Raw genomic sequence first — 144,179 nt, 5'->3', positions numbered from 1 at the left:
AAATCTAACCCTAATCCTCACACTTACAGTAACACTAACCCTAAACCTAACCCTCACTCTAACCCTAACCCTAACACTAACCCTAAAACTATTTCTACCCTTATCTCTAACCCTAAACCTAACACTAACAATAACACTAATTCTAACCCTAACCCTAACATTAACATTAACCCTAAAACTAAACCTAACCCTAAACCTAAAACTCATACTATGTGTAACCATAAACCTAACACTAACCATAATCCTAACACAAACTCCAACACTAAACCTAACACTAACCCCTACACAAAACCTAACCTTAACAAAACCTAACCTAACTCTAACCCTCACCCTTAACCTAACTCTAACACAAACCCTAACCTAACCCTAACCCTAATCCTAAACCTAAAACTAACCTAAACTTAACCCTAACCCTAAAATTAAATTTAAACCTAAACCAAATTCTAACAGTAACTCTAACCATAACCCAAAACCTTACCCTAAATCTAACCCTAAAACAAACACTAATACTAACCCTAACCCTAACCTAACCCTAACCCTAACCTTAACACCAATTCCAACCATAACCAAAATTCTGATCTTATCCTAAACCCTGTCACAAACACTAATCCTAAATGTACCCTGAATCCTAACACTAACTCTAACCTAATCAACCCCAACACTAACCCAAACACTAACTGTAACCCTAATATAAACCAAACCTTGAGCTTAACACTAACCTTAAACTTAACCCTAACACTAATTCTAACACTAAATCTAACCCTAACACTTACCAAAATCATAAATATTACCCTAATGTGAACACTTATCCTAAACCTAAAAGAAACCTAACACTAAAACCCTAACACAATACCTAACCATAACCATAACCCAACACAAACAGTAACCCTAACCCTAACCCTAACACTAATCTTAATTCTAACCCTAACCCAAATCCTAATCCTAACATTAACCCTAACTCTAACCCTAACACTAACCCTAACACTAGTACTAACACTAACCTTAATGCTAATCCGAAAACTAACCATAAACCTAACTCTAATTATAACCATAAAACTAAACCTAACCCGAACCTGAACTCGATCATTAACCCTAACAATAACCCTAACTCCAATGACAACCTTTACTCCAACCCTAAACCTAACACTAATCCTAACATTAACACTAAACCTAACACTAAGCCTAACCCTAACACAAACCCAAACACTAACCCTAAATTTAACACTAAGCCTAATCATAACTGTAAGCCTAAACTTAACCCTAACCTATCCATAATACAAAACCTAATCCTAACACTAACCCTAAAACTAAGATTAACCCTAACCCTAACCCTAACCCTAACTCTAACCCTACCCATAACTGTAACCCTAACTGCAACACTAACCTGAAACCTAACCCTAAAATTAATCCTAACCTTAACCCTAACCCTAAATGTAACACAAACCATAACCCTAACCCTATTATATCCCTAAGCCTAACCGTACCCTATCCCTAACACTAAACCTAACCCTACCCTAATGCTAAAATTAAACTTAACCCTAACTCTCAGCCTAACACTAACCCTAAGCCTAACCCTAAATCTAACCCTAACAAAACCTTTATTCTAACCTAACTCTAACCCTAACCTTAACCCTAAAACTAACCTTAATCCTAAACCTAATCCTAAACCTAAATCTAAACCTAACAAAAACTCTTACCCTAACACTTACCCTAAACTTACCCTAACTCTAACACTAACCCTAACTCGAAACCTAAAAGAAACCGTAACCTAATCGGAACTCCAACCCTAACACAACCATAAACCCTAAAACTTACCCTAACACTAATCATAATCCTAATGCTAAATCTAAATCTAACCCTAACACTAAACATACAACTAACTCTAACCATAACCCTAACCCTAAACCGAAAACTTACCATAACAGTAACCCTAACCCAACCCAACCATGAATCCTAAACCTAACTCTAACTCTAACTCTATCCCTAACCCTAACACTAACCCTAACCCTAACATGAAACCTAACCTAACACTAACCCTAAGACAAACCCTGAAATAAACCCTTAAACTAACACTAAACTTAAAAATAACCCTAATCCTAAACCTAACTTTAAAAATCACTCTAATCCTAACCCAAACTTTAAGATGAATTCGAAAACTAACCCTAAAAATAACATTAACCCTAACCTTCATATTAATACTCTCCCAAACTCTAACCCAAAACCTAACACTAATACTAAGTGTAATCCTAACACTAATAATAACCCTAATGCTAACACTAAATTTAATCTTAATTTTAACCATAAACTTAAACCTATTCCAAACCCTAACGATAACATAAACACTAATCCTAACCCTAACTCTAACCCTAACGCTAACCCTAACACTAACCCTAACTCTAAACCTAATGCTAGCCCGAATACTAACCATGAACCTAACTATAATTCTAACCCTAAATCCAAACATAACCCGAACATGAACACGATTCTTAACCCTAATTATAACCTTAACTCTAAACTAACCACAACCCTTAATCCAACCCTAACCCCAAAACTAATCCTAACACTAACACTAAAATGAACCCTAACCCAAACTCAAAATCTAACTATAACAATAAACCTAAACCTAACCCTAACACTCACTCTAACCCTAACCATAAACCTAACACTAACACTAACCCTAACCCTAACACAAAACGAAACCCTAACCCAAAATTTAACACTAAGCCTAATTGTAACAGTAAGCCCAAACATAACCCTAACACTATCCATACTACAAACCCTAAGCCTAACCCTAACCCTAAAACTAAGCTTAACCCTAACTCTAAACATAAACCTAACTCTAAACCTAACCCTAACCCTAACCCTAAACCTAACTGCAACACTAAACCAAAATCTAACCCTAAGCCTAAAATTAATCCTAACCCTAAACATAACCCTAAACATAACACAAAAAATAATCCTAACCCTATCCTATCCCTAAGCCTAACCCTACCTTATCCCTAACACTAAATCTAACCCTACCCTAATGCTAAAATTAAACTTAAACTTAACTCCTACCCTAACAGTAACCCTAAGCCTAATCCTAAATCTATTCCTAACACAACCCTTATTCTTACCTAACTCTAACCCTAACCTTAACCCTAAATCTAACCTTAACCCTAACCCTAAACCTAACCCTAAATCTAAATCTAAACCTAACAAAAACCTTTACCCTAACACTTACCCTAACTGTACCCTAACTCTAACACTAATCCTAACTCGAAACCTAACAGAAACCGTAAGACAAATCGGAACTCCAACCCTAACACAAACATAAATCCTAAACCTTACCCTAATACTAATCATATTTCTAATACTAAACCTAAATCTAACCCTAACACTAACCGTACAACTAACGCTAACTGTAACCCTAACAATAACACTAACCCTAACCAAACCCAAACAGTAATCCTAACCCTTACTCTAACACTAACCCTATTCCTAACACTAACACTAAACCTAAACCTAACCCTAACATAACACACTAAGTCAAACCCTAAAATAAATTCTTAAACTAACTTTAACCTTAACACTAACTCTAACCCTAAACCTACCAATGACCCTAACCCTAACCCTAAATTTAAGCTGAATTCCAAACTAACCCTAAAAATAACACTAACTCAAACCTTCACACTAACACTCAACCGAAATCTAACCCAAAAGCTAACATTAACACTAACCCCTACCCTAACACTAATACTAACCCTAATGCTAAAACTAACTTTAATCTTAATTCTAACAGTAAACTTAAACCTAACCCGAACTCTAACAATAACACAAAACCTAATTCTAACCATAAGTCTAACCCTAACACTATTCCTAACCCTAACCATAACAATAACACTAAACCTAAACCTAACACAAACTCCAACCTTAACCATAACCCTAACCCTAACCTAATCCAAACCCTAATGCTAATTTAACCATAACCATTACCATAACCATAACACTAACCTTAAACCTAACACAAACTCTAACCCTAACCATAACCCTAGCCCTAAACTTACCCTAAACATAAACGTAATTTAACCCTAACCCTAACACTAACCCTAATTCTAACCCTAACCCTTAATTCTTACTTTAACTCTAAACCTAACACAAACCACAAATTTAACCCTAAACCTAATGCTAAATCTAACCCTAATACATACCCTTACTCTAAAACTACCCTAACCTAACCCTAACCCTAAGCCTAACATTAACCCTAACACTAACCCTAACCCTAACTTAAATTCTAACCTTAACCCTAATACTAACTCTAACCATTACGGTAACCCTAAGCCTAACCCTAAATCGAACCTTAGCCATAAACCTAACTCTAACACTAACCCTAAACCTAACAATAAACCTATGACTAATCCTTTTCTACCCTAACCATAACACTAAACCTAACACTAAACCTAACACTAAGCCTAACACTAAACCTAATAATAACCCTAACCCTAACCCACACTGTAACCATAACCCTAAACCTAAGATTAAAACAAACCCTAACTCAAACCATAAACCTAAACGTAACTTAACCTCAACCCTAACTCTTACCTAAACCAACCCTAAACCTAACCTTATCACTAACACTAACACTAAACCTAACTCGACCTAATACAAACCCTAAACCCAATCCTAACACTATCACTAACCCTAACCATAAACCTAACACTAACTCTAACCCTAAATCCAAAGTTACTTCTATTCATAATCCTAACCCTAAAACTAATTCTAACACAACCCCAAAACCTAAGCCTAAACCTAACACAAACCCTAATCCTACTCCCAATCCAAAAACTAACCTTTACCCTAATCGTAAACCTAACCATAAACTTAAACTAAACTAATCATGTACATATCTTTATCCCTAACCCTAAGCCTAACCCTAACACAACCCCATAACCTAACTCTAAACATAACACAAACCCTAATCCTAACCCTAACACTAAACTTAACACTAACCCTACTCCTAAACCTACCCTAACTCTTGAACTACCCCTAACCTTAACCCTCACCTTTACACTTACACTAAACCTAACCTAACCGTAACCCTAACCCTAACCTTAACACTTACACTAACACTAATCCTAACCCTAACCCTAAAAATAACCCTAATATGAATCCTAAACCTAACCCTAATCCTAACACTAACCCTAACACTAGCCCTAACCCTATCCCTAGCACTAACTCTAACACTAACCCAAATGCAAACCCAAACACTAACACTAACCCTAATCCTAATCCTAACGATAACCCTATCCCTAACATTAATCCTAATCTGAACCATAACACAAATTTTAACCCTATTTCTAACACTAACCATAACCCTAACCCTAACAGTAACCCTAATTCTATCCTTAACCCTAAACATAATCCTAACTGTAACCCTAACCTTAACACTAACCCTAATGCTAAGACAAAACCTAACACTTACCGTAACCCTAACCATAAATCTAAACCTAATCCTAACCTAAACCCTAACCCTAAACATTAACGTAACCCTAACGCTAACATGCAAAGTAGCCTAACCCTAACCCTAACCATAACAGTAACCCTAATAGTACCCTAAACTTTAACCCTAACTGAAAATTTAACCCATTTCGTATCTATAATCCTAACTCTAACCCGAACCTAAACCTAACACAAAACCTAACCCTAATCCTAACACAAGCTCTAAACCTAATCCTAACCATAACTATAACCTGAACCTAACCCTAACCTGGACCCCAACCCTAATACTAACACTCACCCTAACACAAACACTAAACCTAATGATAATTTTAACCCTAATCTAATCCTAACTTATCCCTATCCCAAACCTAATCCCAAATTTAATCTTAATCCTAACTATAACTCTAAACCTAACACTGAACATATACCTAAATCTAACCCTAACAAAAATCCTGACCCTAACCTAACCATAACCCTAATCCTAAAACAAACCTTAACAAAACCCTAACCCTAATTAAAATCTAATCGTAACAGAAACTCTAAACTTAACCTTAACCCTAACCTTACTCTAACCCTAAACCTAACTCTATCCCTAACTAACCCTAACCCTAAACCTAACCCTAAAACTAACTCTAACCATAACCCTTATGTTAAAACTAACATTTACACTAACCCTCACCCTATATCAACCCTAAAACAAATCCTAACCCTAAACCTCATACTAACCCTATACATAACTCTATCAATAAACCTAACCCCAATACGAACCCTAAGCCTAATCTAACCCTAACCCTAACACTAACCCTAACCCAAACTTAACACTAACAGAAACCCTAAAACTAACCCTACCCTAACCCTAACAATAACCATAACAATAACCCTAAACCTAACCCAAAAACAAACCCTAAACTAACAATAATCCTAACCCTAATGCTAACAATAAAACTCACCCTAACTCTAACCCAAAACACAAACATAAATATAACCCTAACGAAAACCTTAACCCTAATGATAAACCTAAACCTAACACTCACAGTAACACTAATGTAACCTGAACACTTACCCTAATGATAACCTTAAACCTAACCTTAACACCAACCCTAAAACTAAACCTCAATCTTAACCTAATGCCAACCCTAACACTTATCCCTAACCTAATTATAAACATAACCCTAACCCTAACCTTAAATCTAACACTAATCTTAAAACTAACCATATCCCTAACACTAACCCGAACACAAACCGCAACCCTAACACTAACACTAACCCTAATCTAACCCTAATCCTAAACCTAACCATAACCCTAACAATAACCCAAACAATACTTGTAAACATAACACTAACACTTACCCTAACCCAACCCTAACCCTAACCATAACACTAACCCTATCCAAAACCTATCACTAAGAGTAATTTTAAACAATACCCTAATCCTACTGGTAAACCTAACCTAACAGTAACCTTAACTTTAACCCTAATTTAAAACATAACACTAAACATAACACTAACATTAACACAAATGCTATCACTAACCCTAACCCTAACCCTAACTCTAACCCTAATTCTAAGCCTAATTGTAACCTTATCCCTACCTTAAACCCTAAAACTAACACAAACTGTAAGTCTTACCCTAATCTTAACCATAACAAAAAAACTAACCCGAACCCTGACACTAACCTTAACTGTAACCCGAACCCTAAACATAACCATAACACTAAAATAACCCTAACAATAAATCTAAACCTAACTCTAATGCTAACCCTAACCCTAACCATAACCCTTTCCCTAAAACTAACACTAACCCTAACCCAAACACTAACACCAAACATAACGTAACCCTAACCCTAAACTCATGCTAAACTTACCCCTAACATGAACCCTAGCTCTAACCCTAACACTAACCCTAAACCTAACTCTAATGCTAACCCTAACAATAACCCTAATCCTAACAAATCCCAAAGACTAACCTTAAACCTAACCAAGATCCTAACACTAAACCTAGAATCAACCTCAACCCTAAGAGTAACCCTAATTCTAACCCTAATGCTAATCCTAACTATATTCCCAAACCTAACCCTAATCCTAACCCTAACACAAACACTAAAACTAAACATAAATTAATCCTAAACCTAACCCTAACCATAACATTAACACTAACCCAAACACTAGCACAACAACTAAGCCTAACTTTAATCATAACTGTAACCCTAAAATTAATTCTAACCCTAACAGTAACTGTACCCTAACCCTAACCATAATTTTAAACCTAAACCTAACAGTAACCTAACCCTAACACTAACACGAAACCTGAACCTAAACATAACCCAAAACATAACACTAACCATAACCCTAACACTAACTCTAAACCTATCACTTAACCTAACACTGTCCTTAACCCTAACTCAACAGTTAAACCAAACCTAAATCTAACACTAACCCTAACACTCATGCTAAACCTAACCCTAACATAAAACCTAACCCTAACCCTAACACTAATCCTAACCATAAACATACACCTAACCCTAACCCTTACCTTATCAGTAACCCTAAACTTATCCCTAACTCTAAGCCTAACACTAACTGTAACCATAAATCTAACCCTAACACTAACCCTAACACTAACACTAACTCTAATGCAAAGTTTAACACTAACACTAAACCTAACCCATACCCTAATTCTAACTGTAACTCCAGCCCTAACCCTAACCCAAACCCTAAGCCTACCTCAAACCCTAATGATAATCCTAACACTAACACTAATCCTAACCTATACCCTAACACTAAACCTAACCCTATCCCAAACAACAAACCTAACCCTAACCATATGCATAACACTAACCCTAAACCTAAACCTAACACTAACACTAACCCTAAACATATTCCTAAATCTAACACTATACCTAAACCTATCCCTAACAACAACCCTAAAGATAACTCTAACCGTACACATAACACTAACCATAAACCTAACTCTAACACTAACCTAAAACATATTCGTAATTCTAACACTACACCTAACCCTAACCCTAACGCTAATGCTAACCCTAACACTAACCCTAAACTTTACCCTAAAACTAACACTAACACTAACCCTAATTATAACTCTAAAACTAACCCTAACCTTAACCATGGCACTAACCCGTCACTAACCCTAACACAAACACTAACACTAACACTAATCCTAACAATAACTCTAATCCTAATGGTAGCCCTAACCTTAACACTAACCCTAACCCTAAACGTAACACAACCTGAAACCCAAACCCTAAACCTAACACAAACACTAACCCTAACAGTAACCCTAAACCTAACCCTAATCCTAACTGTAACATTAACCCTAACAATAACCCTAACCCTAACAAGAATCCTAACACTAACCCTAACTGTAACCTTAACCAAAACTCTAATGCTAAAACTAACCCTAATCCTTTCTGTACAACTCAACCTAACAAAAACCTAACACTAAACATTTACCTAACCCTAAACCTTACCCTAACCCAAACACTAAAACTAACTCTAACCTTAACCATAACACTAACCCTGAGACAAAACCTAAACCTAACCATAACCCTAAAAGTAGTACTAACTCTACCCTATCACTAACCCTGAAACCCTATCACTAACCCTAACCCTGAAACTAACCCTAATCTTAACCCTACTTCTAAAAGTAACTCTAACCATAAACCTAACCCTAATGCTAACCCTTTACCTCACTGTAACACTAACCCTAGCTCTACACATAACACTAACCTTAATCCTTACCCTAACCCTAATACTAACACTAAAACTCGCACTAACCCTAACACTATTGTTTACCTGAAACCTAACTCTAACTCTAACACTAACATTAACCCTAACTTTTACCTAACATAAACACTAAACCTAACCCTAATACTAAAACTAACCCTAATTCTAAACCTATCACTAATGCTAAACCTAAAGCTAACCCTAACACAAAACTTAAACATAACACTAACCAAAAAACTTAACCCTAACCCTAAAGAAAACCCTAACACTAACTCTAACCTTAACCTTAATCCTACCTGTAACCTAACCTAATACTTACCCTAAACCTAACATTAACATCAAACCTAATCTTAAACCTATCCCTAACCCTAACTCTAACATAACAGTAATCCTTATCCTAACCCTAAACCTTATCCTAGCCTGAACACTAACCTTAACTCTAACCTTAATCATATCACTAAACCTGAGAGTAAACCTAATCCTAACTCTAACCCTAAACGTAACCCTAGACCTAAACCTATCATCAATCCTAAAACTAGCCCTAATCCTAAACATAATGCTAACCCTAACTCTAAAACAAACCCTAACACTAACCCTATGACCAACCTTAAACCTAACCCAAACCCTAACCATAACACTAAACCTAACCTAACCGTAACCTAACACTAACCCTAACCCTAAAACTATCCTTAATATTAAAATTATCCCTACCCGTAACACTAACACTAACCCTAACAGAAACCCTAACCTACACGTAAACATAATCTTAACACGAACCCAAAATATAAACCTACCGAAAACTCTTAATCTAAGCCCAATTCTGACCCTAACCCTAACCCTAACCCTAACCATTACCCTAATACTAAATCAAATACCAACCCTATTCCTAACCCAAACTGTAAACCTAAGTCTAACCCTAACCATTAAACAAACCATAACCCTAATCTTAAACCTCAATCTAACCCAAATACTAACCCTAACCATAACATAAGTATAAACTTAACAGTTAAACTAACCCTAACCCTAAACCTAAACCTAAACCTAACACTAAACCTAAACATATCCCTAACATGAACCATAAACCTAACACTAACTCTACTCTTAACACGAACCCTTATCCTAACAGTAAACCTAACACAACCATAAACCTACCCCTAACCCTAACACTAACCCTAAACCGAATCCTAGCCCTAACACTAACCCTAAATCTAACCCTACACTAACACTAACACTAAAGTTAACCCTAACCCTAATACTTTCATTGACCCTAAATGTAACCCTAACTCTAGCCATAACACTAACCCTAAACCTAAACCTAACACTAACTTTAACCCTAAACATAACTTTAACATTAAGACTATTGCTAACACTAAACCTTATCCTATATTTAACACTAACCATAACACGAATCCTAACACTAACTCTAACCCTAATCATAACCATAACCCTAACTCTATTGCTAACACTAATACAAAATCGATCCCTAAACCTAACACTAATTTTAACACTTTTACTAACCCTAAACCTAACCCTAACCCTAACATTAACCCAAACATTAACCTTAACACTAACCCTAACCCTAAATCTAACCCTAACCCTAAACCTAACCCTATCCCTATCAATAACACTAACCCTAACTCTAACCCTAACCTATCCCTAACCCTAAACATAATCTAAAACATACACTAACCCTAATCCTAACACTAAACCTAAAACCAACCTTAACCTAAATCTAACAATAATGCTAAAAATAAACGTAACCCTAAACCAAAACATAAATCTAACCCTACCACAAACTTTCACGCTAATCCTAACTGAATGCTAACCCTAACACTATACCTAACCCTATCCTGAATTCTAACCATAACCATAACCCTAACCTAACTCTAACCCTTACCCTAACACTAACCCTAACACTAACCCTAAATTTAATCTTAACCCTAAAACTAACAATGACAATAAACTTAACCGTAACACTATCACCAACTCTATCTGTAAACATAACCCTAAACCTATCAGTTACCCTAACTGTAACACTAAACCTAAATTAACTCTAACCCTAACACTAACACAAACCCTAATCTGAAAACTAACACTAACCATTACTCTAACTCTAACACTAACCCTAACCTTTACCCTAAACTTAATCCTAAAATGAATCCTAAGGATAATTTTGAACCTAACCCTAACACTAAAAATAACCCTCACCCTAAACTTAAACCTAAACCAAACACTAAACTAACACTAACCCTAATGCTCACTAAAACACTAATGCTAAACCTTACACTTAACCTAACCCTAACTCTAACCAGAACCTTAAAACTAAACCTAAACTTAATACTAACAGTAACCCTAACCCTAACATGAACCGTAACACTAATCATAACCTAACCTTAAACCTAACATTAACCCTAACACTAATCCTATCACTAACACTAACCCTAAAAAAACAACTAACCATAATCTTAATTCTAACCCGAACCTAACTCCAAAACTAAAAAGAAACCTAACATTAAATTCTAACTGGTAGACTGAAAACTAACCCAAAAGCTAAACCTAACCCTAAGTCTAACAATAATCCTAACTGTAACACTATCTCTAACCCTAACCCTAACCCTAAGACAAACCTTAACATAATCATTAATCTAACAAAAACCTTAACTCTAACCAAAACCCTTACCTAAACCTAACCATAAACATAACCCTAACAATAAACCTAACACTAACTATAACACTAACCATAACCATAAATCTAACTCAATAACTAACACTAAACCTAAACCTATCCCTAAACCTAACACTAACCCTAAGCCTAATTTTAACCTTAACTCTAACCTAGTCCTAACCATAAACAACCATAAATCTAAACTTAACCCTAACACAAACCATAACCCGAACCATAATACTGACCTGTATCATAATCCTAATGATACAACTAACTCTAAAACGAACCCTAAACATAACTCGAATTCAAACCCTCACCCTAATTCTGACCATAACCCTAATTCTAACCCTAAACCTTACACTAACACTAACCCTAATTCTAACCTTACTTGTAACACTAGCCCTAACCCTGAACCTATCCCTAAACTTTACACTATTCCTAACCCTAATCCTAACCATAACACTACCCCTAACCATAACTCTAACCCTAACCCTAACATGAACCCTAACTCTAACCCTACCACTCCTACCACTAAACCTAATCCAAATCCAAACCCTAAACCTAAGCCTAAACCTAACCCTAAAACTAGCCCAAACACCAACCCTAACCCTAACACAAACACAAACTCTAACCATATCCCTCACCCTAAAATTAACACTTAATTTAATCCAAAACCTAAACATAAACCTAACACTAACCCTAACCCTAACCGTAGTACTAACCCTAAACCTAACCCTATATCTAACACTAACCCTAACACTCACCCTAAACCTAACTCTAACCCTAAAAAAACACTAATTCTAACACTAACCCTAACCCTAACTCTATACCTAAACCTAACACTAATACTAACACTAACCCAAACCGTAACCCTAATACAAACCCTAAACCTAAATGTAATCCTAACACAAATGCTAACACAAATCCTACCCCAAAACATAACCCTAACCAACCAAAATCTAACCCTTATATAATCCTATCACTAATCCTAAACCCAACACTAACCATAACCCTAACGTGATCCCTAAACCTAATCATAATCCTAAAACTAAACTTCACCCAAACCCTAACCATATCCTAACACTAAAGCTAAAACTAACCTTAACCTTAACCTAACACTAATCCAAACTTTAACCCTAACCAAAAATAACAGTAACTGTAAACCTAACCCTAACCCTAACACCAACCCTAACACAAACCACAACGCTAACCCTAATCTAAACCGAACCCTAACACTTACCTAACCCTAAACTTAACCAAAACAGAAAGACTAATTCCTAAATCTAACCATAACACTAATCCTAAACCTAACCCTAACCCTCACTTTAAATCTAACCGTAATCCACATTATAATGTAAACCTTATTTTAACACTAACACTAACCCTATCCCTAAAACGGACCCTAATCCTAACCCTAAACCTAACACTAAACGTAACAATAACCCTAACTCTAACCCTAAACCTTAACCTAATACTAACCCTAATCATAATTTTAACCCTAAAAATAAAACTAACCCTAACCCTAACCCTGAACCTAACCCTAAGCATAACTCTAAACCTAAACCTAACACTAAACATAAACCTAACTATAACACTAAAACTAACCCTAATTGCAACACTAACAGTAACCCTAGTACTAACCCGAACTGTAATTCTAAACCTAACCCTAACTATAACACAAACCCTATCCCAAACCATATTCCTAACACTAACCTAACCCTTACAATAACGTTATCTACCCCTAACCATAAACCTAACCTTTACACTAATCCTAACACTTAACCTAACTCTAACCTTAATCTGAACCCAAACCCTAACAATACCAATAACCCTAAACCTAAACCAAAACCTAAACCTAAATCTAACACTAAACCTAAAACTAACCGTAATCCTAACATGAACACTAAGACTAACCCTAAAAATTACCCTAAACATAACACTAACACTAACTCAATCCCTAACCCTAACACAAACTCTAATGCAAACCATAATGCTTACATTAACTTAAACTGAACCCTAAGCCTTACCTAACATTAACCCTAACCAAACACTAACCCTAACCCTAAACCTAACCCTTATATATGCCTAAACCTACCCCTACCCCTAACCCTAATCCTAACCATAACCCTAACTCTAAATCTAACCATAATCCATATTCTATCCTTAACACTTATCCTAACACTAAAGCTAAGCCTAATCCTAAAATGAACCCTAACCCTGACCCTAACACTAACCCTAACAATAACTGTAACACAAATCATATACCTAAACCTAATGCTAATCCTAACTATAACTCTAACCCTAAAAATAAACCTAACCCTAAACCTAACACTAAAACTAAACCTAAACCTAACACTAAACCTAACCCTAACTGCAACACTAACACTAACTCTAATACTAACCCGAACTATAATCCAAAACCTAACCCTATCCATAACACAAACCCTAACCAAAACCATACTACTAACCCTAACCTAACCCTAACACTAACCTTCTACACCTAACTGTAAACTGAACCCTTACACTAATCGTAACACTAAGCCTAACCCTAACCTTAACCCGAACACAAACCCTAGCCATACAACAAACCCTAACCCTATACCAAACCCTAAACCTAGCCCTAACACTAACCCCAAACCTAACCCTAATCCTATCATGAACACTCACACTAACCCTAACAATAATCCTAACCCTAACACTAACACTAACTCTATCCCTAACCCTAACACAAACTTTATTCCAAACCATAATGCATACCCTAACCTATACCGAAACTTAACCCTTACCTAACCCTAAACCTAAACCTAACACTAACACTAAATCTAATCATAATCTACAATCTAATCTTTTCACTTATCCTAAACCTAATGCTAAACCAAACCCTAAAACGAATCCTAAACCTAAGCCTAACACTAACCCTAACAATAACACTAACACTAACCCTAACCCTAACTCTAACCCTAACAATAAACCTAACCCTAACCCTAACCCTAAACCTGACCCTAACCCTAACCCTAATGCTAACCCTAACCCTAAACCTAACACTAAACCTAAACCTAACCCTAACACAAATCTAACCCTAACTGTAACCTAACACCAACCATAACACTAAACCTAACTGTAATCCTAAACCTAACACTAACACTAACACTAACTATAACTCTAACCCTAACACAAACCCTAACACAACCAAAACCCTAACCCTAATCTTACCCTAACCCTCAAACTTACATAACCCTAACCATAAACCTAACCCAAACACTAACCTTAACCCTAACCGAACCCTAACACTAACACTAACACTAACCCCAAACCTAAAAATAAACCTAACCCTAACCTTAACCTGAACACTAAATCTATCTGTAACCCTAACCCTAACCATAACACATACCCTAAACCTAATCCTAACCTTAAGGAAAATCTTAACCCTAACCTTAACCCTAAAAATAACACTAACCATAACACTAATCCTAAACCTAAGCCCAACTCTAAAACTAACATTAACAGTAACACTAACTTTAAACCTATACTGTAATCCTAACAATAACCCTAACTCTAACCCTAACCCAAACACTAAACCTAATCCTAATCCTAACTAGAAAACTAAACCTAATGCTAAACCTAATCCTAACACTAAGTCTAACCCTAAACCTAACCATAACCTTATCCCTAATTCTAAGAAAAACCCTAACCCAAACCATAATGCTGACCCTTATTTGAACCTAACCTCACCCTTACCTAACCCTAAAAATAACCCTAACCCAAACACTAACCCAAATCCTATTGCAAACCCTAACACTAACCCTCACTCTAAAGCGAACACTAAATTTGTCTCTAATCCTAAAACTAACCCTAATCCTAACTTAAGCCTAACACTAACTCTAACCATAACCTTAACCCTAACACTAACACTTAACCTAACCCTAACCCTAACCTTAAACCTAAAACTAAATCTAACCCTAACCCTAATTTTAACAGTAAATATCATGCTAACACTAACCCTTTACCTAAACCTAACAATAACCCTAAAACTAAACCTGAACCTAATCCTAACCCTCACCCTAACCCTAACCCTAAAATTAACACTGACCTTAAATCTAACTCAAAACTACCACTAACAATAACTCTAACCCTAATGCTAAACCTAAACCTTACCATAACCCTAACCCTAATCATAACACGTACCCTACTGCTAACCCTAACTCTATCCTACCCCTAATCCTAAACCTTACCCTAACCTTAACCCTAACCCTAAACCTAACACTAACCATAATCTAAACACTAAACGAAATGCTAACCTGAAATGTAACACTAACCATAACACTTATCATAACCCTATGCGTAAACCTAACAGAAAATCTAACCCTAATCTTAACACTAATTCTAAACTGAACCCTAACACTAATCCTAAATGTAACTCTAACCCTAACCCTAACCCTTAATCTAACATTAACCCTAACCCTATTACCAACACTTATACTAACACTAAACCTAACCCTAAGACCAATCCAAAACCTAAACCTAATCCTAACCCTATCCCTAACACTAACCATAACAATAACTCTAACATGAAACCTAAACCTAACCCTAACCTTAACCCTATCACTAACGTAACACTAACCCTAAACTTACACTAACCTTAACACTAAAACGAACCAAAATCCCAAACCTAAATATAAACCTAACACTAACACTAATCCAAACCATAACAATAACCCTGTCCTTATCCCTAACGCTAAAACAAAACCTAACAGTAACAGTAACCCTAAACCTAAACCGAACCCTAAACCTAACCCTCACAATAACCTTAACATGAACCCTAATATGAACCCAACCCTAAGCGTAATTATAACCTCCCCTAACCCTAACACAAACCCTAACCAAAACCATAATCCTAACCATAAACGAACCTTAAACCTAAGCCTTAATTAAACCTAAACCTAACACTAATCCTATTCAAATCCTAACTCTATCACTAACCCTAAGCCTAACCCTAACCCTAATCCTAACACTAACACTAATCCTAACTCTAACCCTAATACTAACACCAACATTAACCCTAATTCTAACCTTAAATGAAACACTAACACTAACCCTAACACTAACCGTTACACTCACCAAAACCCTAACCATAATACTAAGCTAACCCTAATCTTAACAAAAACTCTAACCCTAACACTAATTCTGACCCTAACACAAACACTAACCCTAACAATAACAACTAACCCTAACCTTAACCCTTACCCTAACACTAAATTTAACCTAAGCCTAAACAGAAACTTAATCCTAACCCTATCCCTTACTCTAACACTAACACTAATCCTAACAGTAACCCAATCAATAACCCTAACATTAACTCTAACCCTGACCGTAACACTAAACCTAAACATAAACCTAACTTTAACCATAACCATAAACATAAACCTAACCCTGAACCTAATCTCACTTTGACCTTCTCCCTTACCTTACCTTAACCACTAACCCAATCCTAAACACTAACTTTAACCCTAACTAAACCCTAACACTAATCCTAAAACCAACCCTAAACTTAAAACTAAACCTAACCATAAATCTAGCCCTAACACTAACTTTAACCGTAACCCTAACGTTAACCATAACATTTACCCTAAACCTCACCATAACCCTAAATTTAACTCTAAAACTAACTCTAAACCTAACACTAACACTGTGCCTAACACTTATCCTAAAACTAACAGTAACACTAATCGTAACCCTAACCCTAACCCTAACCCAAACCTAAATCTAAACCTAAACTAAACTTAGCTCTACTGTAAACCTAACCTTAACCCTAACTAACAGTTACCCTAACACTAACCCTAAGCCTAAACCTAACCCTAACCGTAACCCTAAACCAAACTCTCACCCTTACTCGTAACCTAAAAATAACCTTAAACCTAACCCTAACCCTAATACTAACACTAACCATAAACCTAACACAAACCATAATCCTAAAACAAACCATAACCTGAACACTAACAATAACACTAACCTTAAACCTACACCTAACTCTAAATCTAACCCTAACCCTAACCCTAACACTAACCCTAACCCTAACAATAAACCTAAACCTAACCTGAACCCTAATACGAACACTAAGCCTCATCCTAACCTAACAGTATCACTAAACCTAACACTAATAGTAACCCTAACCCAAACACAAAAACTAACCCTAACCCTAACACTAACTCTAAACACATACCTAAACCTAACCATATCATTAACCCACATCTAAACCTAACCATATCATAACCCACATCTAAAACTAACCCCAACCCTAACCCTAAACATAACCCTAATCCTAACCATTACTCATACACTAACCTTAAAACTAACAGTAAAACTAACCTTACCCTAACACTAACACTAACCCAGACCCCAACACTAACCCTTATCCTTACCCTAACCCTAACCCTAAACCTAATCCTAATCCTAACCCTAAACCTAACACAATCCCTAACCCTAACCCTAATGCAGACACTATCCCTAAATCTAACAATTACTTTAACCCTAACACTAATACTAATCATAAACCTAAACTTAACACTAACCCTAATCTTAACTCTAACCCTAACACTTACCCTAACCATAATCATAACACTAACACTAACCTTAAACCTCACCCTAACCCTAACCCTAACCTAGCACTTATGATAATCCTAACACTAAACCTAATTCTATACCTAACCCTAAACCTAAAATTAACCCTAACCCTAACCCTAAACCTAACCCTATTACTAAACCTAACCCTAACACTACACCTTACCCTAAATCTAACCCTAAACCTAAACCTAATCTTAATCTTTATCCTAACACTATCACTAACACAAACACTATCCCTAAAACACATCATAACCTTAACCCTAACACTAAACCTAACACTCACCTTAAACCTACACATAACTCTAAATCTATAATAACCATAAACCTAATCCTAACCCTAACACTAACCCTAACAGTTACCCTAACCCTAAACTAAACAGTTACCCTAACAACAACCCTAACCGTTACCCAAATGCTAACACTAACCCTAACCCTAACGCTAACCCTAAGCATAACACTAATCCTAATTCTAAATCTAACACTAATCCTAAAACTATCCCTAACCCTAACAATATTCATAACCCTAAACCTAACCCTATCCCTAAACCTAACACTAACCCTAACCCTAAGCCTTAACCTAACACTTAGATGTACCCTAACTCTTAACCTAATACTAACACTAACACTAACCAAACACTAACACTAAACCTAATCCTAACACTAACACTAATCCTAACCCGAAACCTAATTCTAACCTAACACTAAACCTAGCAATAACTGTAACTGTAACACTAACCCTAACCTTAACTGTACACTTAACCCTAGACCTAACTCTAACCCTAACACAAACTCTCACCGAAATCCTAAACTTAACCCGAACACTAAGCCTAACACAAACTCTAACCCTAATCATAACACTAACCCTAAACTTAAGCCAAACCTAAACCTCACTTTAACCATAACAATAACCCTAAACTTAACACTAACCCTAAACCTAAATCTAACCCTAACCCTAACTCTAACCTTAACCCTAAAACTAACTCTAACCCTAATACTAACACTTACCTTTACCCTAACCCAAACCCTAACTCTAACACTAAACCTAAACCTAAATCTAACATTAACCCTACCCCTAACCCAAACATGAAATCTAAGCCTAACAATAGTTCTAAACATAACCCTAACCCTAAAACTAACACTAACCCGAACCCTAAGAATAAATCTAACCCTTACCCAAAATCTAACCCTAAACCAAAAGCTAAAACTATCCCTAACCCTAACACAAACATGCAACAAAACCGTATTCCTAACACTAATCTTAATGCTAAGTCTAACACTGTCTCTAACCCTAATCCTAAACCTAACCCAATCCCTAACCTAAACCTAACCCTACATATAACACTAATCCTAGCTATAACCCTAAACTTAACAAAAAGCCTAACCCTAACTGTATCCCTAACACTAAACCTAACCTTAACTCTAACACTGACAATAACCCTAAACTTCACCCTAACCCTAACCCTAACCTAACATTAACCATAACACTCATCATAAATCTAAGTCTAACCCTAATGCAAATAATAATTTCATCCCTAAGTTTAACCTTAACCTTAACACTAAAATTAACCCTAACCCTAAAACTAACCCTAAACCTAACCGTAACCCTAACAGTAACACTAACACTAACCTTAACACTAAACATAACAATAACTCTAACCCTAAAACTAACTGTAATGATAACCTTAATCTAACCCTAACCTTAACACAAATACAAACAAACCATAACACTGACCCTAACTTAACCCCAAAACTAAGCCTTATCTAACCTGAATGCTAATCCAAAAACTTACCTGTACCCTAACCCAAACACTAACCCTAAACCAATCACTAAACCTACCCCCAACCTTAACCCTATCACTACCCCTAAACATAATCCTAAACCCAGCACTAACCCTAACCCTAATTCTAAATATAACACTATCATCAATCCTAACCCTAAATCTAAACCTTAAATTAACCCTATTCCTAATCCTGACTGTTACCCTAACACTAACACTAACACTAACACAAACCATAATCCTAACACTAACACACTAACCCTAACCCTAACTCTAACACAAACCTAGAAGCGAACCCTAACCATAATCCTTTCTGTAACCCTAAATCTAAATCTAACCCTAACCCTAACACTAACATGAACCCAAATCCTATCCCTAACCCAAAAACTAACCCTAACCCTAACCCTTATTTAACCCTAACACTAAGCATGACACTAACCCTAAAACTCACACTAAAAATAAACCTAATCCTTCAACTACCACTAAACCTAACCATAACCCTATATTAAAAATAACCCTAACCCTAAACCTAAACCTAAACTTAACCTAACACTAACCATAAACTTAACTCTAACCATAAACCAAAAACTAATTTTAAACTAAAGCTTAACCCTAACCATAACACTGACCTAACCCTAACCTTAACACTAACTCTAACACTTACTCGAACCCTAAGAGTTATGCTAAAAATAACCCTAAACCTAACCCTAACCCTAACATTAACACTAACCCTAAACCGAATGATAACCCTATAACACTAGCCCTAACTCTAACCCTAACACTAATCCTAAAACTATCCCTAACCCTAACAATATTCCTAACCCTAACCCTAACTCTAACACTATCCCTGTACCGAAACTTAACCCTTTCAGTAAACTTAAACCTAACGCTAAACCTAACCTAAACCTAACCCTAATCCTAACTGTTACCCTAACAGTAACAATAACAAAAACCCTAATCTTAAAGCTAACACTAAGCCTAACCCTAACCCTAACTCTAACACAATCTCTAATTCTAAAACTAATCCAAACACTAACTGTAAACCTAACCCTAACCTGTACACTAACCCCAACACTAATCCTAAACTTAACCCTTATCCTAACACTAACCCTATCCCTAACCCTAAACTTAACCCTAACACTAATCGTAACCATAACCATAACACTAACACTACCCTTTACCTTACCCTAAACCTAACCATAACCTAAACTAATCCTAACACTAAACATAAACCTAATTCTATCCGTAAACCAAACACTTGTTTAAAACCTAAGCTTAAACCTAATTGTAACTCTAAACCTAACCCTAAACCTAAACCTGACCATAACCTTAACCCTAAATCTAACACTAAACCTAATCCTAACCCCAACCCTAACACTAATTCTAACCCTAAGTATAACCCTAACACTAACCTTAAACCTAATCCTAACACTAAACATAACCCTAACCCTAATAGTAATCCTAACCCTAACACAAAGCCTACCTGAAATCATAACCCTAATCCTAACCTAACCCTCACCCTAACCCTTAATTAACCCTAAACCTATACCTAACTTTAACCCTAAACCTAACCCTAAAACTATCATAAACCTTAAGCTTAAACCTAACTCTCAACCTAACACTAAACCTAATCCTAACCCTATCCCTAACACTAACATTATCTCTAATGTTAACCCTAAACTTAACCCTGACACTAACTCTAACCCTAACCCTAACACTAACCCGAAACCTAACCCTACCATAAATTTCCCAAATACTAACTGTAACCATCACCATAACCATAACCCTAAGCAAAACCTTAACACAAATTCTAATCCTACCCTAACCCTAACACAAACCTTAACCCTAAACGTAACATTAACCCTAACCCTAACCCTAACCTTAACTCTAAAACTAACCCTACCCTAACCAGAAACATAACACAAACCCTAACCCTTACCTAACACTCTACCTAACCATAACCCTAACCCTAACACTAAACCTAAACTTAATTTAAACACTAACCATAAAACTATTGCTTACCCTAACTCTAAGCCTAACACTAACCCTAAACCTAAACCTATCCATAATCTTAGCACTATCTCTAACCCAAACACTATCCCTATCCCTAACACTAAACCTAAACCTAAAACAAATCCTAACTCTAAATGAAACCTAAACCTATCAATAAACCTAACTTTAATCCCAACCCTAACCCTAACCCTAAAACTAACCCAAACACCAACCTTTAGCCTAACCTTAATCATAACCCTACATGAATCCTAAAACTTAACCAAACCCTAACACTGTCACTGGCACTAACCCTAACACTAACCCTAACACCAACCCTAACCCTAAAATTAATAAAACCCTAACCCAAACCCTAAACATAACACAAACCCTAATGCAAATCACAACCCTAAAAATAACCTAATCCTAACAACACCCCTTACCTAACCCTTTCCCAAACTTAAACTTAACACTAACCGTAACACTAATCCTAAACCTAACCTAACATGAACCCTAACCCTAACCATATCACTAACCCTAACCCCACCCAAACCATAACCCTAACCCTAACACTTACCTTAATCCTACTTCTAACCCTAAAACTAACGTAAAACTAACCCTAACCACAACCAAAAAACTAATACTAAATCTAACCATAAACCTAAAACAAATCCTAAACCAAACCATAACCCTGACCTTAACCTAACCGTTACTCTAACCCTTACCTAACCCTAAACCTAAACCTAACCCAAACACTAACACTATACCTAAAGCTAGCCCTAACACTAACCCTAACCTTAAACCTAACCCTCAACCTAACACTAAACCTAACACTAACTGTAACCATAACACTAACCCGAAACTTAACAGTTTCCCTAACACTAAACCTAAACCTAATAGTAACAAAACCCTAACCAAAACCCTAACCCATATCCAAACACTAAGCCTTACACAAAGTATAACCCTAATCCTCACCATAAATCTAACCCTAAAGCTAAACCTCACTCTAACAATAATGATAAGCCTAAACTTAACACTTATTCTAAACCTAAACCTAAGCCTAACCCTAACCCTAAATGTAGCCCTAATCTAAATCTAACCCTAACCCTAAACATAACTCTAACACTAATACTAACACTAACCATAAGCCTATCCCTTACACTAACCCTAAACCTAATCCTATACCTAAACCTAACACTAACCCTAACCCTAACCCAAACACAAAATTTTACCTGAAAAATAACCCTAAACCAAACCCTAACCCTAATACGAACACCAATCTTAACCCTAACAATAACCCTAATACTAACCCTAAACCTAAAGCTAACAAAATCCTAACCCTAACACAAACACGAAACCTCACATTAACCCTAACACTAAACTTAACCCTAAATCTATCACTTACCCTAACACTATCCCTAACCCTAATCCTAAATCTAACCCTATCTCTAACACTAAACCTAATCCTACACCTAACACTTTTCATAACCCTAACCCTAACCATAACACTAACACTAACCCTAAACATAACCCTAACACTAACACTAACCGTAAACCTCACTCTAAACTTAACCCTAAACTAACACTAACAATATCACTAATCATAAACGTAAATCTAACTATAACCCAAACACTAATTTAACCCTAAGTTTAACCTTAACCATAACACTAAAACTAACCCTAAACCTAACTGAAAACCTAAACTTAACACTAACTCTAATCCTATCCCTAACACGTCACATCCTAAACCTAACCCTAAACCTAAAGATAACAATAACCGTAACCCTAACACTAACACTAAATTTAACCCTAAATATATTACTAAACCTAACAATCTCCCTTACCCTAATCCTAAATCTAACCCAATGCCTAACAATAAACCTAACCCTAAACCTAAAGCTAAAAATAACCCTAACCCTAACCCTAACACTAACACAAAATTTAACCCTAAATCTATCACTAACCCAAACACTCTTCCTAACCCTAATCCTAAATCTAACCCAATGCCTAACACTAAACCTAACCCTAAACCTAACCCTAATACTTAGCCTAATCCTAACCCTAATACTAACAGTAACCCTAAAAATAACCCTATCTTTAATACTTAACCTCACTCTAAACCTAACTGTAACCTAACACTAACCATAACACTAATCATAAATGTAAGTCTAAAACAAGCCAAACACCAATTTTAACCCTAAGTTTAACCTAAATCCTAAACCTAACCTTAACCCTAACCCTAAACATAACCTTAACACTAACTCTAACCCTATTCCTAACATGAACCCTAACTCTAACCCTAACCCTTAAACAAACCCTAACTCTAACCCTAACCCTTAAACAAACCCTAAACCTAACCCTAAACCTAACACTAAAACTAATGCTAACTCTTATCCTCACCCTAATGCTAACAATAACCCTAACACTAAACCTAACAATAACTCTAAACCTAACAATAACTCTAAACCTAACTCTATCCCTAATCCTAACCGTAACCCTAACCTTAACACAAATCCACCCAAACCATAACTCTACCCTAACATTAAGCCTTACATAACCCTAATTCTAACCCGAAACATAACACGAACCCTAACATTAACCCTAACCCTAACACTAACACTAACCCTACCCCCAAACCTAACCCTATCACTAGCCCTAAACTTAATGCAAACCCTAACACTAACCCTAAACCTATTTATACACCTAGCCCTATCACTAACCCTAACCCTAACCATACACCTAACATTAAACCTAACCCTAATCCTAACTGTTACCGAAACACTAACCCAAACACAAACACTAACAAAAATTCTAATACTAACCCCACACTAACCCTAACTCTAACCCTAACCGTAACACTAACCCACATCAAAATAATAACACTAATGCTTTCTGTAACCTTAACCCAAAACCAAAACCTAACCCTAACACGATTCCTAACACGAACACTAACCCTAATCCTAACACTACCAATAAACCTAAAAGTAAACCAAACCCTAATCTTAACCTTAACACTAAACCTAATGCTAAACATAACCCTAAAACTAACCCAAACAGCAAACTTAACCCTAACTATAAACCTAAGCCTAACACAAACCCTAACCTTAACACTAACAATAACACTATCCCTAACCGTAACTCTAACTTTAACCCTAACACTAACCCTAACCCTAAACTTAAATGTAACCCTAAACCTAACACTAACACTAACCCTATAACTAAAACTAACCCTATAACTAACCCTAATCCTAACACTAACACTCACCCTAAACCTCACCATAAAGTTAATCCTAATCCTAACACTTAATCTAACCATAATGCTAAGACTAACACTCAACCTAACTCTAAAACTAACCCAAATACTAATCCAAACCCTAACCCTAATTCTAATCATAACAATAACCCTAGCCCTAACTTCAAACCTACAACTAACACTCAAACTAACCCTAACTGTAACTCTAACACAAACCCTAATCCTAACGCTAACCATAACCCTAACTCTAACCCACTTTCTAAAACTAACTCTAACACAAAACCTAACCCTAATGCTAACCCTAACACAAACCCTAACCCTAACCCTAACCTTAACACAAAGTGTAAAAAAATATAAGCCTAACCCTAACCTAACATTAACTCTAATCCTTACCTAACCCTAACATTAACCCTAATAAAAACCCTAAATCTAACCCTTAACCTAACCTTAACACTAACCTTAACCGAAAATTTAACACTATAACTAACTGTAACCCTAAACCTAACCCTGAACTTAAAACTAATCCTAACCTTAAGTGTAACCCTATTCCTAACCCTAAATACAACTCTAATCTTAACCATAATTCTAACAATAACCTTAGCCCGAAACCTAACACAAACCCTAACCCTAACAATAACCCTGACACTAACCCTAAACCCAACCTTAATGCTAACTCTAAAACTAATCCTAACCCTATCCTGAATCCTAACCCTTAACCTAACCCTATCACAAAAACCAACCCTAACCCTAACACTAACTGTAACTCTAACCGTAACCATAAACTTAATTTTAACCCTAAGCCTAACCCAAACCCTAATCATAACACAAAACCTAACAATAAACCTAACACTAACCCTATACCTAAGCATAACCCAACCCTAACCCTTAAGCTAACCTAATAGAAACTGTAACACTAAACCTAAACCTAACCTTAACACTAAACCTCACCATAAACCTAACCATAAACCTAACACTCAATCTAACCCTATCCCTAACACTAACACTAATTCTAACTCTAACCCTAACCCAAATGCTAATTCTAAGCCTAACCCTAATCATAACCATAACATTAACCCTAACCCTAACCATAAGCCTACATCTTACCCTAACACTAACCCTAACACGAACCCTAACCCTACTCGTAACCACAAGCCTAACATTAACCCACATCCAAACAATAAACCTGAAACAAACCATAACTTTAACCCTAACCCAAACCATAACCCTAAACCTAACCTAACTCTAACCCTAAACCTTACCTAAACCATACCCTAAATCTAACCCTAACACTAACCCTAACACTAATTTTAATCCTAAACCTAACACTAACCCTTACCCGAACATAATTGTAAACCTAACACTAAACCTAAACCAAAGCCTAAACCTAACACTAACCCTGAAATCTAACCCTAACTTGAACAATGACACTAATGTTAACCCTAGTCCTAATCCTATCGCTAATACTAAACCTAAACCTAAACCTAACCCTAAAACTAACTCAAAACCTAATCCTACACTAAACTTAACCCTAAACCTATCACTAACCCTAACACTATCCATGAATCTAATCCTAAATCTAACCCAATGCCTACACTAAACCTAACCCTACACCTAACACTAATACTTAGCCTAACCCTAAACCTAACACTAACATTAACCCTAAACATAACCCTAACACTAACACTAACCCTAAACCTGACTCTAAACCAAACTCTAACCTAACACTAACCATAACACTAATCATATATACAAGTCTAACCCTAAACCAAACACTAATTTTAACCCTAAGTTTAACCTAAACCATAATACTAACCCTAACCCTAACTTTAAACCTAACCTTAAAACTAACTCTAACCCTATCCCTAACATGAACCCTAACTCTAACCCTAAACATTAAACAAACCCTAAACCTAACCCGAAACCTAAATCTAAACCTAACCATAAGCCTAAAACTAAAACTAACCCTAACACTATACTATTCTAAACCAAACTCTAACTGTAAACCTAACTGTAACCCTATCCATAATCCTAACCTTAACATAAATCTACCCAAACCATAACCCTACCCCTAATCTAAACCTAACCCTAACCCTTTTGTAACCCTAATGCTAACCCGAACGCTAACATGAACCCTAACACTAACCCTAACCCTAACACTAACATTAACCATACCTGCAACCCTACCCCTATCACTAGCCCTAAACCTAACCAAAACCCTAACACTAAATGTAACCCTAATTATAAACCTAGCCCTATCATTAACCCTAATCCTAAAATACACCTAACACTAACACTAACACAAACCCTAACCCTAACACTAACTCTAACTCTAACCCTAACCGTAACACTAACCCAGAACCAAAACCTAACCCTAATTCTTTTTGTAACCTTAACCTTAAACCTAAACCTAACCATAAACATAACCCTAACACGAAACAAAACCCTAACCCTATCCCAAAAACTAACCCTAAGTCTAAACTTTACTTTAACCTTCATATTAAACCTAACCCTAACCATAAACCTAACCATAACCCTAAAATTAACACTAACCCTATCCATAACCTTAACACTAATACTAACCCTAAACCTCACCCGAAACATAAACTTAACCTAACACTAACCTTAAAGCTAATCATAAACCTAATTCTAACCCTAACCCAAACACTAATTTTAAATCAAGGCTTAACCCTAACACTTACGCTATATATATAATAACCCTAACCCTTACCCTAACCCTAACCCTAAACTCTACCTAACCCTAACTCTAACACTTACCCTAACCCTAACCCAAACCTTACCCTATAACTAACCCTAACCCTAACCCTACACCTAATAGTAACACTAACCCTAAAACTAACCGTATTCTTAAACATTACCCTAACAGTAACCCTAATACTAACCCTAACACAAACCAATACACTAACACAAAATATAACCTGAACCCTAACACTAAACCTAACACTAATATTATACCTACACCTAACTCTAAAACTAAACATAACCATAAACCTAACCCTAAACCTAACACTATCCCTAACGCTAAATCTTAACTTAACCATTTCAATAACTTTAAAACTAACCCTACACCTAACACTAACCCTAAACCTATCCCTAAAACTAACCCTAATCCTAACCATTAACATAACACTAACCCTAAGAGTAACATTAACAAAAACCCTAACCTTAAACCTAACACTAAGCCTAACCATAACTGTAGCCAGAACACTAACCCTAAACCTAACCCTAACTCCAACACTAACGCTAATTCTAAATCTATCGCTAACATTAACACCTAACCCTAACCCTAACTCTAGCACTAACACTAACCCTTTCACTAACACTTACACTAACCCTAACCCTAAACCTAACCCTAACACGAACCCTATCACAAACCCTAAACCTAACCCTAAACCTACCACTAACCTTAAACCTAAAGAAAACCCTAACATTAACCTTAACACTAAACCTAATGCTAACCATAACACTAAAACTCTCCCATGCAGCAAACCTAACCTTAACCATAAACCTAAGCCTAACACAAACCCTAACCCTAACAATAACCCTAACACTAACACTAACCATCAACCTAACTTTAACCCTAAAGCTAACCCTAACCCTAAACCTAAGCATAACACTAAACCTAATCCTAACCCTAATCCTAACACTAACATTAACCCTATAACTAACACTAACCCCGTAACTAACCCTAATCTTAATGCTAACACTCACTTTAAACCTCACCATAAAGGTAACCCTAATCCTAACACTTAATCTAACCATAACGCTAAGACAAACCTCAATGTAACTCTAACACTAACTCAAAAACTAATCCTATCCCTAACTCTAATTCTAACCATAACACGAACCCTAGCTCTAACTGTAAACCTACAACTAACACTAAAACTAACCCTAACTGTAACTCTAACACGAACCCTAAACCTAACCCTATCTGTAACCATAACACTAACCCACTTCCTAAACCTAACCCTAACACAAAACCTAAACCTAACACAAACCCTAAACCTAACCCTAACCCTAACACAAAGTCTAAAAAAACATAACCCTAACCCTAACCTAACATTAACCCTAAACCTTACCTAATCCTAACAATAACCCTAACACAAACCTTAAAAAACCCTAACTCTAACCCTAACCTAACATTAACCTTAATCCTTACATAACCCTAACCCTAATATTAACCCTAACACTAACCCTTAACCTCATCTTAAAACTAACCCTAACCCCAACTTTAAACCTATAACTAACCCTAACCGTAAACGTAACCCTGAACCTAAAACTAATCCTAAACTTAACTGTAACCATGAACCTAACACTAAATATAACTCTAATGTTAACCGTAACACTAAAGATAACCTTAACGCGAAACCTAACACAAACCCTAACCCTAACAATAACCCTAACACTAACGCTAAACACAACCTTAACACTAACTCTAAAACTAACCCTAACTCTACCCTGAACCCTTACCCTAAACCTAAACCTATCACAAACACTAACCCTAACATTATCCCTAACCCTAACGCTAATACTAACCGTAACCCTAACCATAACCCTAAACTTAGCTGTAACCCTAACCCTAAACCAAACCCTAACCATAACACAAATGCTAACATTTAACCTAACACTAACCCTAAGCCTAAGCATAATCCTAACACTAAAACTAAACCTAACCCTTACCCAAATCCTAACCCTAACCCTAACACTAAACCTAACCCTAATCCTAAGTCTAACAATAACACCAACCATAAAGCTTACCCTAACCCCAACCCTATCCTGAACACAAACCTAATCCTAAAACTAACCCTAAACCTAAAACTAAACCTAACATTAAACCTAACCCTAAACATAACCTTAACACTAAAACTAACCCTAACCCTAACCCTAATGTTAACACTAGTCCTAAACCAAATTCTAATTCTAATGCTAACCATAACACTAACCCTAATTCTAACCCTAATGCTAACCGTAACTTTAACCCTAAACCTAACCCTAACGCTAAAAATAACCCAAACAACACTTCTAACTCTAACACCAACCCTAACACTAACCCTAACTTTTACACTACGCCTAACCCTAACCATAATGCTAACTCTCACCCTAACCCTATCCCTAACACTAACATTAATCCTAATCATAACACTAACCCTAACAAAAAACCTTACACTTTCCATAACAGTAACCTAAACCCTAACCCTAACACTAACTCTAAAACTAACAGAAGAAATAACCCTATCATTAACACTAACCCTTACCCTAACCCTAATCCTAACCCTAACCCTAACCTTAATCCTAACACAAACTCTAACCTAACCCTAAACTTAACCTGTCCCTAACTCTAAACATAAACCTAATCCTAACACTAACCCTAACCCTAACCCTTACCCTAGCCCTAACAATCACCTAATCCTAATTCTAGACCTAATTTTAATCCTAATGCTAAACCTAACACTAACTGTAAAACTAATTATAACCCTAACCCAAACATTAATGCTAACCCTAAACTTAAACATAACCCTAACACTAATCTAAACATCAACACTAAAACTAACCTAATCCAAACAGTAATCCTAAACCTAACCTTTACCCTAACCCTAAAGCTAACCCTAACACAAACCCTAACACAAACCCTAACCCTAATCCTTTCCCTTACCCTAACACTAACCCTTACCCAAATACTAACATTAAACCTCACCATAAATCTAACCCTAACTCTAAAGCTAAATCTAACACTAACCCTAAACCTAACTCTAACCCTAACCCAAACACTAAATTTAAACTTAACCCTAACCATAACAATAACATTAACACTAACCCTAACTGTAAGCCTACACCTTACCCTAACCGAACCCTAACACAAACCCTAATACAAGCACTAACCATACTCGTAACCATAACCCTAACACTAACCCACATCCTAACAATAACCCTAACACAAACCCTAACTTTAACCCTAAACCTAACACAAACTCTAACCCTAACCCAAACACTAAATTTAAACTTAACCCTAACCATAACAATAACATTAACACTAACCCTAACTGTAAGCCTACACCTTACCCTAACCGAACCCTAACACAAACCCTAATACAAGCACTAACCATACTCGTAACCATAACCCTAACACTAACCCACATCCTAACAATAACCCTAACACAAACCCTAACTTTAACCCTAAACCTAACACAAACGCTAACCCAAACCCTAACCCAAACCATAACTCAAACCCTAACCTAACTCTAACCCTAAACTTTACCTAACCCAAAACCTAACCCTAATTCTAACCCTAATCCTAACACTAACTTTAACATTAACCTAACATTAAATCTTACCCTAAACATAACTGTATAACTAACACTAAACTTATCCCTAAGCCTAAACCTAACACTAACCCTAAACCTAACACTAACTCGAACCGTAACACTAACATTAACCCTATCCCTAACTCTAATGCTAACACTAACCCCAACCCTAAACCTAAACCTTACCCTAACACTAACCCAAAACCTATCACTAACACAAACCCTAACCCTAGCCCTGACACTATTCCTAACATTAATCCTAAACCTAACACTAACACTATCTCTAAAACTCACCCTAACCCTAATCTGAACCCTAACCCTAAACCTATCACAAACATTAACCCTAAACCTAACACTAACCCTAACCCTAACTCTAAACCTAACACTAACCCTAACATTAACCCTAAACCTAACCCTAACCCTAACTCTAAATCTCACCCTAACCCTAATCTGAATCCTAACCCTAAACCTATCACAAACACTTACTCTAAACCTAACACTAACACTAACCCTGAGCCTAACACTAACACTAACCTTAACCCTAACTGTAAACCTAATCTTAACTGTAACCCTAGCCTTAATCCAAAACCTAACCGTAACACACACCCTAGCACTAACCCTAACCCTAAACCTAACCCTAACCCTATAACTAAATCTAAAACTATTCCTAACCATAACCTTAACCCTAACAATAAACCTAACCCTAACCATAACACTAACCCTAACCCTAAACCTTACCCTAAACCTAACCTTAACCATAACCCTAACACTAACCCTAAACCTAAAAATTTATAACCCTATCTCTAATACTAACCGTAACTGTAACCCTAACCATAACACAAACCGTAAGCTAACTATAACCCTAACCTTAACTCTAACACTAAACCAAACCCTAACCCTAACCCTACCTCTAACCCTATCCCTTACCCTAAGTCAAACCTTCACCCTAATACTACCCTAGTCCTAACTATATTTCTTATGCTATCCCAAACCCTAACTCTATTACTAGTACTAAATATAGCCCTCATTTTGCTCTAACCCTAACTCTAACCTTGACTCTTATTGTGACCCTAAACTAACCCTTGATCTAAACCTTACCCTATCCCTAAACCGAACCCTAAGACTACGTCTACCGGTAAACCTTTACATAAACCTACCATTACAACTAGTTCTAGACCAAGCCTGATTTGCAATAGAGTCATAAATCTAGCCCTAGCCTTAAACAGAAACCTAGCACTAGCCCTAACAATAACCCTTAACCTAACGTAAAGACTAAACCTATCAGTAGACCCCAAGTTAGTCCTAATTGTGGCACTAAACCTAAAACTAACAATAACCCCACAATGACGCTTAATCTAATAGAAATCCTAGATCTAAACCTTACCCTACACTAAAACCTAACCCTAACTCTAGACTTATCCATAACCCTGACTCTAAAACTAGCCATAACCATATCCCTCACTCTTACATTACCCAAAGCCCTAATGTTAGCCCTAAACATCACACAAAACCTAGCCCTTATGCTAGTCCTAAACCTAGCCCTAATCATAACCCTAACCATAACCTTAGACCTAACCCTAAAGATAAACCTTGTTCTAGCCCTAACGCTAGCTCAAACTCTAATTCTCAGTTTAAATATAACCCTAACCCTAAACCTAACACTAGCCCTGACTCAAAACCTAACCCTCCCACTAGCCCTATCCCAACTCAAATGCCTACACTTACCCTAACCCTAATTCTAACATTAACCTTAGCCCTAACCTTAGCTCTAACCCTATACATTACCCTAAAGATAAGCCTAACCCAAATGCTAACCCTATGGCTAACGATAAACCTATTCTTAACACTAACCCTATCCATTACTCTAAACCTAACTAGAAACATAAACCTAATTCTATCCATTACCCTGACCCTAACCTGAACCCACTGCTAATTCAAGCATTAACCCTAAATCAACCTAAACCAAACCCTACCTAGACCCTGATTCTAATAATACATTTAGCTCTAAACGTGGCCCTTACTCTACACCTAAACCTTACAATAGACATAGTAATAACCTAACATAAAAGTAATACTATCCATAAACCTAGACCTGACATTAGCCCTAGCCCTAATCCTAGCCTTATCCCTAACCCTACCTATAACCTATCCCTTCCCCTAAACCTAATCCTAACCCTAACACTAACATTTAACCTCACCCTAGGCCTAAACCTAACACTAACCCTAGCACTAATCCTAGCCCTAATTTATTTGTAACTCTATACCTACCCCAAACCCTAGCCCAAAGACTAATTCAAACTCACAACCAAGCCCTATTTTTAGTTCTAACCCTATCTGTTACCATAACCCTGACACTAGCCCTAAACTTAGCCCTAACCCTAGCCATAGCCTTAAACCTAGATCTAACCATAACAATAAATCTAAGCCTAAACCTCACTCTACCATTAGCCCAAACACTATTGCTAATCATAAAACTAGCCCTAACCTTAGGCCTAGTTCTAAAACAAAACTGAGCCATAACCCTATCCCTAACACTACCTAACCTTAATCCTAGACTTGACATTAGACCTATCCCTACCCTAATCCTAGTTCTAAGCCCAGACTTAATCCTAACCCTGATTTTAACCCTATCCCTAATTTTATCTCTTGTCCTAGCACTAAACATAGCTGTATCATCATATCTTACCCTAACACTAACACTAACCTGGTTAAGCCCTAAACCTAGTCCCAAACCTAACACTAACCCTAGCACTAATCCTAGGCCTAATTTAGGCATAAACACTAAACCTAACTTTATCCCTATCCCTAATACTAACTCTAACACTCAAATTAGCCCTATCCCTAGTTCTAAACCTATTCTTTACTGTAACCCAAAACCTAGGCCTATCCCTAGCCCCAACCTTAGCTCTATCCTTTGCTCTACACCTAAACCTGGATTAAAACCTAAACTTAAGCCTAAATCTAACCCTAACACCAGCCCTAACAGCAATGCTAATTGGAAAACTAGGCCTAACCCTAACATAGCCCTAAAACAAAACTGAGCCATAAACTTAACCTTAACCCTTAACCTAAACCAAACACTAACCCTAAATCTTGCCATCATTTGAGTGCAAAACCTAACCCTGGAAGTAACCCTGAACCTGGCTCGGATTCTAACACTAACCCTAGCTCTAAACATTTCCTTAATGCTAAACCAAGAAGTAGCCCTAATCAGAAACCAAGTTCTTGCATTAGCCATAGCCCTAATGCTAACAAATATCATAGTGCGAATCCGAGATCTACCCCTAGGTTTAACTCTAAGATTAACCCTAACCCTATCCCTAATCCTAACCCTACCTCTAATCCTATCCCTTACCCTAAACCAAACCCTCACCCTAATGCTACTCTAGTCCTAACACTAACATTTAGCCTATCCCAAGCCCTAACTCTATTACTAGATTTAACCCTAGGCCTCATACTAGCTCTAGCCCTAACCCAAACCCTGACCCTTATTCTGACCCTAACACTAACCCTATATCTAAACCTGATGCTAACCCTAAACTGGACCCTAACTCTACCCCTACCAGTAAACTTATACCTAAAACTAACAGTAACACTAGCACTAGACCAAACCTAATCCCAAATAGAGTCATAAATTTAGCCCTAGCCCCAAACACAATCCTTGAACTAGCCCTAACATTAACCCTTAACCTAAAACAAAGACTAACCATATCCCTAGACCCAATGCTATTCCTAATTCTGGCCCTAACCCTAACTCAAATAAATGACGCTTACCCTAACACAAACCCTAGCTCTAAACCTTATCCAAATCCAAAACCTAACCCTAACACTACACATATCCATAACCCTAACCCTAAAATTAGCCATAACCATAACCTGAGCTCTTACATTACCCATAGTCCTAACGCTAGCCATAAACATCACACAAACCTAGTCCTTATCCTAGAGCTAAACCTAGCACTAATTGTAACCCTGACTGTAATCCTAGATCTAACCCTAACCCTAACCCTCACCCTAGTCCTAAACCTAGCTCAAATTCTAAACATTTCACTAATCATAACAATAACCCTGACTCTAACACTAACCCTCGCTCTAGACCTAACCCTAGCTCAAACTCTAATACTTACCCTAAACCTAATTCTGACACTAACCCTAGGCCTAACCCTAACTGTGGTGAGCCGCTTCTGCCGTTTCTGAAGACTATGGTCGACATTACAAGATGGCTCTGGCTCCGCTGTGGTCTGTGACAAACAACTCCTTATTTGGGAGAGTTGGCACATGATTTTTCACCACCCTATGAGAAAGCTCCACGTGGCAGCTTTGCATTGGGGCTTGAGATGCTTTATTAAGGCTGGGAGGGGCATCCGAGGGGTAGAAGAAGAAATATCAAGGGCCTGAATAAACTGTTGAAAGAAGATTCCTGAGTTGCGTCTTCCTTGCGGGCAAGGGGTCGCGACAAGTGGTGCCGAAACCCGGGAACCAGAACTTTCAGCAGTCAGGGGTGGTGCACCAGTTAGTCCCAGGTAAGTGGGATCCGCAACCAAAGCAGGGTTAGTCCCAAGTAAGTGGGATCCGCGACCAAAGCGGGGCAGCTCCTCTGTAAAGAAAGAGAGAGCATTACATTTTATTGCAGCTGCACTGTGTACTTTCGCTTCTACTTTCGCTTTTGTTTTCTGTGTTTCTTTTGTTGTGTCATTTTGCTTTTGTTTTTTGTGCTTCTTTTGTTGTTGTGTCATGGGTGCCGCATCTTCAAGTCCGCTTCTCCTGGCCCTAGATGGCCTGTTACGTTCCAAGGGCCTGGAAGTGAAACATAGTACTTTACAGAGATTTTTACAGAAGATAGATATCGCTGCACCGTGGTTTGCATTTTCGGGCAGCCTTACTGTACCTAGTTGGGATAAATTAGGCAAAGATCTTGACTTTGCTTCTGAGCAGGGCATATTAGAGGGTGGGGTGATACCCCTTTGGAAAATGGTCCGTAGTTGCCTTACAGATGGCAGATGTCAGGAAGCACTTACTAAAGGACAGGAAGTTCTAGAGCAATTACATGAGGAGAAATCGGAGACGGTAGGAAGTGAGGTGCCTCAGGATGATGGGAGTGTGCGGAGCGTGAAACAGGGGAGGAGACGATTGTATCCAGATCTCAGTGCGCTGTGCACACCCCCATGTGAAAGTGGGTCAGAGGAAGAGGAGGATGAGGAGGAAGAGCTCAGGAGGTTGTCTCGTCAGCTAGAGAGTTTAGCTATAGGAGAAGGGAACGGAAATAAACAGGGGCTCAAGAAAAGTGATCCCCCGGATCCACCACCGTATGGTGGGGGTGTTTCGGGGAGAGCTTTCCATGCCCAAACATGGAGGGCTGTTAACGCTGAGATGGGTCTTGCTTATCCAGTTTTTCAGGATGACAATAGGGGAAGATTCCATGAACCCTTAGATTTTAAAATTGTGAAGACCCTGGCGGAGTCTGTGCACACTTATGGGGTGGATGCCGCCTTCACACTAACTCAGGTGGAGAGTCTGTCTAGATACTGCATGACTCCCTCTGATTGGGCTAGCCTTGTTCGGGCTTGTGTTTCTCCGGGTAAATATTTGGACTGGAGAGCATTTGTGCTAGAGGGCGCAATAGAACAGGCCGCCCAAAACCATGCGGCGGGACACCCCCATTGGGACAAGGATATGCTCTTGGGGCAGGGTAGATTTGCAAATCAATAGACAGGATTTCTACAGGAGTAAGTTGGTCCTGGTTTCAATGGCTAATTTCCAATGAGAAGGGGGCTTCAGCCGATATTTCTGCATTGGCTCAATTGCTGGGAGCCAAAAGCTGGCTGGCTAATGTTTCTGGCACTGTTAGGGAGAGTGAACGAGGTAATAGACTTACATCTGTTTCGTTCAACTCTTTGCTATATAATGCCACATTGCCCCCTGCAATGGTCTGCGTCCAATCCCCGTTCTTGCTCCTTTTGGCTAATGACACCTCGTCGGGGATGCTGGATTGTTCTAGTATTACCTGTCTCTTATCTGAGTGTTGGAATGGTTCTTGGACTGTAGCAGTGGTTATGAAAATTCCAACTTTTGTCCCAATCCCAGTCACTGCAGACCCAGATAAATTCCCCATTGTTGAACTACTTAGAGTCCACAGGAATTTTGGAATTACGGCAGCTATAGTGACAGCTGTGTCAGTGTCTGCTGCTGCAGCGGTTACGGCCGGAGTGGCCATGGCCAGTCAAGTACAAACTGCTGCCACCATTAATCAAGTTGTTCAACAAACTTCCACCATACTTGAATCCCAAAATACAATTAATCAACATATTTTGTCAGGGATTTTAATGCCAACCAAAGAATAGATTTACTCCAAGCTCAGGTAGAAGAATTGGCTGACTTGGTGCTTTTGGGTTGTGTTGACCAACGTGCACATTTATGCATAACCTCTGTCAGATTTAATGATTCCAGGAATGCCTCCCGCATCATTGGCGAATATTTGGCCGGAAATTGGTCCATGGCAGTGGAAGACATGATCCAGTCTCAACTAACCCAGATAGCTGTCTTGAACAGTACCCGTGTCGATCCCGTGACTTTGGGTCAATTCACTGATTGGATATCTTCTGCTTTTTCCTTCTTCAAAGAGTGGGTGGGGGTAGGCATTTTTGGTGCAATGTGTTGCTTCGGTATGTTCCTCTGTTTGTGGTTTCTCTGTCACCTTAAGGCCCGTAGTGCTCACGATAAGGCTATGATCATACAAGCTCTTGCAGCTTTAGAAAATGGCAACTCGCCTCAAGTCTGGCTTGCGCATCTTAAACAGTAAACCTTTGACATGGTCGTTACACCCCAAGTTATTATAACATTGCACTGGGATCGATATGACTTTCCTTGTTATTCTCTTAGTGTTGGAAAGCCCTTGCACTCTGCTGGTCTTACTGCCATTGCACGCAGATGGGTTTCCACACTAGTGCTTTTCTATCGTCTTAAAGTCCGTGCCTTTCTTTCAGGGTGTTGTCAACTTGTTTGTCGTTATAAACAGCCACAGTTCAGCCTCAGCTATCCCCCATCGTCCACCATCGTCACGATACAGGATGCGAGGCAAGGCACTGCACTTGAGTGATCCTTGACGTGGACCTCAAGGAGAGCATGTCCTATTGCATGCGGGTTAGACGCGTCCACGCCCCGCCCAACGAAAAAAGGCATCGGCTGATATGGCCTCAGATCTGGGGAAGGGCCCTCCTTAGGACTGAGCCATACTATGCAGCCACTTCTGCACAGTGGGATAGGACCTCTACTCTCGCCTGTATTATTTTAAGAAAACAGAAAGGGGGAACTGTGGTGAGCTGCTTCTGCCATTTCTGCAGACTATGGTCGCCATTACAAGATGGCGCTGGCTCCGCTGTGGTCTGTGACAAACAACTCCTTATTTGGGAGAGTTGGCACATGATTTTTCACCATCCTATGAGAAAGCTCCACGTGGCAGCTTTGCATTGGGGCTTGAGATGCTTTATTAAGGCTGGGAGGGGCATCCGAGGGGTAGAAGAAGAAATATCAAGGGCCTGAATAAACTGCTGAAAGAAGATTCCTGAGTTGCGTCTTCCTTGCAGGCAAGGGGTCGCGACACCTAACCCTAGCCATAAAATTAACCTTAACCGTAGCCCTAAACTTAGCTCTAACCCTATCCATTACATTAAAGATAAGCCTAACCCAAATGCTAACCCTAGGCCTAACGCTAACCCTATCACTAACAATAACCATATCCATTACTCCAAACCTAACCTGAATCCTAAACCTAACCCTATCCATTATTCTAATCCTAAACTGAACCCTAATGCTAATACAAGCCTTAACCAGAAACATTAACCTAAACCAAACCATACCTGGGCCCTGACCCTAATAAATCACCTAGCTCTAAACCTGATCCTTACCCTAAACTTAACCCTTACACTAGACCTAGTCATAACCTAAACATAAAACTACCACTTACTTTGAACCTGGACCTAACATTAGCCCTAGCCCTAATCTTAGCCCTACTCCTAACACATATCCTCTTCCTGGCACTAAACCTAGCCTTAATCCTAATCTGAACACTAACCCTAGCCCTAAATCAAATTCTAACCCAAACCCTAGATCTAAACCTAGCTATAACCTCATCCCTTCCCCTAAATCTAACCCTAACACGAACACTAAAACTAACCATAACCCAATCCCTAACTATTGGCCTAACCCTAACACTAACCATAGCACTAATCCTAGCCCTATATTAGCAGTAACCCTAAACCTACCTCTAACACTAGCCCAAAGAATGACTCTAATTACACCCCAGTCCTATTTCTACTTCTAACCCTATCTGTAACCTTAACCCAAACACTATCCCTAATGTTAACCCTAATACAGGCCCTAGCCCTGAACCTAGATCTAATCATAACAATAAATCTAAGCCTAACACCCATCCTACCACTAGCCCTAACAGTATTGCTAATCCTAAAACTAGCCCTAACCCTAGGCCTAGCTCTAAAACAAAACTGAGCCATAGCCCTAACCCTAACCCTAGCCTAATGGTAACACTAGACCTGACATTAGCCCTATCCCTAATTCTTACCCTAAACCTAACACAAAACTTAACCCTACGCCTAGCCTTAAACCTAGCCCTAATTCGAGTCCTATGTCTAACCCTAATCAGTAACACTGATCCTGACTCTGACCCTAACACTAACCCTATCTCTAATCATCTCCCTAAACCTAAACCTAATATAAACACTAGACCTTGACCTAGACCTAATGCTATCTCTAAAACCAACCTTATTCTTAACTCTAGTTCTTACAATAGTAGTAGTTCTACTTCAACCCTAACCTAAACCAAAACCTAGCCATAATCTGATCCCTAACCCTAGCTTTTACCCTATCCCTAACCCTAACCCTAGTCGTAACACTTAACCTAAACCTAAGCCAAAAACTGAACCTTGACCTAACCTGAACCATGGCCGTAATCCTAACCATAACCCTACACAAAACCCTAGCTCTAATAATATTTATTACCCTAACCATAAACCTAACCGAATTCTAACCCTAGGCCTAACACTAACCATAGCCCAAACCTAACAATATCCCTAGCCCTAAATGTAGCTCTAATCCTATCCATTACCCTAACCGTAACCCTAACTGAATTTTATCCCTAGGCCTAAACTTAACACTATCCCTATCACTATGGCTGTCCATTACCCTAAACTTAAACTGAACCCTAAACCTAACCATAACTATTACCCTAACCCTAACACTAACCCTAATGCTAATTTGAGCCCTAACCCTAAATCATAACCTAACACATACCCTAACCCTGATTCTGACCCTAATAATACCCTAGCTGCAAAGCTGACCCTAACACTCAACCTAAACCTTACAACAGATCTGGCTATAAACCTAACCCTAAAACAATTCCTAACCGTAACCTAGACCATACATTACCCTAGCTCTAATCCTAGCCCTAAACTTAACACAAATCCTAGCCCTAATCCAGCACTAAGCCTATTCTTAATCCTAACCATAACATTAACCCTAGCCCTATCCCTAAATTTATCCCTTGACATAGCCTAAAATGTAGCTGTAACATCATACCTTATCCTAACCCGAGCACTAAACCTAGGCCTAAACCTAACACTAACCCTAGCACTAATCCTAGCCAAATTTAGACCTAAGCCTAAACCTAACCCTATCCATAGCCCTAAGACTAACTCTAACACTCACTCTAGCCCTATACCTAGTTCTAAACTTTTCCCTTACCATAACGCAAACTCTAGCCCTATCCCTAGCCCCAACATTAGCCCTAAACTTGGCCCTAGCCCTAAATGTGAATCTAACCCTAACCTTAAGACTAAACCTCACCCTAACACTAGCCCTGACCCTAATGCTAATTGGAAAACTAGCCCTAACCCGAACCTACCCCTAAAACAAAACTGAGCCATAAACCTAACCCTAACTCTTAACCTAAACCAAACACTAACCCTAAACCTAGCCCTAAACCTTGACATAATTTGAGTGCTCAATATAACCCTAGAAGTAACCCTGGCCCTGAATCAGATCCTAACACTAACCCTAGCTCTATACATTGCTCCAACACTAACCCTTGAACTAACCCTAATCAGAAACCAAGATTTTCATTAGCTGTAGCCCTAAAGCTAACAAAAATCCTAGCGCTAATCCAATCTCTAACCCTAGGTTTAACCCTAAGACTAACCCTATCCGTAACCCTAGCCCTAATTCTATCCCTAAACGTAATCCTACCTCTAAACCCATCCCTTTTTCTAAGCCAAATGCTAACCCTAATGTTACTTAGTCCTATCCCTAATCCTTAGCCTACCCCAATCCCCAACTCGATTACTAGTCCTCACCCTACCTCTCATTTTAGCTGTAACTCTAACCCAAAGCCTGACCCTTATTCTGACTCTAACAATAACCCTAGAACAAAACCTCACACTAACCCTAAACTGGAACCTACCACTACCCCTCCAAGTAAACCTGTACCTAAACCTAACAGTAAGACACACTAGACAAAACATAATCCTAAATATAGTCATAAATCTAGCAGTATCCCTAAACAAAAATCTTGCACTAGCTCTAAAAATAACCCTCAGCCTAACCTAAAGACTAACCCTATCCCTAGATCCAACATTAGTCCTAATTCTGGCCCTAAATCTAACCCTAACCCTAAACGTAACCCTAACCAATAGCCCTAATGCTAGCCATAAACACAACAAACCTAGCCTTATCCTAACCCTTAACCTAGCCCTAATTGTTATCCTAACCGTAACCCTAGCCCTGACTCTAATCCTAACCATCACCCTAGCCCTAACCCTAGCTCATACCCAAACATGTACCCTAAACCTAACCCTGACACTAACACTAGGCCTAAACCAAACCCTAGCCCTAATCCAAACCTTAACCATAGCACTAACCTTAGCTCTAACCTTGTCCTTTAACCTAAAGATAAGCGTAACTCAAATGCTAACCTTAGGCCTAACCCAAACCCTGTTGCAAACACTAAACCTATCCATTACTCTAAACTTAACCTGAACCCTAAACCTAACCCTATCCATTACCCTAACTCTAACCCTAACCCTAATGCTAATTCAACACTTAACTCTAAACCTTAAACTAAATCAAACCCTACCCAACACTGACCCTAATAATATGCCTAGCTCTAAAGTTGACCCTTACCCTAAACGTAATCCTTACACTAGACCTAGCCATAACCTAACCCTAAAACTATTCCTAACCATAGCCCTAGACCTGACATTAGCCCAATCCCTAATCCTAGCCCTTGTCCTAACACAAACCATCAAACCAAGCACTAAAACTAGTCTTAATAACAACCCAACCCTAACCTAGCCATAACCCTAACTCTAACTCTCGCCCTATACCTAAACCTAGCTATAACCCCATCTCTTTCCCTAAACCTAACCCTATCCCTAACACTAACACTAACCCAAACCCTACCCCTAACACTAACCCTAGTGCTTATCCTAGCACTAATTTAGCCCTAAACTTAAACCCACCCCTAACCCTAGCCCTAAGTCTAACTCTAACTCTCGCCCTAGCTCTATTTCTAGTTCTAACCCTATCTGTTATCATGGCCGTAACACTAGCCATAACTTTAGCCCTAACCATAGCCCTAGCCCTAAACCTATATGTAACCATAACAATAAATCTAAACCTAAACTTCACCCTACTACTAGCCCTAACACTATCACTAATCATAAAACTATCCCGAACCTTGGCCTAGCTCTAAAACAAAACTGAGTCATAGCCCCAACACCAAACCTAGCCTAACCTTAAACTTAGACCTGACATTAGCCCTAGCCCTTGCCCTAATCCTAGTTCTAAACCTAGCCTTGATCCTAACACTAATTTTAACCCTACCCCTAACCCTAATTTTATCCCTTGTCCTAGCACTAAACATAGCTGTAACATCATACCTTACTGTAACCCTAATGCTAACCCTAACCCCAGCCCTAAACCTAGGTCTAAAATTAACACTAACCCTAGCACTAATCCTAGCCCTAATTTAGCCCTAACAGTAAATCTAACCCTATCCTTATCCTTAAGACTAACTCTAACTCTCTCCCTAGCCTTATCCCTAGTTCTAAAACTATCCCTTATTATAACCCAAATGCTAGTCCTATCCCTAGCCCCAAATTTAGACCTAACCTTCGCCAAAGGCTTAAACCTGGATCTAAAACTAAAATTAAGGATAACCCTCACCCTAACACTAGCCCTAACCCTAATGCTAATTGAAAAACTAGCCCTAAATCTACCCTAACCCTGAAACAAAACCGAGCCATAACCCAAACTCTTAACCTAAACCAAACCCTAAAGCTACACCTAGCCCTAAAGCTATCCCTAATTTGAGTCCTAACCGTAACCTAGAAATAAACCTGACAACTGACTTGGCCCCTAACACTAACCCTAGTTCTAAACATTGGCCTAACACTAAACCTAGAACTAACCCTAAGCAGAAACCTAGTTCTTTCATTACCCTTTATCATTAGTTCTTATCATATCCCTAATGATAACACAAATCCTACCCCGAATCTGAGACCTAACTCTAACCCTAACCTTTTTAACTCTAACCCTAACCCTAACCCTAGCCCTAAAGCTAACACTAACCCTAACCCTATCTTAAACCCTATCTCTTTCCCTAAGCCAAACCCTCACCCTAATGCTACCCTAGTCCTAAACTTAATCCTTAGCCTACCCCAAAACCTAACTCTATTAATAGTCCTATTCTAGCATTCATTCTAGCTCTAAACTTAACCTTAACCCTTACCCTAATTCTGATCATAACACTAACCCTAAGTATAAACCTGACCCTAACACTAAATCGAACCCTAACACTTCCCATACCGGTAAACCTATACTTAAACCTAACAGTAACACTAGCACTAGATGTGACCTAATCCTAAATATAGTCGTAAATTTAACCCTAGTCCTAAACAAAACCTAGCACTAGCCCTAACGATAACCGTTAACCTAACTTAAAGACTAACCCTATCCCTAGACACAACACTAGTCCTAATTCTGGCACTCACCCTAAATCTAACAATATCCTGAACAATTACCCTTAACCCTAAACAAACTATAGCTCTAAACCTAATCCTAATACAAAACCAAACCCTAACACTAGACGTATCCATAACCCTGACCCTAAAACTAGTGATAAACATATTCCTGGCTCTTATATTTCCCATAGCCCTAAGGTTAGCCGTAAACCTCACACAAAACCTAGCTCTAATACTAGCCTTAAACCTAGCCCTAATCATAACCCTAAACATAACCCTAGACCTAAGCCTAATCCTACACTCACCCTAGCCCTAAACCTAGCTCAAACTCAAACCCTTACCCTAAACTTAACCCTAACACTTACCCTAGAACTGACTCTAACCCTTACCCTCGCCCAAGACCTAACCCTGGCTCAAATGCTAATACTTAAACTAAAACTATCCCTTACACTAACCCTAGGCCTAACCCTAACCCTAGCCGAATTGTAACCTTATCCCTAGCCCTAACCTTAGTTCTAATACAATCAATTACCCTAAAGATGAGCCTAACTCATATGCTAACCCTTGGTGTAACACTAACCCTATTGCTAACACTAACTATCCACTACTGTAAATCTAACATGAACCCTAAACCTAATCCTGTCCATTACCTTATCCGTAACCCTAACCCTAAAGCTAATTCAATCCTTAACCATAAAACTTAACCTAAACAAAATTCTACCCAGACCCTGACCCTAATAATACACCTAGCTTTAAACCTGACCCTTACCTAAACCTAACCCTGACACTAAACCTAGTCATAACCTAACCCTCAAACTAACAGTAACCATAAATCTAGACCTGACATTAAACCTATCCCTAATCCTAGCCCTAGCCTTAACACAAAACCTCATCCTAGCACTAAACATATCCATAATACTAATCCTAGCCCTAACCCTAATTCTAACCCTTGCCCTAGCCCTAAACCTAGATATAACCCCATTCCTTCCCCTAACCCTAACTCTAACCCTAAGCCTAAACCTAACACTAACCCTAGCCCTAAAACTAGCCCTAATTTAGCCCTAACACTAAACCTAACTGTAACTCTAGCCCTAAGACTAACTCTGACTCTTGGCCTAGCCCTATTTCTATTTCTAACTCTATCCATTAATAACCTAACACTAGCCCTAACCTTAGCCCAAAACTTAGCCATAGCCCTAAACCTAGATCTAATAACAATAAATATAAGCCTAAACCTCACCATACCACTAGCAGTAACGCTATAGCTAATCCTAAAAGTAGTCCTAGATGTAAAACAAAAGTGTGACAAAGCCCTAACCCTAACCCTAAACCTAACCAAACCATAATCCTAGACTTGACATTAGATCTATCCCTAATTCTTACCCTAACCCTTACACAAACCCTAAACCTATACCTAGACTTAACCCTAGCCCCAATTTGAGCATATCCCTAACTCTGATCAGTAACACTGCTCCTGACTCTGATGGTAACATTAACCCTATCTCTAATCATCACTCTAAACCTAAACCTAATCTAAACACTAGATTTAGACATAATGCTAAACTTAACACTAGCGATAATCATAACCATAGTTCTAACATTAGCCCTAGACCTAAATAACCCTAACCTAACTCAAAACCTAGACCTAATCAGAGCCCTAACCCTAAATTTAACCCTCGCCCTAACCCTAACCCTTGACCTAACACTTAGCCTGACACTTAATTGGACCCTAACAGTAAACCTAGCTTTAAATATTGAAATAACGCTAACCCTAGAAATAGCCCTAATAAGAATCCTAGTTCTTTCATTAGCTGTAGCCTTAATGCTAACACAAATCCTAGCCCTATTCTGAGCCCAAACCTAGGCTTAACCCTAACCCCAACCTTAACCCTAACCCTAACCCTAACTCTACCTCTAACCCTATCTCTTACCCTAAGGCAAACAGTCACCCTAATGCTACCCTAGTCCTAAGCATAATCCTTAGCCTACCTCAAACCCTATTTCTATTACTAGTCCTAACCCTAGCACTCATTCTAGCTATAAACTTAACTCTAACCCTGACCCTTATTCTGACCCTAACAATAACCCTACGTCTAAACCTGACACTAACCCTAAAGCGAACCCTACCCCTACCCCTACTGGTAAAACTATACCTAAGCCTAACAGTAACACTAGCACTAGACAAAACATAATCCTAAAGAGTGTCATAAATCTAGCCTTTGCCCTAAGGAAAAACCTAGCACTAGCCCTAAAAATAACTGTTAACCTAACATAAAGACTAACTCTATCCCTAGACCCAACTCTAGTCCTAAATCTGGCCCTCACCCTAAACCTAACCTTATCCTGAACAATGACCGTTACCCTGAAACAAACCCTAGTTCTACATCTTATCCTAACCCAAAATCTAACTAGAACAATAGACTTATCCATAACATAACCCTAAAACCAGCCATAACCATATCCCTAGCCCTTACATTACCCATAGCCCTAATGCTAGCCATAAACCTCACACAAAACTTAGCCCTTATCCTAGCATTAAACTTAGCCCTTATGGTAATGTTAACCATAAGGCTAGACTTAACCTTAACCATAACCCTTGCACTAACCCTAATTTAGCTCAAACTCTAACCTGAATCTAAACATACCCCTAACCCTAACATTAGCCCTGACTGTAACCCTAACCGTCACACTAGCCCTAATCCTACAAAAATGCTAATATTTACCCCAAAACTAAACCTGACACTAACCGTAGGCCTAACCCTAACCCTAGTCCTAATTCTAACCTTAACCATAGCCCTAACCTTAGCTCTAACCCAAATCATTACCCTAAAGATAAACCTAACACAAATGCTAACCCTAGGCCTAAAGCTAAGACTATTGCTGACACTAACAGTATTCATTACTCTAAACCTCAGCTGAACCTTAAACTTAACCCTATTAATTACCCTAGCCCAAACCCTAACCCTATCCCTAATGCTAACTCAAGCCTTAACCCTAAATCTTAACCTAGACCAAACCCTACTTGAACCCTAACCCTAAAAATACACCTAGATTTAAACCTGACCCTTAACCTAAACCTAACCATTACACTAGACCTAGCCATAACCTAACCCTAAAACTAACCATAAGCATAAACCCACACCTGACATTAACTGCAGCTGTAATCTTAGCCCTAACCCTAACACAAACACTAGTTCTCATCTTAGGCCTATACCTAGCCTTAATCCTAACCCCAACCCTAACTCTAGCCCTATCTCTAGTTCTACCCTCGCCCTAGACCTGAACTTAGGTATAATCCCATCTTTCCCCTAACCCTATCACTAACCCTAACCCTAACACTAACCATGTCTCTAGCCTTAACCATAGGGCGAACCCTAACACTAGCCATAGCACTAATCCTAGCCCTAATTTAGCCCTAACCCTAACTCTACACCTAACCTTGGCCTAAGACTAAATCTAAATCTCACCCTAGCCCTATTTCTAGTTCTAACCCTATCCATTACAATAAACCCAACACAAGCTCTAACCTTAGCCCTAACCCTAGCACTAGACCCTACCCTAGATCTAACCATAACTGTAATTTTGACCATAAACCTAAGACTAATCCTCAACCTACCACTAGACCTAAAACTATCGATAATCCTAAAACTAGCTGTAAACCTAGCCTTATCCCTTAAACAAAACTGATCCATTTTCCTAAACCTAAATGTTAAACTAAACCAAATCCTAAAACTAAACTTAGCCATAGCCTTCTAGCTTTACTTCATGTCCCAGTCCTAAAATTAACCCTGACCCTGACTTATATTCTAACACTAACCTTAGTTCTAAATATCACACTAACACTAATGATAGTGCTAACATTAGATCTAGACCAATTACTAACTTTAATCATAACCTTAGTTCTTATATTAGCTTTAGCCCTAACCCTAGACCTAAACCTAACAGAAAATCTAGCCCTAATTTGAGCCCTACACCTAGATGTAAACCTAAACCTAAACCTAGCCCTAGCCCTAACCATAACCCTAACCTAGCTCTATCTAACCCTAGCTCTAACTCTAACACTTACCCTAAGCCAAACCCTATCCATAATGCTAACTTTAGTCCTAATCATAATCCAGAGCCTAATCCAAACCATAACCCTATTACTAGTCCTAAACCTAGCCTTCATTCTAGCTCTAATCCTAACTCAAATCCTTATCTGAACACAAACCCTCAGTCTAAATCTGAGAATAACCCTAAACCAAACCGTAAAACTAGCCCTACCAGTAAACTTATAACTAAACCTAAACATAACTCTAGCTCTACACCTAAGCCTAATCCTAAATATAGCCATAACTCTAGACCTAGACCTAAAAAACCCCAGAGCCCCAGCCCTAACATAATCCTTATCCTAAACCAAACACTAATCCTGTCCCTAGACCTAAACCTAGCCATCATTCTAGCTCTAACCCCAACTCAAATCCTTACCCTAACACAAAACCTCAGGCTAAACCTTACCCTAATCCTAAACCAAACCCTAAAACTAGCCTTATCAGTAATATTATAGCTAAACCTAAACCTAACTCTATACCTAGACCTAAGAATAATCTTAAATATAGCCATAACTCTAGACCTAGACCTAAAAAAACCCTGAGTCCTAGCCCTAACATAATCCTTAACCTAAAACAAACACTAACCCTATCACTTGACCTAAACCTAGTCCTAATTCTGACTTTCACCCAAAACCTAACTCTAACCTGAACACTGACCCTAACACTAATACTAAACCTAGCTCTAAACTTGAACCTAACCCAATACCTAAACCTAACCCTAACCCTAAAACTATCTCTAATCAGAACACTAGATCTAACATTACACATAGCCTTAACCCTGGGCCTAAACCTAACACAAAACCTAGTTCTAATCTGAGGTCTAAATCTAACTTAAGCATAACCATAATCCTAAATATAGCTCTAACCCTAACCCTCGCCTTACACATAACCCTAGCTCAAAGCCTAAACCTTAGCCTAAGCATAACCCTAGCCCTATTCCCAAATATAAACCTAACCTAGGCAATATTCCTAACCTTAACCCTAGTACTAACTCTAGCTCTAACCCTAACATTACCCTAACACTAACCCTAATAATAACCCTAATCCTAAACCTAACCCTATCCGTAACCCTTGGTTATTTATTGATTACATAAACCTAATCTTCGACCAAACCCTAAACCTAACCCTTGCCATAAACTTAACCCTAAACCTTACCATGAATAAAAAACTAAACACATCCCTAAACCTAAATTTAACCATAACCTAAATTTAAAGCTTAAACTAATCTTACATCTAATCCAGTAGATTACTCTAAAACGAAACCTAACCCTAATGAAAAACCTAGCCCTACCCCAACCCTAACCAGAACAATAACTGTGACCCTAACCTAGACCTAACACTAAACCTAACACTCCCCCTAGCCCTAACCGTAGCTTAAACCCTAACTCTAACCCTAGCCCTAGCCATAATCATAACCCTAACTCTAGCCCTAACCCTAACATTAAACCTAGCCCTAATCCTATCCCTAATATACCCCTATTCCTACCCCTAACCCTAACCCTAGAATTAAGACTAACAATAATTCTCACACAAGACCTATCCCTAATTTTAACTCTATTCCTTACTGTATCCCTAAACCAAGCCCTAACCCTAGTCATAACCCTTGCACTATCCTTAGCCCTAGCACTAACTCTAGATCGATACCTATCTCTAAAACTAATGCTAACCTGACACCTCAGCCTAACCCTGAAACTAGCTCTAACTGTAATGTTATACCTAAAATTAGCCCTAAACCTTGCACTAGCACTAAAACAAAACTGATCCATACCCCGAACACTAATCTTTACACTAGACCAAACCCTAACCCTACACCAGCCCTTAAACTAGCCCTAATTTGAAACCTAACCATAACCCTAAACATAACCATGACCTTGACTCATACCAAAACACTAAACCAAGCTGTAAACATCACCCTAACATTAAACCTAACCCTAACACTAGACCTAGCCCTAAACTTAACCATAAAACTAACCCTAATCGTAACTCTATTTCTTACAATAGCCATAACCATAACACTAGGAATAACCCTAATACAAAACTAGCCATAATCCAAGCACTAACATGAGCTTTAACCCTAAACCTAACGCTAACCCAAGTCCTAAACCTAGCTCTAACCTTATCCCTTACTCTAAGAAAAACCCTCACCCTAATGTTAACCATATTTTTAGCACTAATCATTACCCTAACCAAAGCCTAACTCTATAACGAGTCCTAACCCTAGCCTTCATTCTAGATCTAATCATAACCCAAACCCTAACCTTATCCATGACCACTATTTTGACCCTAACACTAACCTTAGGTCTTAATCTAAACCTAACCCTAAACCAAATACTAATACTATCCCTACTGGTAAACTTTTACGTAAACCTAAACCTAACACTAGTCTAGACCTAAACCTAATCCTAAATCTAGCCATAACTATAGCTGTTGTCCTAAAGACAAACTAGAACTAGCCTTAACAATAATCCTTAACCTAAACCAAACTCTAACCCTACCTCTAGACCTAACCCTAGTCCTAATTCTGGCTTTAACTGTAACCAATAACCTACCCTAACACTGTCCCTGACACTAACACTAACACTAGCTCTAAACTTAACCTTAACTAAAACTAAACCTAAAACTACATGTAGCCCTAACATTAACCATAAAACTAGTCTTAATCATTACACTAGTTCTTACATTAGCCATAGCCCTAACCTATTGCAAAACCTAGCCCTAATCCAAGCCCTACCTTAGCTTTAAGCTAAAAGCTAACCCTAACAATAACCCTAGCCCTAATTATAACCCTAAGCCTAACCCTAGAAATAACACTAACCATAAGATAACTATAATCCTTATGCTAACTCTAGGAAGAACACTAATCCTAGCAATAGCCTTAACCCTATCCATTAACCTACACCTAACCTGAACCCTAAAACTAAATGTGTCATTACCCAATCCTTAAACATAAGACTAAATTGAGCCCTAAACCTAAACCTTAATCTAACCCTAACCCTAACCTTGACACTGACTCTAATAATACCCATAACTCTAAACCTGACCCTAACAAGAAACCTATCCTTTACAATAGATCTAGCCATAAATCTAACCTTAAAACTATCCGTAACCATACCCTAGACCTGACATTAGCTCTAGCTCTAATCCTAGCCCTAACCCTAATACAAAACTTAGACCACATCCTAGCCATTAACCTCACCTTAATCATAACCCTAATCCTAACTTTAATTCTATCCTTAACCCTAATTGTCACCCTAGTCCTAAAACTAGCTATATTCTTATCCCATACCCTAAACCTAACCCTAACCCTAAACCTAACAATAACCCTAGCCCTAACCCTAGTCCTAACCCTAACACTAATCCTAGCCCTAATCTGAGCCCTAATTTAACCCTATCCCTAACCCTAACCCTAGCCCTAAGACTAACTCTAACTCTCACACTAGCTGTATACCTAGTTCTAACACTATCCCTTACCATCACCATACACCTAGCCCCAAACATAGCCCTAGCCTAGCCCTATACTTAGACCTAGCTCAAAACCTAGATCTAAACCTAACTCTAAATTTAACCCTAACCCTATGACTAAATCTAGCCATACTTCTACTCCTATACCTAAACCTTAACCTAGGCCTAAGTCTCACACTTACACTAGCTTTAACCCTAAGACTAATTTTAAAACTAGGCTAACTCTACACCTAGCCCTAAAAAAAACAGAGTCATAGCCCTAAACTTAACCCTTAACCTAAACCAAACCCTAACCCTACACCTAAACCTAACCCTATCCCTAATTATAGTCTAACCCTAACACGAAAAATAATCCTGACCCTGACTCTGACCCTAACACTAACCCTGGCTCTAAATATCATCATCACTGTAAACCTATCCTTAACACCAAACTTAGACCTAACTCTAAACCTATAACTAGCTGTAAGCATAAACCTACTTCATACATTAGTGGTAACCTTAACCCTAGCCCTAAACTAACCAAAAACCTTGTGTTAATCTGAGTCCTAAAACTAGCTTTAACCTTAAACTTAAAGCAAACACTAGCCCTAATCCTATACATAAACCTAGCCCTAACCTTAGGGTTAACCCTATCCATTACCCTAACAATAACCCTAACCCTTCTGATAACCCTAGGCCTAAACCTAATCATATAAATTACACAAAACCAAACCTAAACCCTAAATCTAACCCCGTTATTACCCTAACCCTAAATCTACCACTAATTCGATCCCTGCACCTAAACATTAACTTAACCCAAACCCTAATCCTGGCCCTGATTCCACCCTAGATCTAAACCTCACCCTAACCAAAAACCTAACCCTTACACTGGACAAAGCCATAAACCTAACACTAAATCTATCCCTAACTATAACCCTAGACCTGACATTAGCCATAACCCTAATACTATCCCTTAATCTAAAACAAATCCATGTCCTCATCGTAGCCCTAAACATAGCCTTAATTATAACCCTAACCCTAACCCTAGTTCTAACCATAATAATAACTCCTCACTCTTGCCCAAAACCTAGATATAATCAAATCTCTTTCCCTAAACTAAACCCTAACTCTAACCCTAAACCTAGTGGTAACCCTCGTCTTATCTTTAGCCCTACACTAACCCTAGATTGAAACATAATTTAAATCTAACCCTTACTCCATGCCTAAGCCTAATTCTAAAAATAGCATTAACCCTAGGCCTAACATAACCCTAGCCATGATTTAGCCCTATCCATAAACCTAACCCTAACCCTAGCCCTTACCCTAGTGCTAACTCTTTCCCTATCCTTATCCCTAGCAATAACCTTAGGCAAAAAATAAATCTAAATCTAGCCCTAGCCTGAAGCCTAAGCCAAAAATTACAATAGGCCAAACCATAGCACTAATCCTAAAATGATACTTAATGCTAGCCCTATCTCTATCCATTACCATAACCATAACACTAACCATAATGATAACCCTAGACATAAACCTAACCCTTTCCTGAATCCTAACCATTCCATTACCCTAAACCTAACCTGAATCCTAAACCTAACCCTATCATTACTTTACCCTAATCCTAAAACTAATTCAAATCCTTAACCTATCCCAAACTCTAAACCAGACCTTGACCCTAATAATACCCCTTGCTCTAAACTTGACCATAACCCAAAACCTAACCCTTAGCCTAGAGGTAGCCATAAACCAAACCCTAAAACTATCTTTAACCATAATTATGGAGCTGAAATTAGCCCTAGCCTTAGTCCTAGCCCTAACCCTAAAAATACATCTAGCCCTCATCCTAGCCCTAAACCTAGCCTTAATCATAACCCCATCTCTAGCCCTACACCTAACCCTAATTCTAACCCTCACCCTACCTCTAAATCTAGCTATAATGTCCTCCCTAACCCAAAATTTAAACCTAACCCTAACCGTAAACCTAGGCTTAAACACAAAACCTAGCCCTAATCCTAGCATTAATTTAGCTCTATCTCTAACCCTATCCTAACCCTAGCCCTATTACTAACTCTAACTCTTGCTGTAGCCCTAGCCCTGTCCCCAGTTCTATCCCTATCCACTACTGTAAACCTAACACTAGCCCTAACACTTGCCCTAAAGTTAGTCCCAGTCCTAAGCCTTACACTAAATCAAAACTTAAACCTAAGCCTAAACCTAACACTAACACTAGCCCTTAACCTAATGATAATTGTAAAACTAGCCCTAACCCAAATCCTAGCAGTAAACCAAAATTGAGCAATAACCCTAACCCTAAACCTTAACTTAAACCAAACACTAACACTACACCTAGACCTAAACCTATCCCTAATTGGAGCCCTAAGCATCACCTTCAAACTAATCCTGACCCTGACTCATATCCTAACATTCACCCTAGATCTAAACAATGCCCTAAACTCAAAACAAACACTAACATTTGCAATAGTCCTAAATCAAGTCTTAATGCTAACCCTAAAACTAACCCTGACCCTGACTCCTATCCTAACAAGAACCATAGCTATAAATATCACCCTAATCTTAAACCTAACCCTAGCACTCAAACTACTCCTAACCCAAACCCTAAAACTAACCCTGATGATAACCCTTGTTCTTAAATTAGCTGTTGCCCTAATCCTAGCCATAAACCTAAGACAAAACTAGCCATAAACTGAACCCTAAACCTAGCTTTAAATCTAACTCTAACCCTAACCATAGCCCTAACCCTAGATCTAAATCAACCCCTTACCCTAAGTGAAACCCTAAACCTAAGAACACCCTAGAACTATACCTAGTCCTTAGATTAACCAAAACCATAACTATATTAATAGTCCTAACCCTAGCTTTCATTTTAGCTCTAACACTATCCCAAACCCTAACCCTAACCCTGACCCTTATTCTGACCCTAACACTAAACCTAGATCTAACCGTAACCCCAATCCTAACCCAAAATTTACCATAATCCTATCCCTAGACCTAACTCTGAACCTAACTCGCAGCCTAGCCCTAACCATAGCTCAGAACCTAATCCTAATGCTAAACATAACCCTTAACCTAATCGTAGTTCTAACCCTCACCTTAACCCTAACACAAGACCTAATCATAACCATAACCCTAGACCTAATATTAACTCTAACTGTATCCATTACCCTAAACATAACCCTTTCCATAATGCTAACCCTAGACTTAACACAAACCCTATTGCTTCCCTAAAGCTATTAATTAACCTAAACCTACCCTGAACCCTAAACCTAATCCAATCATGACACTAACCCTAAACTGAATGCCAATTCAAGCCCTAACCCTAACCTCAAACCTAAACCCAACACTAACACTGACCGTGACCCTAATAATTTCCCTAGCTATAAACCTGACTCTTACTCTACCTAATGTTTACACTAGATCTAGCCATGAACCTAACAATGAAACTATTACTAACCTTAACCCTAGACCTGATATTCACCCTACCAGAATCCTATCCTAATCCTAACACAAAACCTAGCCCTTATCCTAGCGCTAAACATAGACTTAATTTTGTCTCTAACCCAAACAGTAAGCCCAACCCTAACACTAACATTAGTACTAATCTTAGCCCTAATTCAGGCCTGTTCCCTAACCCTAACCCTAACCCTAGCCTAATTAGAGTTAGACTAACTCTAACTCTCACCCTAACCCTAACCCTAGATCTAGTCCTATCCCTTACTAGAACTCTAATCCTAGCCCTAACCCTTGGTCTAACCCTAGCCCTATTCATACCCCTGGCCATAACCCTGGATCTAACCCTAACTCTAAACCTAACACTAATGCTAAGCCTAAACCTAAACCTAACACGAGTCCTAACACTAACACTAATCCTAAAACTAGAACTAACACTAGCCCTAGTCCTAAAACAAAAACCAAGGCATAGCCATAACCCTAAACCTAAACCTAAAACAAACCCTAAACCTACACCTAGCCCTAACCATATTCCTAATTCTAGTCCTAACCCTAACTCAAAAACTATCCCTAACCCTGACCCTTACCCTAACACTAACCCTGGCTCTAAACTTCATCATCACCGTAAACCTCAACCTAACACTAGACCTAGCCTTAACTCTAACCTATAAATAGCACTAATCATAACCCTACTTCATACATTAGCCGTAGCCTTAACCCTAGCCCTAACCTAACCCAAAACCAAGCCTTAAACCGAGTCCTAAACCTAGCTTTAACCTTAAACTTAGTCCTAACCCTAACCCAAAACTAGCCCTAATCCTATACATAACCCTAGCCCAAACCTTAGGTCTAAACCTATCCATTAGCCTAACAATAACCCTAACTGTTAAGCTAACCGTAGGCCTAACCGTAACCTTATACATTACACTAAACCAAATCTAAACCCTAAAACTAATCCTGTCATTACCCTAAACCTAAACGCTAAACTAACCCAAACCCTAAACCTGACCCTGACCCTATAAATAACAGTAGATATAAATCTAAATCTTACCCTAAACCTAATTCTTACAATGGACCAAGCCATGAACCTTACACTAACTCTACCCCTAATAAAAACCCTAAACCTGACATTAGCCCAAGCCCTAATACTAACCCTAACACTAACACAAACCCTAAACCTGATCCTAGCCATAAACCTACCCTTAATCATAACTGTAACCTTAACTCTAGCTCTAACCCTAATACTAAACCTATGCAAAACCACATCCCTTACCCTAAACATAATCCTAACTCTAACCTAACACTTGTCATCACAATTGCCCTATACTTAGCCCTAGCTTTAACACTAGATCAAAACCTAACTTTAAATTTAACCCTAACTCGATGCCTAAGCCTAACACTAGCCCTGACCATGATGCTAATTCTAAAACTAGCTCTAACTCTAGCCTTAACACTAAACCTAGTTGTAATTCAGCCCTATACCTAACCTAACCCTAATCCCAGCCCTAAGAATAACACTAACTCTCACACTGGCCCTATCACTCATTCTAATCTTATCCCTTCCCATAAACCTAATGCTACCCCAAATCCTAGTCCTAACCCTTGCCCTATCTTTAGCCCTAGTACTAAACTTAGATAAGAACCTAATTCTAAATTTAACCCTAAACAGAAGCCTAAGCCTAATTCTAAGACTAGTTCTAACCCAAACACTAATCATAAAAATTGCACTAACCCTAACCCTAGCCCTAAAACCAAAATGAGTCAAAGCTCTAACCATAACCCTTAACCTAAACCAAGCCGTAACCCTACACCTAACCCTAACCCCAGCCCTAAAAATAAATAATAAATAATAAATAAGCCAAACCCTAAAAATAACCCTGACTTTTACTCTGACCATAACACTAACTCGAGGTATAAACATCACACTAACCCTAAACCTAAAGCTTACATTAAACCTAGCCCTAAAACACTGAAATTAGCCGTAATTATAACCCTAGTACTTACATTAGCCATAACCCTAACCCTTGCACTAACTTAACCCAAATCCTAGCCCTAATCATAATCATGACCCTAGCCCTAAACTGATTTCTAACTCTATCCATTACCATAACCCTAACCCTAACCCTAATGTTAATTCAAGCCCTAACTTTAAACCTTAACCTATCCCAAACCCTAACCTAGAACTTGACCCTAATAATACCCCTAGCTTTAAACCTGATGCTAACCCTAAACCTAATCCTTACACTAGACATACCCATAATCCTAACCCTAAAATTATCTTTAACCATAATTCTGGATCTGAAATTAGCCCTAGCACTAATCCTAGCCTAAACCCTAAAAAAACCCTAGCCCTTATCCTAGCATTAAACCTAGCCTTAATCATACCCCTAACCCTAACCACAACCCTAACCCTAATTATATCCCTCCCCCTACCTCTAAACCTAGCTATAAAGCCATCCATTACCCAAAACTTTGCCCTAACTAAAAACCTTAACACTAAATCCTAACTCTATACTCAAACCTTAACCCTAACCCTAAACCTAACCCCAGGCTTAAACTAAACACTAAACCTAGACCTAATCCTAGCCCTAATTTAGCCCTATCTCTAACCCTAATCCTAACCCTAGCCCTAAGACTAACTCTCGCCCTATCCCTATCCCTAATTCTAATCCTATCCCTTACCATAACCCTAAACATAGCCATAACCCTTGCCCTATCCTTAGTTCTAGCCCTAATCCTAATTCCAAATTTAACCCATACTCTAAGCCTAAGCCTAACACTAACACTAGCCCTAACACTAAGTCTAGGACTAAAACAAAAGCGAGCATAAGCCCTAACTGTAAACCTTAACTTAAACCAAACTTTAACACTACAAATAGACCTAACTCTAGCCCTAGTCCAAGTCCTAAACCTAACCTTAAAAACAACCCTGACTCTGACTCATATCCTAACCCTCACCCTAGCTCTAAACATCTCCCTCACCTTAAACTGAACCTTAACAGTAACCTTAGCCCTAATTCGAGTCCTAACTCCAATGCTAAAACTAAGCCTGACTCTGAATCCTATCCTAACACGAACCCAAGCTATAAATATCACCCTACCTTAAACCTAACCCTAAGACTAAAACTAACGCATACCCTAACACTAAAACTAACCCTAATGGTAACCCTAGTTCTTACATTAGCCATTGCCCTAAAACTAGCCCTAACCCTAACACAAAACCTAGTCTTAATCCTAGCCCTAAACCTAGCTTTAATCCTAACTCTAACCACAACCATAGCCATGATCCTAGCAATAAAGCTAATCCAAAAACTAGCACTTACCCTAGCCTTAAAACAAAACCAAGCCATAGACTTAACCCTAACCCTTAATATAAACTAAGCCCTAACACAACACTTAGACATAATTCTATCCCTAATTCAAGTTTTAAGCCAAACCCTAAAATTAACCCTGATCCTGACTTTGACCTTAAGAATAACCCTAGCTCTAAACACCACCCTAATCATATACCTAAACCTAACAATAGACCTAGCCCTAACCCTAAGCCTCAAATTAGCCCTAATCACAAACCTGGTACTTACATTAGCCATTAACCTATACCTAGCCTTAACTTAACCCAAAACCTAGACTTATTTTGTGCACTATCCCTAGATTTACACTTAATCCTAACTGTATCATTAATCGTAACTATAACCCTAGCCCTAACCCTAGATTTAAACCTAATCCTAACCCTAAGCCTAACCAAATCAATAACTGTAACAATAACCCTAGCCATACTCTTATCTATAACCCTATCCATTACCCTAAACATAACCATAACCCGAATGCTAAATCTGGGCCTAAACCTAACTGTATCCCTAATCCTAACCCTTTCCATTAACCTAAACCTAACCTGAAACCTAAACCTAACACTATCTCTACCCTAATCCTAAATCTAATGCTAATTTGAGCCCCAACATTAAACCTTAACCTATCCAAAACTCTAATTGTGACACTGACTCTAATAGTACACTTAGCTCTAATCCTGAACCTCACCCTAAACCTAACCCTTACACTAGACATAGCCATAAACCTAACCCTAAAACTATTCATAACTGTAACACTAGATCTGAAATTAACCCTAGCCATAATCCAAGCCCTAAACCTAGGCTTAATCCTAGCCCGAATCATAACCCATGCCCTAACCCTATTTCTATTCCTCACCCTAGACATAAATCTACATATAACCTCATCCTATATGCCAAAATTCACCAAAACCCTAAACCTAACACTAACCATCACCCTAAACCTAGGCCTAACACTAAGCCTAGTGTTAAACCTAGCCTTTATTTAACCCTATCCTAACCTTAAACCTAGCCATAAGGCTAACTCTAACTCTTGCCCTAGTCCTAGACCTAGTTATAACCTTAGCAGTAATCCTAATACTAGGTCTGAGCCTGAGTCTAAATCTAAACCTAATTCTAAATTTAACTGTAACAATAAGCCTATCACTACCCCTAACCATAACGCTAATCCTAAAACTTGCCCTATCCGTAGCCCTAGCCATAAACCAAAACAAAGCCATAGACCTAATCCTAACCCTTAATCTAAATCAAATCTTACCCCTACTACTAACCCTAAAACTAGCTCTAAAACTAACCCTGACCCTCACACTGACCCTAAAACTAATCCCAGCTCTAAACATCACCCTACCTTAAATTAACCCTAACACTATATCTAGCCTTAACCTAACCCTAAAACTAGCCTTAATCATAACCCTAGTTCATACCTTAGCATTGTCCTTACTGTAGCCCTAAACTTAACACTAGTTCTACCCCTAATTTGAGCCCTAACCCTAGCTTTAACCGTAATACTAGCCCTATCCCTAACCCTAACACTAGCCCTAACTCTAACTCTAACCCTTTCCCTTACCCTAAGCCCAACCCTAACCAAAACGCTAACCCTAGTCCTAACCCTAATCCTTAGCCTAACTTAAACTCTAGCCATTTTACTAGTCTTAACCCTAGCACTCATTCTACCTCTAAACCTAACCCTGACCCTCATATGACCCTAACAGTAACCCTAGGTCTAAACCTGACCCTAAAACTAAACCAAACCCTAACACTAGCCCTACTGGTAAACCTATACCTAAGCATAACACTAGACCTAGACCCAAAGCTAATCCTAAATATTGCTATAACTCTAGCCCTAGACCTAAACAAAAACCGAGCCCTAGCCCTAACAATAACCCTTAACCTAAACCAAACACTTACCCTACCCCTATATGTAAACCTATTCCTAATTCTGGCTCTAACCCTAACCATAACCCTATCCCCAAAACTGACCCTAATTCTAACACTGAACCTAGCTTTAAACCTGACACTAACCCAAAACCTAAACCTAACACTAGAAATAGCCCTAAACATAACTCTAATTTTTAAATTACCCATAGTCCTAACTCTAGCTCTAAACCTAACATAAAACCTAGCCCTACTCCTAGGCCTAAACTTGGCTCTAAGCATAACCCTCAGCCTAACACTAGCCCTAAACCTAGTGCTAACCTAAGCCTTGCCTTAGACCTAACCCTAGCTCAAAGCCTAACCCTTACACGAAACATAACCCTAGCTCTATCCTAAACCCTAACCCCATTCCTAGCCCTAATCCTAATGTTAAACCTAACATGAACTTTAGCTCTAATCACATCCATTATCCTAACCCTAACCCTAACCCTAGTTAAAACCCCATTCCTAACATAAAACCTAACTCTGACCATAAATGTAAACCTAGACCTAACCCTAAACCTAAACCTTGCCCTAGCCCTAACCCTAGCTCAAACACTAACCCTTACCCTAACCTAACTATAGCCCTAGTCCTAAACTTAACACTTACCCTAACCCTAAAACTTACCATAAATCACACCCTAGCCCTATCACTAAACCTAGCCCTAATCCTAGACTTAATATAAAGCATAACCTAGCCCTAAACCTAGCTCTAAACCTATCCATTACACTAAACATAACCCTAACCCTAAAGCTAACCCTAACCCGATCTCTAAACCTAACCCATTCATTACCCTAAACCTTAACTGAAACCTAAACTAAACCGTATCCACTACCCTAACATTATAGCTAACCCTAATGCTAATTCAAGCTCTAAACCTAAACCTTTAGCTACACCAAATGCTAAACCTGACGCTGACCCTAATAATAGCCCTAGCTCTAAAGCTGACCTTTAACCTAAACCTAACTCTTACACTAGACCTAGCCATAACCTAATGCTAAAATTATCCTTAACATTAACCATAGACCTGATATTAGGACTAGACCTGGTTCTAGCCATAAACCTAACAGAAAACCTAGCCCTTAACTTAGCCCTAATCCTAGCCTTAATTCTAAACTGAATCATAACACTAGGCCTAATCCTAATTCTAACCTCACTCTAACCCTAAAGCTAGCTATAACCACACTCATTCCCCTAAACTTAACCTTAACACCAATGGTAACCCTAACTCGAGCCCAACCCCTTTGTCTAACAGTAACACTAACCCTGGCCTTAATACTAGCCCTAATTTAGCCCTAACCCTAACACAACCCTAGCCCTAATCCCAGCCCTAATTTAGCCCTAACCCTAACCCTAACCCTAAGACTACTACTATGACTAACTGTAATTCTCTCCCTAGCCGTATCTCTAGTTCTAACCATATTCGTTACCATAACCCTAACCCTCGCCCTAACCCTAGCCCTAGCCCTAGCCCTAACCCTAGATCTAACCCTAACTCTAAATCTAAAATTAAACCTAAGCCTAAACCTTAACCTAAGGCTGGCCCTAATCCTGATGATAATCCATAATCTAGCTGTAACCATAGCCCTAGCCCTAAAACAAAACCAACCTATATCCCTAATCATTAACCTAAACAAAACCCTAACCGTACATCTAGTGCTAACTTTAGACCTAATTTGAATTCTTACACTAACCCTAAAACTAACGCTGACTCTGACACTGACCCTAACAATAACCCTTGCTCTAAACATCACATTAACCCTAAACCTAACCATAACACTAGACCTAGCCCTAACCCTAACCCTAAAACTAGCATTAATTGCAAAACTAGATCATACATTAGCCATATCCCAAACCCTAGCCCTAACCAAACTTCAAACCAAGCCCTAATCCAAGCCTTAACTCTAGCTTTAAACCTAAACCTAAACCTAATCCTAACCCAGAACCTAGCCCTAAACTTTACCCTAACACTAGCCAGAATTCTAACCATAATCCTAGCCCTATCACTATCTCTAACCTTATTGATTACTCTAACCATAAACATAACTCTAATGGTTGCCCTAGGCCTAACCCTAAACTTATCCCTAACCCTAACCAATTTCATTAACCTAAACCTAACCTGAACCCTAAACCTAACCCTATCATTACCCTATCCTAATGCTAATTCAAGCCCTAACCCTAAAGCTTAACCCAACCCAACCCTAACTCTGACCCTTCCAGTGATAATATACCTAGCTCTAACCTTGACACTACCCCTAAACCTAAACCTTATACTGACCTAGCCATAAACCTAACCCTATAACTATCCCTAAACATAAGCCTAGACCTGATATTCGCCCTAGCTATAATTCTAGCCCTAACATAAACACAAAACAAACACATAACCCTAACCCTATCCCTAATACTATCCAAAAATTTAGCTCTAACATTATCAATTACCCTAAACAAAACCCTAATTATAACCCTAACTATAAGCCTAAATCTAACCCTATCCTAAACGTAACCCTATCTATTATGCAAATCTAACCAGAACCATAAACCAAACTCTATCATTACCTTAACCAAAACCCTAATGTTAATTTGAGCCCTAACCCTAAACCCAAATTTAAAAAAAAACAATAAATCTGACCCTGAACTTAATAATACCCCTAGCTCTAAATTTGACCCCTACCCTAAACCTAACACACTAAACATAGCCATAAACCTAACCCTAAAACTATCCCTAACCATAACCTTAGACCTGACATTCACCCTAACACTAATCCTAGCCCTAACCCCAACACAAACCCTAGCCCTGATCCTAGCCCTAAACCTAGCCTTAATCATAACTCTAATGAAACCCTAGCCCTAACCATAATTCTAAACTTCACCCTAGCCCTAGCCCTAACTCTAACCCCATTGTTTACACTAAACCTAAACCTAACCCTAAAACTAACCCTAGGCCTAAACACAGCCCTATTCCTAGCCCTAATTAAGTCCTATACCTAAGCAAACACTAAGCTTAGCTGTAAGGCTAAATCTCACTGTTACTATAGCCCTATTCCTAGTTCTAACTCTATTCCTTAACATAACCCTAATCCTAGCCATAAACCAAGACCTAACAGTAGCCCTATCCTTAGCCCTAGACCTAACCCTAGATTTAATCCTAAATCTAAATCTAACTTTAACCCTAATCCTAAATCTAAACCTAACACTAGTCCTAAACCTAATGCTAATCCTAAAACTAGCCCTAACCATAGCCCTAGGTCTAAAACAAAACTGAACCATAGCCCAACTTTAAAACTTAATTTAAACCAAAACCTAAACCTACACCTAGCCCTAACCATAGCCCTAATTCTATTCCACACCCTAACCCTAAAACTACTCTGACCTTGAATTGACCCTAATACTAACCCTAGCTCTAAACATCACCCTAACATTATACTGAACCATACCACTAGACCTAGTCCTAACCCTAATTCTATAACTAGCCCACATCATAACCCTAGTTCATACATTGGCCATAACTCTAAAACTAGCCCTATCTCTAGCCAAAACCCAAACTTAATTCAAGACCTAACCCTAGCTTTAACCCTAAACCTAAACCTATAACTAGCCCTATCCTAACCTTAAACATAGTCCTAACCCTAGCTATAATCCTATCCCTTACCCTAACCTAGCCCTAACTCTAATGCTAACCCCAGGCCTAACCGTAATCCTTAGACTAACCTAAACCCTAACCCTATTACTAGTCCTAAACCTAGCCATTATTCTAGCCCTAACCATAACCATAACCCTGACACTTATTCTGACCCTAACGATAACTGTATGTCTAAACCTGAACCTAACCATAAAGCAAAACCTAACACTAGCAATAGCAATAAACCTATACATAAACCTTACCCTAACACTAGCTCTAGACCTAAACCTAATCCTAAATCTAGCCATATATCTAGCTAAATAAAAACCTAGCCTTAGCCCTAATGATAAACCTTAACCTAACACAAACACTAACCCTACCCCTAGACTTAATTGTAGTGATAATCCTGGGTTTAACCCTAACCCTAACTATAACATGAACACTGAACCTAACCCTAACACTAACCCTAGCTCTAAACATCACGCTAACGCTTACCCTAAACCTAATACTTGACTTAACCATAACACTTACCCAAAAAGTAGCCCTAATCATAACCCTGGTTCATAAATTAGTTGGAGGCCAAACACTAGCTGCAACTTAACCCAAAACCTGGCCCTAATTTGAGTGCTAACCCTAGTTTTAACCCTAACCCTAAAACTATTCCTAATCCATACCCTAAACATAGCTCTAACCCTAGCTCTTATCCTATCCATTACCATAAGCTAAACCCTACTCCTAACACTAATCCATAGCCTAACCCAAACCCTAACCCTATTACTAGTCCTAACTCTAACCTTCATTCTAGCTCTAACCTAACCCAAACCCAAACCCTAACTCTGACCCTTATTCTGACCCTAACACTAACCATAGTTCTAAACCTAACCCTAACCTGAAACCGAAACCTAACATTAGCTCTACCGGTAATCCTATACATAGACCTAAGCCTAAAACTATCCCTAGACTTAAACCTAATCCTAAATCTAGCCATTTTATCTCTAGCACTAGACCTGAACAACAACCTAGCCCTAGCCCTATCAATAACCCTTAACCTAACCCAAATATTAAACCTACCCCTAGACCTAACCCTAATCCTAATTCTGGCACTAACACTAATACTAACTCTAACCTAAACACTGGCCCTGACCCTAACATAATCCTAGCTCCAAAGCTCACCCTAACCCAAAACCTAACCCTTACACTAGACCTAGCCATAACCCTAATACTAAAACTAGCCCTAATCATAACCCTATCTCTTACATTACCCATGGCCTTAACCTAGGCCTAAACTAACACAAAACCTAGCCCTAAAACTAGGCCTGAACATAGCCCTAATTGTAACCCTAAACCTAACCCTAGCCCTAAATCTAACCATAAGCCTCATTTTATACCTAACCCTAGCTCAAAGCCTAAAATTTACCCTTAACATAAACCTAGCCTTATCCCAATCCCTAACTTAGCACTAGCCCTAATCCTAACCTTAACCATAGTCCTAACCATAGCTCTTATTATATCCACTACCTTAACCCTAGCCCTAATCCTAACCATAACCCTAGCCCTAATCCTAGCTCTAATTCTATTTATTACCCTAAACATGATCGTAACACTAATGCAAACCCTAGGTTTAACCCTAAACCTATCGAAATCTCTAAACCTATCCATTACCCTAAAATTGACCTGAAGCCTAATCCTAAGCCTATTCATTACCCTAACCCTAACTCTAACTCTAATGCTAATTTGAGCCCTAAACTTAAACCTTGACATAAACCAAACCTTAAGCCATACACTGTCCCTAATAATACACATAACTGTAAGCTTGACCCTTACCCTAAATCTAACCCTTACACTAGATCTAACCATAAACATAATCCCATACCTATCCCTAAATGTAACCCTAGACTGGACATTAGCCCTAACCCTAATCCTAGCCCTAACTGTAACACGAACACTAGCTCTCATCTTATCCCAAAACCTAGCCTTAATCATAACATAACCCTAATTCTAACTCTTTCCCTAGCCCTAAACCTAGTTATAACCCCATCACTTATCCTAAACATAACCCAAACCCTAACCCTAACACTAACCAGAGCCCTAACCTTATCCCTAGGACTAACCCTAACACTAACCCAAGCCCTAATCCTAAACCTAACCCTAACCCTAGCTTTAAGACTAACTATAACTCTCGCCCTGGACCTAGTACTAATTCTAACCCTATCACTTACTGTAACCTCATTACTAGCCTTAGCTCAGAATAACCCTAGCCCTAACCTTACATCTTGCTCTAACCTGAGATCTAAACCTAAATCTAAATCTAAACCTATTTCTACACCTAAACCTAACCCCAACACTAGCCCTAACCATATGATTAGCCCTAAAACAAAACTAAGCTATCACCCTAAACCTAAGCTTTTACCTAAACCAAACCCTAACCTTACATCTATCCGTAAGCCTAGCCCTAATTCAAGTTCTCATCTTAACCCTAAATCTACTCCTGAACCTGTCTCTGATATTAACACTAACCCTATCTCTAAACCTTACCCTAAACCTAAACCTTACCCTAACACTAGACCTAGTCCTAACTCTAATTCTAAAACTAGTTCTAATCATAAGTCTAGTTCATACATTAGCTGTAACCTTAATCCTAATACTAACCAAAGCATAGCCCAAATCTGAGACCTAACCCTAGTTTTCACCCTAAACTTAAACCTAATACAAGCCCTAACCCAAATCAGAAACCTACCTCTAACTCTAGCTCTAACCTTTTCCTTTACCCTGGCCAAATCCCAACCCTAATGCTAACCCTAGTCCTAAAACTAATCCTTAGTCTAACCCAATCCCTAACCTCATTACTAGTCCTAACCCTAGCCTTCATTCTTGTTATAACCATAATCCAAATCCTAACCCTAACCCTGACCCTTATTATGACCCTGAACCTAAACCAAACCCTAACACTAGCCCTACCCATAACCCTATATCTAACCTAACCATAACACTATTCCTAGATTAAACCTAATCATAAATCTAGCCATATCTTTAACCAAGACCTAAACAAAAACCTAGCCCTAGCTCTAATGATAACTCTTAACCTAAGCCAAACACTAGCCTTACTTCTAGACCTAACCAATCCTAATTCTGGCTCTAGCCCTAACTCTAACCCTAATCCAAACATAGACCCTGACACTAACACTAACTCTAGCTATAAAACTGACCCTAACCGAAACCAAAAATGAACACTAGACCTAGCCACAACCGTAAACATAACCCTTACATTACCATAGCACTAAAAATATCTCTAAACCTAAAAACAAAAACAAAAAAGCCTAGTCCTAATCCTAGGTTTAAATCTAGCCCAAAGTGTAACCATAACCCTAACCTAACTTTATCCCTTATCCTAATCCCAACCCTAAAACTAACCCTGACCCTGATTCTGAACCTAACACAAACCCTAGTTCAAAAAATCACGCTGAACTTAACCATAAAACTAGACTTAGCCCTAACCATAACCCTAAAATTTGCCCTAATTATAACCCTAGTTCTTACATTAGCTGTATCCCTAACACTAGGACTAATGTAACTGAAAATCCAGTCCGTATGCGAGCCCCAAACCTAGTTTTAAACCTAACTCTAAACCTAAACCAAGTCCTAACCCTTACCCTAAACCTAACCCTAAATTTAATGCTTGCACTAACCCTAAATTTAACACTAAACCTAACCCTAACACTAACCATATCCCTAGACCTAAACCTAGCTCTAACCCTACCTATTACCCTTACCTTAAACCTAACCCTGATGATAACCATAGCCCTACCCTAAATCTACCCTAACCCTAGACATAACCATAAACCTATCACTTGCCATAGAGTTAACCCTTGCTCAGACACTAACCATTACCTTAAACCTAAACCTAAACCTATCCCTAAATCTAACCTTCATCCAAAATCTAATCCTAATCCTAACCCTAAAATGACATCAAACCCTATCTAATAACCTAAACCTAATGATAACCCTAGCCCTAATTTTAACCTTAACCTTAACCCTAACTCTAACTATAACCTAGACCTAACTGTAACCCTAAAACTTGCTGTAGTGCTAACCATAGCTCAAACTCTAAAACACATCCTAAACCTAAACCTAACACTAACCCTAGGCCTAACCTTCACTCTAGCCCTAATACTAACCATAACCCTAGTCCTAACCCTTTCCATTATCCTAAACACAACCATAACCCTAAGGCTAACACTAGGCCTAACCCTAACCCTTTCTCTATCTCTAACCCTATCAATTACCCTACACCTAAGAGGAACACTAAACCTAAATCAACATTATCCTAACCAAAGCCTAATGCTATTTCAAGCTCTAAACCTAAACCCTAACCTAAACCAAACCCGAAACCTAATTCTAACCCTAATAATACCCCTAGCTCTAAACCTGACCCTTACCCTAAACCTAACCCTTACACTAGACCTAGCCATAAATGTAACCCTCAAACTATCCCTACCGTAAGCCTAGACCTGACACTAGCCCTAGGCCTATTTCTTGCCTTAACCCTAAAACAAACCTTAGCCCTCATCCTAGCCCTAAACCTAGCCTTATTACTAAACAAAACCATAACCCTAGCCCTAAGCAAAATTCTAACCTTCGACATAGCCCTAAAACTAGCTCTAACCCCATCCCTTCCCCTAAACTTAACCCAAATCCTAAACCTAAACCTAAGCCTAAAACTAGGCCCAACCCTAATACAAACGCTAGACCTAATCCTAGTCGTAATTTAACCCTAAACCTAACCTAAACCTAGCCCTAAGTATAACTCTAACTCTCACCCTAGTCATATTTCTAGGGCTAACGCTATCCCTTACCATATTCCTATCACTTGACTTTACATTAGCCCTAACCCTAGCTCTAGCCCTAATCTTATATCTAACCCTAACTCTAAACCTAACCCTAACCCTAAGCTAAACCTCTCAGTAACACAAGCCATAATACTAATGCTAATCGTAAAACTAGACCTAACCTAGCCCTAGCCCTACAAAACAACCAAGCCATAGTCCTAACCCTAACCTATAACATAAACCAAACCCTAAGCCTACACCTAGCCTTAAACCTAGCTCTAATTCAAGTCCTATCACTAACCCTAAAACAAACCCTGACCCTGACTCTGACTCTAACACCAATACCTCTAAACATCACTCAAAACCTAAACCTAAACCTAACCCTAGACCTAGCCCTAACCCTAATGTTAAAACTAGTTCTAATCATAACCATAGTTCTTATATTAGCTGAAGCCCTAACCCTAGCCCTAACCTAACCCAAAACCTATCCCTAATTGAAGCCCTAACACTACCTTTAACCCTAAAAATAATCCTAATTCTAGCCCTAACACTTACCCTAAACCTAACCCTAATCCTAGCCCTTGCCATTACCCAAAGCCTAACCCTAATCCTAGCCTTAATCCTAACCATAAGCCTAGCCATAACCCCAGCTGTAACTCTATCCATTACCCTAAACCTAATCTTAACCCTAATGCTAACCCTAGGATAACTCTAAACCTATTCCTAACCCTAAACTTATACATTACCCTAAAACTAACCTAAACCCTAAACCTAATCATATCCACAAACCTAATCCTAATAATCTTAACTCTAAAACTATCTCTAACCATAACCGTAGACATGACATTAACCCTAGCCCTAATGTTGCCCTAAATCTAGAAAAAACTCTAACCCTAACACTAGCCCTAATCTTAGCATTAATCCTAAACCTAACCATAACCATAGACCTAACCCTAATTTAGCCCTCGCCCTAGTTCTAAAGCTAGTGATAACATCATACCTAACTATAAGCATAAGCATAACCCCAACCATCAACCTAGGCTCAGCCTTATTACTAAACCTAGCTCTAATCCTAGCCATAATTAAGCCCTAATTCTAACCCTAAGTCTAACCCTAACACTAAGACTAATTCTAACTCTAGCCCTAGCCCTATCCCTAGTTCTAACCCTATCCCTTATGATAATTCAAACCCTAGCCCTAATCCTAGCCCTAACCTTTGCTGTATCCATAAACCTAGATTTAAACCTAAATCTAAATCTAACCCTAACCCTAAGCCTAAACCACACCCCAACACTAGCTATAACCCTAATGCTAATTTGAAATCTAGCCCTAACCCAACCAAGCCCTAGCCCTCATGGAAAAACCAAGCCAAAACACTGACCCTATCCCATAACTTAAAATAAATCCTAACCCTACACCTAGCCCTAACATTAGCCCCAATTCGAGTCTTAACCCTAACTCTAGAACTAATAATAACTCTGACTCTGACCTTAACACTAACCCTATCTCTACACATTACCCTATCCCTAAACCTAATCCTAACACTAGACCTTGCCCTAAACCTAACCCTAAAACTAGCCCTAATCACAATGCCAGTTCTTAAATTACCCATAGCGCTAAACCTAACATAAGTCCTAGCCCTAATCCAAGGCCTAACCCTAGCTTTAACCCTAACCCTAATCCTGACGCTAACCCTAATCCTATCCCTAGTCCTAATATTAGCTCTAACCCTATTTCTTACACTTAGCCAAACCCTCACCCTTTTGCTATCCTAGTCCTTACCCTAATTCTATGCCTACCCCAAACCCAAACTCTATTACTAGTCCTAAACCTAAACTTCATTCTAGCTCTAAACTTAACCCAAACCCTAACTCTAACCATGACACTTTTTCCGACCCTAACACTAAACCTAGGTTTAAACTTGACCCTAACCCTTATCCAAAACCTAACACTAGCCCTACCATTAACCTTAACCCTAAACCTAACACTAACACTAGCCCTAGACCTAAACCTAATCCTAAATATAGCCATAACCCAAGGTTTAGCCCTAACCCTAACCCTTAACTTAAACCAAACACTAACTCTACACCTAGACCTACCCTAATCCTCATTGTGGATAACCCTAAACCTAATCCTAAACCTGACACTTACCCTAACAAAAACCCTAGCTCTAAACCTTATCCTAACCCAAAAACTATCCCTATCACTAGACAAACTCTAAATCTAGCCATAACCATAACTCTAGCTCTTATATTACCCATATACCTAACACTATCACAAAACCTCACGCAAAACCTAGACCTAATTACAGTCCTAAACCTAGCCCTAACCCTAACCCTAACCCTTGTTCTAGCCCTAACCCTAGCTCAAACTCAAAATCTTACCCTTAACATATACCTAGCCCAAAACCTAAACCTCACCCTAACTCTAGCCCTCATCCTAACTGTAACCATAGCCGAAACCCTATCTCTAACTCTATCTATTACACTAACCATAACCCTAAAACTATTGTCAACCCTAGCCCTAAAGCTAACCCTAACCCTACGCTAGCCCTTACTGTAACCCTAAACCTCGCCCTAGCCCTATACCAAACTCAATCCCTACCCTTGCATTTAACCTAATCATAACACTAACCCAAGGCCTAACAATAACCCTAACCCCAACCCTAATCCTAACCTAGCCCTAACCTGGCTCGAACCCTACCCATTACCCAAACTCTAAACTTAACCCTACTGATAACACTATACCTAAAGCTAAACCTACCCTAACCCTAAAGAAAAACCTAACCATAGAACTAACAGTGAACCTAAACCTATCCCTAAACCTAAACTACCTCAAATGCTAACCCTAATCCTAATCCTAAACATAACGCTAACCTAAATCTAAAGCTATCTTTAACCTGAATATCTAAACATATTACCCTCACCCTAATGATAACTCTAGCCCTCACAATAACACTAACCTTGATCATAACCCTAGACCAAACTCTAAATTAACCTCAGCCATAGCAAAAATCCTAGCTCAAACCCAAAACCTACCCTAAACCGGATCCTACGTGTAACCCTCACCCTAACCCTTACCCTAACACTAACTCTAGCACTAATCCTAACCATAACCTTAGCCCTAAACCTAGGTCTAACCCTATAAATTTTCCTAATGATAACCGCAACCCTAATGCTAACCTTAGGTGTAACCCTAAACTTACCACAAACCCTAACTTTATCCATTACCTCAAAACCTAACCTAACCCTAAACCTACCACTATCCATTACCCTAACCCTAATTCTAACCGTAATGCTAATTTGAGCCTAAACCTTAACCTAACCTGAACCCAAAGCCTGACCCTGACCCTAATAATATCCCAGCTCTTAATATGACCATTTCCCTAAACGTAACACTTTTTTGACGTAGACATAAACCTAACCCTAAAAATATCACTAACTATAAACCTAGACATGACATTAGTTCTAGCCTTAATTCTTGCCCTAAACCTAACACAAAACCTAGTCCTAATCCTAGCCTTAAATCTAGCCTTAATCCTAAACCTAACCAAAATCTTAGCCCTAACCATAAAGCTAATGATAAATCTAGCCCTATCCATAACCATAGCACTAAAAAATACCGAGAAAAAGGCCTCACACTAACTTTAACTTAAATCTAACCCTTACCTAACCCTAACCCTAGAAATATCCCTAGCCCTAATTCGAGTCCTAATCATAACCTTAAAAATAACCCTTAACCTGACTTATATCCTAACACTCATTGTAGCTCTAAACACCACCCTAAACTTAAATTGAACCCTAACAGTAACCCTAGCCCTAATTTGAGTCCTAACCCTAACCCTAACCCTAAAACTAACCCTGGTCTGACTGATATCCTAACACTAACCCTAGCTATAAATATTACCTTAACCCTAACCCTAACCCTAACACTTGACCTACCCCTAACTCTAACCCTAATTGTAACCCTAGTTCTTATATTAGCCACTGCCCTAACCCTAGCCTTAATCCTCACACAAAACTAGACTTAATCTGAGCCCTAAACCTAGCTTTAACCCTAACCATAAACCTAACCCTAGTCCTTACCCTGAGCAAAACCTTAACCTTAATGGTAAACCTAGACCTACCACTAAAACTGAGGATAACCAACTCCTAACCCCATTAATAGTCCTAATGCAACATCTCATTCTAGCTCTAATGGTATCCCAAACTCTAACCCTAAACCTGCACCTTATTTTGACCATAACATAAACCATAGGTCTATACCAGACCGTAACCATAAACCAAAACTTAAAACTAGCTCTAGACCTAAACCTAATCCTAAATCTAGCCTGAACTCTAGCTCTACACCTAAACAAAATCCTAGCCCAAGCCCTAACAAAAACCTTTACCTAACCCAAACACTAACTCTACCCCTAGACCTAAACCTAGTCCTAATTCTGGCTTTAACTCTAACTTTAACTCTAACCCAAACACTGACCCTGCCTTTAACCCTAAACCTACCTCTAAACCTGAAACTAACCAAAGCCTAAACCTAATTCTAGACCCAGCCATAACCCTAACCCTGAAACTAGCCCTAATTATAACCCTAGATCTTACATTATCCATAGCCCTAATCTCAGACCTAAACCTAACTCTAAACATAGAGCTAATTTTAGGCATAAACCTATCCCTAAGCATAACCCTAACCCTATCACTAGCCCTATACATAACCCTAACACTCATCTTAGTCTGAAGATACTTCAAAGCCTAACACTTACCCTAAACATAAACCTGGACCTATCCTAACTCTCACCCTAACTCTAGCCCAAATCCCAAACTTAACCTAGCTGTAAACCTAGATTTAAACCTACCCATTACTCTAACCCTATACCTAACCTTATGGATATTCCTAGACTGAACACTAATATTAACCCTAACCCTAACAGGAAAACTAACCATAGACAAAACCCTAAAATTAAAACTCAGCATAGCCCTAACTATACATCAAACCATAAACCTAACCATAAACCTAAACATAAACATAGCTCTAATCCTAACCCTATCACTAAGTCTAACTCTAATCCAAAATCTAAACCAAACCTAACCCTATCTGTTACTTTCAGCCTAACCCTGAAGTTAATGATAACACTAGCCCTAACTCTAGCACTACACCTAGATCTAACCCTAGCCCTAATTTGAGTCCTAATCATAACCTTAAAAATAACCCTGAATCTGACTTATATCCTAACACTCATCCTAGTTCTAACTACCATCCTAACCCTAAACTTACCGTAATCCTATCCCTAGACCTGACACTAAACCTAGCCCTAACCCTAGCTCAAAACCTAAACTTTATGCTAAAAATAAACCTAAACCTAACACTAACTCTATATTTAATGCTAACTCTAACCCTATCTCAAGGCATATTCCTAATCATAATTCTAGTTCTAACCCTATCAATTACCCTAACCATAACTCTTACCCTAATGCTAACCCTAAGCCTAACTCTAGCCCTATCACTAATGCTAACCATATCAATTACCCTAAACCAAACCTGAACCTTAAAACAAACCCTAACTATACCCTAACACTAACCTCAATGCTAATTTGAGCCATAAACCTATACCCTTACCTAAGCCAAATCCTAATCCTAATAACTTCCTGAGCTCTAACACTTACCCTTACCCTAAACCTAAACTTTATACTAGACATAGCCATAAGCCTAACCCTAAAACTATCTTTAACCATAATCTTAGACCTGATAATAGCCCTAGCACTAATCCTAGCCCTGAATCTAAAACAAACACTAGCCCTCATCCTAGCCCTAAACATAGACTTAATCATAACCCTAACCTCAACCCTAGTCCTAACCCTAACTGTAACCCTCATTCTACCTCTAAACCTAAGTATAACGCATTCTTTGTCCTAAACTTAAACCTAACCCTATCCCTATTGCTAGGCCTAAGCTGAACACTAACCCTAGCCCTAATCCTAGACCTAATTTAACCTTATCCCAAACCCTTAATCTAATTTTAGCCCTAACACTAACTCTAACACTCACACTAGCCCTATCCCTAGTTCAAACCCTATCCCTTACCATAACTCTAACCCTGGCCCTAACCCTTGCCCTATTCTTAATCCTAGCCTAATCTTAGATCTAAACCTAACTATAAAAGTAACCCTAACCTAAGTCTAAGCCTAACACTAACACTAGCCTTAATCTTAATACAAATTTTAAAACTAGCCCTAACCCCAACGCTAGGAATAAAACAAAACCAAGCAATAGAATGAACCCTAAACCTTAACTTAAAGCAAACCCTAAACTACTACAAGAAATAATCCTAGCCCTAATCGAGTCTTAACCCTAATCTTAAAACTAACCTGATCCTGACTCATATCCTAACACTCACCCTAGCTCTAAACATGACGCTAACCTTAAACCCAACATTAACAGTAAGCGTAGACCTAATTTGAGTCAAAACTCATACCCTAAATGTAACCCTGGCCCTGTCTCCTATCCTAAAAATAACTCTAGCTCTAAATATCACCCTAACCTTAAATATAACACTAACACAAGAACTAACCCTAACCCTAAAGCTAATCCTAATTTTAACCCTGGTTCTTACATTACCTGTTGCCCTAACACTAGCCCTAACACTAACACCAAAACTAGACATAATCCGAGACCTACACGTAGATTTAGCCCTAACCCTAACCATAACCGTACCCCTAAAACTAGCTCTAACACTATTCCTAACCCTAAGCAAAACCCTAACCAAATGGTAAACATAGACCTATCCCTAATCCTGAGGCTAATCAAAACTCTCACCATATTAACAGCCCTAACACTAGCTCTCATTCTAGCTCTAACACTAGCCCTAACCTTAACCCTAACCCTGACCTTTATTCTGACAATAACACTAACCTAGGTCTAAACCTGACCCTAATGCTAGACCAAACCATAATTCTAGCCCTACCAGTAACCTTATACTTAAAACAGACCCTATCACTAGCCCTAGACCTAAATCTAATTGTAAATCTAGCTTTAACTCTAGCTCTAGACCTAAACAAGAACCTAGCCTTAGCCCTAACAATAACCCTTAACTTAACGCAAGACTAACCCTACCCCTAGTCATAAACCTTGTCCCAATTCTGGCTTAACTCCAACTCTAACCTGAACACTGACCCTGCCTTTAAAACTTAACCGATCTCCAAACCTGACCCTAACCAAAAAACCTAAACCTAATACTAGACATAGCTATAACCCTAACCTTACAACTAGCCCTAATCATAATCCTAGCTTTTACATTACCCATAGCCCTAACTTTATGCCTTACCTAACGCAAAACCTAGAGAGAAATCTAGGCCTAAATCTAGCCCTAAGTGTAATCCCAACCCTAAACCTAGCCCTAACCCTAACCCTAAACCTAACCCTAGCCTTAGTGTTAAATTTTACTCAAAGCCTATCCCTTATCATAAACATAAACTTAGACTTATAGCTTACTCAAGACCCTAACCCTAGCCCTAAAACTAAACTTAACCCTATTCCTAAACCTAGCTCTAAACCTACAGCTTACCTAACCCTACACCTAAGTGTATTTATATCCCTAGCCTTAACCCTAAACATATCCCTAACCCTAACCGGAAAACTAACCATAGACCTAACCTTAAAACTAACACTCGACATAGCCCTAACCGAAGCTAAAATCCTAACCCGTACCGTAAACCTAAACATAACCATAGCCTAAACATGAACCCTAAAACTATATCTAACCCTAAACCTAAACCTAAACCTAAATCTAACAATATCCCTTCCATAAACCTTAATGAGATAACCCTTATATAAATCCTAATAAGAAACCTTATATAAACAATATAATATATAACAATAACCCTTATATAAACCCTAATGAGAACCCTAGCCCTAACCTTAACCCTAACGCTAAACCTAACATAATACTGTCCCAAGACCTAAGGCTGAACCTAATCCTTAATCCTAGCCCTATCACTAACACTAGCTCAAATCCTATCCCTTACCCTAAACATAACCCTAGCCCAAACCCTAACCCGAATTCTAGCCCTAATCCTAACCATAACCATAGAACAAACCCTAGCTCTAAATCTATTCATTACCCTAACCATAACCCTAAACCTCAGGCTAAACCTAGCCCTAACCCTAACTCTATCCCTAGTCCTGATTCTAACCTGAAGCGTCAACCTAGCCCTAACTCTTACTCAATCTCTGACCCTTACCCTTAACCTAACCATAAGAAAATGATAAGCCTTAACCTAGCCCTAACCCTAATGATAGCCCTAATCCTAAACTTAAAACTAGATTTAACCTTAGCTCTAACCCCACCCATTAACCTACCCTAACCATAAACATCATAAAAACCTAGCCCTAACTCTAAGCCTACTCTAACCCTAACCTTAAACCTAACCCTAGACCTAACCATAAACCTAACCCTTGTCGTAGTCCTAACCATAGTGAAAACTCTAACAATTGGGCTAAACTTAACACTAACCTGAGTAATAAACCTAAACCTAACCCTAACCCTAACCCAACATCTAAACCTGTCCATTACCTTAACCCTAATGAAAATTTTAATCCTAACCCTAGACCTAATCCTAAACTTAACCCTATACTTAGCACTAACCCTAGCTCAAACGCTAACCCATACCCTAAACCTAAACCTGACCCTAACTCTAGCCCTAATCCTAAACATATATCTAGCCCTAACCCTAGCCCTAAACCTATCCATAGCTCTAATGATAATCATTAATCTAATGCTAACCCTAGGCCTAATCCTAACCCTATCCATTACCCTAAATCTAACCTGAGCCCTAAACCCAACCTGAAGCCTAAACCTTACCTTATCCATTACCCTAACCCTAACTCAAACCTAATGCTAATTTGTGCCATAACCCTAAACCTCAACCTACCCCAAACCCCAAACCTGACTCTGACTATTATTATACCCCTAGCTCTCAACTTGAACTTCACCCTAAACCTAACTCTGACTCTAGACCTAGCCATAAATCTTACCCAAAAACTATCCCTATACATAACCCTAGACCTGATATTAGCCCTAGCCCTAATTCTTGCCATAACCCTAACACAAATGCTAGCCCTCATCCTAGCCCTAAACCTAGCCTTTATCCTAACATGAACCCTAACTCTAGACCTACCCCTAATTTTATCCCTCTCCCTAGTTCTGAACCTTGCTATAACCCCATCCCTTCTTCCAAATCTAACCCTAACTCTAACTCTAGACATAACCCTTACACTCTTCCTAGACCTGTTCCTAGCACTAATTTAGCCCTTGCCCTAACCATAGCCCTAACACTAGTCGTAGACCTAACCCTAGAAATAACCATAACTCTAAGTCCAACCCTAACCCTAAGCCTAAACCTCACACTAACACTAGCCCTAACACTAAGACTAATCTAAAACTAGCCCTAATCTAGTTCAAGCCCTAAAACAAAACCGAGCCATAGCCCTAACCCAAACCCTTAATTGAACCAAAACCTAACCCTACACCAGTCCTAACCTTAGCCCTAATTCTAGTCCTAACCTAACCCTAACACTAACCTTGAGCCTGACTCTGACCTTACACTAACCCTAACTCTAACATCACTCTAAAAGTATACCTAACCCTAAAACTAGGACTAAGCCCTAACTGCAACCCTAAAAGTAGCCCTAATAATAACTTTAGTTCTTACATTAGCCGTAGCCCTAATACTAGCCCTAACCTAACCCCAAATCTAGCGCTAAACTGAGCCCTACATCTCGTTATAACCCTAACCCTAACCCTAGCCCTAACCATTACCCTAAACCTAAACCTAAACCTAAACCTAAAACTGGCCCTAACCCTAAATATAACCCTAGACTTAATTCTAACCATAATCCTAGCCCTAACTCTATCTCTAACGCTATAAATTACCCTAAACATAAACCTAACCCTAATGCTAACACTAGCCCTAAACTTAACCCTAATCCTAAACCTAGACCTGACACTAAACCTAACCGTCACCCTAGCCCTAACCATAGCTCAAACCCTAACACTTACCCTAAACCTAACTCTAACACTAACCCTGGTCCTACCCCTACCCCTACCCCTAGCCCTAATCCTAACCATAACCCTAGCCCTAAACCTATCCATTAACCTAAACATAAGCCTAACACAAACATAGCTCTGACCATGGCTCTAAACCCACCCATTACCTTAACCCTAACTATAAACGTGATGATAACACTAGCCCTAACCCTAAAGCTACTCTAACCCTAATTGTAAACTTAACCCTAGTCCTAACACTAAACCAACTCTAACCCTAACTATAAACCTAACGCTAGACCTAACCGTACACCTAACCCTTGCCGAAGTCCTAATCCTAGCTCAAACCCTAACAGTTATACTAAACCTAACACTAACCCTAGTCCTAAACCTAAATCAAACCCTATCCATTTAGGCCTAACCCTAAACCTATCGCTAACACTAACCTTATCCTTACCTAAGCCTAATCTGAACACTAAACCTAACCCTGTCTATTACTCAAACCCTATCCCTAACCCAAATGCTAATTCGAACCCTAAAACTAAACCAAAACCTAACCCAAACTCTGAACAAGACACTGACTCTAATAACCTAGCTCTAAACCTGACCCTTACCCTAAACATATCCCTTAAACTAGACCTAGCCATAAAACTCACCCTAACAGTATCCCTAACTGTAACCCTAGAACTGACATTAACACTCTACCTAATTCTTTCCTTAAACCTAACACAAACCTGAGTCCTCATCCTAGACCTAAAACTAGCCTTAATATTAACCCAAAACCTATTCTTAGCCCAAACCCTAATTTCAACCCTTGCCCTAGTTATGAACCTAAGTATAATCACATCCCTTCCCATAACCCTAACCCTAACCCCAACATTGTCACTAACACTAACCCTAACCCTAAACCTAGGCCTAAACCTAATACTAACCATAGCTCTAATTCTAGCCTTAATTTGTTGCTAAATTTAACCCTAACTCTAACCCTATTCCTAAGACTAACCCTAACTCTAGCCCTAGACCTATTCTAGTACCACCCTTATCTATTGCCTAACCCTAACATGAGCCCTAACCTTACTCCTAATCCTAGCCCTAGTCCTAGACTTAGGACTAACCCTAGTTCTAAATCTAACCCCAAATCTAAACCTAAACCTCACCCTAACACTTGTCCTAACTCTATTTCTAATTTGAAAACTAGCCCTAACCTTAGCCATAGAACACAAACAAAACTGAGCTATAACCCTAATCCTAACCCTTAACCTAAACCAAATCCTAACGCTACACCTAGTAATAACCCTATCTTTACAACTAATACTAACCCTGACTCTGACCCTATAAATATCTCTAAACATTATCCTAACCCTAAACTTACCCAATACTAGACCTAGCCAAAAACTTAACCCTAAAACTATCCCTAACTGTAAACCTAGTACTTATATTAGCCATAGCCCTAAACCTAACACAAAAACTACCCCTAAACTGAGCCTCAACTCTAGCTTTAATCCTAACCCTAAACCTAACCCTACCACTAACCCAAACCCTAGCTCTAAACCTAGTCCTTACACTAAGCCAAACTCTCATTCTAATGCTACCTTAGTTCTAAACCCTAATCCTTAGCTTACCACAAACCATAACTCTATTACTAGTCCTAACACTAGCCCTCATTCTATCTCTAACCCTAACCCGAAGCCTAACTCTAATCCTTACCCTTATTCTGACCCTAACACTAACCCTAGGTCAAAGCCTGACCATAACAATAAACCGAACCCTAACACTAGCACTAAAAGTAAATCTATACCTAAACTTAACCGTGACACTAGCACTAGACCTAAACTTAATCCTGAATATAGCCATAACACTAGCCCTAGTCCTAAACAAAAACCTAGTCCTAGCCCTAAAATAACCATTAACCTAACGCAAAGACTAACCTTACACCTAGACTATACCCTAGTTCTAATTCTGGTCCTAACCATAAACCCTATGCAAGCCTGAACACTGATGCTTACCATAATACAAATCCTAGCTCTAAACCTTATCCTAAACCAAAACTTAAACATAACACTAGACATATCTATAACCCTAACCCAAAAAATAGCCATAACCATAACCCTAGCTCTTACATTACACATAGCCCTAACACTAGCCATAAACCTCACAGAAAACCTAGCCCTAATACAAGCCCTAAACCTAGACCTAAGCATAACCATAACCCTAATCCTAGCCCAAACCCTAAACCTAATGCTTGCCCTAACCCTAAGCCTAGCTCAAACTCTAATCCTTACCCTAAACATAACACTAGTTCTAACCCTAAAACTAACCCTAACCCTATCCCTAATCCTAACTGTAACCATAGTCCAATCCTAGCTCTAACTTTATCCAATTACCTTAAAAATAACCCTAACCCTAATGCTAACATTAGCCCTAACCCTAACACTAACCATAGCCCTGATTCTAATCCTAACCCTCGCCCTAGCCCTAACCCTAGCTCAAACACTAATACTTACCCTAAACCTAACCCTAACACTAATCCTAACCTTAACCTAAGCCCTAACACTAGCACTAAACCTATCCATTTCTCTAAACATAAGCCTAAACCAAACGCTAACCCTAGGTCTACCCCTAATCCTTTCCCTAATACTAACCCTATACATTATTCTAAACCTAATCTGAACTGTAAACCTAATTCTATCCATGACTCTAACCCTAAACCTAAGCCTAATGCTAATTTGAGCCTTAAACTTAAACCTTAACTCAAACTGAACCCTAACCCAGACTCTGAACCTAATAATAACCTAGCTCTATACCTGACCCCTACCTTAAACCTAACCCTTACAGTCGACCTAGCAATAAACCTATGCCTAACACTATCCCTAACCATATACCTAGACCTGACATTAGCCCTAGGCCTAATCTTATTCCTAACCCTAACACAAACCCTAGCCCTCATCTTAGCCCTAAACCTAGATTTAATCCTAACCTGAACCCTCACTCTAGCCTTATTCCTAATTGTAACCTTCACCCTTGCAATGAACCTAGCTATATAACCCCCTCCCTTCCCCTAAAATTAACCCTAATCCTAGCCCTAACATAGGCCTAACCATAACACATTTCATAGCACTAATCCTAGTCCTATTTGAACCCTAAGCTTAACCCTACCCCTAACCCTATCCCTAAGACTAACTCTCACACACTAGCCTTATTTCTATATATAAACCTATTTGTAACCCTAACCCTCACAATAGACCTAAACTTAGCCCTAAGCCTAGCCATAACCCTAACCCTAGATCTAAACATAACTATAAATCTAATCCTAATCTTAAGCCTAAAACTTATTCTACCACTAGATCTAACAGTATCGCTAATCCAAAAAATAGCCCTAATCCAAGCTCTAGCTCTAAAACAAAACTGAGCCATTACTCTAACCCTAAACCTTAACCTAAACCAAACCCTAACCCATAACTAGCCATAACCTGAGCTCTCTTTTGAGTCCTAGGCCTAAAACTAACCCTCACCCTGACTCATATCCAAACACATACCCAGCTCTAAATATCACCCTAACCCTAAAACTAATGCTAAAACTAGACCTAGCCAAAACCCTAACGCTCAAACTAACCCTAATCATAACCCAAGTTCTTACATTGGCCTTAGCAAAATCCTAGCCCTAACCAGAACAAAAAATAGTCCTAATCCGAGCCCTAACACTAGATTTAACCCTAACCCTAAAACTAGCCCTAAACCTAACCCTAATCCTAGCCCCAACCCTAGCTCTAATCCTATCCATTACCTTAAGCCAAACCCTATTTATAATGCTAACTCTAGTCCTAATCCTAATCCTTAGCCTAACCCAAACAATTACCCTATTACTAGTCCTAACACTAGCCCTCATTTTAGATCTAACCCTAACCCAAAACCTCACCCTAACCTTCAACCTTATTCTGACCCTAACACTAATTATAGGTCTAAACCTTACCCTAAAGCAAAACCAAAACCTGAAACTAGCCCTACCAGTAAACTTATACCTAAACCTAAACCTAACACTAGCCCTAGACCTAAATCTAATCCTAAATCTACCTATAACTCTAGCCCTTGACGTAAACAAAAACTTCGTTCTAGCCCTAACAATAAACCTTAACCTAAACCAAATACTAACCCTAAAACTAAACCTAATCCTAGTCCTATTCTGGCTTTCACCCTAACCCTAACTTTAACCTGAACACTGGCCCTGACACTAACATTAAACCTAGCTCTTAACCTGAACCTAACCCAAAACCTACACCTAAAACTAGACCTAGCTGCAACCCTAAACCTAAAACTACCTCTAATAAGAACCCTAGATCTTACATTACACATAGCACTAATCCTAGGCCTAAATCTAACAAAAATTTTAAGCATAATCGAGGCCTAAACCTACCCTAAGCATAACCCTCACCTAACCCTAACCCTAGTCATAACCCTAACCCTAACACTCACCTTAGTCCTAACCCTAGCTCAAAGCCTAACCCTTAGCCTAAACATAACCCTAGCACTATCCCTTAACATAACCCTAACCGTAGCACTAATACTAACCTTAACCCTAGACCTAACACTAGCTCTAAACCTAGCCATTACCCTAACTCTAACCCTAACCCTAGTGATAACCCTATCATTAACCCTAACCAAAACCCTAACCCAAAACAAAAACCTAAACCTAGACCTAACCTAAACATGAACCTTGCCATAGCCTTCACCCTAACTCAAATTCTAACATTTATCCTAAAACCAACAGTAAACCTAGCCCTAAAACTAAACTCAAACCTAAATCTAACCTTAAACATAAAGCTAACCTTACATCTAACCCAATCTATTACCCTAAACTAATACTAAACCTAATGAAAACCTAGCCCTAACCCTAGACCTAACCCTGACCATAACATTAAAAATAACTGTCATCCTAGACCTAACCCTAGCTCAAAACCTAACCTTTACTGTAAATATAACCCTAACCCTACCCTAAGCTAGGGTTAATATCCCTAACCCAAAACCTAACCTAACTCTAGCCCTAATCCTAACCTAACCCTAGCCCTAACCAAAGGTCAAAACCTATATATTATCCTTATGATAATACTAATCTTAATGCTAACCCTAGGCATAACCCTAACCCTTTTACTAACATTAAAGTTCTCCATTGCTCTAAACATACCCTGAAACCTAAACCTTACCCAATCAATTGCCCTAACCCTAACTTAAACCCTAAGGCTCATTTGAGCCCTATCCCTAAACCTTAACCTAAAACAAACCCTAACACTGATCCTGACCCTAAAAACACACCTAGCTCTAAAACTGACAATTAACCCAAGCCTAACACTTTCACCAGACATAGACACAAACCTAACCCTAATTCCACGCCAAACTGTAACACTAGACCTGACATTAGCCCTAGCCCTAATACTAGACCTAACCCTACAACAAACCCTATCCTGCATCCTAGCCTTAAACCTCATCTTAATCATAACCCTAACCATAGCCCTATCCCTAGCCATAATTCTAACCCTCACTCTACCTCTAAACCTAGCTATAAAACAATACCTTACCTAAAAATTAACCATACCCTTAGCCCTAAAACTAGACCTAAGCTGAACACTAACTTTAGCCCTAATCCTAGCCCTAGCTTAGCTCTATCCTTAAAACTAACCAAAACGCTAGGACTAAGACTAACTCTCTCACCCTAGCCCTAGCCCTAGTTCTAACCCTATCTGTTACCGTAACCATAACACTAGACGTAACCCTTGCCCTATAGTTAGACCTAGTCCTAATCCTAGATCTAATGCTAAATCCAAATCTAACCCTAAACCAAAGCCTAAGCCTAACACTAACACTAGCCCTAACCCTAATGCTAATCTTTTAACTAGCCCAAACCCTAAACCTAGGACTAAAACAAAAAGGAGAAACAGCCCTAACCCTAAACCTTAACTTAAACCAAACCCTAACACTACACCTAGATGTAACCTTAGCTCTAATTCGAGTCCAAACCCTAACCTTAAAACTTACCCTGACCCTGACTCATATGCTAACACTGACCCTAGCTCTAAAGACCACCCTAAACTTAAACCAAACCCTAACAGTAACCCTACACCTAATTCAAGTCATAACCCTGACCTTAAAGCTAACCCTGAACCTAGTGATATCCTAACAGTAACCCTACTTATAAACGCAGCCCTCTCTTTAAACCAAACACTACCAGTAACTCTAGCCCTTACTTGAGTCCTAACCCTAACCCTAAAACTAACCCTGATGCTAACTTATATCCTAACAATAATGCTAGCTCTGAATATTACCCTAACCTTAAACCTAAACGTAACACTAGACCTACCCCTAACCCTAACCCTAAAAATAACCCTAATTGTAACCCTGGCTCTTACATTAGCCAATGCCGAAATATAGCCCTAACCCTAACAATAAAATTAGCCCTAATTAGAGCTCTAAACCTATATTTAACCCTAACCCTAACCCTAACTCTAGAATTAACACTAACTCTAATGCTATCCCTTACCTAAGAAAAATCCTAACCCTAATGGTAACTGTAGACCTATCTCTAATTCTTAGGCTAACCAAAACCCTAACATTATTAATAGTCCTATCCCTAGCACTCATTCTAGCTCTAACCCTATCCCAAACCCTAATGCTAACCCTGACCCTTATTCTGCCTCTAACACTAACCCTAAGACTAAAATTGACACTAAACCTAGACAAAAATCTAACACTAGCCCTAGACCTAAACCAAACCCTAAATTTTGCCTTAACTCAAGCCCTAGACTTAATCATAAACCTAGCCCTAGTCCTAACAATAATCCTTAACTTAACTCAAACACTAACCCTACACCTAGACCTAAACCTAGTCCTAATTCTGGCTGTAACCCTAACTCTAAATCTAACCCAAACACTGACCCTGCCTTTAGAGTAAATCTATCTCTAAATCTGACCTTACCCGATAATCTAAACCTAACACTAGACCTAGCCATAACCCTAACCCTATCATTAAACTTCAACTTTAACCCTAGTTCTTACATTACCCATAGCCCTAACCCTAGGCCTAAACCTAACACAAAACCTAGAGCTAATCCTAGGCCTAAATCAAGCCTTAAGCATAACCCTAAACCTAACCCTAGCCCTAACCCTAACCTAATCCTCGCCTTAGTCCTAATCCTAACTCAAAGGATAAATATTACTCTAAATATAATCCTACAACTATCCCTCAATCTAACCCTAACACTATCCCTAATCCTAACGTTAACCCTAGCCCAAAACCTAGTTCTAAACCTACCCATTACTCTAAACCTAAACCTAACCTTATCGATAATCCTAGGCTTCATGCTAATCCTAAACCTAACTGGAAAACTAACTCAAGACCTAACCTTAAACCTCACATGTCATAGAGCTAACCCTATCTCAAACCCTAACCCTTACTATAAACCTAAAAAAAAAAAAAACATAGCTCTAACTCTAAGCCTAAACCTCAATCTACTATTAAACATAGCCCTAAATCTACATTTGATCATATACATTACCCTAACCCCAACCCTATCCCTAATGATGTCAGTAGCCCTAATCCTAACCCTTACCCTATGAGTACTATAATCTTATCCTTGGAAGTAATCCTAAACCAAACCCTTACTCTAGCCCTAACCCTAGCTCAAAACCTAACCCTTATGCTAAACATAAACTTAAGCCTAACCCTAGTTTTAATCCTAACCCTAACCCTAATTCAAGACCTATTCCTAACCATAAACCTAGCCCTAAACTTAGCTCTAATCCTATCCATTATACCAATCATAACCTTTACCCTAATACGAATCCTAGGCCTAACCTTAACCCTATCACTAACCCTAACCCTACCAATTACCCTAAACCTAATCTAAACTCTAAACAACACCCTATCATTACCCTAACACATACCCTAATGCTAATTCAAGCCTTAACCCTAAACCCTAACCTCAACTAAACTCTAACACTGACCCTGACCGTAATAAATCTCCTAGCTCTAAAGCTGACTTTTACACTAATCCTAACCCTTACACTAGACCTAGCCATAACACTAATCCTAAAACTATCCCCAGCCATAAGCTTAGACATGAAATTAGCCATAGCCCTAATCCTAGCCCTAAACCTAACACAAAGCCCAGCCCTTATCCTAGCCCTAAATGTAGCCTTAATCCTAACTCTAAACCTAACTATAAGCCTAATCCAAAAACTAACCCTAGGAATAATCTTAGCCCTAATTTTGTCCTATTCCTAACCCTAGCCCTAACCCTAGCCCTACGACTAATTTTAACTCTCACCCTAGCCCCATCCAGAGTTCTAACCCTATCCTTTACCGGAAATCTAATCTTATCCCTAACCCTAGCCCTATCCATTACCCTACACCTAACCTGAACTAAAAACCTAAAACTATTATTAACCTATCCCTAACCATAATGATAACTTGAGTCTTAAACCTAAACCTTAATCTAACAAAAATCCTAACTCTGACCCTGACCCTAATAATACCCATAACTCTAAACCTGACCCTTACAAGAAATCTGACCTTTACAATAGGCCTAGCTATAAACCTAACCCTAAAACTCTAATTGTAACTCTAGACCTGACATTAGCCCTAGCTCTAATCCTAGTCCTAATCCTAACACTAACCTTAGTCCACATCCTAGCCATTAACCTCACCTTAATCATAAACCTATCCCTAACCATAACCCTAATTCTAATCCTCACCCTAGTCCTAAAAGTAGCTATAATCCCACTACTTAATCTAAACCTAACCCTAACCCTAACACTAATACTAACCCTAGCCCTAAACCTAGGCCTAACACTAACACTAACCCTAGTCCTAATCCCAGCCCTAATTTAGCCCTATCCCTACCCCAACCCTAAACCTAGCCCTAAGACTAACTCAAACGCGCACCCTGGCCTTATACCTATTTCTAACCCTATCCCTTACCATCACCCTAAACTTAGCTCTAAACTTAACCCCTAATCCTAACCCTATCCTTACCCACAACTCAAAGCCTAGATCTAAATCTAACTCTAAATCTATCCCTAAACCTAAGCCTAAACCTCACACTAACACTAGCCCTAATCCTAACATTAATCCTAAATGTAGCCCTAACTCTACCCCTAGCCCCAAAACAAAACTGAATCATAACACTAACCCTAATACTTAACCTAAACCAAACCGTAACCCTACACGTAGCCCTAATCCTATCTCTAATTCTAGTCCTAACACTAACCTGAAAACTAATCCGGACTCTGACTCTAACTCTAGCATTAAACCTAGCTCTAAACAGCATTGTAACTGTAAAATTAATCCTAACACTAGAGGGAGCCCCAACCCTGACCCTATCACTAGGTCTTATCATAACACTACTTACTACATTAGCATTAGCCTTAATCCTAAACCTAACCTAACCCAAAACCTGGCTTTAATCCGTGTCCTAAACCTAGTTTTTTTTTTTTTTTTATTTATTTATTTATTTATTTATTTATTTATTTATTTTAGTTTTTGGTGGACACAACATCTTTATTTTATTGGTATATGGTGCTGAGGATCGAACCCAGCTCCCCGTGCATGCCAGGTGAGCACACTACTTCTTGAGCCACATCCCCAGGCCCTAAACCTAGCTTTAACACTAAATGTAAATCTAACCAAAACCCAAACAAAAACCCTAATCCTATACCCATCCCTAATCTTCAGGTAAGGGATATGGTTAGAGCTAGGGTTAGGGCTACGGTTAGGGTTAGGGTTAGGCTAGTGTTACGGTTAAGATTAGGTTTTTAGCTTGGGTTAGGACTAGAATTAGAGGTAGGAGTTGTGTTAGGGTTAGGGCTAGGGTTATAACAACAACTAATATACGAACTAGGGTTATGATTAGGGCTAATTTTAGGGTTAGGGTTAAGGCAAATTCTAGTGTTAGGGTTAATTTAAGGTTAGTGTGATGTTTAGAGGTAAGATTAGTTTTAGTATCAGTGTCAGGGTCAGGGTTATTTTTAGAGTTAGGGTTAGGGCTAGCTGTAGGTTTATTGTTGGGTTTAGGTTAAGGGTTAGGGTTAGGGATATGGCTTGGTTTTGGTTTATGGCTAGGGCTAGGGGTAAGTAAAGTTTTAGTGTTAGCATTATTGTTAGGGATAGTGTAAGAGTTTGAATTAGGATTATGGTTAAGGTTAAATTTAGAGTCAGGTTTAAATTTAGAGTTAGTTTTAGATCTAGTGTTGGGCTATGGCTAAGTATAGAACTAAGGATAGGGCTAGGGTAAGAGTTAGAGTTAGTCTTAAGTCTAGATTTATGGTTAGGATAAGACTAAATTAGGTTTTGTGCTAGGCTTAGTGTTAGTGTTAGTCCTAGGGTTAAGGCAAGGGTTATGGTTAGGTTTCATATTATGGTTAGGCTTAGGGTTATGGATAGGTTTAGGGTAAGGAATAGGGTTATAGTTAGGTTTAGGGATAGGACAAGGGTTAGAATTAGGGTTAAACCCTAGGTTATGGTTTGGGTTAGTATTAAAGCTAGGTTTAGGGCTAGGATTAGGGCTAGGACTAATTTCAGTTCCAGATTTGCAGTTAAAGATTGTATTAGGGTTAGGTTAGATGTAGTGTAAGAATTAGATTTAGGATTAGGGTCAGGTTTAGAGCTAAGGGTATTGTTTGGGTCAGGGTCGTGATTAGTGTTTGGGATAGGTTAAGGTTTAAATTTAGGGCTCAAATTAGCATAGGTTTAAAATTAGGGTAATGATATAGTTAGGTTTAAGTTTCAAGTTAGGTTTAGGGAAATAGATAGGGTTAGGATTAGGGATATGGTAAGGTTTGGGCCTAGTGTTAGCATTAGGGTTAGGATTATGGTTAGGGTAATGAATAGAGTTAGAGCTAAGGTTATGGTCATTAGTGCTAGGTTTAGGATTAAGGTTATGGTTAGGGTTAAACTCGGTTTAGGGCTCAGATTAGGCTTGGTTTTGGGTTAAATTAGGGCTAGGATTAGGGTTATGGCTAATGTAATTACTAGGGTTACAATTAGGGCTAGTTTTACTTTTAGGGTTAGGGCTAAGTCTAGTGTTATGTTTAAGGGTTATTTTTAGGGTGATGTTTAAAGCTAGGTTTAGTATTAGCGTCAGAATCAGGGTTAGGGTTAGTTTTAGAGTTCTGCTTAAAACTTGAATTAGGACTAGGGTTAGGGATATGTGTAGGGTAAGGATTTTGTTTAGGTTAAGGGTTAGGGTTAGGGCTATGGCTCGGTTTTGTATTAGGGCTAGGGCTAGAGTTAGGGCTAGTTTTAATAGTAGTGTTAGGGTTAGGGTTAGTGTTAGGTTTAGGCTTAGGCTTTGCATTAGGGTTAGATTTAGAGTTAAGTTTAGATCTAGGGTTAGGGCTACGGCTAAGGTAAAGGCTAGAGTTATGCCTAGGGTTAGGGCTAGTTTTAGAGTTCCAGTAAGGGATAGGGTTAGAACTACTTTTACGGCTAGGGAGAGAGTTAGACTTAGTTTCAGGGCTAGGGTTAGGATTAGGTGTAGGGGTAGGGATAGGGCTAAGGTAGGTCTAACATTAGGGATAGGGTTAGGTATAGGGTTAGGGCTAGGGTTAGGGTTAGGGGTAGTGTTAGCTTTAGGCTTAGGCTTTGCATTAGGGTTAGATTTAGCATTAAGGTTAGATCTAGGGTTAGAGCTAGGGCTAAGGATATGGCTAGGGTTATGCCTAGGGTTAGGGCTAGGTTTAGAGTTCCAGTAAGGGATAGGGTTAGAACTAGTTTTAGGGCTAGGGAGAGAGTTAGACTTAGTTTTAGGGCTAGGGTTAGGATTAGAGGTAGGGGTAGGGATAAGGCTAAGGTTGTTCTAAAATTAGGGATAGGGTTAGGGCTAGGGTTAGGGTTATGGTTAGGGCTAGGGCTAGGGCTAGGTTTAGGGTTAGGACTCAAAGAAGGGCTAGGGTTACTGTTACTGTTAGGGATAGGGTTGGGTTTAAGTTAGGCCTAGGTTTAATGTTAGGGTTATGATTAAGGCTGTGATTAGGGCTAATATGGGCAAGGGTTTGTGTTCAGGTTAGGGCTAGGATTATATCTAGGGCTAATGTCAGGTCTAGGGTTATGGTTATAAATCGTTTTATGGTTAGGTTTCCGCTAGGTCTAATGTAAGGATTTTGTTTATGGTAAGGGTTAGGTTAGAGCTAGGGGAATTATTAGGGTCAGGGTTATGGTTGGGGTTTCTTTTAGGTTTGAATTTAGGGTTAGGGCTCAAATTAGCATTAGGGTTATGGTTAGAATAATGATAGAGTTAGATTTATGGTTCGGATTAGTTTTAGGGTAGTTCATAGGGTTGGGGTTAGTGACAGGTTTAGGGTTACGCCTAGGGTTAGCATTAGGGAAAGGTTATGTTTAGGGTAATGGACACACTTAGAGTTAAGGTTAGGGCTAGGGTTATTATTAGGATTAGGTATTGAGATAGGGTTAGGCCTAAAGTTAGCATTAGGGTATGGGTTACGATTAGGGTAATTGATACAGTTAGAGCTAAGTTTATAGCTAGACTTATGATTAGGATTATGTCTTGAGTTAGTGTTAGGGTATGGGTTAGAACTAGGGTTAGGGTTAGTATATTTTTTTAGTGTAAGAGTTAGGTTCTAAGCTATGATTAGGGTTAGAACAAGGGTTAGGTTCAGGGTTTTGTTTAGGGATAGGATTAGGGTAGGTTTAGGGTTAGGGTAAAGGTTAGAAAAATGGATATAATTAAGTTTAGGGTTAGGGTTAGGATAATAAACATGATTAGATGTATGTTTAGGGTTAGGGACAGGGTTAGATTTAAGTTTAGGGTTAGGTCTATGGTTATGTTTATGTTTGTATTAAGGGTTAGGGTTTGAACTATGTTTAGGGCTATAGCAAGTATTATTTCAGGGTTAGGTCTAGGGTTAGTTTTTGGTTTAGGTTTAGGATTATGGTTAGGTTTAAGGCTAGGGTTACAATTAGGGTTAGGGTTAGGGTAATGAGTAGGTTTAGAGTGAGGGTTAGGCCTATGGTTAAGTTTAGGATTAGGACTAGGTTTAGGGTTGGATTCAGGGATAGTTCTAGGTTTATGTTTATAGTAAGGGTTAGGTTTTGATCTAGGTTTAGGACTAAGGCAAGGGTTAGGTTTGGGTAAGGGCTAGGGTTAGCGTTAGGTTTATGCTTAGCGCTATGTTAAGGACTAGGATTAGCTCTAGGTTTTGTGTTAGGTTTAGGCCTAGGGTTAAAGCTGTGGGTAATGTAAGAGCTAGGGTTATGATTAGGGCTAGTTTTAAGTTTAGGGTTATGCCAAGGTCTATTGTTAGGTTTAGAATTTCAATTAGGGTCAGGTTTAGAAGTAGGTTTACTGTTAAAGGCAGAGTCAGTGTTTGGGTTAGAGTTTAAGTTAGGTTTACAGCCAGAATTAGGACTAGGTATAAGTCTAGGGATAGAGTTAGTGTTTGTGTTAGGATAAGGGTTATTGTTAGGGCTGGGACTAGGTTTTTGTTTAGGTCTAGGGCTAGAGTTAAGGCTAGATTTAGGATGAGGTTTATTACAGGGCTAGTGTTAAGTTTTAGTCTAGTGTTAGGGTTAGATTTAGAACTAGGGATGTTGTTAGGGTCAGAATGAGTGTCAGGGTTAGTGTTCGGGTTTGGGATAGTATTAGAGCTAGAATGAGGGCTAGGGCCAGGACTATTAATAAGGTTAATATTTTGGTTAGCCTAAGGATTAGGCATAGGTCTAGGGCTACCAATAGGGTTTAGGTTATTCATAGGGTAAGGAATAGCCTTAGAGCTAGGGTTAGGGCTAGAGTTAGGGTTAGGTTTAAATGTAGGTTTAGGGCTCAGATTAGGGCTAGTTTTTGTGTTCAGGTTAGGGCTAATGTTAGGGCTATGGCTAATTTAAGAACTAGGGTTACAATGAGGGTTAGTTTTAGGGTTAGGTTTAGGGGTAGGTCTAGTGTTAGATTTAGGTTTAAGATAAGGGTGATATTTACAGCTAGGCTTAGTGTTAGGATATGCGTCAGGGTCAGGGTTAGTGTTAGGACTCGAATTAGGAATAAGTTTACTTTTATGTTTCAGTTTAATGTTAGGAGGGTGTTTAGAGCTAGGGTGAGCGTTAGGATATGGGTCAGTGTCAGGGATAGATTTAAGTTTAGGTTTAGGACTCGAATTACAGCTGTGGTTAGGTCTAGCTGTAGTGTTAGGATTTGATTTAAGTTAAGGTCTAGCTGTAGTGTTAGGGTTTGATTTAATTTAAGATTTATGGTTAGGGCTATTGCTCAGTTTGTTTTACTGCTAGGGTTATGGTTAGGGCTAGTTTTACTATAAGCATTAGAGTTAGGGCTAGTTTTAGTGTTAGGCTTAGGCTTAGGTTTAGGGATAGATTTCTAGTTAGGGTTAGATCTATGGTTACTCCTAGGACTAAGGATAGGGCAATGGTTAGGGCTAGGGTTAGGGTTATGGTAATGGATAGGCTTAGAACTAGGGATAGGGATAGTGAGAGAGTTAGAAGTAGTCTTAGGACTAGGGTTATGGTTAGATTTAGGTATAAGTTAGCCGTATGGTCAGTGTTATGGTTTGCTCTAGGTTGAGGGTCAGTTATAGACCTAGGTTTTGTGTTAGGGTCAGAATCAGGGTTGGGGTTAGCATAAGGGTTTGGGAATGGAATAGAGCTAGAAAGAGGTCTAGAGTCTGGACTATTAATATGGTTAGGATTTTGGTTAGCCTAAGGATTAGGGATAGGTCTAGGTTTACCATTTGGGTTAGGGTTTCACTTAGGGTAAGGGAGAGAGTTAGAGCTATGGTTAGTGCTAGAGATAGAGTAGGGTTAGGGTAAAAGTTAGGTTTAGGGTTTGGATTAGGGCTAGTTTTGTGTTAGGGTTAGGACTAGGGTTAGGACAATCATTAATATAAGAACTAGGATTACAATTAGGGTTAGTTTTAGGGTTAGGGTTAGTGGTAGTGGTAGTTTTAGTATTAGGGTTAAGTTTAAGGTTAGGGTGGTATTTAGACTTAGGGTTAGTTTTAGGATATGAATCAGTGTAAGGGTAGGATTACTGTTTCAAGCTAGGGTGAGTTTAGCATATAAGCCAGTGTCAGGTACACATTTAAGGTTAGGATTAGGACTCAGATTAAGATTATGGTTAGGTCTAGGTGTAGTGGTAGGTTTTGGTTTAAGTTAAGTTTAGGGTTAGGGCTAATGCTCGTTTTTTTTTTTTTTTTTTTTTTTTTTTATTGCTAGTGGTAGGGTTAGGGCTAGTTTATGATTAGTGTTAGGATTAGGTTTAGTGTTAGTGTGAGGCTTAGGCTTAATCTTAGGGCTAGGACTAAGGATAGGGCAAGGATTAGGGCTAGGGTTAGGGTTATGGTAAGGGCTAGGATTAGAACTAGTGATAGGGCTAGTGTGAGAACTATTGTTAGTTTTAAGACTAAGGTTAGGCATAGGGCTAAATTAGGGCTAGTATTTGTTCTATGGTTAGTTTTCAGCTTAAGCATAAAATTAGGTTTATAATTAGAAATTAGTTTAGGGTAAGGGATGATGTTGTAGCTAGTTTTAGAGGTAGGGTGATGTTTAGAATAAGGGTTAGGATTAGGGTTATGATTAAGGCTAGATTTAGGGCTAGGGTGAGGGGTAGAGTTTGTTTTAGGGTTAGGGCTAGGATTAGGAATATGGCTAATTTCAAGTCTAGAATTATGCTTAAAGATTGTTTTAGGGTTAGGATTATGGTTACGTCTAGTGTAAGGTTTGGGTTTAGGGTTAGGGTCAGGTTTAGGGCTAGGGTTATTATTCAGGTGAAGGTCTAGGTTAGGGTTTGGAATTGGTTAAGGCTTAATGTTAGAGATTGAATTAGCTTTAGGGTAAGGGTTTTGGTAATGATATGCTTAGAATTAGGGTTCATGTTAGTTTTAGGGAAATGGATAGGGATAGGATTAGAGATAGGTTTAGGTTTAGGCCTAGGTTTAACATTAGGGTTAGGGTTATTTTATGGTAATATATAGGGTTAGGGCTAGGGTTATGATTATGTTTAGGGCTAGGGCTAGGTTAGGGTTAGGGTTAGGGTTAAATCTCAGGATAGGCCTCTGATTAGGGCTAGGATTTTTGTTAAGTTAGTGCTAGGGTTAGGATTACGGCTAATGTAAGTAAAAGGGTTATGATTAGAGCTAATTTTAGGGTTAAGATTAGGGCTACGTTTCGTGTTAGGGTTAGTGTTAGGATTAGGGTTATGTTTAGAGCTAGGATTAGTGTTAGTGTCAGAGTCAGTGTAAGAGTTAGCTTTAGGGTTTGGTTTAACCTGGAATTAGGGATAGCATTAGGATTAGGTGTATGGTTAGGGTTTGGTTTTGTTTGAGGGTTAGGGATAAAACTTATGGCTTGGTTTTGTTTTAGGGCTATACCTAGGAATAGGGCTAGATTTAGGATTAGTGTTAGGGTTAGGGGGGCTTGTTTTAGGGTTAGGCTTATGCTTCAGGTTAGGGTTAGATTTAGAGATAGATTATGATCTAAGTTTTGTGCTTGGGCTATTGATGAGTCAAGGGTTAGGAGTAAGTTTAAGACTAGGACAAAGTTTAGGGCTTGGGTTAGAGTTATAATAAGCAATAGGGTTAGAATTGTGATAGGGCTAGTGTGAGAGTTAGATTTATTCTTAGGTCTTGGGTTAGGTTTAGGTTCAGTGATAGGGAGAAATTAGGGCTATGATTAGGGCTAGGGTTAGTATTGGGATTAGAGCTAGGGTTAGGATTAGGATTAATTTAGGTTTAGGGCTAGGATAAGGGCTTGTGTTTTTGTTAGGGTTAGGGCTAGAATTATGGCTATGGCTAATGTCAGGTGTGGGGTTGCAATTGAGGAGAGGACAGTTTTAGGATTAGGTTTATGGCTAAGTTTAGTGTGAAGGTTAGGTTTAGGGTTAAGGGTCAGGTTTAGAGCTAGGGGAATTATTAGGGTCAGAGTCAGGTTACAGTTTGGATGAGGTTAGGGTTTAGGGTTAAAGCTCAAATAAGCTCTAGGGTCAGGGTTAGGGTAAAGATAGGTTTTGTTTAGGGTTCAGGTTAGGTTTACGGTAATTGATAGTGTTAGGTTTAGCAATAGGGTTAGTGTTAGGACTAGGGATAGCATTAGGGTAAGGGAAATTGTTAGGATAATGGATATGGTTAGAGCTAAGGTTAGAGCTAGGTTTATGGTCAGGAATAGGTCGTGAGTTAGCGTTAGGGTTAGGTTTAGAACTAGGGTTAATGTTAGGGTTATGTTTAGCATAAGGATTAGGTTTTGAACTAGGGTTAGGTCCAAGGCAAGGGATAGGTTTAGAGTTATGTCTAGGGATAAGATTAGAGTATGGTTAGGGTTAGGGTTGGATTAGGGCTAGCATCATCATTAATGGTAGGGTTAGGGTTAGAGTAATGGATATGGTGAGAGAGAGAATTTTTTAATATTTTTTAAATTCTTTTTTAGTTTTTGGTTGACACAACATCTTATTTTAAATTATATTTTTATTGTTGCTGAGTATCGAACTCAGAACCCCATGCATGCCAGGCAAATACGCTACTGCTTGAGCCACATCCTCAGCCCCTATTGCTCAGTTTTGTTTTAGTCCTGGGTTATATGATTAGCATTAGGATTAGGGCTAGTGCTCGTGTTAGGCTTAGACTTAGGATTAGGTTAAGATTTGGTATTATGGTTAGATCTAGGGTTAGGGCTAGGTCTAAGGATAGGGCAAAGTTTAGGACTATGTTTATGGTTATGGTAAATGATAGGGATAGAACTAGGGATAAGGCTAGGGCAAGAGTTAGAGTTAGTCTTAGGGCTAGGGTTATGGTTAGTTTTAGGGATAGGGCTAAATTAGGGCAAGGATTAGAACTAGGGTTGGTGTTCAGCTCTGGCCTAGAATTAGGGCTAGTTTCAGAGTTAAGTTTAGGGAAAGGGATGTGTTATAGCTATGTTTAGCGGTAAAGTGAGGGTTAGAATTAGGATTAGTGCTAGGGTTAGGGTTAGAGTTATGATTAAGTCTAGGTTTAGGGCTAGGATGAGGGCTAGGGTTTGTTGTAGGGTTACGTCTAGAATTAGGGCTAGGGATAATTCAGGTCTAGTGTTACAGTTAGGAGTAGATTTAGGATTAGGTCTGTGTCTTACTCTAGTTAAGTGTTAGGCTTAGGGTAAGCGTCAGTTTTAGAGCTAGGGTTATTTTTAGGTTCAGGATCTGGGATACGGTTTGTAGTAGGCTAAGATTTATGAATAGGGCTCAAATGAGCATTAGGGTTAGAGTTATATTTCGGGTAATGGATAGGTTAGGATTAGGTTTCAGGGTAGGTTTAGGGTAATGAATAGATTTAGGGTTTGTGATAGGGTTTGGGTTAAGCCTAGGGTTAGCATTAGGAATAGGGTTATCATAAGGGTAATGTATAGGGTAAGGGTTAGGGTTAGGGTTTGGGCTAGGGTTAGGGTTATTGTTAGGGATAAGGCTAGGGTTATGTTTAGGTCAAATGTTAGGCTTTGAGCTATGCTTATGCCTAATGTGAGGTTTAGGCTTAGGGTTAGGGCAAGTTTGGGGTTAGGGTTATGCTTATGGTTGGTATAGGTCTTGGATTAGGGCTAGGTTTTGTGTTCGGGTTTGGTGTAGGTTTATTGTTATTGTTAATGTAAGATCTAGGTTTCTAATTAGGGCTAGTACTAGGGTTAGGTTTATGGTTAGGTCTAGAGATAGGTTTAGATTTTGGTTTAGAGTCAGTTTTAGAGCCAGGTTTAGTGTTAATGTCAGGGTCACTGTTGAGATTAGAGTTAGGGTGAAAGCCAGAATCAGGAGTAGGGTTAGGTCTAGGGGTATTGTTGTTGTTTGTTTTAGATTGAGGGCTATTGTTAGGGCTAGGACTATATTTATGTTTAGGTCTAGGGCTAGAGTTATTGATAGATTTAGGATTAGGTTTAGGTCAAGGGTTAGTGTTAGGGTTAGGTTTAGGTAAAAGATTACTGGTAGGGCTAGTTTTAGGGTTACAGCCAGGGCTAGGGTAGGGTTAAGGTTAGTTTTAGGGCTAGAGTTAGCATTAGTTTTACAGTTATGGTTAGTGTAATGGATAGAGTTAGAGCTAGGCTTTGGGCTATGTTTACAATTAGGATTAGGAATGGAGTTAGTGAGGTTTAGAGTTTTGGCTAGGGTTATATTTAGGGTTAGATTTAGGGTTTGAGCTAGAGTTAGGGCTAGAACAAGGGTTAGGGTTAGGTTTAGGGTTAGGGCTAGTTTTAGGGTTAGGGTTATGCTTAGGGTTAAGTTTAGGCTGTAATTATTGCTAGGTTTTGTGTGAGGTTTAGGGCTTGTGTTAGGCATATGGGTAATGTAAGAGCTACAGTTATGTTTATGGCTAGATTTAGAGTTCGTCTAGTGTTAGGGTTAGTTTTTGGGTTAGGATAATGTTTAGAATTAGGGTTTTTGTTAGGGTAAATGTCAGGGTTCAGATTAGGTTTATATTTAGTGTTAGTCCAGAATGAGGACTAGGGTAGGTCTATGGATAGAGTGAGTGTTTGGTTTGGTTAAGGGATATTGTTAGGGCTAAGGCTAGGGTTATGGCTACATTTAGGATTACATTTAGGTCTATTGCTAGTGTTAGTGTTAGGTTTAGGATTAGGGTTACTGGTAAGGCTAGTGTTACATTTTGGATAAAATTTAGGGTCAGGTTTAAACCTAGGTTTAGTGTTAGGGTCAGAATAAGGGTCAGGGTTAGTGTTTGGGTTAAGTTTAGAGCTAGAATGAGGGCTAAGGTTAGTACTAGGAATGGAGTTAAGATTTGGGGTAGGCATAGAATTAGGGTTAGGACTAGGTTAGCAATAGGTTATGGTTTTGACTAAGTGTAAGACATAGGGTTAGAGCTAGGATTAGGAGTAGGTATAAGGCTAGGGTTGGTTAGTGCCAGGGTTAGGGTTAAATTTATGGTTAAGCTTGAATTACGGCTAGGTTTTGTGTTAGGTTTAGGGCTATGGCTAATTTAAGAACTGGCATTATGATTAGGGCTAGTTTTAGGGTTAGGTATAGAGTGAGGTCTAGTGTTAGGATTAGGTTTAGGGATAGGATGATGTGTACAACTAGGGTTAGTTTTAAGGTCGTAGTCAGTTGTTAGTATTAGTTCTAGAGTTAGGGTTAGGTCTTAATATTAGGTCTAGGGTTAGGACTAGGTGTAGGTTTAGGTTTTGGTTAAGGTTAAGGTTTAGAGTCACTGCTATGGCTCTGTTTTGCTTGAGGGCTAGGGCTAAGGTTAGGGCTAATTTTCAAATTAGCATTAGGGTTAGAGCTAGTGTTAGGGTGTGGTTTAGGCGTAGGTTTAGGGTTATATTTAGAGATAGGATTAGATCTAGGTTTAGGACTACAGTGAAGGTTAGGGCTAGGGTTATGTCTAGGGTTTGAATTATCATAAGGGATAGTGTAAGAACTAGGGCTAGTGCTAGGGCGAGAGTTACAGTTAGTCTTAGTGTTAGGTTTAGATATAGGGTTAGAATTATGGCTTAATTAGGGATAGGATTAGAGCTAGGGTTAGTATTAAGGCTGAGCCTAGGTTTATGGCTAGGGTTATGTTTATGCTTATGGATAGATATGATGTTATGGCTAGCTTTAGAACTAGGGCAAGGGTTAAAATTAGGTTTAGGTCTATGGTTAGTTAGGGTTAGGTTTAGGATTAAGTCTAAGATTATGGCTAGGATTCGGGCTAGAGTTTGTTCTAGTATTAGGGCTTCATTAGTGATAGGGCTAATGTCAGGTCTAGGTTATGGTTAGAGATAGTTTTAGGGTTAAGCTTATTAGTGTTAGGATTAAATTTATGGATATGTTTAGGTTTAGGGTTCAGGTTAGTTTTATGGCAATGTACAGGTTTATGGTTAGGAATAAGTTCAGGGTTATCCTAGGGTTAGGATTAGGATTAGGGTAATGGATAGGGTTACAGCTGGGGTTTGGGCTAGATTTATTGTTAGGATTAAGGCAAGGGATAGGGTTAAGTTTTGGGTAATGGCAAGGGTTAGGGTTATGGTTAGGATTAGGGTAAGTGTTAGAGCTAGAATTAGGTTTTTGGTTAGGGTTAAAGTTAATGTTAGGGCTCCAATTAGGGATAGGTTTTGTGTTAGATTAGGGCTAGATTTTGGGCTTCAGCTAATGTAAGAACTAAGGGTACAAGTAGAACTTTTTTTAGGGTAATGGTTAGGGCTAGGTATAGGGTTAGGTTTAGGTATAGGTTTTGAGTGATGTTCAGAGCCAGGGTTAGTGTTAGGGTCAGAGTCAGGGTCAGGGTTTGTTTTAGGGTTAGGTATAGGACTCAAATTAGAGATATGTTTAGGGCTAGGTGTAGGTTAAGCTTTGGTTTATGTTAAAGGTTAGGGTTAGGGCTATGGCTTGGTTTTTGATTAGGGCTAGTGCTAGGTTAATTATAGTTTTAGGGTTAGCATTATTATTTCAGCTTGTTTTAGTGAGAGGTTTAGTTTAGGGTTAGGGTTTGATTTAGAGTTAGGCTTAGATATAAGATTAGGGCTAGAGCTAGGGTTAGGGCTAATGTAAAGTCAAGTGAGAGGAATATGGTAAGGGATAGTGTTAGCACTAGAAATATGACTAGGCCGAGAGTTAGAGTTAGTCCTAGGGCTAGGGTTAGGTTGGGATTAGGGGTAATTTAGGGCTAGGATTACATCTAGCATTTGTATTAGGGTTAGACATAGGTTTAGGTTTGGAGATAGGTTTAGGTTTAGAGGAAGGGATGGAGTTAGAGCTAGTTTTAGAGTTAGGTTGAAGGTTAGAATTTTGGTTAGGGCTAGGGTTATGGTTTGGTTTAATAATAAGGCTAGGAGTAGGGCTAGGATGTGGGCTCCGGTTTGTTTTAGGGTTATGGCAAGAATTAGGGCTAGGGCTAGTATCAGGTCTAGGCTTACAATAGGGATAGATTGAGGGTTAGATTTATGGCTAGGTCTAGTGTAAGGGTTAGGTTTAGGGTAAGGGTCAGGTTTAGAGCTAGGGGTATTATTACAGTTAGAATTCTGTTTCAGGTTTGGTTTATGTTAGGGTTTAGGTTTAGACTTGAATTAGCATTAGGGTTTGGTTAGGGTAATGATAGGTTTAGGTTTAGGGTTCATTTTAGGTGTAGGGTAATTGATAGGGTTAGAGTTAGCAAAAGGGTTAGGGATAGGTCTATGGTTATTTTTGTGTTAGTATTGAAACTTGATTTGTGGTTTGGATGAGGGCTAGGTTTTGTGTTAGGGTTAGGGCAAGTTTTAGAGATAGTGATAATGTCAGGTTTAGGGTTACAGCTATGGATAGTTATATGGTTAGATTCATGGCTAGGTCTAATATTAGGTTTAGGGTAAGGGCCATGTTAAGGGTAAGGTGTATTTTTAGGGTCAGGGTCAGGATTCAGTTTTGTGTTAGGTTAATAATTAGGATTATGCCTCAAATTAGCATTAGGGTTAAAATTAGCCTTAGGTTAATGGATAGGTGTAGGTTTAGGATTTAGGTTAAGATAGGGTAATTGGTAGGGTTAGGGTTAGTGATAGGGTTAGGGTTAGGCCTAGGGTTTTGGATAGAATTAGGGCTAGAATTAGGGTTAGGGTTAGGGCTAGGGCTATGCTTAGGTTTAGGGTACAGGATATGTTTTGAGGTAGGGTTAGAGCTAGGGTGTTAGGTTTAGGATTATGTCTACGGTTAGATTTATGGTTAATGTTAGGGTTAGTGTTAGGGTTAGAGCTAAGGTTATCTTTAGAGTTAGGTTAATGGATAGGGTTAGATATCAGGTTAGGATTAGGCGTAGTTTTAGGTTTAGGGTTAGTGTTAGGGTTAGGGCTAAGATTATCATTAGAGTTAGGGTAATGGATAGGGTTAGATTTCAGGTTAGGGTTTGTGTAGTTTTAGGTTTAGGGTTAGTGTTAGGGTTTGGGCCAGGGTTAGTGTCAGAGTAAGGGTTAGGTTTTTATCTAGTGTTAAGGCTACAATGAGGAATAGGTTTAGGGTTATGTGTAGTATTAGGTTTACAATTAGGATTAAAGCTAGGTTTATCATTAGGGTTAAGGTTCGGTTTAGGGTAATGGAAAATTTTAGAATAGTATTAGGGCTAGTGTTAACATTATGATTAGGGCTAGGATTAGGTATAGGTTTATGGTTCGGGCTAGGGTTATGTTTAGGGTTCGATTTTGGGTTTTACCTAGGGTTAAGCCTAAGGCGAGTTTTAAGCTTAGCATGAGGGTTAGGCTTAGGATAAGGGATAAGGTTAGGTTAGTGTTACGGTTACACTTTGGGCTAGATTTAGGCCTAGGATTAGGGATAGGTTTTGTGTTAGGTTTAGAGCTAGTTTTAGTGCTATGGTAAAGTAAGGGTTATGTTTACCTTTATGGCTAGGCCTAATGGTAGGTATAGGTTTCGGTTAGCGTCAGTTTTATAGCTAGGGTTAGTGTTAGTGTCAGGGTCTGTCTTTGGATAAGGGTTAGGGTTAAGGCCAGAGCCAGAATTAGGATTGGTTAGGTCTAGAGGTAAGGTTGGTGTTTGGCTTAGGTTAAGTGTTATCATTAGAGCTACGGCTATGTTTTTGTTTTGGTTTTTGCTAAACATATGTCTGGATTTAGGATTAGATTTAATCTAGGTCTAGTTTTAGGGTTACGTTTACATATAGGGTTATGGGTAGTGCTAGTGTTAGAGTTTGCTTTAGATTGAGCATCAAAATAAAGGTCAGCAATAGGGTTAGAATTTGGGTTATGGTTATAACAAGAATGAGTGCTAGGGTTAGGACTAGTAATAGGGTTAAATTTTGGGTTAGACTGAGGATTAGTTTTAGGACTAGGGTTAGCTTTAGGGTTTGGGTTTGGCTAGGGTAAAGATAAGGTTAGAGCTAAATTAGAGCTAGGGTTTGCATTAGGTTTAGGGCTAGTGTTAGGGTTAGGGTTAGGGTGAAAGCTAGGGTTAGGTCTCAGATTTGGGCTAGGTTTTGGTTAGCATTAGTTTTAAGATTATCGTTAGTGTATGATCTAGGGTTTTGATTAGAACTAATTTTAGAATTAGGGTTAGGACTAGGTCACGTGTTAGAGTAAGTTTTAGGTTTAGGGTGATGTTTAGAGGTAGGGTTAGTGTTAATGTCAGAGACAGCTTCAAAAGTAGTTTTAGGGTTAAGATTATGAGTAGAATTAGGGCTAGTCTTAGGGCTAGAGGTAAATTAGGCTTTGGTTTAGGTACAAGTTTAGGGTTAGTGTTATTGTTCAGTTTTGTTTTAGGGCTAAGCCTTTGATTAGGGCTTGTTTTAGGATTAGCGTTAGGGTAAGGACTAGTGTTAGGTGTAGAATTAGGGTTAGATTTAGTGTTAGGTTTAGATCTAGGGTTAGGGCAAGGTTTAAGGTCAGGGCTAGTGTTATTCTAGACTATGGCTAGGAATAAGATTACAGTAAGTGATAGGGTTAGAATTAGGGCTAGGGCTAGAGCGGAGTAGTCTTGAAGCTAGGATTAGGATTAGTTTTAGCATTCGTGGGAGTGTTAGTGTTCAGGTTAGTCCTAGAGTTAAGGTTAGGGCTAGAGTTAGTGTTAGGGTTAGGGTTTGGGTTAGGTTTAAGGTAAGCAATGGGGTTATAACTAGGTTTAGGGATAGGGAATATGTTAGAATTAGGGTTAGGGTTATGATTAAGGCTAGGTTTTGGTCTAGGATGAGAGCTAGTGTTCGTGTTAGGGTTAGGGCTAGAATTAGGGCTAGGGCTAATGTCAGGTCTAGGGTTACATATAGGAATATGTTTTTGGTTATGTTTATGGTTAGGTCTAGTGTAAGGGTTAGATTTAGAGTAAGGGTCAAGTTTAGTGATTTGCGTATTATTAGGTTCAGTGTACAGCTTATTGTTTGGTTTAGGTTAAGGTTTAGGTTTACGGCTTGAATTAGCATTAGTGTTAGAGTTAGGGTTAGGATAATGAATATGTTTAGGATTAGGGTTCAGGTTAGTTTTAGGGCAATGGATAGGTTTAGGGATTGCGATAGGCTTAGGGTTAAGCCTATGATTAATATTAGGGTTAGGATTATAGTTAGGGTAATGGATAGAATTAGAACTAGGGTTAGGTCTTCGGTTATGGTTAAGATTAGGGCTAGGGTTAGGGTAGTGGATATAATTAGAGCTATGGTTAGGTCTATGGTTAAGGTTAGGATTAGGGCTAGTGTTAGGTTAGGGTTTGGGATAGGACGTGGGTCATGTTAAGGGTAACGTTTAGGCTTTGAGCTAGGGTTAGGTCTAAAGCAAGGCTTAGGGTTAGGGTTAGGGCTAGAGTTAGATGTAGGGTTATGCTTAGGGCTATGTTCAGGCCTAGACTTAGGGCTAGATTTTGTGCTAGTTTAGGTCTAGGGTTAGGGCCATGGGTACTGTAAGACATAGGGTTATGATTAGGGGTAGTTTTAGGGTTAGGGTTATGGCTAGGTGTAGTGTTAGGTCTATGTTTTGGGTGAGTGTCAGGTTTAAAGCTAGGTTCAGTGTTAGAATCATGGTCAGTTTTTGGGATACGGTTAGGGTTAGAGTTAGAGCCAGAATTAGCACTAGGTTTAGGTGTAGGAGTAGGGTAAGTATTTGGTTTATGTTAAGAATTATTGTAGGACTAGTGCTAGGTTTTTGTTTAAGTCTAGGGCTAGAGTTATAGCTATATTTAGGGTTAGATTTGGGTCTAGGTCTTGTGTTAGGCTTAGGTATAGGTATAGGTTTACCAGTAGGGCTAGTGTTAGGATTTGGTTTAGCGTTAGGGTCAGGTTTAGACCTAGGGTTACTCTTAGGGTCAGATGAGGGTCAGGGTTAGGTTTAGAGGTAGAATGAGGGGAAAGGTTAAGACTAGTAATGTAGTTAGAGTTTAAGTTAGGCTAAGGATTAGGATTAGAACTCAGATTAGCCTTTGGGTTAGGGTTTGGCTTAGTGTAAGTAATAGGGTTAGAGTTAGGAATAGGGCTAATTTTAGGGTTAGAGTTAGGGCTAGTATTATGGTTAAACCTAGGGTTAGGGCTCTGATTAGGGGTAGAATTTGTGTTACGGTTAGGGCTATGGATAGGACAATGACTATGAACTAGGGTTTTGATTAAGGCTAGTTTTAGGATTAGGTTAAGTCTAGATGTAGTGTTATTAATGTTATTAATGTAAGGGTGATTTTTAGAGCTAGGATTAGTGTTTCGGTCAGTATCAGAGTCAGGGTTAGTTTTAGATTTAGTTTTAGGACTATTTGTAGGGTTAGCGTTTGATTTAGGTTAAGGGTTAGGATTAGGGCTGTGGATTGGTTTTGGTTTATGGGTAGTGCTATGGATAGGGCCAGTTTTACAATTAGCATTATGGATATGGCTAGTGTTAGGGTTTGTTTTAGGCTTATTGTTAAAGTTAAATTTAGAGTTAGGTTTAGATTTAGACTTAGGCTTAGATCTAGGGTTAGGAATAAGGCTAAGGGTAGAACTAGGACTAGGGCTAGGGCAAGAGTTAGAGTTAGTCTTATGGCTAGGTTTAGAGTTAGGATAGGATTAAATAAAGGCTAGGATTAGCATTAGGCTTTGGGTTAGGCCTAGGTTTAAGGCAAGAGTTAGAGTTAGGTTCTGTGTTAGGGTTAGGACTAGGTTTAGGGCAATGGTTAATGTAAGAACTAGGGTTACCATTATGGTTAGTTTTAGTGTTAGGATATGTGTTAGATTTAGTGTTAGGGTTAGGTTTAAGGTTAGGGTGATATGTTTAGCTAGGTTTTATGTTAGGATCGGAGTCAGGGTCCGGTGGAGTGTTAGGGTTAGTGATAGGACTCGAATTAGGGCTAGGGTTACTTTTAGGGTTCAGTTTAAGGTGAGGGTGGTGTTTAGAGCTAGGGTGAGTGTTAGGATATAAGTCAAGGTCAGGGTTGGTTTTAAGGTTAGGGTTAGGACTCGAATTAGGGGTAGGGTTATGTCTAGTTGTAGTATTAGGGTTTGGTTTAAGTTATGGTTTAGGGTTAATGCTAAAACTTGGTTTTGTTTTAGTCCTAGGGTTAGATTAAGGCTAATGTTAGTGTTAGGCTTAGGCTTAGTGATTGGGTTAGGGTTAAATTTCGATATAGGGTTAGATCTAGAGCTAGGGACAGAACTAAGGATAGGACAAGTGTTATGGCTAGGTTAGGGATATGGTAAAGGATAGGGTTAGAACTAGGGCTAGGGCTAGGGTGAGAGTTAGTCTTAGGCATAGGGTTAGGGTTAGGGTTAGAGATAGGGCTCAATTAGGGCTAGGATTAGGGCTAGGTTTAGTGTTTAGTTTAAGCCTAGGGTTAGGCTTTAGAGTTTAGGTTTTGAATTAGGCCAAATTTGGGTAAGGGATGGATTTTTAGCTATGTTTAGAGGTAGGGTGAAGATTATAATTAGGATTAGGACTATGATTATTGTTAGCATTATGATAAAGGCTAGGTTTATGGCTAGGATGAGGGCTAGGGTACTTTTTTTTAGGATTAGGGCTACGATTAGTGCTAGGGCTAATTTCAGGTCCAGAATTATGGTTAAAGATAGTTTTAGGGTTAGGATTATGGGTACGACTATTTGAAGGGTTAGGTTTAGGGTTAGTGTCAGGTTTAGAGCTAGGGGTATTATTAGGGTCAAGTTCTGAGTTAGGGTTTGTGATAGGTTAATGTTTAAATTTAGGGCTCAAATTAGCATTAGGGTTATGGTTATGGTTATGGTTATGGTAATGGATAGAGTTATAAATCAGTTCAGGGCTTGGGTCATGGTTATGATTAGGGCTAGGTTTGGGTTAAGGTAGTGCTAGGGTTAGGGTTATGGCTAATGTAAGTACTAGGGTCATGATTTTGGCTAATTTTAGTGTTTTAGGGCTAGGTTTAGTGTTAGGTTTATGGTTAGAGTTAGGGTGATGTTTAGACCACGGGTTAGTGTTATAGTCAGAGTAAGGGTCAGGGTTAGCTTTAGGGTTTGGCTTAAAACTCGTATTAAGGCAGGGGTTAGGGCTAGGTGTAGGGTTAGTGTTTGGTCTAGGTTAAGGTTTAGGGTTAGAGCTTTGGATCAGTTTAGTTTTAGGGCTATGGGTAGGGTTAGGGCAAATTTTAGGATTAGTGTTAGGGTTAGGACTAGTCTTAGAATTAGGCTTAGGCTTCGGTTTAGGGTTAAATTAAGAGTTAGGTTTTTATCTAAGGTTAGTGCTAGGGCTAAGGATAGGGCAAGGGTTAGGACTAGGATTTGGCATAGGGTTAGTTTTATGAGAAGGGAGAGGATTAGAATGAGTGATAGGGCCATTGTGAGATTTAGAGTTATTCTTAGGGCTAGGTTTAGTGTTAGGGTTAGGGATAGGGCTAAATTACGGCTAAGGTTATAGTTAAGGCTAGGGTTAGAGCTAGTTTTAGAATTAGTATCAGTGTTTGCGTTAGTTTTAGGCTTAGACATCGAGTTAGGTTTAGATTTAAAGTTAGTGTTAAATCTAGTTCAATCTAGTTAGTGTTCAATCTAGTGTTAAAGCTAAAGGTAAGTATAGGGCAATTGTGACAACAAGGGATTGGGTTAGGATTAGGGTTACATTTAGGGTAAGGGATGTGATTTTGGCTAGGTTTGGGGCTAGGGCAAGGGTTAGTATTAGGGTTAGGGCAGATTTAGGGTTAGGGTTATGATTAAGGCTAAGTTTATGGATAGGATAATGTTTAGGGTTTGTGTTAGCATTAGGGATATTATTAGGGCTAGGGTTAATGTCAGTTCTAGGGTTATAGTTATGCCTAGATTTAGTGTTAGGTTTATGGCTTGGTCCAGTATAAGGATTAGGTTTAGGGTAAGATTCAGGTTTATATCAAGGGTTATATTTAGGGTCAGGGTCAGGTTTAGGGTTTGGGTTATGTTAGGGTTTCAGTTTAAGGTAATGACAGGGTTAGTTTTAGGGTTTAGGTTTGGTTTAGTGTAATGGATAGGGTTAAGGTTAGGCCTAGGGTTAGCTTAAGATTAGGGTTACTGATAGGGTAATGGATAGATTTAGACCTAAGTTTAGAGCTAGGGTTATGTATAGGATTAAGGCTAGTTTGGGGTTAGGCTTAGGTTTAAGTTTATTGTTAAAGCTAGGTTTAGGACTCGGATTAAGGCTAGGTTGTCGGTTAGGTTAGGGCTAGTGTTAAGGCTATGGCTAATCTATGAAGTAGGGTTATGATTAGCACTAGTTATAGGGTTAGGTTAGGGCTAGGTGTAGTGTTAGGTTGAAGTTTACGGTGATGATGATGTTTAGAGCCAGGGTTAGTGTTAGGGTCAGAGTCAGGGTCAGGGTTATTTTTCTTGTTATGGTTGGTACTAGAATTAGAATATGGTTAGGGCTAGGTGTAGGGTTAGAGTTTGGTTTAGGTTAAGGGTTAGGGTTATGGCTATGACTCAGTTTGTTTTAGGGCTAGAGCTAGGATTAGAGCTAATTTTAGGATTAGATTTAGCATTAGTGCTAGTGTTAGGTTTAGGTTTAGGCATAGGGATCAGGTTAGATTTAGAGTTAGGGTTAAATCTAGGATTATGACCAGGGCTATGAATAGGTCTAGGGTTACACCAAGGATTAGGGTAGTATTAGGATTCTAATAAGGGATAGATTTAGAACTAGGGTTAGGTTTAGGGTGAGAATTAGAGTTAGTCTTTGGGTTAGAGTTAGGGTTAGGATTAGAGATAGGGCTAAATAAGGGCTAAGATTAGGGCTAGAGTTAGTGTTAGGTTTAGGCCTAGGGTGTGGGTTAGGGATAAAATTAAGGCTATGTTCAGGGATAGATAAGGGTTAGGGTTTGTGTTAGGGTTAGGGACAGGTTTAAGGCTAGGCTTAATATCAGGTCTAGGTTTAAGGTTAGGAATAGTATTAGAGTTAGGTTTATGGCTAGGTATAGTATAAGGGTTAGGTAGGGTAAGAGTCAGGTTTATAGCTAGGGGAGTTATTAGGGTCATGCTCAGTTTTAGGGTTTGGTTTAGGTTTGAGGTTAGGTTAGGGCTAGATTTAGCATTAGGGTTATGATTACCATAATGATTGGGTAAGGTTTAGGGTTCAGAGTAGCTTTAGGGTAATTGCTAGTTTTGGGGAAAGTGATAGGTTTAGGGTTAAGCCTAGGGGTAGCATTATGGTAAGGGTTATTTTTATGGTAATGGATACAGTTAGAACTAAGTTTAGGGCTAGGGTTATGGTTAGGATTACGTTTGTTTTAGGGTTAAGGTGACTGTCAGAACTAGGATTAGGTTTATGATTTTGTTTAGTGTAAAGTTTTGGTTCTGAGGTATGATTACGGCTAGGCTGAGAGTTAAGTTCAGAGTTAGTTCTAGGGATAGGAGTATGGTAAATTTTGGGTTAGGGTTGGTGTTAGGTTTAGACCTAGTTTTAGTGTTAGGGTCAGAATAAGGATCAGGGTTAGGGTTAGGGTTTGGGATTGTGTTAGAGCTAAAATGAAGGCTAGGGTTAGGACTATTAATAGGGTTAGGATTTTGGTTAGTCTGAGGACTATGGATAAGTCTAGGGTTTCTCTTAGGTTTAGGATTTCACTTAGGGTAAGGGATTGATTTATTCTAGAATTAGGGCTAAGGTTAGGGTTAGAGTTAGAGTTAAAGCTAGGTTTAGGGCTCAGTTTAGGGCTAGATATGCATTAGGGTTAGGGCTAGGATTAGGGCAATGGCTAATATAAGAACTAGGGTTTCCATTAGGGTTAGTTTTAGGGTAGGGTTAGGTATAGTTTGAGTGTTAGTGTTAGGTTTAAAGTTAAGGTGATATTTATAGCTACGGTTCTTTTTAGGATAGAAGTCAGAGTCAGGGTTAGTTTTAGGGTTAGTGTTAAGAGTCGAATTAGGGATATTGTTAATGTCAGTGTTTGGTTTGAGTTTAGGGCAGTGTATATAACTAGGGTGAGTGTATCAAGATTATTTTTAAAGTGAGGCTTAATTCTTGACTTAGGGCTAGGTTTAGATCTAGGTGAAGTGTTAGTGTTTGGTTTACACTTATAATAGCCCAACCCTAAGACTAATCATAAAACTAGCCCTAACCCTACGTCTAGCCATAAAACAAAACCAAGTCATAGCACTAACCTTAACCCTTAACCAAAAACAAATCATAACCCTACACCTAGCCCTAACCCTATCACTAATTATAGTCTAACCCAACCCGAAAACTAACCCCGACCCTGACACTGACCTTAACACTAACCCTGGCTCTAAACATCATCATCACCATAAACTTAACCTTAACAGTAGACCTAGATCTAACTCTAAACCTATAACTAGCTGTAGTCATAAACCTAATTCATACATTAGCGGTAGCCTTAACTCTAACCCTAACCTAACCCAAAACCTAGCCTTAATCTTAGTCCTAAATCTAACTATAATCCTAAACATAAACCTAACCCTAACCCAAACATTAGCCCTAATCTTATACATAACACTAGCCCTAACCTTAAGGCTAACCCTATACATTACCCTAACAATAACCCTAACCCTTCTGATAACACTAGGCCTAACCCTAACCTTATACATTACACTAACCCTAAATCTAACACTAATTCGAGCCCTGCACCTAACCACTAACTTAACCCAAACCCTAATCCTGAACCTGATTCTAAAAATAACCCTAGATCTAAATCTGACCCTAACCAAAACTTAACCCTTACACTGGACCAAGCCATAAACCTAACACTAAATCTATCCCTAACTGTAACCCAAGACCTGACATTAGCCATAGCCCTAATACTATCCCTAACCCTAAAACAAATCCTAGTCTTCATCGTAGCCCTAAACATAGCCTTAATCATACCCTAACTCTAACCCTATTTTTAACACTAATACTAACCCTTGCCCTTGCTCTAAGTCCAGCTATAACCACATCCCTTAGCCTAAATTAAACCCTAACTCTAACCATAACCCTAGTGGCAACCCTTGCCTTATCCTTAGCCCTAGCACTAACCCTAGATCAAAATCTAATTCTAAATCTAACCCTAACTCGATGCCTAAGCCTAATCTTAAAACTAGCCCTAACCCTAGCCCTAACATAACCCTAGCCATAATTTAGCCCTATTCGTAAACCTAACCCTAACCTTAGCCCTAAGACTAACTCTCTGATACTAGCCCTATCACTCATTCTAACCCTATCCCTTACCATAAACCTAACCCTAGCCCTAACCCTAGTGCTAATACTTTCCCAATACTTATCCCTAGCACTAAACTTAGGCAAAACTTACCTCTAAAACAAGCCTTAACCCGAAGCCTAAGTCTAAACCTAACACTAGCCCAAACCATAACACTAATCCTAAAATGAGCCCTAACGCTAGCCCTAGCCCTAAAAGAAAACTGAGCCATAGTTCTCACCCTAAACATTAACCTAAATCAAACCCTAAACTTACAACTAGACCTAAACCTAGACTTATTTGATTTGGAATCCAAATCCTAAAACTAACCCTGACCCTGACACTGACCCTAACACTTCTAGCTCTAAACACCACCATATCTGTAAACCTAACCCTAACAGTAAACCTAGCACTCAAACCCTAAAACTAGCCCTAAACTTAAACCTAGTACTTACATTAGCTCTAACCCTAACCCTAGCTCCAACATACCACAAACCTAGCCATAATCAGAGACCTAACCCTAGCTTTAAACCTAAACTAACCCTAACACTAGTCCTAATTGTAACCATAACTTTAGCCTTAAACTGATCTCTAACTCTATCCATTAACATAATGATAACCCAAACCTTAATGATAACCCTAAGCACAAATCTAACCCTATCCCGATTCATAATTTTTCCATTAGCCTAAACCTAACCTGAATCCTATAACTAACCCTATCATTACCATAATGCTAATCCTAAAACTAATTCAAGCCCAAAATTCAAACCTTAACCTATCTCAAACCTTAACTCAGACCTTGACCCTAATAATACCCCTAGCTCTAAACTTGACCATAACCCAACACCTAAACCTTAGCCTAGACTTAGTCATAAAACTAAACATAAAACTAACTTTAACCATAATTCTGGACCTGAAATTAGCCCTAGCCCTAATCCTAGCCCTAACCCTATAAACACACCTAGCCCTCTATCTTGTCCTAAACATAGCCTTAAAGATAACCCTATTTCTAGCCCTATACCTAACCCTAATTCTAACCCTCACCCTACCTCTAAATCTACCTATAATGTCAACTTTTACCATAATTTAAACCTAACCCTAACCCTAACCATAGGCTTAACCTAAACACAAAACCTAGCCCTAATTCTAGCCCTAATTTAGCTCTATCTCTAACCCTATCCTAACCCTAGCCCTAAGACTAACTCTAACTCTTGTCATAGTCCTAGCCCTAGTTCTATCTATATCTGCTACCATAAACCTAACACTAGCCCTAACACTTTCCTGAAAGTTAGTCCCACCCTAATCATAAATCTAAATCTAACCTTAAACCTAAGCCTAAGCCTAACACTAACACTAGCTCTAACGCTAATGATAATAGTAAAACTAACCGTAACCCAATCCTAGCAGTAAACCAAAACCGAGCAATAGCCCTAACCCTAAACCTTAACTTAAACCAAAAACTAACACTACACTTAGACATAAACCTAGCCCTAATTCGAGTCCTAAGCCTGACCTTAAAACTAACCCTGACATTGACTCATATTCTAACACTCACCCTAGATCTAAACACTGCCTTAAACTCAAACCAAACACTAACATTAACAATAGCCCTAATTCGAGTCTTAACACTAACCCTAAAAATAACCCTGACCCTGACTCCTATCCTAACAAGAACCGTAACTATAAATATCAACTTAACCTTAAACCTAACACTAGCACTCAAACTACCCCTAATCCTAACCCTAAAACTAACCCTAACTGTAACCCTAGTTCTTACATTAGTTGTTGCCCTAATCCTAGCCGTAACCCTAACACAAATCGAGCCCTAAACCGAGCCATAAACCTAGATTTAACTCTAACTCTAACACTCACCATAGCCCTTACCCTAGATCTAAATCAATCCCTTAACCTAAGCAAAATCCTAAACTGAAGAGTAACCCTAGACCTATCTCTAGTCTGTAGACTAACCAAAACCCTAACCCTATTAATAGTCCTAACCCTAGCCTTTGTTTTAGCTCTAACACTATCCCAAACACTAACCCTAACCCTGATCCTTATTCTGACCATAACACTAATCCTACCTTTAACCCTAACACCAACCCTAACCCAAAATTTACCATAATCCTATCCCTAGACCTAATTCTAAACCTAATCTCAGCCTAGCCCTAACCAAAGCTCAGAACCTAACCCTTATGCTAAACAAAACCTAAACCTCATCCTAGTTCTAAACCTCACTTTAATCCTAACACAAGACCTAATTTTAACCATAAACCTATCCCTAACATAAACTCTAACTGTATCCATTACCCAAAACTTAACCCTTACCATAAATCTAACCCTAGGCTTAATCCTAACCCTATCGCTTTCCACAAACCTATCAATTAGCCTATCCAACCCTGAACCTTAAACCTAATCCAATTATTACACTAACCCTAACCCGAATGCTAATTCAAGCCCTAACCCTAACCTCAAATGTAAACCCAACCCTAATACTAAATGTCCCTAATATTTCCCCTAGCTATAAACCTGACTCTTACCTTACCTAACCCTTACACTAGACCTAGCCATAAAACTAACCCTAAAACTATTCCTAATCTTAACCCTAGACATGATATTAACCCTAGCCATAATCCTAGCCCTAACCCTAAAACAAACCCTAGCCCTTATCCTAGCCCTACACATAGCCTTAATTCTATCCCTAACTCAAAACCTAGGCCTAAACATAACTCTAACCCTAGCCCTAATCTTAGCCCTAATTTAGCCCTTTCCCTAACCCTAATCCTAATCCTAGCCCAAAGTCTAACTCTAACTCTAAATCTCACCCTAACCCTAGTACCAAACCTATCCCTTACTAGAACCCTAATCCTGACCCTAACCCTTGCTCTAACCCTAGCCCTATTCATGGCCCTGGCCATAACCCTAGATCTAAACGTAACTTTAAATCTAGCCCTAAGCCTAGGCCTAAACCTAAACATAAACCTAACACTAGCCCTAATGCTAATGGTAATCCTAAGATTAGCCCTAACACTAGCCCTATCCCTAAAACAAAACCGAGCCATAGCCTTAACCCAAACCCTTATCCTACAACAAACCCTAAACCTACACCTAGCCCTAACCATATCCTAATTCTAGTCCTAACCCTACCCCGAAACTAACTCTGACACTGACTCTTATTCTAACACTAACCCTGGCTCGAAACATCATCATCACCATAAACCTCAACCTAACATTAGGCGTAGCCCTAACCCTAACCTTATAACTAGTGCTATTCATAACCCTACTTCGTACATTAGACATAGCCTTAACCCTAGCCCTAACCTAACCCAAAACCTATCTTTAAACCGAGTAGTAAACCTAGCTTTAACCCTAAACTTAAACCTACGCCTAACCCGAAACTAGCCCTAATCCTATACATAACCCTAGCCCTAACCTTAGGTCTAAACCTATCCATTAGGCTAAATATAACCGTAACTCTTAAGCTAACCCTAGGCCTAACCCCAACCCTATCCATTACACTAAACCAAACCTAAACCCTAGAACTAATGCTGTCATTACCCTAAACCAAAACCCTAATATAACCCAAACCCTAAATCTGACCCTGACCCTAAATATAACCCTAGATATAAATCTGAATCTTAACCTAAACCTAATCCTTACACTGGATGAAGCCATAAACCTAAAACTAAATCTAGCCCTAACTATAATCCTAGACCTGACATTAGCCCTAGCCATAATACTATCTCTAAACCTAACACAAACCCTAATCCTCATCCAAGCTATAAACCTAGCCTTAATCATAACCCTAACCCTAACTCTAGCCCTAACCCTAATACTAACCCTTGCATACCCTAAACCTATCCAAAAGCACAACTCTTACCCTAATTGTAAGCCTAACTCTAAACCTCACCCTTTTCATCACAATTGCCCTATCCTTAGCCCTAGCTTTAACACTAGATGGAAACTTAACTTTAAATCTAACCCTAACTCGATGCCTAAGCTTAAAAATTGCCCAAACCCTGATGCTAATTCTAAAACTAGCTCTAACCCTATCCCTAACCCTAACCCTAGCCATAATTTAGCCATATCCCTAAACCTAACTCTAACCCTAGCCCTAAGAATAACTGTTACTCTCACACTGGCCCTATCACTCATTCTAATCCTCTCCCTTCCCATAAATCTAAACCTATCCCAAATTCTAGTCTAACCATTGCCCAATCCTTAGCCTTAGCACTAAACTTAGATAAAAACCTAACTCTAAATTTAACCCTAAACCGAAGCCTAAGCCTAAATCTAAGACTAGCCCCAACACTAACACTAATCCTAAAAATTTCACTAATCCTAATCCTAGCCTTAAAAGCAAACCGAGCCAAAGCTTTCACCATAAGTCTTAACCTAAACCAAGCCCTAACCCTAAACCTAGCCCTAACGCCAGCCCTAATTCGAGTTTTAAGCCAAAACCTAAAACTAACCCTGACCCATAAACTACCATAACACTAAGCTGAGGTCTAAACATCACCCTAAACCTAAAACTAAACCTAACAGTAAACCTAGCCCCAAAACACTAAAATTAGACGTAAGCATAACCCTAGTACTTGCATTAGCCATAAACCTAACCCTAGGACTAACTTAACCCAAAACCTAGCCCTAATGATAACCATAAACCTAGCCCTAAACTGATTTCTAACTCTATCCATTATCATAACCATAACACTAACCCTAATATTAATTTAAGCCCTAACTTTAAACCTTAACCTATCCCACACCCTAACCCAGAACTTGACCCTAATAATACCCTAGCTCTAAACCAGATGCTAAACCCAAACATAACCATTACACTAGATGTACCCATAATCCTTATCCTAAAACTATCTTTAACCATAATTCTGGAACAGAAATTAGCCCTAGCACTAATCCTAGCCCTAACCCTACCAAAAAATCCCTAGCCCTCATCCTAGCCCTTAACCTAGGCTTAGTCATAACCCTAAACCTAACCACAGCCCTAAACCTAATTATGACCCTCATCCTACCTCTTAACCTAGCTATAAAGCCATCCATTACCAAAAACTTTACCCAAATGCAAAACCTAAACTGTAAACGCTAACTCTTAACTCCAACCCTAACCCTAAACTTAACCCTAAATTAGGCTTAAACTAAACAGTAAACCTAGCCCTAATTTAGCCCTATCCCTAACCCTACCCCTAGCCCAAAGACTAACTCTCGCCCTAGCCCTATCCCTAGTTCTAACCCTATCCCTTACCATAACCCTAAACATAGCCATAACCCTTGCCCTATCCTTAGTTCTAGCATTCACCCTAGGTCTAACCCTAATTCCAAATTTAACGCTAACACTAAGCCTAAGCTTAACACTAACACTAGCCCTAACCCTAACCATAGGACTAAAACAAAATTGAGTGTTAGCCCTAACTCTAAACCTTAACTAAAACCAAACTCTTACACTACTACTAGACCTAACCCTAGCCCTAGTTTGAGTCCTAACACAAAGCTTAAAACCAACCCTGATGCTGACTCATATCCTAACACTCACCCTAGCTCTACACACCGCCCTCACCTTAAACTGAACCCTAACAATAACTCTAGCCCTAACTTGAGTTCTAACTCTAACCCTAAAACTAAGCCTCAACCTGACTCCTATTCAAACACGAACCCTAGCTAAAAATATCACCCTAACCTTAAACATAACCCTAACACTAAAACTAACCCATACCCTAACACAAAAACTAACCATAATGGTAACCCTAGTTCTTACATTAGCCATTGCCCTAACCGTAGCACTATCCCTAACACAAAACCTAGGCCTAATCCGAGTCCTACACCTAGCTTTAACCCTAACTCTAACAATAACCAAGCTCTAAACTAATCACTTACTTAAGCAAAACCTTAAACCTAAGGGTAACCCTAGACCTATCCTTAATCCTTAGGCTAACCAAAACACTAACCTTATTAATAGCACTTACCCTTGCCCTCATTCTAGATATAACCCTATCTAAAACCCTAATACTAACCCTGACCCTTCTACTGACCTTACCATTAATCTTAGGTCTAATCCTAACCATAACCCTAAACCAAAACCTACTGTAATCCTATCCCTAGACCTAATCCTGAACCTAACATTGAGCCTAGCCCTAACCATAGCTCAAAACCAAAGCCTTAAACTAAACATAACCTTAACCTAACCCTAGTTCTAAACCTCACCCTAACCCTAAATCAAGACCTAATTCTATCCATAACACTTGCCCTCAAATTAAGTCTAACTGTATCTTTAACCTAAACATAACACTTAACCTAATGTTAACCTTAGGCCTAACCCTAAACGTATCAATATCCCCAAACTTATCAATTACCCTAAACCTAACCTGAACCCTCAACCTAATACAATCATTACCCTAACCCTAACTCTAATGATAATTCGAGCCCTAACCCTAATCTCAAACCTAAACCTAACCCTGACACTGACCCTAATAATTTCCCTAGCTCTAAACCTCACTCTTACCCTATATCTAACCCTTACACTACACCTAGCCATAAAACTAACCCCAAAACTATCCCTAAGCATAAACCTAGACCTGATATTAGTTCTAGCCATGATACTAGCCCTAACCCTAACATAAACCCTAGCTTTTATCCTAGCCCTAAACATAGCCTTAATTATAACCCTAACCATAAAGCTAGGCCCAACTCTAACACTACCTCTATCCCTAATCTTAGATCTAATTTAGCCCCATCCCTAACCTTAACCACCTTAACCATAACCCTAGCCCAAAGACTAACTCTAACTATCACCTGAGTCCTAACCCTAGTTCTAACCCTATACTTTACTGGAAACCTAATCCTAGCCCAAACCATAGGTCTAACACTAGCCCTATTCATAGACCTAGCAGCAGCCCTAGATCTAACCCCAAATCTAAATCTAACAATAAACCTTAGCCTAAACCTAAACCTAACACTAGCCCTAACCCTAAGGCTAATCCTAAAACTAGCTCTAATCCTAGCCCTAAAACAAAACCAAGCCATAGACCTAACCCCAACCCTTAAAAAAACTAAGCCCTAACCCTACACTTAGCCATAACTCTATCCATAATTCGAGTTCCAATGCTAAATGTAACCCTGACACTGACTCTGACCTTAACACTAACCCTAGCTCTAAACATCACCCTAACCCTATACCTAAACATAACAATAGACTTAGCCCTAACCCTAACCATAAAATTCGCCTTAATCTCAAACCAGGTATTTACATTAGCTGTTACCTAAACCTAGAATTAACTTAACCCAAAACCTAGCATTATTCCAAGCACTATCCCTAAATTTACCCCTAACCCTAATCCTATCACTAATCGTAAATATAACCCTAGCTGTAAACCTAGATTTAACCCTATCCCTTACCCTAAGAATAACCCTATCAATAATCATAACAATAACCCTAGCTGTACCCCTATCTCTAACCCTATCCATTACCCTAACCATAACCCTATCCCTAATGCTAAACCTGGGCCTAAACCTAACCATATCACTAATCCTAACCCTATACATTACCCTAAACCTAACCTAAAACCTAAACCTAACACTATATTCACCCGAATCCTAAATCTAATGCTAATTTGAGTTCTAATATTAAAACCATAACCTATCCAAAACACTAATCATGACCCTGACCCTAAGTGTACCCTTAGTTCTAAACCTGAACCTCACCCTAAACCTAACCCTTACACTAGATGTAGCCATAATCGTAAACCTAAAACTATTTTTAACCATAACACTAGACCTTAAATTATCTCTAGCCAAAATCCTAGCACTAAACCTAGGCTTAATCCTAGCCTGAACCATAACCCGAGCCCTAACCCTAGTTCTATTCCTCATCCTAGCCCTAAACCTACATATAAACTCATCCTATACCACAAAACTAACCATAACCCTAAACCTAACTCTAACCCTCACCCTAAACCTAGGCCTAACACAAAGCCTAGTGCTAATCCTAGCTTTTATTTAATCCTAACCTAACCCTAAGCATAGCCATAAAACTAGCTCAAACTCTTGCCCTAGCCCTAGCCCTAGTTTAATCCTTAAACTTAATCCTAACCCGAGATCTAAGCCTAAGTCTAAATCTAAACCTAACTCTAAATTTAACTCTAAAATAAGCCTAAATCAAACCCGAACACTATCCCTAACCATAATGCTAATCCTAAAACGTGTCCTATCCCTAGCCCTAGCCATAAACCAAAACCAAGCCATAGCCCTAATCTGAACCCTTAACTTAAATCAAACCCTAACCCTACAACTAAACCTAAAACCAACTCTAAAACTAACCCTGACCCTGACACTGACCCTAACACTAATCCTAGCTCTAAACACCACCCTAACCTAAAATTAACCTTAACACTATATCTAGCCTTAACCTAACCGTAAAAGTAGCCTTAATCATAATCCGAGTTCATATGTTAGTCATTGTCCTAAATGTAGCCCTAACCCTAACAAATTCTACACCTAATCCGAGCCCTAAACTTAGCTTTAACCATAATACTAGGCCTAACCCTAACCCTAACACTAGCTCTAACCCTAACTCTAACCCCATTCCTTACACTAAGCAAAAACCTAACCAAATGCTAACCCTAATCTTAATATAATCCTTAGCCTAACTTAAACACTAACCATAATTCTAGTCTTAACCCTACCCTCATTCTACCTCTAAACGTATCCCTGACCCTCATCTGACCCTAACAGTAACCCTAGGTCTAAACCTGACCCTAACCATAAACCAAACCCTAACACTATACCTACTGGTAAACCTACACCTATGCGTAAGCCTAACACTAGACCTGGACCCAAAGTTAATACTAAATATAGCTATAAATCTAGCCCTAGACCTAAACAAAAACCTAGCACTAGCACTAACAAAACCCTTAACCTAAACTGAACACTTACTCTACCCCTAGACCTAAACCTAGTCCTAATTCTGGCTCTAAACCTAACGTTAACCCTATCCCCAAAACTGACCCTGATTCTAACACTGAACCTAGATGACACTAACTCACAACCTAGACCTACCGATAGACGTAGCCATAAACCTAACACTAACTATAAAAGTAACCCTCACCCTAAGCCTAAACCTCAACCTAACACTAGCCCTAACACTGATACTAATCCATAATCTAGCCATAACTGTAGCCCTAGCCCTAAAACAAAACCAAGGTATATCCCTAACCCTTAACCTAAACCAAACCCTAGTGGTAAAACTACTACTAACTTTAGCCATAATTTGAGTTCTAAACTTAACCCCAAACTAACCCTGAATCTGACACTACCCCTAACAATAACCCTTGCTCTAAACATCACTCTAACCCTAAACCTAACCGTAACACTAGACCAAGCCCTAACCCTAACCCTAAAACTAGCACTAATTGCAACACTAGTTCATACATTACCATAGTCCTAATCCTAGCCCTAACCAAAACCAAAATCAAGCCCTAATCTGAGCCTTATCCCTAACTTTAAACCTAACCCTAAATCTAACCCTAACCCACAACATAGTCCTAAATTTTACCCTAAACCTAGCCAGAATTCTAACCATAACCCTAGCCCTATCACTAGCTCTAACCCTATCCATTACCCTAATCATAACCATAACTCTAATGGTAACCCTAAGCCTAACCCTAAACTTATCCCTAACCCTAACCTATGTCATTAACCTAAACCTAACCTGAACCCTAAATCTAAACCTATCATTACCCTAACTCTAACACTAATGCTAATTCAAGCCTTAAATCTAAACCTTAACACAATGCAAACCTTAACTCTGCCCCTTCCCATGATAATATACATAGTTCTAACCCTGAACCTACCATGAAACCTAATACTAGACCAGACATAAACCTAACCCTAAAACTATCGCTAGCCAAAATCCTAGACCTGACATTTGCCCTAGCCGTAATTCTACCCGTAAACTTAACACAAAACAAACACATAACCTTAACACTTACCCTAACCCTAATCCTATCCATTACCCTAGCCCTAAATTTAGCTTAACCCTATCAATTACCCTAAACATAACCCTAATTATAATGCTAATCCTAGGCCTAAATCTAACCTTATCCCTAAGTGTAACCCTATCCATTATGCTAAATATAACCTCAACCCTAAACCAAACACTGTCATTACCCTAAACCAAACCCTAACGCTAATTTGAGCACTAACCCTAAACCCTAAACTAAACAAAACCCTAAACCTGAAGCTGACCCTAATAATACTCCTAGTTCTAAATTTGACCCCTACCTGAAACCTAACACACTAAACATAGCCATAAACCTAACCCTAATCTTTAGCCTAAGCGAAACCGTCACCCTATTACTAGTCCTAAACTTAGCCCCCATTCTAGCTCTAACCATAACCCAAACCCTAAACCTAACCCTTAGACTAATTCTGACCCTAACAGTAACTGTATGTCTAAACCTGAACCTAACCATAAACCAAACCCTAACACTACCACTAGCAATAAACGTATACCTAAACCTAACTCTAACATTAGCCATAGACCTAAACATAATCTAGACTCTAGCCATATCTCTAGCCCTAGACCTAAATAAAAAACTAGCCATAGCCCTAATGATAAACCTTAACCTAACAAAAACACTAATCCTACCCCTAGACCTAACTCTAGTGATAATTCTGGGTTTAACACTAACCCTAACTATAACCCGAACACTGAACCTGAACCTAACACTAACTCCAGCTCTAAACATCACGAAAATGGTAACCCTAACCCTAACACTTGATCTAGCCATAACACTTACCCAAAAAGTAGTCCTAATAATAACCCTGGTTTATACATTAGTTGTAGGCCTGAAACTAGCTCCAACCTAATCCAAAACCAAGCCCTAAGCTAAGCGCTAACCCTAGTTTTAACCCTAATCCTAAAACTACCCCTAATCCATACCCTAACCCTAGATCTAACCCTGAGCTTTTACCCTGTCCATTACCTTAAGCTAAACCCTAAACCTAAAGCTAACCCTTGTCCAAACGCTAATTCTAGCATAACCCAACCCCTAACCCTATTACTAGGCCTACTCCTAACTTTAATTCCAGCTCTTACCCTAACCAAAACAAAACCCTATCCCTGACTGTTATTCTGACCCTAATACTAACAGCAGGTATAAATCTGACCCTAACCCTAAACTGAACCCTAACATTACCCTTAAGAGTAATCATATAATTAAACCTAAACCTAACACTAGCCCTAGACTTAAACCTAATCCTAAATATAGCCATATCTCTAGCCCTAGACCTGAACAACAATCTAGCCCTAGCCCTAACAATAACCCTTAATCTAATTCAAAAACTAACCATACCACTAGACCTAACCCTAGTCCGAATTCTGGCACTAGACCCAACACTAACTCTAACCTGAACACTGGCCCTGACTCTAACATAATCCTAGCTCCAAAGCTCACTCTAAACCAAACCTAATCCTAACACTAGACCTAGCAATAACCCTAACACTAAAAGTAGCCCTAATCATAACCCTAGCTCTTACAATACCCATGGCCCTAACCCTAGGCCTAAACTAGCACAAAACTTAGTTCTAATTTTAGACTTGAACACAGCCCTAAGTGTAAACCTAAACCCAACCCTAGACCTAACCCTAAGCCTAAGCCTCGCTTTAGACCTAACCCTAGCCCAAAGCCTAATATTTACCCTTAACATAACCCTAGCCGTATCCCAAACCGAAACCTAAAACTAGCTCTAATCCTAACATTAAACATAGCCCTAAATATAGCTCTAATCATATCAACTACCGTAACCCTAACCCTAATCATAACCATAAGCCTAGCGCTAAACCTAGCTCTAATTCTATCCACTACGCTAACCACAATCCTAACCCTGATGCTAATCCTAGTCTTAACCCTAAACCTATTGCAATCCCTAAACCTATTCATTGCCCTAAAACTAACGTGAACCCTAATCCTAAGCCTATTAATTATCCTAACCCTAACTCTAACCCTAATGCTAATTCGAGCCCTTAACCTAAAGCAAACCTTAAGCCAAATACTGACCCTAATAATACACATATTTTTAAACTTGACCCTTACCATAAATCTAAACCTTACACTAGAGCTAACCATAAACATAAACTGAAACCTATCTCTAATGTAACCCTAAACCTGACAATAGCCCTAGCTCTAATATTAGCCCTAACCCAAACACAAACACTATCTCTTATCCTAGAATAAAACTTAGCCTTAATCATAAACCTAACCCTAATTCTAACACTATCCCTAGCCCTAAACCTAGTTATAACCTAGTCCTAATCCTAAACATAACCTGAATCCTAGCTTTAAGAATAACTACAACTACAACTACAACTCTCGCCCTAGCCCTAGCCCTAATTCTAACTCAATTACTTACCATAATCTTATTCCTAGTCATAGCCTACATTAACTCTAGCCCTAACCTTACATTTTGCCTTAAACGTAGATCTAAACCTAACTGTAAATCTAACCCTAATTATAAAACTAAACCTACCCTAACACTAGCCCTAACCCTAAAGCGAATCCTAAAACAAGCTCTAAACATAGGCTTAGACCTAAAACCAAACTGAGCCATAACAATAACCCTAAACTTTTACCTAATCCAAACCTTAACCTTATATCTAGCCCTAAGCCTATCCCTAATTTGAGTTCTAAATTTAACCCTAAATATACCCCTAAACCTGTCTCTGACATTAACACTAACCCTAACTCTAAACATCACCCTAAACCTAAACCTTAACCTAACACTAGACCTGGTCCTAACCCTAATTCTAAAACTAGTTCTAATCATAAACTTAGATCATACATTAGCCGTAACCTTAAACCTAATGCTAACACATCCCTAGCCCAAATCCTATACCTAAACCTAGCTTTCACCCTAACCCTAACCCTAACACTACCCCTAACCCTAACCCAAACCATAGCTCTAACGCTAGAACTAACCGTATACTTTACCCTAGCCAAACCCCAAACCTAATGCTAACCCTAGTCCTAAAATTAGTCCTTAGTCTAACCCAAACCCTACCCTATTACTAGTCCTAACCCTAGCCCTCATTCTTGTTATAACCCTAACACAAATTCTAACCGTAATCCTGACCCTTATTCTGACCCTGAACCTAAACCAAACCCTAACACTAGCCCTACCCATAACCCTATATCTAAACGTAACCCTAATACTAGACCTAGATTAAACTTAATCATAAATCTAGCCATATCTTTAACCAAGACCTAACCAAAACCAGCCCTAGCTCAAATGATAACCCTTAACCTAAGCCAAACACTAACCTTACCTCTAGACCTAACCAATCCTAATTCTGGCTCTAGCCCTAACCCTAACCTTAATCCAAACACAGACCCTGACATAACACTAAACCTAGCTATAAAACTGATGCTAACCGAAACTTAAACCTAACACTAGAACTAACTGTAACCGTAAACATAACCCTTACATTACCATAGTACTAAAACTAGCTCTAAACCTAACACAAAACCTAGCCCTAATCCTAGGCCTAAATCTAGCCCAAAGCGTAACCCTAACCCTAACATAACCTTATCCCTTACCGTAAGCCTAACACTCATGATAACCCTAAACCTCGTCTTAGACCTAACCCTAGATAAAACCCAAAACTAAACCCTAAACATAACCCTAGCCCTATCCCTGAACCAAAACCTAATCCTAGCCCTAATCATAATGTTAACACTAGCCCTAATACTATCTCTAAATTTATCCAATACCCTAAACAGAACATTAACCCTAATGATAACACTAGCTCTAATCCTAATTTTAAAACTAATCCTAGACCTAAACCTAAACCCAACCCTCATCTTAGCCTTAAACCTAGATAAATCCCTAACGCTTATCAAACTCTAACCCTAGCCCAAATCCTAACACTAACCCTAAACCTAAAACTACCCCTTACACTAACCTGACATCTAACCCTATTCATTACCCTAACTCAAATTATAATCTTAGTACTAATAATAACACAAACCCTAAACCTAAAACTACCCTTAAAACTAACCCAACATCTAACCCTAAACATTAACCAAACTCTAAAGATAACCTTTGCCCTAACCCTAAAACTAACCCTAACCTTAACCATAAATCTAACCCTAGATATAATCCTAAACCTAATCCTCACCCTAGCACTATCCCTAGCTCAAAAACTAACCTGTACCCTAAACCAAACCCAAACTCTAATCCTTGTCCTATCCCTAACCCTAACTCTAGCCCTAATCCTATCCAAAACCCTAGCTCTAACTCTAGATCTAATGCTGTTCATTACCCTAATGTGGTGAGCCGCTTCTGCCGTTTCTGCAGACTATGGTCGCCATTACAAGATGGCTCTGGCTCCGCTGTGGTCTGTGACAAACAACTCCTTATTTGGGAGAGTTGGCACATGATTTTTCACCACCCTATGAGAAAGCTCCACGTGGCAGCTTTGCATTGGGGCTTGAGATGCTTTATTAAGGCTGGGAGGGGCATCCGAGAGGAAGAAGAAGAAATATCAAGGGCCTGAATAAACTGCTGAAAGAAGATTCCTGAGTTGTGTCTTCCTTGCGGGCAAGGGGTCGCGACAAGTGGTGCCGAAACCCGGGAACCAGAACATTCAGCAGTCAGGGGTGGTGCACTGGTTAGTCCCAGGTAAGTGGGATCCGCGACCAAAGCGGGGTTAGTCCCAGGTAAGTGGGATCCGCGACCAAAGCGGGGCAGCTCCTCTGTAAAGAAAGAGAGAGCATTACATTTTATTGCAGCTGCACTGTGTACTTTCGCTTTTGTTTTCTGTGTTTCTTTTGTTGTGTCATTTTGCTTTTGTTTTTTGTGCTTCTTTTGTTGTTGTGTCATGGGTGCCGCATCTTCAAGTCCGCTTCTCCTGGCCCTAGATGGCCTGTTACGTTCCAAGGGCCTGGAAGTGAAACATAGTACTTTACAGAGATTTTTACAGAAGATAGATATCGCTGCACCATGGTTTGAATTTTCGGGCAGCCTTACTGTACCTAGTTGGGATAAATTAGGCAAAGATCTTGACTTTGCTTCTGAGCAAGGCACCTTAGAGGGTGGTGTTATACCACTTTGGAAGTTAGTTAGAGGATGTATAACAGATGGTAAATGCCAAGAAGCTGTGAGTGAGGGTCAGGCCGTTCTTGAACAACTACATGAGGAAAAATCTGAAGGGTCACATAGTGAAGTGGCAGAGAGTATTAAGAGTAAGAGTAATGAAAAGGCAAAAGAGCCTGAAAATAAAAAAAAAATAGGAGAAGGCTCTATCCAGACTTGACCGAATTCAAAACACCTGAGGACACAAGCGGCTCAGAGTGTTCTGAGGACCTTTATATATTGTTGCAACAACTACGCAAGATAAAAGTAAAAAAGAAGAAAAGGGAGACACAAGGCATGCAAGCCTACTGCAAGAAGGGGGAGGGATCTAATATCAGTCAACAAAACTCTGAGGAGGAGGAGGTAGAACATCTAGAAAAAGATATGGTGCCGGTTGCCCCACCCCCGTATGTGGGGAGGAGCCAAAGTTCCGGGAGATCTTTTCATGCGCAAGTTTGGAGGACAGTTAATACAGATATGGGACTTGCATACCCTGTATTTCAGGACAATAACAGGGGAAGATATCATGAGCCTTTAGATTTTAAGATAGTTAAAACCTTGGCAGAATCTGTCCGCACTTATGGCGTAGATGCCGCTTTCACTCTCACTCAGGTGGAGGGACTTACTAGATTTTGCATTACTCCCTCAGATTGGGCTAGTCTAGTCCGTGCTTGTGTTTCCCCAGGGAAATATTAGGAGTCCAAAGTTGGCTGTTTAATGTTTCTGGCAGTACCCAAGACTCGGAGCGAGGTAGGAGGCTTAAAATTTCTGCAAATAATTCACAATTATCTAATGCTACATTACCTTCCACAGCAGTCTGTCTCCAATCTCCGTTCCTGTTTATTTTGGCTAATGATACATCACAGGGGATGCTTAATTGTTCTAATATTACCTGTTATATTTCTGAGTGTTGGAATGGCTCCTGGCCTACGGCAGTGGTTATGAAAATTCCAACCTTTGTCCCGATCCCGGTTACTGCCGATCCAGAATCCTTTCCTATTGTAGAACTGATTAGAGCCCATAGAGATTTTGGAATTACGGCAGCTATAGTGACAGCTGTGGCTGTATCTGCTGCTGCAGCAGTTACAGCTGGAGTAGCCATGGCCAGCCAGGTACAAACTGCTGCCACTATTAATCAGGTTATTCAACAAACTTCCACCATACTTGAATTCCAAAATACAATTAATCAACATATTTTGTCAGGGATTTTAGCTGCCAACCAAAGAATAGATTTACTCCAAGCTCAGGTAGAAGAATTGGCTGACTTGGTGCTTTTGGGTTGTGTTGACCAACGTGCACATTTATGCATAACCTCTGTCAGATTTAATGATTCCAGGAATGCCTCCCGCATCATTGGCGAATATTTGGCCGGAAATTGGTCCATGGCAGTGGAAGACATGATCCAGTCTCAACTAACCCAGATAGCTGTCTTGAACAGTACCCGTGTCGATCCTGTGACTTTGGGTCAATTCACCGATTGGATATCTTCTGCTTTTTCCTTCTTCAAAGAGTGGGTGGGGGTAGGCATTTTTGGTGCAATGTGTTGCTTCAGTATGTTCCTCTGTTTGTGGTTTCTCTGTCGCCTTAAGGCCCACAGTGCTCACGATAAGGCCATGATCATACAAGCTCTTGCAGCTTTAGAAAATGGCAACTCGCCTCAAGTCTGGCTTGCGCATCTTAAACAGTAAACCTTTGACATGGTCGTTACACCCCAAGTTATTATAACATTGCACTGGGATCGACATGACTTTCCTTGTTATTCTCTTAGTGTTGGAAAGCCCTTGCACTCTGCCGGTCTTACTGCCATTGCACGCAGATGGGTTTCCACATTAGTGCTTTTCTATCGTCTTAAAGTCCGTGCCTTTCTTTCAGGGTGCTGTCAACTTGTTTGTCGTTATAAACAGCCACAGTTCAGCCTCAGCTATCCCCCATCGTCCACCATCGTCACGATACAGGATGCGAGGCAAGGCACTGCACTTGAGTGATCCTTGACGTGGACCTCAAGGAGAGCATGTCCTATTGCATGCGGGTTAGACGCGTCCACGCCCCGCCCCACGAAAAAAGGCGTCGGCTGATATGGCCTCAGATCTGGGGAAGGGCCCTCCTTAGGACTGAGCCATACTATGCAGCCACTTCTGCACAGTGGTGTAGGACCTCTACTCTCGCCTGTATTGTTTTAAGAAAACAGAAAGGGGGAACTCTGGTGAGCCACTTCTGCCGTTTCTGCAGACTATGGTCACCATTACAAGATGGTGCTGGCTCCGCTGTGGTCTGTGACAAACAACTCCTTATTTGGGAGAATTGGCACATGATTTTTCACCACCCTATGAGAAAGCTCCACGTGGCAGCTTTGCATTGGGGCTTGAGATGCTTTATTAAGGCTGGGAGGGGCATCCGAGAGGAAGAAGAAGAAATATCAAGGGCCTGAATAAACTGCTGAAAGAAGATTCCTGAGTTGCGTCTTCCTTGCGGGCAAGGGGTCGCGACACCCTAACAATAACCCTAACCCAAATGCTAACCCAAGGCCTAACCCTAACCTTATCACTAACCCTAACCCTACCAATTACCCTAACCTTATCCTGAATCTTAAATCTATACCTATCCAATAAACCTAAGCCTAATTCTAACCCTAACGCTAATTTGAGCCCTAACCCTAATAACTAACCTAACACAAACACAAAACCTGACACTTACCCTAAAAATGCACCTTACTCTTTACCTGGGACTTACCCTAAACCTAACATTAGATCAAGCCATGAACCGAACCCTATAACTATCCCTAGCCATAATCCTAAACCTGAAATTATACCAATCCCTAAAACTTGCCCTAACCCTAACACAAACCCTAGCCCTCATCCTAACCCAAAATCTAGCCTTAATTCTAACAAAAACCTAACCCTAGACCTTAACTTAATTCTAATCATTGCCCTAGCCCTACACCTAGCTATAACCCCATCCCTTCCCCTAAACCTAACCCTAAACCTAAACCTAATCTTAAACATAGCCCTAACACTAGGCCTAACCTTAACACCAATCCTAGACATATTCTTAGCACTAATTTAGCCCTAAACTTAACACTAACCCTAGCCTTAACTATCGCCTTAGCTCTACTCCTAGTTCTAACCCTATCACTTACTGTAACCCAAACACTAGACCTAACCTTAGCCCTAACTCTAGTCATAGCCCTAAACTTAGAATTAACCATAACTCTATATGTACCACTAAGCCTAAACTCACCCTATCACTAGAAATAACACTAAGATTAATTGTAAAACTACCCTTAACTTTATCCTTATCCCTAAAACATAAGGAGCCATAACACTAACCCTAACCCTTAACCTTAACCAAAACCTAACCCTACATCTAGCATTAAGCCTACCCTAATTCGAATCCTATCCCCAACCCTAAAACTAACCCTGACCCTGACTCTGAACCTAACACTAACCCTAGCTCAAAACATCACTGTGAACTTAAACCTAACCATTAAACTAGGCTTAGTCCTAACCATAACCCTAAAATTACCCCTAATCATAACTTTAGTACTAACATGAGCTGTATCCCTAATACTAGCACTAATGTTACCCAAAATTTAGCCGTAATACAAGCCCCAACCCTAGCTTTAAACCTAACTATAAACCTAAACCAAGTCCTAACCCTTACCCTAAACCTAACCCTAACTTTAATCCTTGTACTATCCCTAAACCTAACACTAACCCCAACACTAACACTAACCATAACCCTAGCCCTAACTCTAGCTCTAACCTTATCCATTTCCCTAAACATAACCCTAATCCTAACCCTAATGCTAACCCTTGGCCTAACCCTAACACATTCTCTAACCCTAACCTATCCATTACCCTAAACATAACCCTAACCCTAAACCTAACCAAAACTAAACCTAGACGTAACACTAACCCTAAAAGTAGCCCTAATTGTAACCCTAGATCTCACATTAGCCATAGCCCTAAAGCTAACACAAACCCTAGCCTAGACCTAACCCAAGCTCTAACCCTAGCTTTAACCCTAATCCTAAATCTAACCCTAGCCATAACCTTAACCCTAACCCTAGTCTTAACAGTAGTGCTAACCGTATCCCTTACCCTAAGCCAAACTATAACCCTAAAGCTACCCTTGTCCTAAATTTAATTCTTAGTCGAACCCAAAACCTAACTCTATTACTAGTCCTAACCCTAATCCTCAATCTAGCTCTATCACTATCCCAAACCCTAACACTAACCCTGACCCTTAATCTGACCCTAACACTAACCATAGGTCTAAATCTGGCCCTAACCCTAAACCGACCCCTAACATTGGCACTAAATCTAATCCTTACACTAACTCTAACTCTCGCCCTATCCCTAGCCCTATTTCCAACCCTATCCCTTATTTCTTTTTTAGTTTAAGATTTTTTGTATTGTTTGTTCAAAACATTACATAGCTCATGACATACCATCTTTCAGACATTTGATTCAAGTGGGTTATGAACTCCCATTTTTACCCCAAATACAAGTTGCAGAATCACATTGGTTACACATCCACATTTTTACATAATGCCATATTAGTGACTGTTGTATTCTGCTACCTTTCCTATCCCCTATTATCCCACTCCCCTTCCCTCCCATCTTCCCTCTCTACCCCATCTGCTGTTATTCAATTCTCTCCCTTTTTTCCCCCTTTCCCCTCACCATCTCTTATATGTAATTTTGTGTAACAATGAGGGTCTCCTTCCATTTCCATATAGTTTCCCTTCTCTCTCCCTTTCCCTCCCACCACTCATCTCTGTTTAATGTTAGTCTTTACCTCATGCTCATGAGGGCTGGGATTGTGGCTCAGTGGCAGAGTGCTTGCCTCATACATGTGAGGCTCTGGGTTTGATCCTCAGCACCACACAAAAATAAACAAAGATATTGTGTCCATGTATAACTAAATATATATATATATATATATATATATATATATATATATATATATATATATATATATATATTTAAAAAAAAGAAGTGAGTTATGAAAAAAACAGTGTGTGTGTGTGTGTGTGTGTGTGTGGGTGGGTGGGTGTTGTGTGCATATGGAGCACCCTATCACTCATAATAACTCAAATCCTAGCCCTAACCCTAGAACTACCCTTCTCTGTAGCCCTAAACTTAGAAAGAACCCGAACTCTAAATATAACCCTAACCCTAAGTCTAAACCACACACTAACACTAGCTGTAACCCTAACGCTAATTTGAAAACTAGCCCCAACTGAAGCCCTAGCTATCAAGAGAAACCCGTGCCATTTCACTGAACCTAAACCTTTACCTAAAGCAAAACCTAACACTACAGCTAGCCCTAAACGTAGCCCTAATTCGAATCCTAACCCTAACCCTAGAACTAATACAAACACTGACTCTGAACTTAACACTAAACCTAGCTCTACACATCAGCCTATCCTTAAACTTATTCCTCACACTAGACCTCGCCCTAAACCTAACACTAAAACTAGCCCTAAACGTAATGCCAGTTCTTAAAGTAGCCATAGTCCTAAACCTAACACAAAACCTACCCCTAGCAAATCCAAGACCTAACCCTAGTTTTAACCCTAATCCTAAACCTGGCCCTAACCCTAACCCCATCCCTAGTCCTAATCCAAGTTTTAACTCTAATTCTTACACTTAGTCAAACCTCACCCTATTGCTACCCTAGTCCTAACCCTAATTCTAGGCCTACCCCAAACCCTAACTCTATTACTAGTCCTAATCCTAAACCTCATTCTAGCTCTAAACTTAACCCAAACCCTAACTCTAACCCTGACCCTTATTCTGACCCTAACACTAAACCTAGGTTCAAACCTGACCCTAACCCTTATCTGAAAACTAACACTAGCCCTACCATTAACCCTAAACCTAAACCTAACAATAACACTAGCACTAGACCTAAACCTAATCCTAAATATAGCCATAAACCTAGCATTAGCCCTAACAATAACCCTTAAGTTAAACCAAACACTAACTCTACCCCTAGACCTAACCCTAGTCATCATTCTGGACCATGCCCTAAACCTAATCCTAACCTGAAACCTGACATTTACCCTAACAAAAACCCTAGCTCTAAACCTTATTCTATGCCAAAAAACTAACCTAACACTAGATGAACTCTAAATATAGCCATAACCATAACTCTAGCTCTTACATTACCCATATAGCTAACTGTAGCCCTTAACCTCACACAAAACCCAGCCCGAATTACAGCCCCCTAAACATAACCCAAAGCATAATTCTAAACCTAAACTTAGCCCTAACCCTAACCCTAACCCTCATTGTAGCCCTAACCCTAGTTCAAACACCAAACCTTAACACAAAATAACCCAAGCCCAAACCCTAAACCTCACCCTAATTCTAGCCCTAATCCTAACTCTAACCATAGCCCAAACCCTAGCTCTAATTCTATCCATTATACTAACAATAACCCTAAAAGTAATGCTATCCTAGCCCTTAACCTAACTGTAAACCTACCCTAGCCCAGACTGTAAACCTATCCCTTAACCTAGCCCTAAACCTAGCTCATTCCTTACCCTTAAACTTAATCTAACACTAACACTAGCCAAGGTCAAACTTTTAACCTAATCCCAGCCCTAATCCTAACCTTAACCCCAGCCCTAACCCTAGCTTGAACCCTATCCATTACTCTAGCCCTAAACTTAACCCTAATAATAACACTAGACCAAAAGCTAAACCTACCCTAACCCTAAACATAAACCTAACCCTAGAAATAGCAGTGAATGTAACCTAACACTAACCCTAAACCTAAGATAGCTCAAATTGCTAACCCTAATCCTAAACCTAAAGATAACGCTAACCTAAACCTAAAACTATCTTTAACCTCACATCTAAACCTATTACCCTAACTCTAATGATAACCCTAGCCCTAACCGTTACACTAACCATGACCATAACCCTAGGCTAAACCATAAATTAATCTTAGCCATAGCAAAATTCCTAGCTCAAACCCTAAACTGTACCCTAAACTTAATCCTAAGTGTAACCCTCACCCTAACCCTGACCCTAATGCTAACTCTAGCCCTAATCCTAACAATTATCCTAGCACTAACCCTAGGTCTAAACCTATAAATTACCCTAATGATAACTATAACCTTAATGCTAACACTAGGCCTAACCCTAAACCTATCACAAAACCTAACCATATCCATTACCTTAAACCAAACCTAACCCTAAACCTAACACTATCCATTACCCTAATTCTAAACTTAATGCTAATTTGAGCCTTAACACTAAAACTTAACCCAAAACCAAAGCCTGACCCTGACCCTAATAATACCCCACATCTTAATTTGACCTTTACCCTAAAAGTAACACTTCAATTTGACCTTGCCATAAACGTAATCCTAAAAATACCAGTAACTATAAACTTAGACCTGACATTAGTCCTAGCCCTAATTGTTACCCTAAACCTAACACAAAACCTATCCCTAATCCTAGCCTTAAATCTAGCCTTAATCCTAAATCTAACCATAACCCTAGCCCTAACCCTAAAGCTAATCATAAAACTAGCGCTAACCCGAATCATAGCACTAAAACAAGACCAAGCAACAAGCCTAACACAAACCTTATCTTAAACCAAAACTTAGCACTACACCTAGAGCTAACCCTAGCCCTAATTCAAGTCCTAAACATAATCGTAAAATTAAACCTTTACCTGACTTATATCCTAACACTCATCAAGTTCAAAACACCACCCTAACCCTAAACCTACCATAATCCTATCCCTAGACTTAACCCTAAACCTAGCCCTAACCCTAGCTCAAAACCTAACTTTTATGGAAAACATAAACCTAACCCTAACCCTAACATGATATTAGCCCTAGCACTAATCCTAGCCCTGAATCTAAAATGAACACTATCCCTCATCCTAGTCCTAAACCTAGCCTTAATCATGACCTTAACTCCAACTCTAGCTCTAACCTTAACTCTAACCCTCACCCTACGTCTAAACCTAGCTATAACACCATTCACTATCCTAAAATTAAACCTAACCCTAACCCTATCGCTAGGCCTTAACTAAACACTAACCCTAGCCCTAATCCTAGCCCTAATTTAACCCTATCAGAAACCCTAAATCTAATTTTAGCCCTATCACTAATTTTACCTCTCACACTAGCCCTAACTCTAATGTTAATCCTAAAACTAGCCGTAACTCTAGCCCTAGCCCTAGAACTAAACAGAACGATATCCCTAACCATAAACCTTAACCAAAACCTAAACATTACCCTAACCCTAGCCCTAATTTGAGTTTTAATCCAAACAATAAATCTAACTGTGACCCTGACTCTGACCATAACACTAATCCTAGCTGTAAACATAGCCCTAATCCTAAACCTAAACCTAAGACTAGACATAGCCTTAACTCTAACCACAAATTTAGCCCAAAACATACACTGGTCCTTACATTAGCCGTAACCCTAACTCTAGCACTAAGTTAACACAAAACCTAGACCTAATCTGAGCCGTAACCCAAGTGTTAACCCTAATCCTAACCCTAACCCTAGCCCTAATCATAAACATAACCCTAGCCCTAAACCTACCTCTAACCCTATACATTGCCATAAACAGGACCCTAAATCTAATGCTAAACCTAGTCTTAAACCTAACCCTATCCCTAATCCATTCCATTACCCTAAGGAAACCTAGACTCTAAACCTCACCCTATCATTAACATAACACTAACCCTAATGCTAATTTGAGCCCTAACTTTAAAACTTAACCTATCCCAAACTATAACCCAGAGCCTGACTGTAAAAATAGTTCTAGCTCTAAACCTGACCCTAAACCTAAAACTAACCCTTACACTACATGTAGCCATAAACCTAACACTAAAACTATCTTTAACCATAACCCAAGACCTGATATTAGCCCTAGCCCTAATCCTAGCCACAAACATAAAACAAACCCTAGCCCTCATCCTAGCCCTAAACCTGCTGGGAGCCATTAGCCAAGTAGGTATGACAATTTCCTTGCCAGCGTACCCCATGTTGCTGACATGTTGCAGCGACATTGAATGTAGGTGACCTTGCTCAAGGACCAAGGCAGATTAGGGTGTTCCCGGTTTTAAGATAATCCTGTTTAGGGCGTTCCCAGTTTAGGTTCCAGGTTTAAGGTTTAAGATTATTCCTGCTGGGAATAGGGCGTATCCTGCTGCCTGAGTTCCCCTTGAGTTCTCACGGGATTCAGACAGTATATTTTGGAGATAGAAGCCCAGTGGAGGTGGATTTGGGCAGAGAACGTGGATTTGGGCAGAGAACGTGGATTTCCCCAGAACGTGATTGTAGACGGCTGGTGTGAGTTCGGGAATAAAGAGTTGCTGTTTGAATCTACAAGCTGTGTGGTGGCTCGTGATTGTGTGCCCAGCCAGACTGCGGCATTTGGTGGCCCCTACGGGGAACTTCTGAAGCTTAGAGGTAAGTGAAATTTCTCGCTCTTGAGGAAGAGAGAAAGAATGGGTGACCAATTCAAAAAACAATGTGTTATTGTTTTGATTTATCTTGTTTTTGTTTCAAGCTGCCTATCCCTAGAAATTTCTCAGGCAAACTGGAAAAAATGGTTGACTAAAGGTTTGAAGTTTGTCGGCCCTGAGGAAGAGAAAATTGATACAATGATTTTTTATTCCGTTTTTGTTTCATTCAGTTTCGGCTTTGTTTTGTGCTATCTTATTGGGTTGCGTTATCTTTACAGTAGATTAGAAATTAGTAAAAAACAAACCGAAAAGATGTTAAGTAAATTGTTAGAGGTTCAGACCATGGAGAAAGACATTTTAGATCAAGCAAAAGAGAAGGTCTCTCGAGCTAGTCAGACAGAGGAAGAAAATTTAAAGGAAAAGGGGTTGTTAGGAAAAAGGCCACAACAGGAGGCTGTTACTAACTCCGTTTTATCACAAGAGGGCGTAATTCAACCAACAGCCCCACCGATGGAGACAGCTGAGTGGCCCTCAAACCCCGTAGTTGATAAATGGGATCCTGAGACAGGACCTCAAAGATTAGCATGCCCTGTACTTGAACAGGCAGGAGGGCAGCAAATTCACCGTGCATTAGATTTTAAAACAGTGAAGCAGTTAAAGGAGGCTGTAACAACCTATGGTCCCCAAGCTCCCTTCACGGTAAGCATGGTCGAGTCCATTACTAACTTGGACATGACGCCAGCAGATTGGGCTAGCATGTGTAAATCTGTACTAAATGGAGGACAATATTTGTTATGGAAGGTTGCCAATGAGGAATTTTGCACGGAGACAGCTAGGCGAAATGCAGCAGCCGGTTACCCTCAAAGAAATCTAGATATGTTGTTAGGAAAAGGACCTTATGAGGGTCAACGGCAACAAATTGAATATGATCCTGCTATATATGCACAAATTGCTGCAGACGCAGTTAGGGCATGGAAGACTTTACAAGGACATGGAGATTTACAAGGTCAGCTATCTAAGGTAATACAGAGAGCTAATGAACCTTACGCTGACTTTGTAGATAGGCTAATTCAAACGGCTGCCAAAATTTTTGGCGATACAGAACAAGCAATGCCATTAATAAAACAACTGGCTTATGACCAAGCAAATCGTTGCTGCAGAGAGGTTATTAGACCATGGAGACATGAAGATTTAAACACATATATTAAATTATGTAGAGATATTAATGAACAAGGGCAAGTCTTGGCAGCTGCAGTACAACAGGCTTTAGATGCCAGGCCAAAAACATGCTATGATTGTGAACAAACAGGACATTTTAAAAGGAATTGCCCCATAGGAGGAGGGTTTAACAAAAGTAGGTATCAAAGGAATAGAATACCGGGTATTTGCCCACGATGCCGTAGAGGGAGACATTGGGCTAATGAATGCCGTTCTCAAACCACCATAGAAGGTACTCCCTTATCAAAAAACGGACAAAGACCAGGTATTTATCCAAGATATCGTGGAGAAAGGCATCAGGCTCCATTGCCAAAAAACGGACAGGGGGGCCCAATGCTCCGGGGCCCACAACCACAAATATACGGGGCAGTGGAGGATCCCAGCAACACCATCAGGGTAGTGCCCAGGACACATTGTCCATTAAATCCCTCATCAGACAAACCCGAGGGAGCGCAGGGTTGGACATCTGCGCCTCTGCCAGAGCAGTATTAACTCCAGAGATGGGAGTTCAAATCATTCCCACAGGAGTAAAAGGACCTCTTCCCCAAGGAACAGTAGGCTTATTACTGGGACGTAGTTCATCTACATTAAAAGGACTTATGATAAGTCCTGGGGTAATTGATCCCGATTATGTAGGTGAAATAAAAATTATAGCTAGTTCTCCAAGAGGTATATCAGTAATTTCACCTGGAGATAGAATAGCACAGTTGTTAATAATACCCAGCCTACATAATAAATTTCCTAGTCATAGTGTAGAAAGAGGTTCCAGGGGATTAGGCTCCACAGGTGTAGATTGGGCTATGTTGTCTTTAAATTTAGATTCTCGCCCAATGCTAAAACTAAATATTCAAGGTCATGAGTTTAATGGGCTACTGGACACAGGAGCTGACCTTAGCATTATCTCTCGTCAAGAATGGCCAAAACATTGGCCATTACAACAAGCCACTCAAACACTTCGAGGCCTAGGAGTGGCGACTAATCCCCATAGAAGTTCTATGATATTAGATTGGAAGGATCCTGAAGGATGTGAAGGAACTATACAGCCATATGTATTGGATCATCTTCCTATAAATTTATGGGGACGAGATGTCCTAGATCAATTAGGTTTGACATTAACAAATAACATCAATCCTAATTCGCCCACTACTAGGGCTAGACAAGGCTTTAGGAAAGAAAAAAGATTAGGAAAACAAGGGCAAGGTATAGCAGCACCAGTACAAATAGATCAAGGAACAGACAGACATGGGTTGGATTTTCAGAAAGGGCCACTGAGACAATCAAAATTACTTGGAAATCAGAAAGACCAGTGTGGGTTCCTCAGTGGCCCCTGACTAAAGAAAAGACACAAGTAGCCCATGATCTGGTCAAACAACAATTAGCAGAAGGACATATACAACCTTCCATATCTCCCCATAATACTCCCATTTTTGTCATCAAAAAGAAATCTGGTAAATGGAGATTATTGCAAGATTTAAGAGCCATTAATAATGAGATGGTTATTATGGGACCTGCTCAATCAGGGATTCCTCAATTGTCTGCTTTGCCCAAAACCTGGCATGTTTTAGCTATAGATATTAAAGATTGTTTTTTTTTCAATTCCAATTCATCCCAAGGATAGTCCACGTTTTGCATTTACTATCCCTGCATTAAATCATGAAGGTCCTGATCAGAGATATGAATGGAAAGTACTCCCTCAAGGGATGGCTAACAGTCCAACTATGTGTCAAATATATGTTAACAAGGCAATCCAGCCACTTAGAAATCAAAATCCTGAACTACAAATATTTCACTATATGGATGATGTATTATTGGCACATAAAGATAAAAACATATTGCTGGAATGTTATGCCACACTTACAAACTTATTAAAAAATTATAATCTAGAGATAGCAATAGATAAAGTACAATTAAATTTTCCAATTAATTATTTAGGAGTTCTATTATCCTCAACCATGGTCCGTCCACCAAAAATTCAAATACGAGTAGATCAACTCAAATCACTTAACGACTTTCAAAAGTTATTGGGAGACATAAATTGGATAAGGCCTTATCTAGGTATACCAACAGGAGAGTTGGGACCTTTATTTGATATTCTAAAAGGTCCATCAGATCCAAATTCACCCCGCATGTTAACTCCTAAAGCAAGAAAGGCATTAAAAATTATTGAAACATATATGGAAAATATGCATTTGGATAGAATTGATATAAGTTTGCCTTTATTATTTATTGTACTACCAACAAAAAATATTCCTACAGGAGTATTTTGGCAAGACGGTCCATTATTGTGGATACATTTATCTTATTCTCCTAACACTATTCTTACTAGGTATCCTGAGGCTGTAGGACAATTAATACTCAAAGGAATAAAAGCAGCGAAGGGAGTGTTTGGAATTTCTCCCAATAAAATTATTACTCCATATACTATGGATCAAATTGATGAGTTAGCTAATGAGTTAAATACTTGGGCAATAATCATGTGTAAATCTAATGTTACATTTGATAATCATTTACCATCTAATCCTTTGTTGTCTTTTTGGTCTAAGCATCCTGTAGTTTTTCCTAAAATGACAAGAAAAACACCTATCATGAATGCTCCAAATATATTCACTGATGGGTCTAATAATGGTACAGCAGCAGTAGTTACCCCAGATCAAACTTTTACATTTTTAGTACCCAAACAATCAGCTCAAAAGGTAGAGCTTAATGCAGTTTTACAAGCTTTTTTGATGTTTAAAGATTCTGTATTTAATTTATTTTCTGATAGTCAGTATGTAGTTAATGCTATAGTATCTCTTGAAGATGCTGGTAGGATTTCCCCTTCTTCTACTGTTTTCTCTTTGTTTTCCACTATACAAAGTCTAATCTGGGACAGAAAAGATCCATTCTTCATAGGACATATTAGGGCACATACAGGATTGCCTGGAGCCCTTAGTTTAGGCAATGATTTAGCAGATAAAACTACACATGACATACATATTTTCTCTACATTTGAAGAAGCTACAAATTTTCATAAAAGGTTTCATGTTAATGCTAATACTTTACAAAAGCGTTTTAAAATAACTAAGGAACAAGCCAGACATATAATAAAACAATGTCAAAATTGTGTGACATTTTTACCACAAGTTAATCTTGGAGTCAATCCTAGAGGACTGATACCTAACCATATTTGGCAGATGGACGTCACACACTTGCCAGAATTTGGAAAATTAAAATATTTACACGTTACAGTCGATACTTCTTCTGGATTTTTGATGGGCTCCCTTCATGCCGGAGAAAAAACTAAAGATGTTATAGCTCATTGCTTACAAAATTTTGCCACTGTGGGCGTTCCTAAACAGTTAAAAACCGATAATGGTCCTGGCTATACCTCTACCTCTTTTAAACAATTTTGCTCATCATTTGGTATTACTCATATAACAGGAATCCCATACAATCCACAGGGACAAGGCATAGTTGAAAGAGCTCATCAAACTATTAAAACATACTTATTAAAGCAAAAAGAGGGAATTGGAAAGGGGTATATATCCCCCAAAGATAAACTTAAAATAACGCTTTTTACTCTAAACTTTTTAAATTTGGATTCATCAGGACTTAGTGCTGCGGAAAGGCAGATGTATCCAAAAAATGTACATAAGCCTAAAGTACTTTGGAAAGATATTCTAACAGGACAATGGAAAGGTCCTGACCCAGTGATTGTCTGGAGTCGGGGGTCTGTTTGTGTTTTTCCACAGGGAGAACAGCAGCCCATTTGGATTCCAGAAAGATTAACTAAAACAGTCTCTACAGATTGAAAAGAAGATGATTTGACTCAAATCCATAACAGCTGATATCCAGAACTCCAGCTTGGCCATTCTTACATCTGCGACAGTGATTAACCAGGATGCTTTTTTCAATAGCTATTTTATTATTGCATTTTTCCACATCATAAGGTTCTATTTTTATTTTTTGAGCTCATACAAACCTAGGTTAATGTTTTTCTGATCAGTTTTATTTTTTGACTGTGGAGTTTTTAAACATTGCAATGGAGATTTCACCTAGGTAAAGCTACAAGGCCTTTACTATTTTCTTATGTGTTGTACGTTTGTGTACACTCTTGTGTTTTGTGTTGTATGTCTGTATGTGCGTATGTCCATATTTCTTATATGAGGAGCGCTCATGAAAAAATGGATCCGAATTATTATTATTTTTATTCACGTGATTTAAATGGTTTAATTTAAATTAGGTAAACAGCTGTTAAGGATTGTTTTTAAAGGTGGTTAACAGATCTGTTTGTTTACTATTTTAAATTAGGTAAAAGGCTGTTAAGGATTGTTTTTAAAGTAGGTTAACAGATCTGTTTGTTTACTTTCACCTTTCCTTTTCATTATATTTAATAATTCTTTTCAGGATAATGTCTCTTTAGCATCATTGCCAGAATTCCTATCTCCATCCCAGTGCCGGTGAAGAACTCAACAAGTAATGCTCAATCAAAGAGTCAACTTACTTTGGGAGGAAACTTACTTTGGGAGGAAATGGACATATTGATAGATTCCTCCGCTTTGAACTGCTTGCAGAACTTGCCTGGACTATGTAACTATCGTTTGGTGCAGCGAATTGTGGTAATGCTGGCATATCTTTGCTGATGGTGTCACTAGTGATGCAATTTTTATTTCCTTGCCAGCGCACCCCATGTTAATTGTGGTAGTGCTGACATATCTTTGCTGATGGTGTCACCAGTGATGCAATTTTTTCCCAAGGAGCCGTCAATTGGCTTGGTGTCGTGGCATTTCTGTATCCTCCTCCCTTCTGCTAGTGATGGTCTAAAATTTGGGGGCCAATGGCTTATGCTGGACCGGTAGTCAGTGACGGGTATGATCCAATTGCAGTGGTATCAACCTAAGACAGGAGGCTGACGCCTAAAGGTCAGTTTTCCGATGACGGGTAAGAACCATATGTTGAATTGGACAACCTACCAGGCACGGTCCATAAGCCACATTAACCTCACTCCCCCACTGGCACCAAGGCCAAATTTGGGGGCCAACAGAGGTGAGGCAAAGAACCTCACCCCCCCACTGGTGCATAGACCTATCCACAAGTATGGCTGTATGCTGGACCGGTAGTCAGTGACGGGTATGATTCAATTGCAGTGGTATCAACCTAAGACAGGAGGCTGACGCCTAAAGGTCAGTTTTCCGATGACGGGTAAGAACCATATGTTGAATTGGACAACCTACCAGGCACGGTCCTTAAGCCACATTGCTTGTTGTTTAATTAATCAGAAGGGGGGAGATGCTGGGAGCCATTAGCCAAGTAGGTATGACAATTTCCTTGCCAGCCTACCCCATGTTGCTGACATGTTGCAGCGACATTGAATGTAGGTGACCTTGCTCAAGGACCAAGGCAGATTAGGGTGTTCCCGGTTTTAAGATAATCCTGTTTAGGGCGTTCCCAGTTTAGGTTCCAGGTTTAAGGTTTAAGATTATTCCTGCTGGGAATAGGGCGTATCCTGCTGCCTGAGTTCCCCTTGAGTTCTCACGGGATTCAGACAGTATATTTTGGAGATAGAAGCCCAGTGGAGGTGGATTTGGGCAGAGAACGTGGATTTGGGCAGAGAACGTGGATTTCCCCAGAACGTGATTGTAGACGGCTGGTGTGAGTTCGGGAATAAAGAGTTGCTGTTTGAATCTACAAGCTGTGTGGTGGCTCGTGATTTTGTGCCCAGCCAGACTGCGGCATTTGTGCCCAGCCAGACTGCGGCATAAACCTATCCCTAATCATAACACTATCCTTAAACATAGCCCTAACCTAATTCTAACACTCACCCTCCCACTAAACCTAGTTAAAACACCATCCCTTACCCTAATCTTAATCCTAACGATAACCCTAACACTAGACCTAAGCTGAACAGTAACCCTAGCCCTAATCATAGCCCTAATTTAACCCTATCCATAATTCTAACACTAACCAATGACCTAAGACAAACTCTAACTCTCACACTAGCCCTATCCCTAGTTCTAACCATATCCCTTAATTAACCCTAACCCTAGTCCTAAACATAGCCATAAATCTAGGCTTAACACTTGCCTAATCCTTATTTCTAGTCTTAACCCTAGATCCAACTCTAACTCTAACTCAAACACTAATCCTAAGCCTAAGCCTAACATTAATACTAGCACTAACTCTAACACTACTCATGAAACTAACCCTAATCCTAACCCTAGCAGTAAAACAAAACCGAGTAATAGCCCTAAAACTAAATCTTAACTTAACCAAATCCTAATACTACACCTAGACCTAACCCTAGCCCTAATTTGAGTCCTAACCTTAACCTGAATACTAATCCTGACTCTGACTCATATCCTAACACTCATTCTTGCTCTAAACACCACCCTAACCTTAAACCAAACCCTTACAGTAACCCTAGCCTTATTTGGAATCCTAACCATAACTCTAAAACTAACTCTGACCCTGATTATTAACCTAACACTAACACTCGCTCTAAATATCACCCTAACCTTAAAGCTAATCCTAACACTAGAGGTTTAACCCCTAACCATAACCCCAGAATTCATCCTATTTGTAACACTAGTTCTTAACATTAGCCGTTGCCTAACCTTAAACCTAACACAAAACTAACCCTAATCTGAGCCCTAATCCTAGCTTTAACGTAACCCTTCCCCTAGTCCAAGCCCTAACCCTAATGCTAACCCTAATCCTTAACCTAACACAAACCCTAATCCCATTACTAGTCCTAACACTAGCACTCATTCTAGCTCTAACCATAAAC

Source organism: Marmota flaviventris, chromosome 13, assembly GCF_047511675.1.
Source record: "Marmota flaviventris isolate mMarFla1 chromosome 13, mMarFla1.hap1, whole genome shotgun sequence".
NCBI classification, from domain to species: Eukaryota; Metazoa; Chordata; class Mammalia; order Rodentia; family Sciuridae; genus Marmota; species Marmota flaviventris.
This window is presented reverse-complemented; position numbering follows the sequence as displayed.